At 35.4% G+C, this 144,179-nt stretch overlaps 1 protein-coding gene across 1 annotated transcript; it reads right to left on the reverse strand.

Annotated features, from left to right (window-relative positions):
* Positions 1-90,832: 90,832 nt before the first annotated feature.
* LOC149144012 (serine/threonine-protein kinase UCN-like) lies at positions 90,833-92,779 on the reverse strand. The gene is made up of 2 exons (XM_089447083.1): positions 92,278-92,779; positions 90,833-91,835 (listed from the first exon to the last, which is right to left on the reverse strand). The coding sequence occupies exons 1-2, from the start codon at positions 92,667-92,669 to the stop codon at positions 91,013-91,015; spliced, it is 1,215 nt and encodes a 404-aa protein (XP_089303209.1). The 5' UTR covers positions 92,670-92,779; the 3' UTR covers positions 90,833-91,012.
* Between the last annotated feature and the right edge of the window lie 51,400 nt (positions 92,780-144,179).

A 144,179-nucleotide genomic window follows, 5' to 3' on the forward strand; every position in this document is an offset into this window, starting at 1 on the left:
CCAAACAATGTTGAGATGATAGTCCATCTCTAGCTCATCTTCTGATACTTGCATTTTTCAAAAGAAATAAGTAAAATAAAGACCAAAACCAAACTAACTATCCTACTCTATACTACTGGAAAAGCTCTAACTACTATGTGACATGCAATTTCTAGTGTAACCATTCAAGATCTTTTATACCTACAAAAATGAATACACCCCAAAGAACCAGCATCAGTACCTGTAGAAATAGAAAGCATGGAAAATTACCATTACCTACAAGACAAATATTCATATGAAGGAAAAACTTATTTACATGAAACCTATTGTTATATGATTTATCTATCCATACATATATTCTATCACAAAAGTGAAAGTTAGAAGAAAGGCATGGAACGATAGGGTTATAAGGGTTACTGAGATCACATAAATCTAACACCTTTACCAAAGGGAACCATTCTCTTGGCAATACTTGTTAAATTTAGAAGTTTCTTTGGATTAAAAATTAGTAGTATTTACAGAAAGAATATATATATATATATATACATATATATATATATATAAAAGAAAGAGAAAAAGGCTTTAATAAAATTTGATCATGATGAATATTAAAATGAGAAACTTCAAACAATAAAAGAGGAACTTGTGGTGAAATATAGTGAACATGGGAACACAACATTGAGTCATTAGAGGGATGAATGTCATGTATAACATCATCATTATAAGTATCATAACAAAGTTTCACCCTTGCTAGTCATGAGCAGAATCATATTGTTGTGGTTCTACAAAAGGATAAGAAAGTGATTGAACAGTGGGTGGAACATATTCAACCTTAGTTTCAAAAATAGGGTAACAAAGTTGTTTGTATTCTTCTATGGGTGTTTCTACTTGCCTTAATTTTGAATTAGTACAAATACTCGTTGAAATGGGAAGATTAACTAGATCATTATCACGTGTAAAAGTTTTACAGAAGAATAAATCACGATGAAACAAATAATGAGTAACAAAGAATAAATTATTTTCATGAAGTGGCCACTCTTTCATGAAATAATTAGATACACTCAATTTTATAAATAAATCTTCTATTGAAATAAAAGAAATTGGTTCAGGATCAAATTCTAAGGGAGGCTCACAAAAAACATGAGCATTAGTTAACTCTAGATCCTTTATAAAACAATTATTTACTGCACTATCCTCTTAAAATCAAGATTAAGAAGGGTTTCGGGAATTATTTCCCCTTGAGATGTATAATATAAATTAGGTTTTAATTGTTTTGAGAATCGAATGTCAATATATATTGAAGGAAATTTTGAAGGGATATCAAATTCACCAACCGACAGTAAAGATTCAAAAATAGGATCATGACTAACCATAATATTAAAATCTTTCACATCCTGGGAACATTCTGAAATATTTTGACAATTATATTTATTTTCAGAAAGTTAAAGTTTCAAAAACCATAAGGTTAGCTCTTTCCGAGGAGAAAAATATTTTAAATGAAATCTCCAGCAAAGTACAGGAAACCTAGAAGAAAATTGTTTTAGTGATACATTTTCATATATGTACAAGTTATTAATTTCTGAACATAATGAATCATAGTCATAGTTTTAATGTAAATTAAAAAATATGTTAGTAAAATGGTTCGATGAACTAATATATTTGTGTGGAAGTTCTTTAAACCAATTAATAATTCTACCTTGAAAAGTCGTACTAAAAATCCTATATAAAATAGTGTCACTTAATTCTCCGCAAATTTTGTAATGAAATAAGAAACAACGAAAATGTGTAAGACAAATGAAATAACAATAATCATCAACAAATATAAACCTTGAGAAGTATTTAACTAAGTTGGGAGGTCAGGTGTATTAGATAATGGAAAATAAAAAATGTCCTCACATATAGAAGTTAGATCACGTGCCATGAGTCAAATAAAACAATACAATACAAACTCCCACATGTTAGCTCACCATTTGACTTTCCTTCAAGAATACGTGCGATGACACACGAAGAATTAAAGATTTGGAATTATAGAACCCTACGAGTTAAATTTTCTAACTAATTAATTCTCCATAGGCCTTCCTTGTAGTGCCTTTTTTTTATGTGACTTTCATGAACTGCAGTCAACAAGTAGGAACTAACTTGGCCCGATGCTCTTCACACATTGCAAGATATTTGGTGTAGTGAACACGAATGAGTTTACAGGATCCATTGGCCTTGGATCCTCTCCTCATACAAAGAAGTGAATCTAGGAAACACTAATACTTAAACTAAAGCAATATAAACTATGGTTAGCCTAAACTAATCATACACCTAATTATGGTTAAACAAAAATATCTATGCTCAAGTTAATTAATGTATATTTTATACTATGATTAAACATTATTATTAAACTATAAAATAACAGTAATAGAAACAAACATTCTAATTTAAATATTGCATTGAAAAAGCACAACATTGTAGGTCTCATTACTATACTATCGAAATGAAAGAATTATATCTAATTTATATATTTCATGTTACACAATCTAATTACAAAATTAGAAATAAAGTGTTGTGTTTCGATGCTTTCTTGTTAGCATCAAAATAATTTGTACACACTAGGAAATTTGTACAAGATATTTACACAAATAATCTGACCACAAAACAATAACAACGGGTGTAAAGGAATTAAAATTATATTCCTTTCGAGAAGGAACAACAAAAATAAAATTCTAATATAATTTTAATATATGAATCCTTTAATCTAAAATTAAAACATACAAAGTTTATCCTTAATGTGAAGTTTAAAAGGCAGATTCCAAGTTTATTGTGATACATCCATAGAAACTAGGATCAAAATGTATAATTAGAATTAATGTCAATCTGAGGGCACAATCCACTAGAGATTGTCCTAGTAAAAATAGAACAAGTATAAACTAAACCAGAAAATAGAGCTGCTCCGTCCAAATACGTAATCAGTCGATGTGGCGTACATATCATCATGGAAGATAATATGCAATATCAAATTTGCTGGAATGGTGGTAGGGGCTCCAATATAAAAGCAGAGGCTATGGCTCTGGCTGGCCTTCTTTCCATAAGTCATTTTCTAAATATTCAATCACTTCAGATTTATGGAGATTCCAAAGTCATTATTGACCATGTCACTGAGAAGCACCAGATCAAAAAACAACATCTTGATGGTTGGTTGAATAGAATCATGGATATGTGGAGGAAGATGGAAGACTATTCTATTCGTCATATTTACAGATCTCAAAATGTCCAGGCAGATATCCTATCTAAGAAGGGTCTTCTCACACAACCGGGCATCTGGAATATGGAGGTAATTTTTGAAGCAGAGAGATTTCCTATTCAGGAATTCTCTCTCCCTGGTACATAGCACTTTTTTCATTCAAAAGCCCAGGTATGTCTATCCTATTTTCTATACTTTTGTATTTTGTATATGCCACTATTTTGTCTTGCAGGTGGAACCGATCTATATCCTCCTGAAATTTTGAGGATGTGGCATATTCTCCTCCATCATTCTATCATCAATTTGTATCTTTATACACTGCATATATGCTGTATTCTGACTATAGGAATATTGTGGATATATTGGATCAGTCCTATCTGGAGTTTATTGTATTCAGATTAGGCGAACTTATTTTCAGATATGATGTAATTATTGGTCGTTATATATCTTATATAATAATATTGAGCTTTTTCTTCTGAAAAAACCAGAAAATAGAAAATAGAGAATAAATGATAAAGTGTTAATTTCGTGTGAATCAAATTAGAAATTAATGAACTTTAGCTACTAAGCCCCGAAAAACCAAGTCATTCAGAATAGCAGTAGTTGACTAATCGAAGTGACCATAGAAACATTTGAAACACCATCCAATATTGACTGGATCAAACCAAGTTATTACTCAAATTTCCAAAGTATCCAAAACCAAATATAATGTTTATAGTGTTTCTTCTCTCGCACTTCCTCCTTTGTTGTAGCAAACTCTCTATGCTAAGGGAGCTCCCTCGTTCTTGAGAAGGAATAGTTAAAATATACAGATATTTTTTCCAATATGAGTTATAAATTCCCTCCCTTAAAAGAAACGTTTAACTTTAATTGTTTAAATGATCAAAACGAATCACTATAAATTCTGGGAAAAAAATCATATAGAAAACCAATAATATCTTCAAAAATATTAATTTCATTGCTAAATCCTTTGATAATTTTCTAAACTGGTCCGTTTTTCAGATGGGTTTTCAACCATTTCATGAGTTCGCTCAGAAATGTAGTTTGAAATACACCTCCTATGAAGTGACGCATGTTTTAGCTCTATTTACTCCACGCTATAAATCTAATCCAAATCGGAGCCTGTAACAAAAATACCAAAATTTAATCACAAATAATCTATTCAAATCTAATTACAAGAAGGTTTAAATCTAAATTAAAACGAAAGAAACAAGTCATTTCTTTCTTGGACGTTAGCAGGTTCAATAGAAGTTTTGGGGAAACTATTGTTTGATAAAAAAATAAAGAACAATCCGAATGATTTGAGCAACGAAATTTGATTTCACAGTTAGTGAAGATATCCTATTAATCATATCTGTGATCCAAATCCTTATTATGGAAGTGAAAGACAAAATCGAATCAAATAAACAATGTTCTGGCATTTTCTGTTTATTTTTCTAAATTTTGTTTAATTTTAGCAGATAGGTAAAACCCTACATTCACTTGGTAGAGAGGCTTCATGATGTTAATCTTCTTCCGTTATGGCTAGTGCTTGATGCGTTCTGGTCTTTCGTATGATGGTTCAATGTTCTTATGGAACATATGCCTTACCTTAGGGATCATCTTGGTTTTTAAATAAAACAAATTAATTTTTTTAATATACATTTTATTTGATACAATATATAAAAACTATATATAAAAAATTAAAAGCTATCTTATATACAGACTATAAAAGCATATAAACTATGTTATGTATAAACAATTTACAAAAAGTTTTAAATTAATATAATATAATTTTTAGTTTTAGTTTTTTAATATACAATATATATAATATATATTCACTAAAATAAGTTAATATAAATGTATATACATTTACAATAAAATAAAAGTTACCAAGATAAGCTAGACGTGTGGAATAAATCGAAGTAGAAAACGTTCGGGCACTACATCCAAAAAGTGATCAAAATGTGAAAATGCGAAAGAAAATATCAAATTTCACAACAAAAGCCCATGAAACGAAAATGTGGAAAGCACTCAAGCCAAGTTTTGAAGGAGCAATGAGTAAGGATCGAAGGAATCAACATGACATCACCCGAACTCAGAAGTGGAAAACTATGATGATCAAGATGAGGGGAAAATCATCAACCATATTAGAGCTCATATAAAATTTAATCAAAACATATAAAAGATAATTTTTATAAGGACATTACGGTACGTTATAGGCATCAAAGAGGACTACTACAAAATCAAATATTTTGTAACTACCTCTTACACTTTCAAGTTCGGTCATTGTATAAAGTTGTAGGCCCTTCATAAGTCATCTTTAGTAACCCAAAGAAACATTATCTATTGGAAATAATACTGAGAGGGGGACGGGGGTGAATCAGTATTAGTCAAATCAGTAACTTTTTCTTTTCATACTCAAATTTATATATGCTACTTCAATTAAGGTAACTCACGTATACATGCAACTGACTTTAAAGCAACCAACGTATATCCATGAAACTTATGGTTCAGTTAATTAATCCTTTGTTGATCTTTAATTAGTGCATCAGTACTTCATTAACCATATAAACAGTAACCATGTGCAGTAAGAACATAATAAACCATCATACATAAGCAACACACATGAACGCCAAGATTTAAGGTTGAAACCAAATGTGGGACAAAAACCATCTGCTGGTGTCTTCTTTTAATATAAGAAAAAACTGTTTAAAATCTTGTACTGGTGCAAACTCATACCAGTGTCCATGCACCCACCTGCAGAAGACTACAACCTTCTCTCGTTCTCCAGTTTCTACTAGAAGGGAGCTATAACCCCCTAGCTCTTGTACTAGCCGATCTGTTCACTAGTATGTAGGTGCCAGCCTACAAAATGCTCCAACCTTCACTCGTTTTCCAGCTACTACTGAAAGGGAGCTCCAACCCCCTGCCTCTTGTACTAGCCAATCCATTTACTAGTACATATGTGCCAACCTAGAGAAGGCCCCAACGTTCACTTATTTTCTAGCTGCTACTAGAAGGGACCTCCAACCCCCCAGCTCTTATACTGGCTGGTATGTTTACCAGTATGTAAGCACTGACCTATAGAAGGCTACGACCTTGTCTCTTCCTCCAGGGACCACGTTTCATTAATTTTCAGATTGGATCAATCAACAACATTGAAGCTTAAAATCAATCACAATTACAATACAACCATCAAATACATCTGCATCAACCAATTGCTGAAACTCAATCATCAATCTCTGAATCAACCACAACTGAATGAATCAATCACTGAAAATCCATCATCACTGAAGCAAATCGCAATCAATCAATCTGAACATTCAGAATACTATCACATGAACACAGAGCAGAACCCAGAGCTTTGCAACAACATCCAGAACCATTTGCAACTTCAAATACCATATTTCATAATGTATACGCTACTTCAATGTGCCGATCCAGCGTGTATACACGCTTTTATCAAAGCCATCGAACGTATAGATTTGCAAATATTAACTCATATCTCCATTGCTATTCCAGACTTCAATCATACATAGATCATAGCATTTACAGAATAAAACATGCGTTAGTATTTAGATCTAGACTATCTATGATCAAACCACATAATGATAATTCATTTCAGATCCTGATCCATCATTAGATCTCATCCCTCATCAACCACTAAGGTTCATCCTTAGTTCAGATCAAGAAAAGCACCAGAAACCCATAACATGCATATTTTCTTTTTATCTCACTCTTCATAAGATATTCATTGCTTGCACACCCTTGGCCTAAGGATCTTCTCCTCCTTATATAGTTTTAGGTCTTTCTCAATACCTTGGACCAAAACCACTTAGGATCAATACCTTGGACCAAATACCTATGGTCAATAGCTCGAACCAAATACTTTGGATCAACACTTTGGACCAAAATACCTTCGACTAAATACCGCGAACCAAAACCTTGGTTTTCCAACCCATACAGACATTTCCTTATATGAATGTGCATGTATACATATACATTCCCTTTTTTCTGTTAACCCACTTGTTTACACTGCTTGGACAAAGTGAACCAACATATGCTTCTTAAACCACTACCTTTCTTCAATATTTGGTGTATGATCTGTAATCCTTTGTTATTAACTTCTTGCACTATGAATTATCATATGTCTGAGTTTCTATCAAAGACAACACTTGTATCATAATGCCAACAATCTCCCCCTTTGGACTTGATGGCAACAACAACACCAAGACACTCTCCCCCTTTGACAACAAGGGCAAAGTGTGGCCCAAGATATTCTCCCTCTTTGATATACATTATTTTGTACATGCTCCCCCTGAGTACATGATGAATACTCTTATTAAGCTCCCCCTTTGTACATGCTGAGATGCACTAAACCATCCATGCTCCCCCTAAGCACATGGAGAGTCTAAAAAAATTATTTTTCAAAAGAATAACGTGACTCTATAACATAACTATTTGAGTATGAACTTCCTATCACCAATGACTTATACATACATCAATCTACCAACCAAGTGGGGATACACCAATTTTGACTTATCCACCCAACCAAGTGGGGATATACCAAATGTTTATACATGACTGAAATAGAAATTATTATATCATGCTTCCATGCATAGTGCGGTCACAAATTAGGTCTTTTCATGACCTTTACATAAAATGATATACATGACATTTATAACAAGGACCAACAATCTAAGCAAGACCATGATAGTCATCAACAATTATCATACATCATATATGAACTACACCATCAACATCTTCCAGTAGCATCAATATCAACAACCTGTATATGTCCATCATCAAAAGAGTCACCTGAATGAAAACAACTTATGTAGATCAAGAAATATAAGCATATTCATGTACCAAGATCTTCTAACATAATGCCAACAATGCATTACTAGAAACATATGTTCCCCATGAATGTGTCCCAACTGTTTACTATCAAATTTGATCATTGTATTTGTTAGTAAGAATCATCAAACCATCTTCATCAATTAGATATACATCAAGTCATCAACAACTCAAGAGAACTTCTACATATTATAAATAGACAGTAATCATCATCAATAATAAAAGGACATATATTTGATAATTGACTGAACCATATCAGACCCGTTTTTCTGAGACTGTCCCACTGTTTTTTTCCTCAAATCAACATATACACGACTGTGCAGCTTTGAACTCACATCTATATGCAACTTGGCTTCATGATAATTGCTTATGATCTTTACAACACTTAAGTTTCATACTTTGAGCTCCCCTTGAGTCTGTTATGTCTGTACACTGTTCCATACCACATCTTTCTGACTGTACTTCCTTCTTCTTCCATATCTTCGAATGTGATGATGTTTTCTCCTTTTGGAATGGTGGCCGAAATTTCCTCCTGAATTCCTTTTCTATATGTCTAAACATGTTGCATGCATAACATCTTACATGTTTAATATTCCTTCTATAACAGTTAATGGCTTTGCATCCAAACATATTGCAAGAAAAGCAATATCCCTTAAAGTACCAAGAAGCTGGTGATCTTTCTGTGTGACGGTCTTGAACCATTCTACTTGTGCATCTCACTACAACATGTCCAAAGTTATGACATATAAAACATTAAACATTATTCATCGGAGAAAGTAACAGACTATCACTTCCACAGCTAGGAGTAAAAGATTTTCTTTGAGGAATTTCTTTCCTTGCTTGATGATGGGGTTGACCTCTCATCTCCTTATTGAGCATTTCACATTTTACATTAACATTCCTTGCCTCATCTTGTGAGCTAGACTCACCTTCAATAGATTCATGAAAACCAAGACCAGTTTTGATGGTAGGAGACCTTTCACTATTAAGAATATTATCCAAAATCTTAGTATTTCCTTGAAATCGTAACGCTTTATCCTTGTCTTTTAATTTACCTTTTAAGATCTTTACCTCAACCTGATATTGCTCTTCCTTTTCTAGATATTGCTTCTCCAAGATTTCTTTAGCCTTTCTTTCTTCTTCCACTTGATGCCTTAATTTGAGAATCTCATTTTCTTGTTCTTCATCAGTTTGAGGTAGTTCTTCATTCTACTTATTTTCACGATCTTCTTTTAGAGAGATGATCTTAGCTTCAATACTTTCATAGTAACTGGATCTATCTTTAAGTCACTTGATTTTTGTGCTCTTTTCATTTAATTCATTTCTTAATGATGTTACTTCATCTTGTAGCTTTTGACATTGATCTCCCTTTTCGTTGCACTGCTTCCTTACCTTGTTTCCTTCTTCCAATTTAGCTTTTAATCTGGTAACTTCTTCTTTGAAGGCACACTTCCTTTTGATAAATAGATCTTGTTTATCTCTGATTTTATCTGTGAGTCTTTTAACTTCTGCCTCTATGTTTCTTTCACGATCACTTCCAATATCTTCAATATTGATTGAATAGAGAAAAGTATCACTAGAAGACCAAAAATTTGTACCTGATACTTCTTTTGCTTGTTCATCTTCAATCTAAGGTGATTGAGAATCTGAATACTTGCTTCCACCTAATGACCCATTGTCTCTCCAGTTGTCACTGTTCCTTTGACATGTCTTCCTTTTCTAAGGCGCTTTCTTCTTTAGCTTCTTTCCTATAGTTTCTATGGATCTCCTTCAAGCGATCAAGCTTCTGCCAAAGGACATGCTCTGATACCAATTGTTGGAAATAAAACTGAGAGGGGAGGTGAATCAGTGTTAGTCAAATCAATAAATTTTTCTTTTCATACTCAAATTTATAAATGCTACTTCAATTAAGGTAACTCGTGCATGCACACAACTGCCTTTAATTAAACCAATGTATATCCATCGAACTTATGATTCAATTAATTCATAATATGTTGATCTTTAATTAGTGCATCAATACTTCATTAACCATATAAACAATAAAAATGTGAAGTAAGAACAGAATAAACCATCACACATAAGCAACACACATAAACACCAAGATTTGAGGTGGAAACCCAATGTGGGAATAAAACTATCTGCTCTTGTCTTCTTTTAATAAAAGAAAAACCTATTTACAATCTTGTATTAGTGCAGACTCATACAAGTACACAAGAACCGACCTGCAGAAGGCTACAACCTTCTCTCATTCTCCAGCCTCTACTAGAAGGGAGCTACAACCCCCCATCTCTTGTACTAGCCAATCTGTTTACTAGTACGTAGGTGCCGAACTAAAGAAGGCTCCAACCTTCACTCATTTTCCATTTGCTACTGGAAGGGAGCTCCAACCCCTTCGCTCTTGTACTAGCCAATCCATTTACTAGTATGTAGGTGCCAACCTATAGAAGGCTCCAACCTTCACTCATTTTCCAGCTGCTACTAGAAGGGAGCTCCAACCCCCTGGCTCTTGTACTGGCTGATTTGTACTGGCTGAAATTTATGAGCTTATCTCTTCGTCCAGGGACCACGTTTCATTAATTTTCATATTGGACCCATCAACAACATTGAAGCTCAAAATCAATCACAACTGCAATACAACCATCGAATACATCTGCATCAACCAATCACTGACAACCCATCATCACTGAAACAAATCACAATCAATCAAACTGGACATTCAAAACAGTGTCACTAGAACACAGAGCAGAACCCAGAACTCTGCAACAACAACCAGAACCAATTGCAACTTCATATATCATATTTCATAATGTATATGCTACTTCGATGTGCCGAACTAGCGTGTATACGCGCTTTTATCAAATCCAACCAGTGTATAGGTCTACAAACATTAAGTCATATATTCAGTGCTATTCCAGACTTCAGTCATACCTAGATCATAAAATTTACAGTATAAAACATGTGTCAGTATTCAGATCTAGAATATCCATGATCAAACCACATAATGATAATTCATTTCAGATCCCGATCCATCATTAGATCTCATCCCTCATCAACCGCTGAGTTTCATCCTTAGTTCATATCAAGCAAAGCACCAGAAACCCATAACGCACATATTTTCTTTTGATCTCACTCTTCATGATGTATTCATTTCTTGCACACCCTTGGCCTAATGATCTTCTCCTCCTTAAATAGTTTTAGGCCTTTCTCAATACCTTGGACCAAAAACACTTAGGACCAATACCTTAGACCAAATACCTTGGGTCAATACCTTGGAGAAAATACCTTGGATCAATACCTTCAACTAAATACCTTGGACCAAAACCTTGGTTTTCCAACCCATATGCGCTTTTCCTTTTGTGACAGTGCGTGTATACGTATACACTCCTTTTGTTCTATTAACTCGCATGTATACGCTGCTTGGACAAAGTGAACCAGTGTATGGTTCTTAAATCACTCTCTTTCTTCAATCTCTTCTGTGTGATCTATAATCCTTTGTTGTTAACCTCTTGCATTGTGAACTATCATCTGTGTGAGTTTCCATCAACAACAACACCTGTATCATAATGCCAACATTATCATGATGTTGCTATTGCATGAAAATGTGATCGATAAAATCAAGGTGCCTGTAAAATCAAATCCCTCAAGTACATTTAATTTCATAATCACACCAATAAAACCTGTCCATTAAGCTCATTCCAATCAAATCAAAACAACTATAAGGAGAAACAAAATTTTCCAGGATGAACCCTTTATTTTGATTTATTTATTTATTTATTTTTATAAGAAAGAAGGGAGTAGGTCAGCATGCCAATATTGGTGACTAACTTGGTGAACCAGTTATCTCTGTTTATCAATTTGAAACCCATAGAAATCAAGGAATTATGGTTAGATATTGTGTTATGCTATAACTCAAGTAACCTAGAAAGTTTCATCTATGACATGTATGAATAAAAAATAAAAATTTGTGACACATGAAAATCATTTCCACCATAATTCAAAAACATAATAAAATATAAACCAATAAGTAAGCTTGATTAATAATGAGTTTAGGGAAAAAAAAAATATGACCAAGTAAATCATAGTGTAAGATTAACTTTAATATCATAAGCATGGTCGTTGCTACCAAGAGGTGTGTATAGTATTGACAGGGGCTCCTTTTCACCCAATGAAATGCATGTATCCCATCCTCTAGATAAGAGTCATATTTTTATTTATCAAGTTTGATAAAAATCAAATGAAGTTCAATATTGTGGATTGGTAACCAAATAATGACAACACCAATCACAATAACTAACAAAGGACAAGCAAGTTGGTTCGTAGTGAGACCCCTTGTCTTCAAGTTTTGCAACCGAAAGTTGTTATCCTATCCTGGTGACAAGATAATGGTAATGTTTCTTTGTTAACACCCATGATAATTGTAGGTCAAAGGTTGGATCGTAATGAGACCTCCTATCCCTCAGTTAATCCTTTTACATTTTTGAATTACACATTGATCAATATTAACTTTTAGTGCATTACCTAATAGATAGTGAGGCAATTGTTCTCCTTACAAGCAATGGATGGTGTGGAAAGTTTTTAATAACTAATCTTTATTGCTTAGTCTTGCTACCCCAAAGACTCATTTTAAAGAAAATCGTCATGTCACAACATTTTAACAATGGTGGAAAGATTAAATTAAGCCTTAAGAAAGGACTAATGATAAATTTACAAAATCAGAAACCTAACTCATTAGGAGGGTCTAGTGTCAGTGTAAGGAAAACATCTTAGCAGAAAATATTTCCTTAAATATAGGAATTTTTTAATGAATAATAGAGAATCAACTTCTTGGCTAATTATCATGCCAAGGAGAACCTGTGAATGATGAAATTATACCCCCAATCACGGCAAGGATAATGAATCTAGAAAACCACCACTATCAAATCAAGAAAACAAAACAAAAGCATGAAAATAGGTCAATAAACAATAAACATCCACAATCTATTAATCAAATCACAAGCCAAGAATGGAAAAGGATCGAGGAGAAGGGTAATATGAAATTGATACATTTTACCCTTTTAAATATTTTACCCCTTTAATGTTTTAATAATATAAGTATGTACTTGGATTTTCAAAATTTTTATTAGAAATTATGTTAGGTGTTTCATGTTTTGACCATTTATTAATGGAATTATAAAATGAAATGCTAATTGCAAATGTGTAAGTATGATGTTGACCATAAAACTAAAGAGATATGTAAAACTACATTTTATGTAAAATGAAGAGAAGTTTACATGTTAGTAAATATATCCATGATTGTTATTCTTAGGATAGTAATTTCACTAAGAATATAGAAAGCGAAAGAAACAATTAAGTAAATTCCCTAAATAATTTTGAGATGATAGTTTGTCTCCAACTCATGCTTCTCAGACCTGCATTATTCAAAAGAAATAAGAAATGTAAACACCAAGACAAGCCTAACTATCCTACTCTACACTATTGGAAATAAAATAACAACTACATGAAATGAAATTTCCAATGTAACCATTCAAGCTCTTTTATACCTGCAAGAATGAATACACCCCAAAGAGCAAGGATCAATACTTGTAATAATAGAAAGCATGGAAAACTACTATTACCTACAACACACATATGTATATAAAGGAAAGTCTTATTCACATGAAACCTGTTGTTATATTATTCTTCTAATGATTCTATCATAAAACTCAAATTTAGAAGGAAGGAATGGAAGCATAGGTTTAGAAGGTTTACCAAGGTCATGAAGACCTAACATAACTACTAGGCTCAACCAAAGTGCCCCATTATCTTGACTATACTTCCTAAAGTTAGAAGTTTCTTCCTATGGAAAATTAGTAGTATTTAAAAAAAAAAACCGAAGAAAGAGAAAAAATATTTAAGAAAATTTGATCATGAGGAACGTTAAAATGAACACCTTTGAACTAACAATTAAAGGAGAAACCTATGTTGAAATACAATCAACAAGGGAATACAAGATCATATCATTAGAGTGTTGAATGTTATTAATGTCATCATCATTATAAGTGTCATAACAATATTTTTCCCCCTTTAAGTCATGCAAATAATCACATTGTTGTGGTTCTATAAAATGATAAGAAAGAGACTCAATACTGGGTCGATTATATTCAACCTTAGTTTCAAAAAATAGGATGATGGAGTTGATTTGTTCATCTATGGGTGCTTCTACTTGCCTTAAATATGAATTAGTATAAAAGCTAGCTCAAAGGGGAATATTAACTAGACCCTTCTCATGTGTAAAAATTTTAGAAAATAAATCAGGATATAGCAAATAATGAGTACAATAGAATTAATGATTTTCATGAAGTGGCCACTCTTTTGTGAAACTATTAGATACATTTTGTTTACTATGCAAATATTTTACCTGAAAAAAGGGATTGTTTTAGGATCAACTTCTAATGAAGGTGCATTAAAAACATGATCATTAGTTAAATATACACCCTTTATAAATTTCTCCTTCATTGGACTATCCTCTTTACAACGAGAATCTGGAAGGGTTTCAAGAATTGTTTCTCCTTCAGATGTATAGTTTAAATCAGGATTTCATCGTTTTGAGAATGGAAGATCAATACCAGTTGAAGGCAATTCTGAGGTGATATCGAGGTCATGGACCAACATTAAAGATTCACAAACAGGATCATGACTAACCATAGGATTAACATCTTTTGCATCCTTGGAACAATCTGGAATATTTTAATGATTATATTTATTCCTAAAAAGTGCAAGTTTTGAAAACCAGAAAATTATCTCTCGCTTAGTAGGTAAATCTTTTAAATGAAATTTCCATCAAAGTACAAGAAATCTAGCAGAAAATTATTATAGTGATTCATTTTTGTAAACGTACAAGCTATTAATTTCCAAACATAATGAATCACAGTCACAATTATGATGTGCATTAATAAATACATTCATAAATAGGTTCCATGAACTAATATATTTATGTGTAAGATATTTAAACCATTTATGAATTCTACCTTGAAAAATCATAGTAAAAGCCCTACATAATATATGGTCAACTAATTCTCCAAAAATTTTGCAATGAAATAAGAAACAACAAAGATGTGAAAGAGCAATGAAAGAATAAATCTCACCATAAAATATACAATTAGAGAAGTATTTAACAGAAAATAAAAAATTTCCTCTTATAAATAAGTTATATCAAGAGCCATGGGTCAAATAAAAATATTATGATACATACTACAACATGTTAGCTTGCCATTTAACCTTCCTTCAAGCATACGTGGGATGACACAAGAAGAATTAAACATCTTGAATTATGAAATCCTACATGTTAAATGATATAACCAATTAATTTTCCATAGGCCCTCCATTGAGTACCATCTTATAGACATGGGTTTTATGCACCCCAATGAACAAGGAGGAAGTGACCTGAACCGAGGCTCTTCATGCAACGCAAGTCATTTGGTGTAGTCATCCATAATAGGTTTACAAGTTAATTTGGCCTTGGATCCTCTCCTAATACAAAGAACTGAATTTCGGAAAGAAAAATCCTTAAAATAAACTAATATGAACTATGGTTAATCTAAACTAATCCTACGAATAGTTATGATTAAACTAATATATGTATGCTAGAGTTAGTTAATGTATATACTATAGTATGATTAATGTACTTATATAAGATCTAAATGAAACTATAGTTACATTAAAATATGATTATTAAACTATAAAATCATAGTAATAGAAATATACAGTCTAATTTAAATATTTCTTTGAAAAATCACAGGATTGTATGTCTCATTACTATACAATCTAAATGAAAAAATTATTTCTAATTTATATATGTCATGTTATAGAATATGACTATAAAGTTAGAAATAAAGTATCATGTTACATTGTTGTCATGTTAGCATCAAACTAATTTGTGTGAACTAATAAATATGTACATGTTACACAGATAATTAACCAAACAACAATCGTAGCTATTGTAAAAGAATTAAAAGCATATTCCTTTGCAAAAGGAACAATAAAAATTAAATTTTAATCTAACTTTAATATATGAAACTTATAATCTAAAATTAAAACACACGAATTTTATGTTTAATATGATGTTTAAAAGACAATGCTTTGCCCTAATGTAAACTTCCTTCCCTAAGGATAGATTAATATCAAATTAAATCTATCATAATGATCAACACCAAAGATATGCCTAATTTATTTAAACTAAATGTAAGCTATTCTATTTGTCAAGTTAAATGTAGATGATAACTGTCATAATGAATTACGAGTTGCATCCACTTTAACCACTTGTTTATGAATCCAACCAATTAAAAAAGGATTAAGATGAATTATTTAAACAAAGAACTTATCACAACATTATTAGTTCCACTCACATATGAAAAATAACAACAATACGGATACAATATTGATTGGCGGAATACAACAACAAAAACTACGATGAGATGTATTCTTAGAATTAATGTCAATATGTGAGCAGAAGCCAATAGAGACATTCCTAATCGAAATATGACGAGTATGAACTAAACTAGAAGATAGAGAAGAAATGAGAAATATTTAATTTCCTGCATAATAAAATCATACAAACAATGAAATTTAGCTATTGAACACTGAAAAACAAAGTGATTGAGGATAATTGAGGATAACAATATCAGAGCAATCGAAGTGACCATAGAAACATTTAAACCACCATCAAATATTGATTGGCTCAAACCACGTGATTAATAAAGTTAAACTTCCAAAGTATCTACAATCAAATCTAATTTTAAAGCATTTCTTCTCCTAAGTTTCCTCTTCTTCCACAACATAAACTCTCCACAAGAAAGCCCCATGATTCCAAATGAAACATCATATAAATAAAAAAGGAATATTTCCCTTATGGGTTACAGATTCCCTACTTCAAAAGAACACCTTTAAATTTTGAATCAGTTACCTGGCCAAAATGGCCCAGTACAAATTTTGATAAAAAAATCTTTTAGAAAACAATAATATCTTTAAAAAAAAATAATATTCTTCAGAAATCCTTTGAGTTTTATCTAAATAAATCCTTTTTGTAGGTGGGTTTTCAATTTTTTCGCGAATTTTCCTAGAAGTAAAGTTTAAAATTCGCGTCCTATGAAGTCACGCATTTTTGAGTTTTGTTTGTTGTGCCCTATGAATCCAATCCAAATTGGAACATGTGACAAAAATACCCTAAATTAATAAAAAAATAACCCACTGATATCTAATTAAAAAAAAAGTGTAAAGCTTAAATGAAATAGAAGAAATGCATATCATCGCTTTCTTGGATGTTAACAGGTTCAATATAAGTTCTAGGGAAACCATTGTTCGATTAACCAAAAAAAATAAAATTAGAATGTTTTGTGCATCCAAATCCAATTTCACAATTAGTGAAGATCTCTTACTCTTACAAATGACATTTATCATCTAAATCATTTATCAATGATAAGCCTTGTTTCTCTTCTGTAACCCTAATGGTCATGCGGCCATGAGCTAGGTGGCACAGAAAAAATAGCAAGAGACACAGTCGATGACAAACACTGGTACCGAGATCTAACAGCAATGATAGAGGAAGGGAGGATGGGAGAGATCCCCTCCTATCAAAATGCAACGACAGGGGAAGGATAGAACAACAGCAACCAGTCGAAAAAAACAAGAAAACCGGGACCTGTCCTCGAAGCATGATGGTAGGCTGGTAGGAGAGGAAGGTGTTTACCATGTGTTATAGAGAAACCGAGATTTATCATCCCAATGAATAAACTGGAGCGCTACAAAAGCTACATGAAAGATCGTGCATTAATATGCAAATTCATTGGAGTATGGCCGGCAGAAAAGGACCTCTCCAGATGGATCCAACAAAAGTGGAAACCCCAAGGCCACATTGAACTGAAGTTAGGAGCACGAGGATTCTTCACAGTAATTTTTTCGAACTTGCAAGATAAAGAAAAAGTGTTTGAAAATGGTCCATATTTCCATTATAATGCGGGATTGTTTATGAGATATTGCGAAGAATGCTATAACCCAGATAAGGAAAAAATTTTAGCAGCACCGGTATGGATAAGACTATTCAGACTTCCAATGGACTTCTGGGATCCAGAAATCTTAGAACGAATAGGAAACACTATAGGAAGCTTTGTTAAAATAGCAGCAACTACAAAAGAGGGGAGATACATCTCATATGCAAGAATCTGTGTCTACATGAACATCGTTGACCCGATTCCAGACACAGTTGAGTTAGAATATCATGAGGAAGTATGGCAACAAACCCTGGATTACGAGCACATTCCTTTCAGATGCAGAAGATGCCATGAGTATGGCCACCTGTTCAAGGAATGCCCGCTCAACATAGAAGAAGAGGAGAGAAGAAATAAACCACAGAGGAAAAATCAAGAAGACAACGAAGGGTTTCAGGAGGTAAAAAATAAAAGAAGACACACAATGGAAAACCCCAAAGAAACAATGAAAGAACAACAAATCAAGACAAGTTATAGAAATAGCTTTGAAATCCTTCAAGAAGAAGAGGAAGAAAATGAGACTCAAACAATGGATTACCAGGGAGAAAAGGAAAAAGAAAACAACACAAGTCAAGGTACATCACACATCAAGCGAAAAGCTCAAGGCGAACCATCAGGTAAGGAGGACAAGGAAACATGGGAGAAAATGGAAAATGCAGTAATGGAAATTGATACAAGTAAGGGAGAAGAATTAAGTTCAGAAGAAGAAGTATTAAGGAAATTCCTAGAGGAATGGAAACTCTTGGATGAAAGATTCATCCCAGGAGAGCAGAAAAAATTATATAAAGAGACCTTCCAACAATACCAAGAAAAATAGGGCAAGGGAAAGATGGGAATGGTAGAACAACTAGGCCTCCAACAGGACAATACTCAAGACCTTTAAAGCAAAAGAAAATGAGGGAAAAAAAGAGGTAGAAGGAATATACAGGAATCGATACAACTCCTGGGTGAAATGCTGGTGAATACTGGAAGAGTAGTTCCACTCTCGACAGTATTCCACCAAACCAACCCAACCACCTCATGATAGTCACATCCTGGAATATAAGGTGCCTGAAGAGTCAAGGAAAACAGAAACACTTAGCGGAAAGGCTAATAAGAGAGAAACCCCAAATAATGTTGTTACAAGAAACAAAAATCCCAGGGAGGAAAATGGAGGAGATCCTAAACAAGATCAAACCAAAATATGAATGCATGACCGTAGATGTGAATGGAAGTGCGAGAGGTATTGTGATTTTATGGAACCCAACAGAAAACACAACTAACTATTGGATAGGAATGAAAAGGATTCTCATAGGGAAGTTCTGATTAATAGGCAACAACGACTAATTTCTAGTCTTAGTAGTTTATGGACCACATATTCCAATGGAGAAAGGAAGTTTTCTCCGCCAGCTCCAATAGTTAGGCAACCTGCATAAAGAAAAATTGTGGTTAATAGCAGGGGACTTCAACATGACAACAGAAAAAGATGAAAAGAAAGGTGTATTTCAAAGAAAACAACCAGAAATGGAGAAATTTAGGGGCCTACAAGCAGAACTGAAAATGATAGATATCCCAATTATAAATGGGAAATACGCCTGGAACAATTAGCGAGGAGGGAAAAATCAAATAGCTTCTAGGTTAGACAGATTTCTTGCAACATAACACCTCGTAGAAAAGGATATTCTCTACGAAGCTACAATCCTTCCGTGTCTAGGGTCAGATCACCGGCCCATTAAACTAGAGATAGCTATGAATTAGCAGAACTAGAATAGACCCTTCAGGTTTGAGTCATTTTGGCTCAGAGATCCAAAATTTATAGAAAAATGAAGACTTGGTGGAAGGAAAATGAGAACAGGAGGGAAGGAAGAAATAAAATGCACACTCTCCAACTAAGATTAAAATATCTAAAAGGAAAGATTAAACAGTGAAATAGAGAATAATTTGGAAATATTCACAAGGATAAGGAACAATTTTAGATTTCAATGGAGAAAATACAACCGAAAATCATAGACAAAGGAAGAAGTGAAGAATTAGCTGAAGAAGAAGGACTCATGCTACATGAAATAGAAGAAATAAGAAAACAAGAGGAAATCTTATGGAAACAAAAATCCAGAATCCAATGGTTAAAATAAGGAGAGAGAAATACGAAATTCTTCCATAAGGTAATGATACAACACCGAGAACAAAATAGAATATACTCCCTAAAAGATAAGCAAGGCAACAGGTTAACCCAGAAAGCAGAATTGGAGAATCTAATAATGGAGCACTTCAAAGAAATCCTAATAGAACCCAACATCAGCAAGGAGGTTGACATTGATAAAATAAGTCAAAACATCCCAAAAATTGTAAATAGAGAACAAAATTTGGCTCTCCTAAGAGTCATAAAGGAAGCTGAGGTGGAAGAGGTAGTAAAGGGAATGGAAAAGAACAAAGCACCTGGGCCAGATGGATTTACCTCGGAATTCTTTCAAGCCACGTGGAGCTTCATGAGCCAGGACATAGTGAATGCAGTAGAAGAGTCCCGCTGCACCAAAAGAATGCACTCAGCTTTAAATGCTACTTTCCTAGCTCCAATACCAAAGACAAAAAAATCAGAAGAGCCTCAAGGTTTCTGTCCAATAGCGCTCTGCAATGTGATATATAAAATTATAGCTACAATCATTATGAACCATCTCAAATCAATACTATTAGAGCTGATATCCCTGGAACAGACGGAGTTATAAAATGCAGAAAAATAGTAGATGGTATAATATTAGCACAAAAAGCAATTCATTCATTGAAGAATTCAAAAACAAAATAAATGATAATAAAAATCAACCTCGCAAAAGCTTATGATATATTAAGCTGGAGATACCTGCAACCTATACTCAAGGCTTATGGCTTTCATGATAGATGGATTAACTGGGTAATGTCAATGATCACTACACCAGTAATGTCAATTCTATTAAATGAATTTCCAACAAAAGCCTTCAATCCATCCAGAGTACTTAGGTAGGGTGATCCGCTATCACCGTTCATGTTCATCCTCGTAGTGGATGGACTTGGAATACTTATAAAAGCAAGAGTTAACAATGAACAACTGAAGGGATTAAGACTATGGAGAAATGACCTACCTCTAACTCATCAACAATTTGTCGACGATGTTATGTTATACGAACAGGCAACTCTTAAAGAAGCAAAAAAGTTAATGGAAATTCTTAAAGAATTCACAGGGGCCTCGGGAACAGAGGTAAGCAAAGAAAAAATCATAAATTTATTTCTTCAACATGCAGAATGCCTCCCGAGTGTTCCTTGCAAGAACCATGGGATTTAGAATCGGAAAATTCCCAACTAAGTACTTAGGCATCTAGCTAAATGATAAGCAAAATAGAATTGCTAATTGGGGAATCCTGATGAAGATGTTGCAAAAAAAAATTGGAAAATTGGACTTTTAGGGCCCTCAATAGTCCGAGTCATATAATTTTGCTCAAATCGGTACATCAATCCCTACCGATATATCAACTGACTAGCCAAGCTACACCCAAAACAATATGTCAAAAAATGGTAGAAATGTTTAAAAAATTTCTATGGCAAGGGTCGAGCAAGATAAAAAAGTGGGCGCTTCTACCCTAGAAGTGGCTAAGAAAACCCTTGACAGAAGGAGGTCTAGGAATGGGAGACCCATATACCCTGAACCAAGTAATGGGAGCAAAGCTTTGGTGGCAATGGATACAAGGGGGTGAAGACGTATGGAAAAAGCTATGGGAAAGAAAATATTAGATGCCCAAGTGTCTATAAGGCAAGTTGAGAATCCAAATGGAAAGAAAAGGCTTAGAAATTTGGAATTTGGCAAGAGCCAACAGGGATTTGATGAGAGAGAAAGTTTTTGGGAAATAAGAGAGGGGGACAAAGCAAACTTCTGGGAAGAGGCTTGGCAACAGAGAGAAAAACTCAACCAACTATCTCAACCCCAAGAGATACACCAGTTCACCACACAGATTGAGAGGGGTGTAGTACGAAACTATTGGAGCCCGGAAATAGACAGTTAATGGAGAAGGTGGGAAAAAAATAAAAACTGGCTAGAAGCATGAGTAACAACTCAATGGGAAATATATGAAAAAGAAATGGAAACAAGGAAAATTATGGCCAAAGCAAGGATGGACACTATCAGATGGGGAAAGAGAATTAAAGGAATGTTCACAATAGCTGAAGGATACTATCTAAAAGAAGGATATAACAAAAACTAAGAACCAAAAAAATGGGACAACATTTGGAAAAAAATCTTGGCCGAGGGTACCGTTTTTCACCTGGATCTTGAGCCACAGGTGAGCTCTAACCTAGGACCAGCTAAGGAAAAAAGGAACACAAGGCCCTTCACATTGCACTCTCTGCCAAGTAAAAGAAGAAACCATGGAACACATAACTAACAACTACAATGTTAGCAACAATTTGTGGAGACAACACCAGGATATTTTTGAAATCAGTGGCATAGATAAAACAATATCAAAATAACAATAGAAAAATGGCGGAAGAAACCTTACCAAAATACAATCCTAAACAGAGCCTAGAAACTTTCGTTTGGATTCGTTCCGGGGAACATTTGGAAAGAGAGAAATCACCTGACCTTCAAGGAATATGGTAGAGCAAAGGACGAGATATGGAACAAAATCAGCTAGAACATAAGGGAGACCATTCTCACAGAGAAATGGTACGGGGAAGATTGGAAATTCAACCAGACAGAGGCAAGAATAATGGCTCGCCTGTAACTAAAGTCAAGCATGACGAAAGTTACAGTAGGGAAATACCATAATAATGAGGCAGAAGAGAGCAACTACTATAGTAATCCCCAACAGGGCTTCATCAAGTTGAATTTCGACGGGGCAGCGAAGGGTAACCCAGGAGAGGCATGAATAGTAGCAGTCTTTAGAGACGACAGGGGAAGGACACTCAGAATTTACGCGATGGATTACGGAAATGAAACCAACCATGAAGTTGACCTTCATGCGCCGAGAAGAGGACTAGAGATCACCATAAGAGAGAAGTACCAAAAGTTGCAGGTGGAAGGAGATGTGAAACTAGTGGTAGACATCGTGAAACAATTACATAATGGCACTTCAGTGGAAAAAATGAGTCGAAGTTGGAGAATGAATTGGTTAGTGGAGGAAATAAGAGACATACTGCGAAAGGTAGCCTACATCATTCCCACCCATGTGAGAAGGAAGGGCAATGACCTAGCAGACATCCTTGCGAATTAGGGATGTAGAAATGGAGGAAGGCCACTGGATGAAAGTGAGGCCGAGCTAAGCTAGAAGGAGGAAATGGCAGACCTAAGACAACTACTCGAAAAAGATAAGGAAGGAAATACGAACATGAGAGGAAATCTAGAGAGACTGCGGTGGAGAGATCAAGGAGAAGGAAGAGGACAACTGGAGGAAAGGATAGATGTAGGAAATGAAGTGAGAAGATAGGTGATTGGGTAGCTGACGAAGTAGGGCAAGGAAGGTACACACCCCGAGAGTATGAGGGAGAGAACGAACCAAACCGAGAGAGAGGAGGGTAGGACAGAGAACAGAGAGGCGAGCAAAGGAAGGACACCAAGTGGCAAAATGAGGTCAGAAGTGACATGACAAGAGTAGCCGAGAGAAGGTGTGAATTAATGAAGGACATCGGGAGAAAGGACAGGAGGGCAGCATCTCGAGAAAAGCTCCAAGGGATCCGTGCCAGTAACCAAGATAGCCAGATGTCGGTAAGGGTTAAGGGTCAAAGTAAGAGAGAGATTAAAAACAAAGGAAACTCACAAACATCTCTTTGCATGCAGACGAAGACAAGGAAAGGTGGCGAGAAGGGAGGTGGCAACAGAGTGAAGACGTAGGCAGCAGTAGGAAGAAGCAACCGCATGGCAAGCAGGTATGTAGCCCCTTCAGCCCCCAACTCTGAAAGCATCATGAGTCTCTGTAGCAGGAAGATTGATAATCAACTTAGCTTCCCGTTTAAGACAGGCAAAAACAAGGGAAAAGCCTCTAGAATTCCCAGAGTAGTTGACACCATTCTTGCAGACCATAGGCAATTCCTGAATAGAGAAAAATGGAGGCAAGAGCTAACACCCAGAAAGGGATAGGGCCAACCTACAAAATCAGCCAACAGTATCCCCCAAAGGCTCTCGATCAAAGCCAGGCTCGTAGGAATGGAGGGGATTGTAACAATAGCTATTAGGGAAGAAACCTAGGAAGGGAAAGCCAAAGGACTAGAGGAATGCCAGAATTCAGGCGTCCTGAGGGGGAAGAGAGGAGTTGCACCAGGAACCCTGTAGATACGTCTCAGAAACCCCGAGGAAGGTGGGAAAAGAAAATTACCTTCATCCCATCTGAGGAGGAAAACTCGAGACTGAGGAGAAAGGAATGGAAGGGCTTAGAAAGATGTAAAGTGGGGGTTAAGGGAAGAAAACCTAAGAGAAACCTGACCCTGAAAAAGAAATTAGCAATCACAAAACCCAAACCACCTGGAAATAAGGAGGTAGATGGTACACAAACCCTGGCTGGAAACCAGAAGATAGAAGGCACAAACAAAGGAAAGAAAAAGAGCAATTGAGGAATTGAATTCTGTCAAAACTATAAAGCTGATGAATGCATCAATTTTGTGATAGGTAATCCAATACACTGGAGTAAGAACTCTGACCAAGACAAAACACACCAGACGCAAGATAGCAGCACCCAAATAGGGAGAAAAATGGCCCCCATAAGAGGAAACTGAGAAACCAAGAAGGAGGAGAGAACAAGCAGAAAGCCAAAAAAAGAGGCAGGAAACCTGATGGGGAACACATGAAGAAAATCATCGACACCTACATGGAAGGAAATCTACCAGAAGTCAGAGCTCAGATTGCGAGTTGGGAGAGAGATTTAAACGCCAATATCAAATACCGAGATATTCCCATGGATGAATCGGAAAGCATGGTGCCAGACCCAGGGTCCACTCAAGGGGAGGCACTCACTGTTCAAGCAAACCATACAACAATACTGGATAATGAAGCATGTGGTGGCTCGGGCCATGACCCTACACCAAGAGCATGCAATGGGAGAAGAAACAAAGGCACAAAATCAGAACAAAGAAAAGGACCCAGTCCGTGCAGAACTATTACGGAAGATAGCGACAATCCCGATCCAGACATATAGAAACAATCTAGTACTAGGTGGAATTGAACAGACTCTGATAGACATAAAATGGAGAATTGAGCAGCGAAGCGAGATGCCAGGATCCAGCGCAAAGGCACCTGCACCAGTAACATCCTCTGATGAGCAGTGACAGTGAACTAGTTGGACTCAAAAATGGTTTTGACTATGAGCATTATAATTATGTTTATTTTGATGAGTCAGTAGAATAGACAGCCAATACAATGCTGCTAGATAGATAGCAATGAACTTATTTAAATTTTGGACAGAAGTTAAGCTGACAAGTGGATACATGGTTTCTTTCGAGTAGGAAAACCACCTGCAACAACAAATGGTTATGAAAAGTTTTTTTGAAAATAGAAATAAATAAAGATTTGCAAAGTTTACCCAAAAAAATATTTATCATCCAAATCCATATTATGGTAGTTAAAGAACAAATCAAATAAAATAACAGTGTTCTGGCATTTTCTTTTAATTTATTTTTTTATTTTTTTTCCAAGCAGATATAATTATAATTGCACATTGGTTGGGTAGAGAGGCTTCATCATGTTAATTTATGGCAGTAGTTTTAGTTTTGTACGATTTGCGGTGCATAGTTATGGCTACTATTCCCTCATGGTGGGCGTTTGATGCGTTGGGCATGGTCTTCGTGTGATTGTTTGATATGCTTGTGCAACATATGCCTTAGCGTAGGGCTTATCTTCGCTTTTAAATAAAACCAAATAATTTTTTTAATATACATTTTATTTTATATAATATATACAAATTATATTATATACGAAGTATGTTATGTAAGAATAATAAAAACAAATGTTTTTAAATTATTTTTATTCTTAATTTTCTTTTTAATATACAATAAATATAATATATATTTACTAAAGAAATTGAATATACTTGTATACATTTACAATAAAATAAAAATTACCAAGACAAACTAGACCTATTGCATAAATTGAAAAAGAAAATGATTAAGTATGGCATCCAAAAAGCCATCAAACTGTGAAAATTCCAAAGTAAATCTTGAAGTTGAGTATAAAATAAAATCAAATCAAAATGGCGGAATCGATAAAAGCCGACGGTTCAAGGAACAATGAGTAAGGATCGAAAGAATAACATGACATGACCCAAACTCGGAACTACAAATTTTGATAAAAAACCTTTTAGAAAACAAATAATATCTTTAAAAAAATAAATCCTTTAACTTTTATCTAAATCGATCCTTTTTGTAGGTGGGTTTTCAACTATTTTGCAAGTTTTCTAAGAAATGGAGTTTTAAATTAGCGTGACGCTTTTTTCAGCTTTGCTTGTTGTTCCCTATGAATCCAATCCAAATTGGAACTTGTGTCAAAAATACCCAAAATTAATAAAAAATAATCTACTGATATCTAATAAAAAGGATGTGCAAATCTTAAATGAAATAGAAGAAATGCATATCATTGCTTTCTTGGATGTTAACAGGTTCACTAGAATTTCTAGGGAAGCCATCGTTCGATCAACAAAAAAAAGAAAAATCTGAATGGTTGAGCATCCAAATCCAACTTCACAATTAGGGAATATCTCTTACGAATCATTTCTATCATCCAAATCCAGAAAATTGAATCAAATAACAGTGTTTTGGCATTTTCTGTTGATTTATTTATTTTTATTTTTTTTCCAAATCGGTAAAAACACACATTGGTTGGATAGAGAGGCTTCGTGATGTTAATTTATGCCAGTATTTTTAATTTTGTTCGATGTGTGGTGCATAGTCATGGCTATTATTCCCTCATGGTCGGTTCTTGATGCGTTGGGCATGATCTTTGGTGTGATTGTTCGATGTGCTTGTGGAACATATACGTTAGCGTAGGGCCTGTGTTGGTTTTTAAATAAAAACATATATTTTTCCTAATATACATTTTATTTTATTTGATATAATATATAAAAACTATATTATATACAAATTATAAATATATATATACTGTGTTAAGTAACAATAATTAAAAAAAAATGCTTTTAATTTTTTTTTTCATTTTTAGTTTTCTTTTTAAAATGCAACATATATAATATATATTTACTAACATAAGTTAATATACATATATACATTTAGAATAACATAAAAATTACCAAGACAAGTTAGACCTATTGAATAAATCGAAAAAGAAAATGATCAAGCATCGCATCCAAAAAGCCATCAAACTCTGAAAATGCCAAAGTAAATCTTAAAGTTCTATATAAAAAACCATCAAACCAAAATGTGGAAATCACTGAAAGCCAAATGTTCAAGGAACAATAAGTAAGGATAGAAGGACTACATGACATGACCTAAACTCGGAAGGGGCAAAGTGTGATGACTATGATTAGGGGAAAACCATTTACCACATTAAGGCTCATACAAAATTTAATCAAAACATATGAAACAAAATGTTTATAAATACCTTATGGTATGTGATAGGCATGAAAGAGAACTGCTATAGAATAAAAAAAATATGCAATGGTTGTTTTCACTTTCAATTTCAGATGTTGAATAAATTCATATCCCATTCGTATGTCATCTATAATAACCCAAAGAAACATGATCACGGTGTTTCTATTGCATGAAAGTGTGCTCAATAAAATCAAGGTTCCAATAAAAGAAAAACCCTCGAATATCATAAAGTCCATGATCCCACCAATAAAACTTGTCCATTAAGATCATTCCAATCAAATGAAAACAACTGAAAGGAGTAATAAAAATTTTGAGGAGGGGTGCCCTATTTTTATTTATTTATTTAAAAAAATGAAGGGATTTGATTGGAATACCAATAGTGGCGACTAACTAGGGAAACCAATTATCTTTGATTTATCAATTTGAAACCCATAATGATCAAGGAATTAGGAAAAGATATCGTGTTATGCTGACACTCAAATAACCCAAAAGGTTTCATCTTTGATGTGTGAACAACAATTAGAAATTTGCAACATGCCAAAATAATTCCACCATAATTCAAAAACCCGATAAAATATAAACCAATAAGTAAAACTTATGGATAATGAGTTTAGGGGAAGACAAATACAACCAAGTAAATCATACTATAAGACTAACTTTTGGACCATAAACAATGTCGTTGCATCTAGCAGGTGTGTATAGCCTTAGTAGGGATGCCTTTTAACCCAGTGAAATTCCTGTAACCCATCCATTCGATAAGATTCATAGTTTTAGTTATAAAGTTTCATAAAAAATCAATTGAAGGTCTTTCTTCTAGCTTGGTAAACAGATAATGAGAACCCCATTCTCAAGAAATAATAAAAGACAAACAAGTTGGCTCATGATGAGACCCCATTTCTTCTAGTTTTGTAATTGAAATCTATTACCCTAGCTTGGTGACTAGATAGTGGTAATGTCACTTTTGTTAACACCCATGATCATGGTAGTTTTCCATGTAATGGGGTCACCCATCCCTTAGTTAATACTTTTATATTTTTGAATTAGACTCTTATCAATATTAACTCTTAATGAATTACTTAATAGATAGGGAGGAAAATTTTTCTCCTTAAGAGAAAGGGATGGTTTGAATTTTTTTTAGTAACTAATCCTTATGGTTTAATCTCGATACCCCAAAGGCACGTTTTAAAGAAAACTTTCATGTCACTAATTTTGAGCAATGGTGCAAAGATTAAGTTAAGAATCAATAAAGGACTAACCATAAATTTACAAAATCAGAAACTTAACTCATTAGGATGGTCAACTGTTAGCGTAAGGAAAATACCTTAGGGGAAATTTTTTCCTTATAGATAGGATTTTATTTATGTATAATACAGAGTAATTTTCTTGACCAATAATTATGCCAAGGAGAACCTGGAAATGCTGAAATTTTATGTTGAGTCAAGCCAGGGATAATGACTTTGGAAAGATATCATTATCAAATCTAGAAAAGTAAATAAAATCATCAAAATAGGTTAGTAACCAATAAACATCCACAATGTACTAAGAAAATTGTGGGCCAAAAATGGTGAAAGGATCAAGGATAGGGGTAATATGAAATATACACATTTTAACCTTTTACCCCTTTAACTTTTTAATGATCTAGGTATGTACTTGGCTTTTAAAATGTTTAATTAGAAATTATGTACGATGTTTCATTTTTGACCATTTATTAAGGGAATTATTAAAGGAAATGCTAATTGAAAATGTGAAAAGTATGAGGTTCATCTGAAAACTAAAGAGAGATGTAAAACTGCATTTTATATAAAATGAAAGAAAATTTTACGTGTTATAGAATGTAATCTTTATTTCGATTCTTAGGACAAAAATTGCACTAGGAATAAAGAAAGAGAAAGAAATAGTTAGGGAAACTCCCCAAACAATGATGATATGATAGTTATTCTCCAACTCATGCTTCTCATACTTTCATTATTCAAAATAAAGAAGCTAAATAAACAACAAAACAATGCTAACTATCTTACTCTATAGTACTGTAAAAATTTTAAGAACTACATGAAATGAAATTTCTAGTGTAACCATTAAAGCTCCTTTATACATGTAAGAATGACTACACCTGAAAGAATAAGCATAAGTACTTGTAATAATATAAAGAATGGAAAATTACTATTCCCTACAACACACATGTGTATATAAAGGAGAAGCTAATTCACATGGAATATACTATTATATGATTCTTCTAACCATGCTTAAATTCTATCATAAAACTAAAAGTTAGAAGAAACGAATGGAAGATAGGTTTATAAGGCTTACCAAGATCATGAAGACTTGAAATAACTATCATCCTTGACTGAAGTGCCCCATTTTATTGACAATATTTCCTAAATTTAGAATATTCTTTGCATGCAAAATTAGTAGTATTTACAAGAAAAGAAAAACCCGAAGAAAGAGGAAAAGGTTTTATGGAAATTTGATCATGAGAAATATTAAAATGAACAACTATAGACATTAAAGAAGAAACATGTGGTGAATTGCATGTCATTTATATCATCATCATTATAAGTATCATAACAAGATTCCCCCCCTTGAAAAGCATGAGAAGATTCACATTGTTGTGGTTCTACAAAAGGATAAGCAAGAAACTCAAGAGTGGGTAGATTATATTCAAGAATAGTTTCAAAAAAAAAATCATGGAGTTGATTTTGTTCTTATGTAGGTGTTTTTACTTGCTTTAAATATGAATTAGTAGAAACACTTGTTGAAATGGGAAGACTAAGTAGGTCATTATCATGTGTAAAAGTTTTTGAAAAAAAATGAGGGTAAAACAAATAATGTGTACCAGATAATACACGATTTTCATGAAGTATCCACTCTTTCATGAAACTAGTGGATACACTCTGTTTTCTAGATAAATCTTCTATCAAAATAAAAGGGATTGACTCAGGGTCAACTTATAAGGGAGGCACACCAAAAGCATGATCATTACTTAAATCTAGATCCTTTAAAAAATTTTCCTTTGCTGGACTATCCTCTTTACAATGAACATGACAAAAGGTTTCAAGAATTGTTTCTCGTTGAGTTATATAGTCTATGCCAAGTTTTGATTCTTTTGAGAATGGGAGATCAATACTTGTTGGAGGAAATTGTTAATGGATATGAAATTCCTGTACTGCCACTAAAGATTCACACACATGATCATGAATAACCATAGGATTAAGATATTTCACATCTTGGGAACATTCTAAAATATTTTCATGATTAAATTTATTTCCAGAAAGTGCAAACTTCATAAACTACAAAGTTAGTTCTTGCATGGGAGGTAAATCTTTTAAATGTAATATCTAGAAAAGTATAAGAAATATAGAAGAAAATTGTTCTAGGGATTCATTTTCGTACATGTAAGGTGTATTTAAATAACTTGTAAGGTGTATTAGATAATGGAAAATTACGAATTTCCTCAAATATAGAAGTTAGAATAGGAGCCATGAGTCAAATAAAACAATACAATATAGCCTCCGATAGGTTAGCTCACCATTTAACCTACATTCAAGCATATGTGGGATGACATAAGAAAAATTAAAGATATGGAATTATCAAAGGCTACAGGTTAAATGATCTAACCAACTAATTTTTTGTAGGTTCTCCTTCTTGGTCCATTTCACTGACATGATATTTATACACCCTAGTCAACACAGAGGAAGTTACCATGACCGAGGCTCTTCACAGAACCCAAGTCATTTGCTGTATTCACCCCTAAAAGGTATAAAATCTCCATTGGCCTTGGATCCTCTCCTCGTACAAAGAAGTGAATCCAAGAAATACTAATCCTTAAAGTAAATTAATATAAACTATGGTTAATCTAAACTAATCATACACTTAAATATGGTGAAACTAATATATTTATGCTAAATTTAATTAACGTATATAGTATACTATGATTAATATACTAATATAAGATCTAAATCTAACTATAGTTACATATTGGATCCTCTCCTCGTACAAAGAAGTGAATCCAGGAAATACTAATCCTTAAACTAAACTAATATAAACTATGGTTAATCTAAACTAACCGTACACTTAAATATGGTTAAACTAATATATTTATGCTAAAGTTAATTAACGTATATACTATACTATGAGTAATATAGTAATCTAAGATCTAAATCAAACTACAGTTACATTAAAAGATGATAATTAAACTACAAAATCAAAGTAATAGAAAGATACAATATAATTTAAATATTGCATTGAAAAAACAAAGGAATGTGTGTCTCATTCCTATAATATTGAAATAAAAGAATTATTTCTTATTTATATATTGAATGTTACAAAATATGATGACAAAGTTAGAAATAAAGTACTATGTTATAATGTTGTCCTATTACCATCAAACTAATTTTTACAGACTAGAAAATATGTATAAGATATTGGCATGGATAATTAGACTAGAAAACAATCATAACTGGTGTAAAAGAATTAAAATTATATTCCTCTATAGAAGGAACAATAATAATAATAAAAAAAATCTAATCTAATTTTAATATATGAAACCTCTAATCTATGATTAAATCATAAGAAGTTTATCCTTAACATGAAGTCTAAAAAACAGTTTGATGTCGCAGTACAAACTTCCTTGTACCTTACGACATATGCATATGAAACTGAATCTATCCTAATGATCAACACTAAGGACATGTGTAATTTATTTAAACTAAATGCAAGTTATTCTATTTGTCACATGAGATGTAGAAGATAATTGTCATAATTACCTAGGATGTGCAACCACATTAACAAGTTGTTTATGAATGCAAGCACTTTAATGAGTTGTTTATGATTCCAACCAATAAACAAATAATTAAGATGAATTATTGAAACAAAAAAATTATTATAGAATTATTATTTCAACTCACATATTAAAAAGAACAATAATCCAAATCCAAGATTTACTAGGATACAACCACAAAAACTAGGATCATATGCATACTAAGACTTAATGTTAATCTAAAAACTTGGGGAAAAAATAAGAGCAGAATCAAAGGGGTGTTGCAACTTGAGCTAGGGTTGAATTTGGTGCTAGGGTTTCGACTTTGGGTACCATGGAGGGACGCATAAGGGGGAGTGTTGCTCCCTCCTATAGTCAAGTAGTTACAGACAGAAGTAAGGACATGGGAAAGCAACATTTCAAAAAACCTCTGGAGAAGGTATCAGAGGCAAGAGGCAAAGGAACATTGGGAAGAAACAGACTTCAGGAACATGAAGGGGATTAGCCAGAAACAAATAGGGAGAAGAAGAATGGAGGAAGAAATGGAAAAACTCATTCCATAAGGACAACTGGGGTCTGCAAACCCAAGTCAAGCATTATTCCTCGGATCATATTGAGCGATCCAACACTGCAAGCACATAGGGATCATATGATGGAACATGCGATCATATGCAAATTTATGGGATTATGGTCGACAGAGAGGGTGTTACACATATGAATAAGGAGCCATAGGAATCCAAATGGGGAATTACACCTACATCTGGGTTCTAAGGGCTTCTTCACAGTGGTGTTCACGAACCTAGAGGATAAAGATAGAGTGTTCGAGGGAGGACCTTATTTCTACGCTGCTGTAGGGCTCTATATGTGACCATGGATGATGAACTTTGTCCCGGAATGTGAAACATTCACATCGGTACCGATATGGATTAGACTATACTCCCTTCCTATATATTATTGGCTACTATAATCTCTGAAAACAATAGGCAACAAGCTTGGGCATCTTCTAAAGATCTCAGAGGCAACTTTGAAAGGAAAATGTAGCTCCTTCGCTCGAATATGTGTGGAAATGGACTTATCTGGAGCCCTTCTGGAAGTGATAATTTTAGAAGTGTATGATGAAGAATGGGTGTAGACTGTGGACTATGAGCACATCCCATTTAGGTGCCACAAATGCCATGAACATGGGCATTTATTCAGAGAATACCCAACAAATAATATGGAAGGAAATGTGAAAACTACTGAGGATAAAAATCATGAAGGTTTCACCAAGGTTGGGAGCAAAGGGAAAGGTGGTAAACATCCACAAAAGAAGAAGAATGAGGATAGACATTTAAGACACAATCATTTAAAGATCCTAGAGGAAGAAGAGGGGAACAGGGAAACAATCCAGGATATGGAGAACATAATCAATGAGAAGGAAAAGGAAGCTGCCATGGAGGATATCACAGTAAAAAACCAACAAAAGGATGATCTACCAAGCCGTATGGAGATAATTAGTGACCATGAGATGACTCCAAGTGAAGCAGGAATGGAGGACCATGAACTACAGGAGATTCTAGATAGGGAAAATCTAGATCTAGAAAAATTTCTGGAATAAGGGACGATCACAGGAGTGGACTCCTTGCTAAAAGAGGATTATGACAAGGTGCAACAACTCTTTCTATGGAGATCACAATCGAAGGGAACTGGAGTCAAAAGAAATCATGAAAGCCAAGAGCACAGTGGGGTCAAAATGATGGAGAATGTACAGGCATATTATCTAAAGAACTCAGGTAGGAAAAGAGGCAGAAAAAGACAGAATGAGCTGCTGAACAAATGTGGAAAACTACTGATTAATTTAGGTAAGATGAAAGATATTACCAGTTATTCCTTTACTAACCTTTCCTAATGAAGCTCACAACCTGAATTATTAGAGGCATAGGAAATAAAAGGAAATAGAGGAATCTCAGTAATAGAATTAAAGAAGAAAAACGAGATACGGTTTTTATTCAGGAGACAAAATGTTCAATGGATAATATTAGAGAAATTCATAATAAGTGGATAATCAAGTATGAGTATCTAAAGATTAAAGCAAGCAAATCGTCGGGGGAGGGGGGGGAAGATTCTCACTCTGTGGGATCCACTGAAATTTGGAAACTTGGATGCTGAAGCATCCATGAACTATATTTCTTTGGTATGTCAACCTGTAGGAGATAAGGAAATGTACATGATCACAAATGTTTATAGACCTCGGAAGCTAGTAGAAAAACTCAAGCTTCTCATCTCCCTTGATGATCTAAGAGCAAGACACCTCAATATTCCCTCGATCATTGCAGGAGATTTCAATATGATAAGATCTCTCTCAGAGAAAAAAGGTGGTATTAGATAACTAGGAAGAGACTGCATGGCCTTCCAAAACTTCATAATTAACATGGGGCTAATGGACACTAAAACAATAAATGGAACCTTCACCTAGAACAACAAGAGGGGAGGGGCTTCTCAAGTTTCCTCCAAACTTGATAGATTTATTATTTCATAGGATCTCCTTCTCATAGGCCCTACCATGTCAGCTTCTATTCTGCCCTTTGGAGGATCAGATCACTAATCTGTACAGTTGGAAGCTACCTTTATTGGCACACCAAGGAATAGACCTTTCAAGTTCAAAAATTCCTGGCTCTCTCACCCTAAATTCACCAGTAATGTTAACAAATGGTGGGGAGAGGATTTGAACATCCCAGGCACTAAAATGTTCATGCTCCAACAAAAACTCAAGCACATCAAATCCAAATTTAAATATTGGAACAAAAAGGAATTTGGTGATATCTTCAAAGCCAAAAGAGAAGCTGAGCAGAAGCTCCAGGAGATCAATCCGACCAGCATCACAAATGGCTTTACCTAGGAGCGACAAAAGTTAACTGACTCTTTGCAGGAAGTATGGGAAGAGCGATGTCTGCAAGAGGAAATTTTCTAGAGACAGAAATCAAGGATACAGTGGATTAGAGAGGGAGAAAGGAATATAAAATTCTTCCACAAATCCACCATGGCCCACACAGCACACAACAAAATCATAAAGCTCAAATATTCTCAAGGGATAGAGCTTGTCTCTCACAACGATATGAAATTGGTCCTTGTACAACACTTTCTCTGTATAGCAGAGGAACCTTTGGAGGATAGATCTAGGTTCATTGACCATTTCACTTAGTATATCCCTCAGCTGGTCACCAATGAAGACAACCACAATCTTAACACGCTAGTGTTGGAAGAGGAGGTCAGTGGAGTGATTAATGAAATGCAAAATGGAAAAGCCCCAGGCTCTGATGGGTTCAATGTAGACTTCTTCAAAGCCTTCTGAGAAACAGTCAAACAGGATATCCTTGACATTGTGGAAGACTCAAGAAAATCCAAAAAGTTTTTGAAGGCTCTTAATGCTTCCTTCATAGATTTGATCCCAAAAAAGGAAAATTCCATGACTTCGGTTGGCTTCAGACCCATAGCCTTATGTAATTTGGTGTACAAAATTATTTCCAAAGTGATAGCCAATAGACTCAAGCCCCTTCTACCATCTCTCATCTTGGAGGAGAAAACAGGCTATGTGGAAGGTAGACAAATCCTCAACAAAGTCATCCAAGCTCATGAGGTGGTACACTCTCTCAAAAGCAACAAACATGCTGGTATGATCATTCAGTTGGACCTAACAAAAGCCTATGACAAGCTAAGCTAGTCTTATATAAGAGCAGTTCTAAGAGCCTATGCCTTCGACCAAAATTGGATAAGATGGGTTATGGAACTTATAACCACGACCAGTTTTTCCATACTGCTTAATGGAGCTCCATCAAGAACCTTCACACCCTCTAGAGGTCTCAGATAGGGAGATCCGCTCTCACCCTTCCTCTTCATTCTCATGATGGAAGGGCTAGGTAGAGTGATCAAAATGGCAGATGTTGAAGGACGAATCTAGGGTATCAAACACACCTTGGATGGAGCGGAAGACACTCATCAACAATTTTTGGATGATACTATGCTGCAGGGCATACCCACAGTCAGGGAATCCAGGGAGATCAAACACATCTTAAATGAATTTTCTATAGTGGTAGGCACAGAGGTAAGCCTCAGCAAATCAAAAGTTTTTTTCTTTAACACTAACATTTCTCTTCAGAGAAATATTACCATAATTCTTGGGTTTCAAACGGAACAAGTACCTTCCAAGTATCTATGCATACCACTTACTGATAAACCTTTAAGCAAGAAAGTGTGGGAGCCAATAATAAACAAACTTCAGGACAAGGTGAGAAAATGGACATGCAGGTAACTAAATTTGGCAGGATGCCTTGTGCTCACACAGGCGGTCCTACAGGTAATTTCCATTTTCATGTTCTCTACTCTTCCTGCTCCTCAAGGTATTAAGTAGTAGATTAGGATCATTCAAAGGGATTTTTTTTGGGGTAGAGGAGAAGAGAAAAAAATATGGGCTTTGGTTGCCTGGGATAAGATATGCAAGCTGAAAATCCATGGTGGCTTGGGGCTGCATGACCTTGAAACCCTTAGTAGAGTTTCGGGGGCCAAACTTTGGTGGAGATGGATTAAGGAGTCGACAACTCCCTGGGCTAAGCCTTGGAAGCAAAAATATGCCAAGTATTGGCAGGAGAAGGATCACATTAGAATGTTAGAGAAAATTAGGGGCTACCATATTTGGAACCTTGCTTGGGAAAATAAAAGTATTGTTCAGAAACATAGCTTCTGGGAAATTCAAGCAGGGAACCTAGCACGATTTTGGGAGGATAACTAGAAACTTGAAGCCAACCTATATAGGAATGAATTAGTAGCTCTCAAGAGTGACATAGATAACAAAGGTTTTCTTATGGTCAAAGACTTCTGGGATAGGGAAAAGAATAATGGAAAATGGAGGAATTGGAATGATCTAGGCCACAATGATGAGAGTCCTCTGAAGGCCCAGGCGAAAGTTCTCACCCAGGAGCTAGAGCATAGAAGGATTCATGTATCCTCCTCACCTAACAAATTAAGACGGGGAAAGAACATCGAAGGTAACTTTAACCTCAAATAAGCTAAATAGGAAGTAACCGGATTTAACTATCTAAATCCCAATCAAGTCTGGAAGAAACTATGGCAGAGCCCTCACCGGATGAAAATAAAGTTATTCATTTGGCTAGTGCAACAAAGGAAAATATTAAATTCGGAGAATCTCCTAAAAAAAGGCTTTATTGGCCATTCCAAATGTTACCTCTGTGGCTCACAAGAGGAGACGATGGATCACCTTCTCAATCTCTGTCCTTTCACATCCAATGTGTGGGACTGCGTAGCCTAATCTTCAGACAATCAGATAGTGATAGTCTCAGCATATCCAATACTTTGAAGAATTGGAGGAGAAACTTCTCAGGGAATGAAATTATTAATAAAGCCTAGATTCTAGTTCTAGGCTTTGTTATCTGGAATATTTGGAAAGAGCGCAACAGTCGAATCTTCAAAAACAAAGCAAGCAAGCCACAACACATTATTGACCAAATTTTAAGGTAGCTCAAAGACACAGTAAGAAGCCTATTGAGGACACTTCCTAAGGATCCTCCTCTGCCCCAATAGGTGAGTATTATACTTCATTTGGTTTTTCAGTCCATAATAGCAGAGGGCATAATCAAGGGAGCAAGCCAAATAAATGTATATAGTGACATTCGGCAGCCTCCTCCTTATGGTTTCCTAAAGGTCAATATAGATGGAGCATCTAAGGGCAATCCAGTGTTAGCTGGCTTTGGGGGTGCTATAAGAGATGAACAGGGTCAAATAAATAAGATCTTCCATGGCCACTTGAGTAAGGCCACTAATAACATGGTGGAGCTCATGGCACTAGAGAAATGCTTGGAAATATGGTTGGATTCAAATTCGCATAATGTTATCATTGAAGCAGACTCAGAATTGATTATTAGAGCGACCAAGAAAATATGTAATGGAACTTCTACAGATAAAGTATCGAAGCATTGGAGGCTTTTGCAGGTCTTTCACTGTATCCACTCCCACCTACAAACCTTAAAAGTTGTTAGCTTTGTCCATGTGAAAAGGAAAGCTAACATGTTAGCAAACTGTTTGGCGAATGAAGGAGTCACCAATAGGGATCGGGATTCTCGGTATGCTTGGGATTTGTTACCATCAGGCAGACTATTGGAGGATTGTCTCTATCAGGCAGACAAAGATATGGAGCTATGGTTTCACAGGAAGGATCGAAGTGGTTCAGGAGACAGGTGGGAGGACAGGGAACCCTAAACTGTCTGCCCTTTTTAGGTATTGGCCGCAATCCAAAGCTCAATATTCCATCGGATGTGTGGCGAGAGGATCGACTCTGGAAGTACCACAGGTTTGGTTGTCCATTGATGAAAACTTTATGTGGAAATTTTGATGGTGTTTAGGGTTTGGCAGAGAATCTAGGAGGAAGGCACAAGAACCATCTGATCTTCTTGATTAAAGGCCATCGCTTGTTGAAAGAGCATGCAAGCTATTCCACAAGGCGTTTGATTCTAAAACCACAAGTGGTTTATCAGGTGGGGACCAAGTGGTATCTTGTTTTTCTGAGGAAGGCCCTGATTCCACTCTTCGTGTGACACATAGCAGTGAGAGGTGAGAGAATACTTCTTTCATCGCGTGGTTGTTCCTTGCGCTACTTGTCCACCTGATATTTTCATAGACCGTTGGATCCTTATCGGGTGATCAACGGTGTTAGTTTGATCATGCATGTTGGTTTGGCGTTTTGGATCCAAAAGAGTTTAGAGAGCTGGCCTAAAGATTTTGTCTGGTCTATAAGATAGGTTTATGTGTGCGTTTTTAGTGGGCCCGTTCTAAGAGCGTATATGTTGAAAAGGGTTAGATTGTTCGGTCTACGACTCTACAAGATTATTATTGTTTCTAGCTGGTCTTTCGTGGCAGTCTTGTGGACCCTCGGTGAGTCACTTATGGCATTTTTGTGGGCCACGATTCTGTGGAACCATCTTCCAAGTCGTTCAGGGCTCCTTTTAGTGCTTGACAGTATGACCAGAGGGTCTACTTCTTACTTTTGCCCAGAGTGTCTGGAGGTAACTCCCCAATTTTCTTGTTCGGGCTTCTCATGGTTTTGGGTGCATGGTTCAGAACTTTGGTTGCCCAGTTGCCTGTTGAACTGTCACCAAGTTGGTGCGGCTTCTTGTAAATTATGTATTATTGGCTAGATTAATAGAAGGTCCTACTCTTACTTGATCAAAAAAAAAGAAAGACTTAATGTTAATCTTAGGGTATAAACTACTGCAGACTATCCTAGTCAAAATAGAAGAAATATGAAATAAATATACAATACAGAGAAGAAATGAGAAAGCATCAACTTCTTGCAGAATTAAATCACACAGACAATGAACTTTAGCCACTAAACCCTAAAAACCAAGTCATTCAGAACAAAAAATTTAGCGCAATCAAAATGACAATAGAAACATTTTAAATACCATAAAATATTGACTAGATTAAACCAAGTTATTATTCAAAGTAAAATTCCAAGGTATCCATAGTAAAATCTAATGTTTAAAGTTTTTCTTCTCTTATATTTCCTCCTCTGGTGCAGTGTAGTATCTCCACCAAGAGAGGCCCCTCATTCTTGAGAATGCAACATATAAATGAGCAAAGAAATTTTGTCTTTATGATTTACAAATTCCATCCCTCAAAAGAACAAATTTCAACTTTGAATCAGTTACATGATCAAAGTAACAAAATAAAAAAAGAAAACATTTATAAGACCAGTAATATCTTCAAAATTATTAACTTTCCTGACAAATAATTTTATTTTTATATAAGTTGGTCCTTTTTGCATATGGGTTTTCAGTAGTTTTCAGAGATTCACCTCCGCTTTCTTAGAAATGGGGTTTAAAATTGCCTCCTTTGAAGTTATGTGTTTATCAACTCTCTTTGTCGTGCCCTATGAATCCATTCCAAATTGGATCCTGTAATAAAAATACCAAAAAATAATAAAAAATGATCTATTCAAATTTAACTACAAGCCCATGTAAAGCTGAATTGAAATAAAAGAAATGTAGATCATTAATTTTAGGGACGTTAGTAGGTTCAACATAAGTTTTGGGAAACCACTTTTTGATCAGAAGAAAAAAATAGAAATCAAAATGATTTGATAATCCAAACCCAATTTCGTAGTTAATGAAGATCTCATATGAATCATATCCATCATCAAAATCCAAATGATGGCAGTTAAAGAGAAAATCAAATCAAATAAATAGTGTTATGGCATTTTATGTTTATTTTTCTATTTTTTTTTCAAATTTTGCGAGTCAGGTAAGGTTCCACATTGGTTTGGTAGAGAGGCTTGGTGATGTTAATCTATGCGAATAGTTTCAATGTTGTTCTACATGTGTTGCATAGATATGTCTCCTCTTCCCTCATGGTTGGTGCTTGATACATTGGGCATGGACCTTGGTGTGATGCTTTGATATGCTTGTGGAACATATGCCTTAGCTTAGGGCTCATCTTTGTTTTTGAATAAAACAAAATACTTTTTAATATATATTATATATGATATAATATATAAAAATTGTATAAACAAAAATTAAAAACCTTCTTACATACCAACTATAAAAATATATAAACTATGTTAAGCACAAATACTAAGAAAAAAATGTTTTAAAATTATTTTTATTATATTTTCATATTTAGTTTTCTTCTTAATATTTAATAAAATAAATTAGTATACATATATATACATTTACAATAAAATTAAAACTACCAAGACAAGCCAGACTTGTCAAATAAATCAAAGAAGAAAATGATCACGCATTTTAGCTGAAAAGCAATCAAACTATTAAAATGCAAAAGTAAATCTCAAAGTTCAATACAAAAGCCATCAAAATGAAATGTGAAAAGCATTCAAAGCAATTTTTTCAGCGAACAATGAGTAAGGATTGAAGTAATCAACATGACGTAACCCAAACTCAGAAGGGGTAAAGTGTGATGACAAAGATGAGGGGAAATCCATCAACCACATTAGGGCTCATATGCAACATAATCAAATAATAGGAAATATGATGTTTATAAAGACCTTACGATATCTGAGAGTCATCAAAGAGGGCTCTACAAAATGAAAGATTTTGTAATGACCCTTTAGATTTTCAGGTTGACAAGTTGTATAGAGTTGTAGACCATTCATAAGTCATCTATAACAATGCAAAGAAACATCATAATGATGTTGTTATTGCATGAATGTGTGATTGATAAAATTGAGCTATCAATAAAATAAAATCCCTCAGATACCTTGAAATCCATGTTGATCTAAAGATGATCTATGGTTGTCATTGATGTCAACCCAAGCAGCACCAAGGATGACCATGAACTTCCATAGCACATTGGGCATCATCGTTCATGGTTTCTCGCCTCATAACCATTATAGGAGTACTCTACTCAAAAATATATTTCTATTAGTAAATATCTCTCCTCATAATTCCTCACAGTTTGTAAGTTATTCAAGATTGAAGTTAGTAACCCAAATTAGTGGGGTAAAATCCCATGGGGTCATGGCATGGAATTTATCATTGATTTTTGTCATTGAATAGTCAATAATTAATAATTTTTTAAGCTCCTAAAATCTCTCCAAAATTCTCTATAGAGGCCCCTCTCAACTCTATAGAAAGAAATCTCATATATCCTCCAAAAGTATTGATCGTGGAATTTTTTCTATAAGTTTATTTCTGAGAAGTACTAGATGCTGAAATTACAACCCGCTTGAGCTGAACATTTGATGAATGTTGTGACCAAATTTCAGATCTTGGTTCGCTATATTTTTGGATATATGATATGTGGATGTTAGGGTTTTTGCAGGCTCCCATATTTCATCTCAAAAAGGTGACCTTGGGAAAAGCATCATAACTCACCCTCTGAGAAGTGGATTGGAATTCTGTAAAAGTGATGGATAGTGCATAGACTGTACTTTTCTGTGTATCAATTTCAGAGCCAAAAGAAGGAAATAGTGACACCTGGAACATTGTACAAGTTTTCTCTACTAAACTAGTCCATAATTCGGTCATTGTGAGAGATTGGGCATAACGTTTCCTTGAAGAATCCAAATCAGGTTAGACCTGTGGAATTGGAAAGAAGACTCAAAGGGCTACTACAAGACCGAAGATCAAATATTGAAGATCTGACATCACATAGATACATCAGATTCAATATTGTGCGCCTAGAAGGCAAGTAAAAAAACTAGATCAAGTGTTGTCAAGGGATGCAAAGGAGCAGACATTCTAGGGGAGAAAAGATAAAGGTGTAGAAAAATGACGCATCAAAGGTAAGCTCCAGGTAAGTCTCTTATATATATTCATGTTCATCTCTTCATTTCATTAGCTTCTTTGTATTCTAATTTTTTGTTTTTGTTTAGCACTGACACATGCTCTTTAGGGTGAGGTAAGATTTGTTATTATTATGTCATCGATATTTCCTTGAAGAATTTTTGCAGGTATTATGTATTCATCAAGAGAAGAATAAATTCATAATCTAATGTTTTGAAGAGTCAGAAAGGGTAGCTTGACAAGAGAAACAATCAAGGTGCATAAAAACAACAAGAAGTTCACCACATGAAGTCTTCAAGTGGGCAGCACTGCATACAGTCATTGTAAAAATGTCATTGTACAGAGTCATTGTAAAAGCATCATTGTAAAAGTTGTACAAGTGTTTATATGCCAAGAGTTGAAGAGGCAGTTTCGGGAGGTCTATGATCATCATTGGGTGGTTGTATCATAGTTGGGATTACGGTCTAGTGTGCTTTCTTCTTCTAGATCATTCTATATAATTGTAAAGTGGACCATTTCCCCTGGTACGGGAGTCTACTCTAATTTTATTCTTCTATAGGGTTGTAGGGTGGTGCTAGGCTGGCGCATGAAGTCACCAATTGGTTCAAGCCTGTGAAAGCTTCAGGGCTATAGGGTGGTGCTAGGGTGAATTGTAGCTCATTTGGTGTTGGGGCATCCGTTCAGTTGACTACTAAAGAATCTTGGGTGTTGGAGCATCCATCCAGTGGGAGCTGGAGAAGAATTCTTTTCTAGATTCTAGGAAGTTGGAGCTTTCTTTTCAACTAGAGTTGAATATTAAAGAATTATCAGAGAAGCGTTTAGGTGGTTTTTGTCCCGGAGGGGTTTCCACTTTAAAAACTGTGTGCATTTGTGTTCCTTTTGCTTACTACTCTCATTGTACAAACACTGATAATAATTGAAGATTAAATAATTCTCTAAAAGATTAATAATAATACTACTTGAAATGAATACTGATTCATTCCCCCCCCCCCCCCCCCCCCCTAGTATTTCCACCAATTGGTATCAGAGCTTTGTTCCTTCAATAGCAGTTTAATGGAGCATACCAAGAATGGTGTACCTCTATTCAATGGAAATAATTAAGCACTCTGAAAAGGAAGAATGGAGGTCTATCTCTTGGCACAAGGTTATGAAGTATGGGACACTGTTCAAAATCGATTTACACCAACTGCAGATGAACAACGTAAGAAGGATTTGGTAAATGATGCAAAAGAAAAGAATATTATTATCAGTGGACTTATTGAATTTGCTTATCAAAAGGTGTTGGGTTGTAAAACTGCCAAAAGTCTATAGGACAAGCTTGAGAATATATATGCAATTGACTCAAATGTCAAAGAAGAAAAGCTTCAAATGTACAAAAAAAAATTTGAGAAACTTAGAATGAAAGAAGATGACAACATTGCTGCATACTTCCAACACATCAATGAAATAACCAATATTCTGGAAGGATTGGGAGAGCCTATTGATGAGAGGCCTATTATATGAAAGATTCTTAGAACGTTACCAGGACTATTCAAGTCAAAGGTATCGGTGTTAGAATACAGTGCAAATATGGCCAAACTCAACAAAGAGGAATTACATGGAGTTATCATAGCATATGAAATGAGACTTGGTGAAGAAGAGGGTACTTCACATCTAGAAACTGTGTTCATTGCAGCTAAGAAAACCAATAAGAACAAACAACCTTCAAAGGAAAACACCTATACCTGCAAGTGTGAAGGAAAGGAAGATAATGAAGAAGGTTTTTCAGATGGAGAATATGTTTACTTTACGAGAAAGCTAAAAATTGGTAGGGGAAAATTCAAAGGTAAACTTCCATTGGTATGTTCTGGTTGTGGTGAGTTTGGGCATTTCACAGCAAAATTTCCGAACATAAGTGATGGAAACTCAAAAGGAAAGAAAGGCTTTAAGAAATTCAACAAGCAAGGCAAGAAGAAAAGATTCAAAAGGAACTTTCTCTCTAAATAAGATAGCTTATCATCCGATGAAGATAGTGACAGTGAAGAAGAAGCCAATGAGAGAGTATTGTATATGGCCAAGCACAATAAACAATAGGTATCAAACAATGACGAAGAAGGGTTGACCATAGTAGAATTTTTTAAGGAGGCAATCATGCTTATAAAGGAGTTCAAGGTAGGGAAGATCCATTCCAATACTCTTGAAGAACAAGTTAAAAGTCTCAAAATGGAAGTTGAAGAACACAAATGTATTGAAGAGTCACTTCAAAATAAGTTGGAATAAAGAATCTAAGAAAGGGAAGGATTAGAAGCTGAAGTAGTCTCATTGTGTAAGAAAGTGAAGAAGGGAAACATTGTCCAAAACTATGCCAATAGCTCAAGGGCATTGGAAGAACTCATCAACAATAAATGATCTTACAATGACAGAACTGGCCTCAGTTACAAAGAAGAAGAAGCAGGACCTACAACAAAATACAATGAACTTATGAGATCTGACAGGGATGTAGACATCATTGGACAAGATTCACAAGAACAACCTTGGAAGACAATTCCCGGCCAAAGCTTTCTAGCGAGGTACCAACATATTTTTCATGGCTATTGTTATTCATGTGGAAAATTTGGTCATAAAGCTCTAGAATGTCACACATACCCTAGGAACAAATACAATTCCAGGAGATCTGTCAAATATGAACCTCCCAAGGCTCAGTGAAACATGAATATATTTGAACATTTAAGAAATAATATTGAATGTTACAAATGTCAAAACTTTGGGCACATAGCTAGAGACTGCAGACTTGAAAGTCCTCCAGAAGAATCTTTGAAGCCACAAAATGAACAAACATGGATGAAGAAGAAGACTGATAATTGTGCTCTTGCTCTTAGGGCTCAAAAGAACAAATATGGGTGGTATGTTGATAGCAGTTGCTCAACACATATCACTGAAGATAGAAAGGAATTTGTATCTCTGGAAGAGAAGAAGAATGGAACCATGTCCTTTGGAAATGATGGATCTTGTAATGTTATAGGATCAGGTACCATCAGTCTTAGAAGCAAAGATGCTCTAGCCAAGAATGTTCTATTGATTGAAAACATGAATCACAATCTTCTCAATGTTGGACAAATGTGTGATCAAGGACACACAATGCTATTCAACTCCCCAAAATGTGAAATCATGAAAAGCAGGTATGGTAAAATTGTCGCTACATCAATTCGAGCTCCAAACGACATATATGTTCTGGATGAAGCCACTAATGAATGTCTACTAGCTAAGGAAGATGAAAGCTTTTTATGGCACAAATGAATGGGTCACATATACTTTGAAAATCTTGTCAGGATAAGCAAAAAGGAAGCAGTACGAGAAATGTAAAAAATCTCAAAACCTTCCAACACACTATGTGAGGTCTGTCAGCACGACAAGCAAACAAAAGTCAGATTTGAAAGAAAAGAACACTTTGCATCACATCCATCAGAATTGATACATACTGATCTATGTCGTCCTATCAGAACAAAAGGCCTAGATTCAGAATTATATTTCATGTTAATGATAGATGACTATACCAGGATGATAGGCGTAAGTTCCCTAAAGAAAAAATTTGAAGCATTTGAGTGCTTTAAGATCTACAAACAATTGGTTGAACATGAAACTGATTTGAAAATAAAGTGTGTAAGTTCAGATAATGGCGGATAATTCACTTCCAAATTATTTCAGCAATACTATGATGAAAATGGAATAAAAATACAATTTTCAATAGCACGAATGCCTCAGCAAAAAGGAGTTGCTGAAATAAATAACATAACCATATAGGAAATGGGTAGAACAATGTTGAAGGACTCAAAATTGGATGAAAAATTTTGGGTTGAAGTAATTGATATGACAGTCTTCATTATTAATAGAAGTCTTCTCAGAAATAATTGCAATAAGACCCCATATGAATTATGGAAATGAAAACTGGCTAATGTAAAATATTTCAGAATCTTCAGAAGCAAATCTTATATAGAAAGAGAAGATCAAAAGTTGGGTAAATTTGAATCGTGTGTTGACGAGGTTTTCTTTATTGGTTACTCACACAAAAGAAATGCCTATAAATTCTATAAAATAAGACGAAAACAAATAGTGGAGAGAATAAATGTTACATTTGACGAAGATGCTGTTCTAATGAATAATGATGAGGATCTAGAATCTTTGAAACTTTAGACAAAGACTGAAAAAGGTACAGATAAAATTCTAGAACACGAAACAACTGTCAATCAGGAAGAAGTAAAGAATGATCAACAATATATACAGGAACAACAATAGGAAGCTTCTCCAAAGAGAACAAAAGAATGGATTCAAAAGAACCATAAATCAAATAAATCATTGGTGAAATAAATGAAGGAATTGGAAAAAGAAAAGTTGGACAACTTTGATCATCACAACAAGCTCACATTGCTTTTGTAGCAGCGTTTGAGCCTAGTAGTTTTGAGGAAGCCAATCAGAATGAACATTGGGTAGTAGCTATCAATGAAGAATTGGATCAAATTGAGAAGAATAACACTTGGGAATTAGTTCCATGACCAACATAAAAAATTTCATTGGGACTAAATGGGTGTTTAAGAACAAATTAAGATTGGTTACCAGAAACAAAGTGAGTTTGGTTTGAAAAGCTATGCACAAATGGAAGGAATTGATTTCGACGAAACATTTGCACCAGTTTCCAGAATGGAAGCCATCCGGATGTTTCCTACCTATGCATGTTTAAGAAAAATAAAAGTCTACCAAATGGATGTTAAGTCAGCAATTTTGAATGGCGAATTAGAAGAAGAAGTTTACATCGAACAACCTGAAGGTTTTCTATTATCAGAAAAAGAAGACTATGTTTGCAAGTTAAAGAAGGCTGTGTATTGTCTCAAGCAGGCTCCCAGAGCATGGTATGCTCATCTTAATGGATATCTACGTCAACAAGGGTTCAAGAAAGATAATTTTGATAGTAATCTTTATTTACAAATAGATAAAGATAATTTAACAATCGTTGAGGTATATGTGGATGATATAATCTCTGGTAGCAGTGATGATCGACTAAGTAACAACTTTGATACAATGATGGAAAGTGAGTTCAAAATGTCTATACTTGGTGAGTTAACATACTTCTTAGGGATTCAAATATCTTAGCAAGCAAAAGTAATATTTTAATGTCAAGCCAAGTACATCAAGGAAATGCTCAAGAAATTCAAAACAGAAGATTGTAAACCTGTCCTTACTCCGATGGTAACAGGTTGCAAATTGAGCATAGACAACTCATCTAAGGATGTGGTTCAGAGTTTGTACAAATATATGATTGGTAGTCTTCTATATGTAAGAGCCTCCCAACCAGATGTTGTGCAAGAAGTTGGAGAAGTAGCAAGATTCCAAGCAGCACCAAAAGAATCACATATTATTGCCATCAAAAGAATTCTTCAATATCTAAAGGGCGCAATAGAAAATGGATTGTGGTACCCGAAGTGAAATAATCTAATTATTCAAGCCTTTACAAATGTTGATTGGGCAGGAAGCGTTCATGATCATAACAGTACTAGTGGACCAACATTCTATCTAGGTGGTTGTCTCGTATCATGGTTAAGAAAAAGGAAACCTCAATCTCGTTATCTACAACAGAAGTAGACTACATTGCAATGACATCTTGTTGTACTCAAGTCCTTTTGATGAAGAAAACTTTGCAAGATCCTCAAGCACAATTCAGTGAGCCTATTCCCATCTCCTGTGATAACACCAATGCCATCAACATCTCCAAGAATCCTATCATGCATTAAAAAACAAGACACATTCCGATCAAATATCATTTTGTTAGAGAATAAGTCGCTGAAAATAATATAAAACTTGAATATGTTGGTACAAATGAAAAAATCGATGATATATTCAATAAACATTTACCTAATGAAGGATTCGAATAGCTTTGCGAGAAGCTTGGGATTCTCCCAAGTTCTCATTAGATTTTACTTATTCAAAAAATAAAGGGGGAGTGGAAGTCTGTACAGGTCCACAGGATGGTTGATTGTTAGGGGGAGTTACCCTTTTCCATTGATGTCAAAGGGGGAGAGAAGGCACTAGGAAGAGGTGCCCTGATCATAGGGGGAGTACTTGTGTTTCCATCAATGCCAAAGGGGGACATTTTTGATCTAAAGATGATCTAAGGTTGTCTTTACCTATTATGGTTATGAGATCAGACTTGTGGCATTAGAAAGAAGACTCAGAGGACTACTACAGGACCCAAGAAGCACAAAGTATGACCCTGAACTTCCATGACATGTTCGGAACTATAATTCATGATTTCTCATCTTATAACCATTATAAGAATACTCTACTCAGAAATATCTTTCTATCAGTATATAGCTCTCCTCGTAATTCCTCATGGTTTGTAACTTATTGAAGATTGAAGTTAGTAAGCCCAATTAGTGGGCTAAAACCCCATGTGTTTGTGGCATGGAATTTCTCATTGATTTTGGTGATTGAATAGTCAATAATTAATACTTTTTTTAAGATCCTAAAATCCCTCCAACATTCTCTATATAAGCCCCTCTCAACTCTATAAAATGAAATCTCATATATCCTCCAAAAGTAGTGATCATGGAATTTTCCCTATAACTTTATTTCTGCGAAGTATGAGGTGTGGAAATTAAAAACTGTTTGTGTTGAAAGATTGAGGAATGTCATGACTAAATTTCAGATCTTTGGTTTTCTATATGTTTGGATATATGATCTATGAAAGTTAGGGTTTTTGTCAGCTCCCGAATTTCATCTCAAAAAGGTTACCTTGGGAAAATAGTCATAACTCTCTCTCTTTGAGAAGAGGATCAGAATTCTGTAGAAAGTGTCGGATAGTGCATGGACTGCAGTTTTCTGTTTATCAGTTTCAGAGACAAGGGAAGAAATAGTGAAACGTGGCACGCTGACAAGTTCGCTCTATTGAACTAATAAATAATTAGGTCATTGTGAGAGATTGGGCATAACTTGGCCTTGAAGAATCCAAATCGGATCATACCTATGGCATTGGAAAGAAGACTCAGAGGGCTACTATAGTATCGAATATCACATATTGTGGGATCTGAAATTATAGAGATACATCAGATTCATTATCGTGGTCCTAGAAGGCAAGCAAAAAAACTAGATAAAGTGCTCTCAAGGGGTGCAAAGGACCATACTTTCTAGGGCAGAAAAGAGTAAGGTGCAGCCAAATGATGGAGAAGAGGTAAGATCCAGCTAAGTATATTTTTTATATGCATGTTCATCTCTTAATTTAATTAGCTTCTTTATATTCTAAGTTTTTTTTCTGTTTAGCACCGACATATGCTCTGTGGGATGATGTAAGCTTTGCTATTATCATGTCATGGGTATTTCCTTGAAGACTTTTTGCAGGTATTACATATTCATCAACAGAAGACTCAATGCATAATATAATTTTATAAAAAGTGAGAAATGGTAGCATGAAAATAGTAGAAATCAAGGTGATAAACAACAACAAGAAGTTCACCACATGAAGTCTTCAAGTGGGTAGCACTGCATATAGTCATTGTAAAAGTATGATTGTACAGAGTCATTGTAAAAGCAACATTGTAAAATTTGTACATGTGTATATCTACCAGGAGTTGAAGAGGTAGTGTCGGGAGGTCTAGGATCATCATTAGGTCGTTGTGTCATAGTTGGGGTTATGGTCTAGTGTGTTTTCTTCTTCATCATCATTCTATATCATTGTAAAGTGGACCATTTTCCCTGGTATGGGAGTCCATTCTTCTTTTATTCTTCTATAGGGTGGTAGCATGGTGGTAGACTGGTGCATGAAGTCACCAATAGGTTCAAGCCTATGAAAGCTTCAGGGTGGTAGGGTGGTGCTAGGTGAATTGTAGCTCATTGGGTGTTGGGGCATCTGTTCAGTTGACTACTAAAAAATCTCAGGCATTAGAGCATCCATCCATTGGGAGTTGGAGAAGAATTCTTTTCTAGATTCTAGGAAGCTGGAGCCTTCTTTTCAATCGGAGTTGAAGATTAAAAAATTATTAAAAAAAAATTTAGGTGATTTTTGTCCTAGAGGGGATTTCCACCTTAAAAACTGTGTGCATTTTTGTTCCTTTTGTTTACTGCTATCATTGTATAAAACACTGATAATAATTGAAGATTAACTAATTCTTTGAAAGATTAATAATAATACTAATTGAAAGGAATATTGGTTCACCCCCGCCCACCCCCCCACCCCTCCTAGTATAAATTCCAACAATCCATAATCCCATCATGTCCATTAAGCTCATTCCAATCAAACCAAAACAACTCGAAGACGTATTAAAAATTTCCAGGAGGGGCCCTTTATTTTTATTTATTTGTTTATTTTATAAAAATGAAGGGAGTAGTGAGAAAAAGTGATTTCATAGAGGTTTTTTTCTTTGAAAAAATTGTTGATGAACCTCTGATTCATTTTTTGTCCAACGTTTCAGAATTTCTAGGTGATTCCATTATCAGGGAATTGTTTTCGACAATTTGAGTTGAACGAGTGTGAATAATAGAGATTATTAATAAATGTAAATTTATTGTCGGTTCATTATTATTTTAATTTGATTTTTTTATTTTATTTTATTTTTACTTTTAAGAATAATTATAATTAATTTAAATAATATTAATAATGGTAAACTGTAATGAAAATTTCTTATTAGTTTAGTTTTAATATTTCAACTAGTTTGATAAATCTTTGAGATGTATAATATTTTTAAAGTATTAAATTAATGATATTTTAATTAATGATGAAATATCAGATTGGAGGTGTCTAGAGGAATAATTATGGTTGGCATGCCAATAGGGAGGAATATTATGTATGGAGGATTCCTTTAATCCTCTTGTGAAATCCTTTTATACTAAGGATGAGTAGGAAAATAGATTCCTTGTCTGTCCAAAATTTATGATAAAAATGGGCATCAAAAGGGTAAGAAAAGATAAGATTAGATGCGAAGGAGAAATTATATTCACACCCTTTGTCTTTTTTCCATGAACATCGCTTTTCATGGAGAAATTTGTTTGAAATTAATATGAAGGTAAAACTATTAAAGAATATTGAAGCTTGAAAAACACTAATTTTAATGTGAATGCTTTGGATTTACTCATTGGAACCCATGTGATCGATTTGACCTCAAGAATGGCCAAATTCCCATCATTGATGAATAAGGATTGGATAGTAAGGATATTTATTTAGAATAAAATCCTTATATCTAAGGAAAAGTGATGAGTATTTTTCTAATCTTTGGACAAATTCTCTATTTCCTAATAAATTACTGTTACTTGATCATACTTAGGGACTAAACACCAACTTCACATGATCAACAATTAAAATAAAGTGCCCATTTTGCTTTACTAGAACTACAATTTCATGTAGGAACCCCAATTTTTCTAGCCCTTAACTCCTAACCACTAAACTACATCAGGTCATATGATCGAGTGCTAGCCAATATCACTTATTACGATAACAATGTTTTCCTTTATAAATAAAAGTGAGCCTTATCACCAATATCAGCTAATACTGGTATATCCAATGCTTATATTGAATCACATATTCAAGGTTATAGTCGGGTATTAGGTCAGGATGTATATGAAATGATGGGAAAGGATGTATATCAAGATATTAATTTAGGATGCATAACAGTATATCAAGTGAGTATGTGTATCGGGATATCGGAAAAGGAGTGATATCAAATAATAGGATAAGTGACAAATTATCATGATATTTGTTTAATGGGTCACCAGATGAACTCTAATATGGATCACCAAATATGACATAAAGTAATTGTCAAGGATTCTTCCATCTATTGGAGCCATTAATTGATGATCATTGGGGTATCAAATAACATAGTTTATAATAAAATGTACTTAAAAGGAAACCTAATATGATATTATTGATATGAAATATGGCAAGTGTTAGCCAAAAATTTATTTGTTTCAATCGATGGAACCCACTCAACTTTTCGGATTTGGTAAGCATGTGACATTATATGTATTCCTCCAATATGTTATATTTATGATAAGGAACCCCACAATGAGCCTATACATCAAAGGGGTACATACTATTAAAAGTCAATTTGAATCTTAGTCAAATAACCATGACTCATTCTTCTTTATATTAAACATTTCCACTACAAGTAAAACAAACAGAAAACCAGTCTAATTTGGTAGTAAAGTATAACAATTGTTACATAATTAAAATTGAACATATGGGAATTAAATTTGGATAAATATAAAAATTTATGATTACAATGTATGTAGCAATGGTTCCATAGTCATCCTCTTGGTCTTCTCAGACCTCTTCACTTTGCCGTCCTCACATTCTAACACATGTCACACCTTTTCTTGAACTATCAAATTTTCACCAATTACATAACAAATACTTTCCAGTCCTAATAACTCAATCCCAAAAAATTCCTAAATTTACAAAGATGCCCCATTACATAGCAACCAATTGACATTCATCACAACCTCCTAACTACATAAATATGTTGTAGATATTACAACTTGCTATAAAAAATTAAATATTACAAATTTAAAGGAAATTGAGGAAACCAACATGCTTTAGTAAATTTTGTGGCATAAGAATTTCAATAATGTATTTGACTAGTAAATCTTTCATATTATGTGTTTTAATGATTTTGATAGCATTTTTCGTGACAAGATGATAATTTTTTGGATTATCCAATAAAATAAAATTGAAATTGAAATAATTGACTTGGAAATAATTTTGTTGCATGCATATCCTAATATTATGTATAGGATTGTTGTTTCATGGGATTTTTTTTTATACTAAATATAAGTAGGAAAAAATTTCCTTGTTTGCTAAAAATTTGGGGGGGGAGGGGGGATGAGCATCACAAAGGTAAGGAAGCACAAGAGTATATGAGAAGAAGCAATGACATTAACACACTTTTTATCTTTCCATGAACATAGCCTTTCACTCAAATATTTCTTTGAAATTAATAGGAAGGTTACATTATTAAGTGAGATGAAAGCGTGAAAAAATATTGTTTAAATGTGAAGGATTTATGTTTACTCATTGTAACTCATGTGATGAATTTCACCTCAGGGTTATCCAAGTACCCTTGTTTTATGAATATGGAATGGATAGTATGGATAATTATCTACAAACAAAGCCTTAGATCCAAAAAAAGGTATATTTAGGATGGGGACTCCTTTAATTAGGCTATTTCATGTATCTCACATGTATAAAATAGTAGTTAGTACCATTGCATGCCTTTCAAGGAATATATTGTGTTAATAACTATGTCTTAATCTAGATCTATTAGGATTAATGTGATGTCATTGACTTATATATCAACTAATAATTGATTACATTGGTCATGTTGAACTCTACAATTTGATTCTTCTAGTTAGAGTCACTTAATTGTTAGAACTAACTAAGAATGTAGTGATAAAAAATCCTTTTGATGTGTGGCATTAAGATTACATGGTGTCCCTGAATTACATCATATGTTCCTTACAAATGAACGTGGAGAGAGAAAATTCTCCAATTGTGTACACATAAATGTGTCTTTATAGGTTTCTTATAATTAATAAGTATGATGTATGTATTTTTTTCTGCTTTACCTCTAATATTTAGAGAGGAAGGATAGATTCCTTTCTCATCATCATCATTATCATACAATTTTCCTTTTACTTGTCTTCTTTGAGTGATGCACTATGGTTTGTGATGATCCATAGGAGAATTTGTCCAAGCAAAAGAGGGAATGTTTGTTGGGAGCTTCCTTACGTGGGATACTTGGATTAACTCTTCTAAAGAAAAAGTTTGAGATGATCATCATCATTCATATAACTCTTGTGCTAGATATGTGACTAAAAGGAAAAGATTATTCTTCCTCTCTCTTGTGCCACCTCTTTTGTAGGTTATCCCTCTTTGTTTGTACTTAAAATTGTTCATTCGAGCTTCTTGAATTACATTAAACACCAAGTTTAGAGAATATTACATGGAAATTAACATATTTAGTTGAAATCACGGTATTATTCTACCTTATTTGAGATTTTTCGTAAGAGCTAGGGTTTTCTTATGTAACTAGATCACAAAATAAAAAAAGAAATAGATCAGTAACTTCAAAATAAGCCTCTTTGAGGGGGAAATCTCCTTTTGCATCACATAAATGAACGATTCTTAGATGATAGAAATGACATCACCTTCTTGGTATATATTGGAGTCTAAGGGGTCACAATGTAATTAGAGGCTACATAAAATAATTTAATAACACAACAATAACAATAGTAGGATTCAGCTTAACTAGGGAGGTATTTGATGAGAGAGAGTGATGGCTATGGTTTATGAAGCTACCCTCTACAGCACCGATGCACACCAGACTAGAGGTAGGGGTAGCAAAGGGGTAACCAGGAAGGGAGTCCGAGGTCCCCACAAACCAACAGTCGTCAGTTTCCTCCACAAACTGGAATTTGATTCCCTGCGGCAGATCGACCACTGTATAGGTCATGGTTGAATGTCACCCTCTTGATTCGTTGCGATTCATCCAGAGCGGGACGAGGGATCATAGGAATGAGCAACAAGTACTTGTTCTGGTCAGATCAAATAGCCCGCAAAGATTTAAAGGATGTCGTTTGGAAGGTTTGGGCACCGTAAGATGGGTGACAGGTTATCAGCCTGGGAGAAGTTAACATAGATCTACCCCCCTGACAGATCTCGAGGTGAGCCCAACCATTTTCGTCAAGACCAAAATAGTGCATGCGTTTTTTCTGTAGGGAAGGAAAAAGGCACTAGAGCCGAGGGTAGATGTATCAGGACATCAGAACTGAAGCGTGAACACAAAATCCAAACACTGGCATTAGGGACTAATCATGGAGGCAATCGTCTGAGGAACTGTATCTATGATGATGAGAAGACAAACAAGTAGAGATCTGATTCGCTACCCTCCACCTCAACCTTGATTCGGTACAGGGTAAAAGCAGCGCACTGAACAAGGGACAAACACTCCAAAAGAAGTAGTGGCCATAACATAGGGAATGCAAATCATACTCTGTGGTGAAGAGAAGCTATAGATCCTCGGACAAAATATCCTCAGTTGGCAACAAATTTGGATCTCTAGTAATTACCCTCAGTTCCCAAGTTTTCATCAAAACCCCTGCCAGAAAAACACATTTACTTTGGGTAAATGGGACTGACTCAGTGAAGCATCTGAAGAATCTTATCTTGCAACAAGTGGGATACCCCACCAGCTCAGAAAATCTGATACATGAGGGCAGAGCATTACAGGACAGCAAGTACTTCAGGGATTACAAAATCGCATCTTTGTCAACAATTATTCTCAATCTGAGAATAAGAGGGGCTGCAACAGATAACAGCAGGAATCCTTATAGGTGTGAGGGAAGTGGGTTTGGTACAACAAAAAAAATGCAGGAATACATCAGGGGAAAAAAACATGAAACATATCCTTCAAAAAGATTCTTCAGGGGAAAAATATTGCCGAAACAATAACAAAATAAACAGGTATGGAAGCAAGGCCATACATTGTGGAAAAACTGAATCATACCCTAGAATTAAGCATAGATATATCAAAAATAGATGAGCACTGCACTATATATGAAAGACAAGCAATAATATGTAGATTCAACTATTTTTGGCCCAAACCTGTTGATCTATTTCACTGGATTTTCACAAATTGGACTACACATTGTGAAATACATCTATGTTCCAAGGGTTTTTTCATAGTGAACTTCCCTACAATAGAGGCTAGAGACTTGGTAATACCAGAAGGACCTTGGTTCTAGGGGTCCACAAGACTCTTCATCACACCATGGTTCCCCGATTTTGATGCAAATACAATTGTTGTATCTAAGATGCCAGTTTGGTCTTGCCTTCACAATCTTCCAATACACTTTTGGAGTCAACAAGTACTTGCAGGAATAAGTAATACAATTGGGCGTTACATCAAAATGGACACCCAAAGACTGGAGGAAATAATCTACACTTTTGCATGAATATGTGTGGAAGTAGAGTTAAGCAAAGGCTTGCCAGATCAAATTCGACTGAAGCATAGATAGAGGTGCTGGATACAGGTATAGATTATGAAAATACAACATTCAGATGTATAACCTACCGAGAAATAGGACACCTACCAAGCACGTGTCCAACAGTGAAAAAAGGACACTCATAGGAAGAAGAAAACAAGGAAACAGGCCAAGGGATGGCAATTTCCTCCACCTCTCTCGGAGGACGAGGAGGAAGAAGAGGTGGAACATGCCACTCCCAATGAGACCAATTAGATGAACAAAGAACTAGAAGTAGAAGACATAAATCCACAAGAACCCATAGACTTACAATTAGCAAGGATACCAGAAACAATGGATACCAGCAAATCCAAGCGACAACACATATCAGACACATCAGATTCTGATAAAGACAACACCCAACCTATGGCTGATACAATGCTAGCACTTATATATCCAATAGAGAGTCAAGGGGGGTGGAGAGAGGTTGAGAAGAAAAAAGGGTGAAAAGCTTGACTTTTCCCCCATCTATACTCTTTCCACTTGTTACTTTTCATTTTTTATATTGTTGGTTTTTGTGAAAATTGGATCAGCATCTCAGCATATGCTTTTTAGCATCTTCAAAATGAAATTTTGTCTTATGAACAAAATTACAACTTTTTCCACGAGAAAAAAAAACAATAGTGGGATTCTATGGGGCACAAAAGTAACAATATGGGGGCTACATGGGCACAACAATAAAAATAAGGGGGATGCACTAACATAATAATAAAGGGGATACTCTATTTTTTTAGGGGCCTAACATGCCCCTCTCCTTCAAAAATCATGTTTTCCTCAATGCCTGAGTACTTCTGGATGTTTCTATATATAATTCTCATCCTCCTAGGTGGAACCTTTAGTGGGTAATTGCTTCAACTTAATTAGACCCTTTGACATTGATCGATTTCATAACTATCAGGTTCTTTTTTTGATGGCGACTTCTGAATCCAATATGATTTTTCCTTCCTCTTCAAGCTCTCGAAATATTGTTTGAATTGGGAGCCTGTCATCGATAACCTTCTTTAAGAATAAAACATGGAAAAATGGATGTATTTGGGAAGATGTGGACAACTCCAATTTGTATGCCATTGTACCAATCTCTTGGAACACCTTGTAAGGACCATATTAATTGCGCGAAAATTTATCATCCTTCTTAGCTTGATTAAGGGACATTTGTTTGTATGGTTGTTTCCATAAAAATACCCAGTTTCCTACATTAAAACCTCTTTCACTACGATTTTCATCCTCCTATTTTTTCTTTCAATTATATGGTTAAGTGAGGTTATCCTTGAAGAGTTGGATAAATTGTTGTTGATGCTTGATGTGATCTTCTACTACATGAACCTTGGAATTTTCTCTTAAAGATGATGTGATGGATGGTCAATGATATCCATGAAGTGTCATAAATGGTGTCATTTTTGTTGCAGTATGGAAGGAAGTGTTATACTATCATTCATTTAGAGGGAACGACTTGATGTATTGTCTTTGTTTATCAGATACAAGAAACAAGGATATCCTTCAAAAAAATTATTCACTACTCAATTTTCGCGTCATATTAAGGATAATAAGATGATATATAAGTTAATTGAGTTCTAAGAAAAGAAAATAATTTTTTTGGAAAATTTCCAGTGAAAATATGATCTCTATCACCTACTATAATCTTTGGGTTTCCATGTAACCTTTGAATTGTTTCCATAAATGCACTTGCAACTGTACTGGATTTAAAAGGATGTGTTGAAATATGGCAACAAGAATATTCCAATTCAATTTGTCCTTGAATTAAATTGTGAATTAAAATTGAATTTAGTCTTAACAACTATTGGAAATAATTAATTAATTTATTTTAAATTAATTAGTTGGAGAAAGTCAAGTTAGAAGTCTTTCTAAAGTCATGCAAGAGTTATCCCTTAAATTAAGGAGATAAGATTGAGTTATATTTGAGTTGTAAGTAGTTAACTCATTTTATTGAGTTAAGTCCAGTTAAATTAGTTCCAAACTGTTTGATGAACTAATAGTGAGTTAACAATCAGTTGATGCATTAATGCACTCAGCTAGTGCTACTTCGGTTAACTGAAGATTCACTCATCAGAAACTCATGCATGTCTATTCTGAGAAAGACCCAGTTGAGGTAAATGTTCAAGGACAGTGTACTATCAGTTGCATGTGTTTTCTCATGGAGAAAACTTATGCATGCAGTCAAGGATAAATCCTTGAGGATTGCACAATTTTGAAGGAAGTTTTCCACTTGGTAATGTGGAGATCATCCACTTGGTAAAAGAAATCATCCACAAGGAATAGCACAAGGAAATAGGAGCTTTGAGCATAGAGAGGAAGGCTGGAGAGAAGCCAAGATTGCCTGGGAGAATCTATGAGGATTGTACTGAGAGTTGGATAGCTGTGAGAGCTAAGGCTTTGTATAATTCCTATATATTTCCACCATGTATTATAATACAATAGTGTGGGGTTTTTAGCTGTGGCTTTCCCCAAAGTATTTTCATGTGTATTGTGTGTTGATTCTTCTTCCTCTGGCTATATTATTCAGCTCGATCTTTAAGCTTCCACAAATTGATAGTAGAAGTAGGTTATAGTATTGTTCTTTGATTTATATTGCATTATCGAGTTAACCTACACAGATTTTCTACATGGTATCGGACCTAGATTTGTAGAAATCTCTACATGATATCAGAGCTGTGAATAATATACTCAGAAGAGAATTCAAATCTTGAAGTTCGGGGTTGCAGGTGCAAATCAAATTCATATCATACTTCAAGGTTGACCAATGGTGTTCTATGGCTTGAGACTCGAGTATGCCTTGGAAGGTAGCTCAAATTACATAGCATGGAAAGATAGAATGGAGGTTGTATTAGAAGACAATTGCTTGAAGGAATTCATTGATCAAGAAATCCCAAAGCCAGCTTCAACTAATGCACAAGAGTTGGTTGAGTGGAAGAAGTGTGTGGCGAAGGCGAGATGAACATCCTTAAGGGAGTTCGAGATCATATTGTCTCGAGTCTCCATGGTATGGATACTCCATTTCCAATGTGTAAGACATTGAAGGACCTCTACTAGAATAGTTGCGACCAGTGGAAAATGGTGCTTAAGGACAAGCTTCGAAGAATCAAAATGCAGAAGGGCAATACTATTTCCACATATCTGAACAAGCTCACCACTTGCAGAGATAAGCTTGATAGTTTGGTAATAACTATTGTCGATGATGATATGGTAAACCTCACTCTCCTTGGCCTTCCAAAGAGTTGGAATAGCTATCAGGACTCTGTGAATGGAAGGGAGAAACTGCCAGATTGGGAATGACTGTGGTTGGATCTTATACAGGAGGAGATCAAGAGGAGCACACGAGATGGTTCTTCATCCAAGAATGATGATGAAGAAAATCTAGCCTTAGCAATTAAGGCAAGGAAAGGGAAGGGGAAGGCTTCCTATTTCAAATCAAATTCTTCTCATGGAGGGAAGAAGGGTGACATGTTTAAAGTAATATGCTTTAATTGTCACAAGACAGGATATTATGTGACTAATTGCCCATCGAAGAAGTCCAAGAAGGGATCCTGGGAATGATCGGAAGGTGAGAAATTAGCCTCTTAGTTCCAAATGGACTTTACCCTCATCGCATGCATGGTGTTATTGATGATGGGTTGTGTCTTGTATCTTGACCATGGAGCCTCATTCCACATGACCAGTGATAAAAATTTATTCAGTGCCTTGGAGGAGAAAGGCCTCAAGATGTGCATAGAGATGGGTGACGACGGAAGGTATAGTGTTTTAGGAGTGTGCACGGTTGCTTTTCAGAGGGAGCATGAAGCTCCTCTCACCTTGACAGATGTGATGTATGTGCCTGGACTGAAGAATAAGTTGGTATCGGTCATGATGTTGGAGGACAAAGGGTACGATGTTGTCTCCAATAAAGGAAAGGCATTCCTAAGACACATAGCCACAGGTCAGACCAAGAGGATAGGGATTTGAGTGAAGAATCTCTATAAAATAGAGGTAGATGATTGTGCAACATTGAGTACGAAAGAAAAATGGGTGCAAAGCCAAGACATTGGCAAGTTATGGCATAGGAGGTTGGGCCATTTGCATCTTAGGGCTTTGAAGATAATGTAGCAAATATCTACAGGACTTCCAAAAGGTAAACTTGAGCAGGTTGACACATGCAAAAGTTGTACCTTGGGAAAGTACACCAAGTCTTCCTTTCATGATCGAGACAACCAAGCAGAGGCTATCTTAGAGTGATTTCATACTAATTTGTGTGGACAATTCTTGACGACATCAACAGTGAAGAAAAGGTATTATGTGATTTTCATTGATGACTATTCTCATAAATGTCGGATTTATTTCATGCAGAAGAAGGACCAAAATTTCACAAAGTTTTGTGAGTTCAAAGCTTTGGTCGAGAAAGAGTCAGGGAAGAAGATCAAGGCCTTGAGAAGAAACAATGGTGGAGAATATGTCTCTCAAGAGTTTAATGACTTCTGTGCAGCGGAAGGAATTAAATGAGAGTTAATAGCACCTCATAACACACAACAGAATGGGGTGGCCGAGAGGAAGAATAGAACTATTGTAGGCATAGCACGGGAAATGCTACATGACCAAGGCCTACCACTTCACTTGTGGGCTGAGTCATGCAACACAGTGGTCTATTTGCAGAATATAAGCCCGCATCACATACCTAGGATAAAGACACAAGAGGAAGCTTTCTCTACTAAGAGACCAGATGTGGGTCACTTTAGGATCTTTGGCTCATCGGTATATTGCCATGTGACAAAGGATGCACGAAAGAAGCTTGAGCTGACAGCAGAGTTGGGGATATTTGTGGGGTACATTGATACACCTCATAACTATTGGGTGTACTTGCCTACCAGTCAGAGGACAGTGGTTCGCTGAAATCTCAAGTTTGACGAGCAGAAGGCCATGCAATTTTCCTTTGAGAGGGAGCACCAACTACAGGCCATGGAGGAACTATTGGTTCCTAAGGAGGAGGAGCCTCAAACTGATGTAGAGCAGCTGCATGTAGAGGTTCCAGGAATGGATACATCCACTCAAGAAGAGTCTTCTAGAGATGGACGAAAGCACACAAGAGAAGCTTACAGATTGTTGGAGGATAGGAGAGAGAATGTGGGCGCACCATCTTCTCAGTGCAGATAGAGGAGGTCACCTAAGAGGTACATTGGATACATGGCTCTTGCTAGAAAATGTGTTGAGGCTAAGCCATCTTCCTTTGAGGAAGCAGTGTAGCAGCCGATTTGGGTTGAGGTTATGGTGGAGGAGTATGACTCTATAGTTCATAATAGTGTTTGTGATGTGGTTCCGAAACCAGAGAACAAGTTAGTTGTGAGTTCCTGTTGGCTTTACAAGGTAAAGCAAGCTGTTGATGGTAGTGTGGAGAAGCATAAGGCAATATTTGTTTCCCAAGGCATTTCACAAGTCAATAGGATCATGTTGCTACAGTATATTTCAATAGAGGAGCAAGATGGTGACATTTTGGCAAAGGCATTGTCAAACTGTAAATTCGAGTTCCATAGAGACATGATCGGGATGGCAGGTAATCCCTTTCCTGTTAAGAGAGAGTGTTGAAATATGGCAATAGGAATATTCCAATTTAATTTTTCCTTGAATTAAATTGTCAATTAAAATCAAATTTAGTCTTAACAAATACTTGGAAATAATTAATTTATTTATTTTAAATTAATGAGTTGGATAAATTCAAGTTAGAAGTCCTTCTGAGGTCATGCAAGAGTTACCCCTTAAATTAAGGAGATAATATTGAGTTATATTTGAGTTGTAATTAGTTAACTCACTTTACTGAGTTAAGTCCAGTTAAATTAGTTTCAAACTGTTTGAGGAACTAATAGTGAGTTAACAGTCAGTTCATGCATTAATGCACTCAACTATTGCTACTCCAGTTAACTGAAGATTCACTCATCAGAAACTCATACATGTCTATTATGAGAAAGACCTAGTTGGGATAAATGTTCAAGGACAATGTACTATCAGTTGCATGTGTTTTCTCATGGAGAAAACTCATGCATGCAGTCAAGGATAAATCCTTGAGGATTACGTAGTTTTGAAGGAAGTTTTCCACCTGGTAAAAGGAAATCATCCACAATGAACAACACAAGGAAATAGGAGCTTAGAGGGCAGACAAGAAGGTAGGAGAGAAGCCAGGATTTCCTATGAACATGTGTGAGGATTGTACTGAGATCTGGAGAGTTGTGAGAGATAAGGCTTTGTATAATTCCTATGTATTTCCACCATGTATGATAATAAAATAGTGTGGGGTTTTTAGTTGAGTCTTTCCCCAATGTATTTTCATGTGTATTGTGCATTGATTCTTCTTCTTCTGGTTATATTGTTCATCTCGATCCTTAAGCTTCCGCAAATTGATAGTAGAAGTAGGTTATAGTGTTCTGCTTTGATTTATATTGCATTATCGGGTTAACCTGAACAGATTTTCTACAGGGTGAGATATTGTACAAAAGTGTGCATACTTGGTAATTCTATCAACTACCATCATGATGACACTCTTTCCTTCAGACTTGGGTAAACATGTGATAAAATCCATTGATACCTCCTCCCAACGTTGACTTGGAATGGCTAAAGGTTGTAACACACATGGGGTCTTAAATGTCTCAACTTTACTTTTTTGGCAAACTAAGAATTCTGCCACAAAATTTTGAATATCATATTTAAGTCCATCCCAAAAAAATTCCCTCTTGGCCTTGTGGTATGTTTTAAAAAATCCTATGTGCCCTCCTAAAGGAGAGGTATGAAATTCTAAAAGAATCTTTTGTTTGAGTTGGGAATTTTGACATAGATATAAGCAATCATTGTAACATAATCAGTAATTTTTCCAAATAAATGTATCAGATATACTAGGATGTTGTTACAACTTTTGAATTAGTGTGCACACATGTTCGTTAGTATTCCATTCCTCCCTTGTTTTGGTTATTAAGTCAGGTTGGATAATGGAAATGACATAGAGAAATTATTCCACTTCTTCATCCCTTCTTGAGAGTGCATATGCAACAACATTTTTCTTCTCTTTTTGTAGATGATGACAAAGTCATAACCCAACATCTTAGTGAGTGATTTTTATTTCTCTTATGAAGATAATCTTTGTTACAAAAAAGTATGAAAGACTATGATGATATATTTTTATCTTGAAGTGTCTTCCAATTACGGAAGGGTGTCATTGCTTTAGGGCATGTAGTATTGCCAACATCTCCTTCTCATAAATACGTTTTTTTAAATACATTCCCTTGATTGGAAAATTTTCAAAAGTAATGGGTCTTCCTTCTTCCATTAAAATAACACGAATTCCATTTCATGAGGCATCACATTCCACCATTAAGATTTTTGTGAAGTGTGAAGTTGCTAAAGTGGAGCTTGGCACATTAACTTTTCAAGATGTTCAAAGGAATTAGTTGCTTATGAAGTCCAAAAAATGCATCATTGTTTAGTAATTCTATTATAGGTGTTGTTATTTTCCCATAATTCTTAACAAACTTGTGATAATATCTTGTCAACCTCAGAAATCCTTGAATATTCTTTAGGGTTGTGGGGATTTTCCATTCCTTAACAGATTTAATATTTTTAAGATCTACCTTAGCATCCTCATAAGATACAATATGGCCCAAATATTCCACCTCCTGTACCTAAAATAAACATTTTGAGGTTTTTGCATGCAATTGTTTCTCCTTCAATAGTTTGAGCACCCTATCAACATGTTGAAGGTGATCCTTATAAGAGTTTTTGTAGATTAGTATATCATCATAAAATACTAACACAAATTTTCTAAGGAAGGTTTTGAAAATGGAATTCATCAAACATTGAAATGTGGAAGGTGCATTAGTAAGGACAATGAGCATGATCAAAAGTTAATAATGACCTTCATGAGTTCTGAATGCTGTTTATGGAATTTCTTTTGTCATCATTTTAAATTGATAATATCATGAATGAAGATCCAGCTTGGTGAAGTAAGTTTCTGCACGCGATCCATCCAACAATTCATTAATGAAATGAATACGAATTTTTTCCTTAATAGTGAGCTTGTTGAGTTCACTATAATTCAAACATATACACCATGATCCATCCCTCTTATGTCCCAATATTATTGGTGTAGAGAATTAATTTTATCTAGAATAAATAATAACTTCTTCTACCATTTTTGTAACTATATGTCCAATTTCACGCTTTTGGCATAGGGACATTTGTAAGGTCTGATGTTTGGAGGAAGATTTCCTGGAGTCAATTCAATAGCATGATCATGATCGCAAATAGGTGGAATACCTTTGGGAGTATCAAATACCTTGTAATTATTCTCCAAGATTTTTTGGAGATTTGGAGAAACAAATGATTTTGATGTTTGAGCATCTAGTGAGCATAATTATGTAATTATTCCTAGTTTTTATTTCTTCAAAAGAATTTCCATTCCATTAGAGCTTATTATCTTCCTTGTTTTCCCTTCAATGCCTCTTTATTCAATTTCCTTTCATTCCCTAGAAAACATCAAGAAAAATTCTTGAAAATTAAAAGTTATCATCTCCAAATATTGTAACCACTGAACTCCTAATACAACATCAGCACCTCAAATCAGAATGGAAAGCACTATACTACTCAATATGTATTCCCACATGTTTAGATTGATATTATGAAACTTCACTATGTTATTTATAATTCCTCCATCTGCAACCATCACTTGACACTCTAGTGCTAAATATAGAAAGTAATTCAATTCCTTGGCTAGCTTATAATGAATACAATTATGGGTACTAACACAGTCGATCAACACTATTTCCTTATTTTTCTTGATATTTCCTTCTATATTGAGAGTTTGAAGAGTGGTAATTCATGCCAATACATTACAATATACGGTAAGATTCATTTATTCTTCTCTAGGGTTGGTTCCTGGTGTATATCATCTTATTTTGATGTTTCTTGTTCCTTTTCTTCCTCCTCTTCACAATCCATGTAAAATAATTTCTTCTCAACACACTTATGACCCTTAGTTTATTTTCTATCTCAATTGTAACAAATCCTTTTTTCTCTTCTTTGCCTCATTTGTTGTGATCTCAACCTTGTAAATGGTGGGAGCTTGGGAGAAACAACATTTCCATATCTATAGTTATGTGTGGTCAACTTCATTGATTCCATAATTTTTATTTTCACTTCTCTTTCCACATTGAATGTTGTATCCAATGAATTATTTTCCCAAAGGCAAACTTGATGTTGGATTTTATCCATTAAAGTACCTATGAAGACATCGATCCTATGCTCCTATGAATATCATTTACCTTTGATATTCAATCTTTGGACATCCTCATTATGATCCACCATTGATCCCTTTTATTTGAGATTTATTAATTCAGTAAAGAAGGAATTGTTCTTTGTATCATCATAATTTTCTACCCATTCTTCCACAAAAATTGTCCATCTGACAAATGACTCATGAGAAAAAATCCATCGATATCACAAAAAGTAATTTCATTCTAAATATAAAGATGAAATACGTACCTTTTGTGTGTGCATCACATCACGTACATAAAACTATTTCTCCATCTGTACTATCCATGTTATTGAATCCTTTCCATAAAAATTCTTCATATCTATCTTTGGAATGTGGTTGGTATTAAACCCAACACTGGAGTGTCTAAAATTATAGTTCATACTCCTTTCATCCTCATCATGTTTTTCATGGATTACATTATAACGATTGTGAAGCCTCTCTTGCAATAACTTTTTCAACCCTTCCTACTTGACATTCATCACATCAATGCCTACTTAAAAAAATCTCATTTCTTCTTTTAAGCCATCCATGTTAGTTCATTTTCAGTTACTCTTTCTGAGAGAAAATTTTGTTGCAATTGGTCTCATGAATTTGATATACCATTTTGCATTTTTTCCTATACCTCCTGCATCGTAGTAAATATTTTTGGTTGCTTACTAGATGTATCCATTTTTTGTTTCAAGGAATTTTGGAATCAAATAATGACATCTATGCTTCACTATGCTCTTTCAATCAGTTCAAGCTAATTTTCCAAACATAAGTTATGCAGAAATTTAAAAAATACACATAGTTTCCTTTCTTTTAGGAGCTCCATATTGAAACTATTATGTGTCTATAATATTTCCCTCTAGTAGCCCTTCGAGCTTTCTTTCCAATGCCATAATTCATACCAATATTGGATTCATCAAGATAAAGTTATGCCAAATCTCCCAAGATTACTTGATTATGGATTGGTTTAGTAGATCAAACTTTTACGGGATGCCATGTGTCATTGTTTCAAACATTTTCCATAAAATTAATACAAAATAAACTACATTCTGTGAAATTTCAATCACGTCTTACAAAATTCAAATCCAATGATCGGAGAGGAGGTTATGAAAAATTTCCTTAGGTCACTTGTTTGAGACTAAATTATGGATCATGTCAAAACCTTAAGTTCTTCAAACCATATCTCATAAAATATTGTGAATCAAGATCTGAATTCTTTACACAAATTTCACCACAATTTTGGCTCCAGTTAGTTGAAATTTCAGCATCTAAAGCCTTGTATAAAAAATATATATAGTGAAAATTCGAAGATGGCGTATTTGAAGCAATGAAACCCTAGAATCCAAAACTTTGATACTAAGTGTTACATAACCAAATCACAGAATAGAAGAATAAATTGATGAATCACTTCATAAGTCTCTTAAAGGGTGCAACCTCATTTTACATCACATAAATGAACAATTCATGGGTGATACAAATGACAATACCTCCTTGTTATTTATAGGAGTCTAAGGGGACACAATATAATAAGAGCCTACATAACAAAAATAATGTAAGGGAACAAAAATAACAATAGTTTTCTTCTATGGGCATAAAAATAACAATATGGGGGTTGCATGGGCACAACAATAACAACAAGAGGGACCTAAGATGTTTTCATTGTTTCTTCCTTGCTAGAGTTTTGGAGAAATAAAGGATTGTAGTATCATTTAGATAGGGGTATGACTTGTATCCATTAAAGTACCTATGAAGACATCGATCCTATGCTCCTATGAATATCATTTACCTTTGATATTCAATCTTTGGACATCCTCATTATGATCCACCATTGATCCCTTTTATTTGAGATTTATTAATTCAGTAAAGAAGGAATTGTTCTTTGTATCATCATAATTTTCTACCCATTCTTCCACAAAAATTGTCCATCTGACAAATGACTCATGAGAAAAAATCCATCGATATCACAAAAAGTAATTTCATTCTAAATATAAAGATGAAATACGTACCTTTTGTGTGTGCATCACATCACGTACATAAAATAGTTGCTCCATCTGTACTATCCATGTTACTAAATCCTTTCCATAAAACTTCCTCATATCTATCTTTGGAATGTGGTGGGTATTGAACTCAACACTTGAGTCTCTAAAATTATAGTTCATATTCCTTTTGTCCTCATCATGATTTTCATGGATTACATTATAACCATTGTGAAGCCTCTCTCACAATAACTTTTTCAACCCTTCCTACTTGACATTCATCACATCAATGCCTACTTTAAAAAATCTCATTTCTTCTTTTAAGCCATCCATGTTAGCTTCTAGTTTATTTTCAGTTACTCTTTGTGAGAGAAAATTTTGTTGTAATTGGTCTCATGAATTTGATATATCGTGTTGCATTTATTCCTATACCTCCTGCATCGTAGTAAATATTTTGGTTGCTTACTAGATGTATCCATTTTTTTGTTTCAAGGAATTTTGGAATCAAATAATGACATCTATGCTTCACTATGCTCTTTCAATCAGTTCAAGCTAATTTTCCAAACATAAGTTATGCAGAAATTTAAAAAATACACATAGTTTCCTTTCTTTTAGGAGCTCCATATTGAAACTATTATGTGTCTATAATATTTCCCTCTAGTAGCCCTTCGAGCTTTCTTTCCAATGCCATAATTCATACCAATATTGGATTCATCAAGATAAAGTTATGCCAAATCTCCCAAGATTACTTGATTATGGATTGGTTTAGTAGATCAAACTTTTATAGGATTCCATGTGTCATTGTTTCAAACATTTTCCATAAAATTAATACAAAAGAAACTATAGTTTGTGCAATTTCAATCACGTCTTACAAAATTCAAATCCAATGATCGAAGAGGAGGTTATGAAAACCTTCCTTAGGTCACTTGTTTGAGACTGAATTATGGAGCATGTCAAAACCTTAAGTTCTTTGAACCATATCTCATAAAATATTGTGAACCGAGATCTAAATTCTTTACAAAAATTTCACCACAATTTTGGCTCCAATTAGTTGAAATTTAACATCTAAAGCCTTGTATAAAAAAATATATAGTGAAAATTTGAAGATGGCCTATTTGAAGCAACGAAACCCTAGAATCCAAAACTCTGATACTAAATGTTATGTAACCAAATCAGAAAATAGAAGAAGAAATTGATGAATCACTTCATAAGTATCTTAAAGGGTGCAACCTCATTTTACATCACATAAGTGAACAATTCATGGGTGATAAAATGACAATACCTCCTTGTTATTTATAGGAGTCTAAGGGGACACAATATAATAAGAGCCTACATAACAAAAATAATGTAAGGGAACAAAAATAACAATAGTTTTCTTCTATGGGCATAAAAATAACAATATGGGGGTTGCATGGGCACAACAATAACAACAAGAGGGACCTAAGATGTTTTCATTGTTTCTTCCTTGCTAGAGTTTTGGAGAAATAAAGGATTGTAGTATCATTTAGATAGGGGTATGACTTGTATACGAAGGTAAGTTTATGAATTTTAATAAAGTTTCAAACTTTCCAATACTTTATCCCAAACATATGTTTGGAAACATTGATACTTAGTGCAAAAATGCATTTTTTCTTACTTAACAAGAATATATTTCTACGAATTCTCAAATAATGTATTTTTATGAAATGGAAACATGGGAGAGGAGTTACCGTAGTTCTAATATTATTTGATATCTATTATAATTTAACTAATGTTTCCTTTGATGTAATAACTAGTTAGTAGTTTATGGAAAATTACAACTCGCTTCTTGAAGCCATTTAGGGACACATTTAGAATTTGGTTCATTGGAAAAAAAATTAACCCATTTAGTGGAATTGAGATCCATATCCTCCTACAATATCTTTTTACAAAGGAAAGCATCAGAAATATCTATAGTCATTTGATACAATGTTTTGAAAAAATTACCCTTAGTAGAAACATTAAATTGTCTCTTACAAAGAAAAACCCCAGTGCTAAAGATCAACAAACAAGGCATTTTTAGGAAACTGAATCTTTGTATAGGGTTTTCTTAATATATAATTTTTTATTTCAAATTCAATTTAATAAATTATATGTTGATCCAAGCCCTAGTTATTCTTTTATAGCGAGCTACAACCCACTTCCTAAGACCATTTAAGGACACTAATAATTTAGTTTGACGGCATAAAAGACAAATTAAACTATAGAATTGAGTTTTATAAGATACTTAAGTGATTCTAGATAAGTCTGATATGGTCACACTATCATAGTTTTCCCTTCTCATTTTTCCAAAAATAAATCCATAGTGAAAAAATTGCATTGTCTCTTACTAAGAAAAAATCTAGTTCCATAGATCATCAAATAAAACATTTTCCTTTTTTTAAATTGAATCATGGAAGATGGGTTCCCATAGATATATTTCATTATCACAATTTCATTGTAATGTATAATTCATCAATTTATGTCTTGTATATTGTTTTATTGTTAGTCGCAACTCACTTCCTAAATCCCTTTAGGGACACATTAAGAATTTGGTATAGTGGCATAAAATCCAAACTATGTAGAAGATACGAGTCTATAATATATTATAAGTGTGTTAAATCAAGTATAAAATGAGTATAATATCCACAAAATCCCTATGGTATTTTCAAAAGCTCACCCTTATTGTAGAATTTGCATTATCTCTTATGGAGGAAAACCCTAATTCTAGATAGCATTAAATAGAACATTTTGCAGTCAATAGAATCATGAGGGACCAATAATTGTAACTATAGATTAATGGTAGGGGTATAATGAAATAGAATTTTCATCGAAGTAAGTAGTATAATAAGGTTTCTAATATGACTATCATTTTCTTAATTTGAGAGTATTTTAATTCTTAAAATTTTCCAAACAATAATAAAATTCCTAGATTTTAACAAAGAGAAAAATAATCTGTCTTTTTGCATTATATTTTTTGTACAAAATATTATTTTACAATATTGTATGATTAATAATGAACACTTAAATTATATAATCTACCTTCAACTGATTATTTACCAGTTACATATAGCTAAACATATTTCAAATTTTTGCAACATGAATTGCTTATCTATGTAGGGATGAAAGATTTGTATTCCAACACCCTTGTCCTTTGTATTGTTGATTTACAAATTTAAGATATATTATCCATTTAGTAACTTTTTCATCAATTTGTGTAGGAGTCTAAATGATCATCACTAGTTTATAGAATGTCTAGTTGTCGAACAAGAGGTTCCACAATAGGAGCTTATTCACAAAAATGTTATCTACTAGAGTCATTTGTAATTTCATCTACAGTATAATTATTTGTAGGAAACTCCATACTATATACTTATCCATGATAATTTTATTAATTAAATGGTCTTTTCAAGTTCCCTAAAACCTAAATTATGTTGACCTCTTCTGAAATACCAAGTTTTATTTGTGGTGATGAAGGAGAAACAACATTGGCCTTTGTTTTGCTAGATTTGGATTGGCCTCTACTGGAAGCCTACATTTTTCCATACCCACCATGTTCTTTTCTATCCTCTAATGAACATATTAACTGGATTCCCTTTCACCTGAATTTTTAAAGGAATGGCTAGTAGGATAAGGTGAAATATTTGTCTTGCAAATAGAAAATATGAAAAAGTTTCATTCAAGTTACAAAAAAAAATAATATCATTCCTTCTATCTACAAGACAAGATAATAATCACATTTAACTTACACAATGATATAAATTTCATTTTAATTATAGAAAAGGAAAAAAAAAAATTACCTTCCAAATAAGCAACAAGATCACAATTTACCTTCTATTTCTAATAAAACCATAAAATGTGCATGTTGTTGTTTTCTTACATAAAATATATGTTAGGTAATAAACACATATGAGAAACTTTTTTACCAGGAATGAGGGTTGGCATTATATTTTCCTTGTTTTATTATGTCACAAAAGAATTGACACACCCTATAATGTGTGCACATTATATTCCACATGTTTTCTATAGGTTGTGCATTCTCTTAATATGATGTTTCAAAAAATAACATTTCACATATCATTAATTGAATTATTTAGGCATTAGGGATAGAGGAGGGATTATGTTTGGAGAGAATTTAGGTAGCTGAAGCATGGGGAATTAGGGTAAGAAGTGGTTTAAGGAATAGGGAAATGACTAGGATACTATGATGAAGGTGTGTCCAGTGTCATTCGTAGGGGAGAAGGTATCCACATAGGGACATTAGTGCCCAAGTGTGTATGGGTTTGGTATTTAGGTAAAGATGGGGTACTACGGGGACAAGGGGTTAGGATCCATGTTGAGGTGGGGGCCTAGGAAAATAGAAGCCTAGTTTTCAACTAAATGTACATGCCTAAGGGTAAACGAGATTATGGTTGATCCATGAACTACTGTGGTTATTCGATAGGATATTTAGTCACAACATATATGATAATATTATATAAAATATTTGAAATTCTACACTACTATAGTTTTATTAAATTCCTAGATCTATAGACCTTACTATAATTAATGCATGCATGAGAATGGAAATTATGTATAAAATAGAGAGAAAAAGTATAAAATCTCTCATAGACACATAATACACAACACATGCTCTCGGAAATCCTTTTGGGAGAGAACCCAACTATAAGGTGAGGGCACTCCGCTCTCTTTCTTTGTATGGAAATGTGGTTGCAGGTACAAAGAAGTATGTCTTGTGGACCACGAGCTACTACAGTACACAAATCCTCTCTGCATGCTCTAACCCCTATCACTCTTAGATAATTTTTCTCTGTAATAGAACAAATTCACTTGAAATAACTGAATTCCTCTTCCTCCTAGTGGCCATGTTATAACACAACCTGATAACCTACTAGTGGTTAAGTTGAACTACCTTGACTCTTAGCTAGAGTTAAAGTATAGACTTTTATAGAGTCCTTTCCATCACAATCATGTTGATAGACCCTTTTCCATGAATAATGTGGGCTGACATGACATCCTCTCAAACCATGGTGGTGAAAACAAGAAGGTTAACTTCTGAGTGGCATAACTCTCACATAGAGACTTTGATTGACATGCTTATTGAACCATTGGAAATATCTTTATGTGTATAATATCATGAAAAGGTGTTTCTCTAAAGAGGAAATGCTTCACCCCCAAAAAATGTCATTTCATGCCTCAAAACACTCCTAGAAGTTTCAAGCCCCATTTTTCCAAAATGGGTCCTACTGGTAAAAGCAATCTCGTGATCTATTTCTCCAAAGTTTCCACTCCAAATACATCAATATGGATGAAAAACAATATAACTGTCCAATATATATCACACATCCCTATTTTGGGAGGCTTTTGGTCCTGAAAAGCTTCTACTAAATGAGGTGAGGAAAATTTTCCTTCACCTTCTCTCTGGTTCCAAATCCTTCAGAAAGGGTAGGACATGTTCCTCATCCTAATCTAGCATGGAATACTCATAGAGCTTCCTGTTCTCTATATTTACAACTGAGTAAATGCACATATATTGTGGAAAAATTATTCGATAGGAATTATCAACCACCTTTTACAGTATCTGAAAGGGACCATATCTCATAGTATTGATTTTCTTACTAAGCCCCTCCATCCTCTCCTTGCTCAATTATAGTCATACTTTGTCTCCCACTTTGAATTATTTTTCTGTTATGTGTTGATCATCCCTCACCTTATACTTATCCTATAAATTCTATAGTGTTTCATGTACTTGTAGATGGATCCGCCTAATCCTCTCTATATATTGTTTAGCCCTGAAAGCATCTCTAGTAAGATCTTTCGTCACTCCTTATTTCCCATATGTGATATCCAAAGGTCAAGGTGAAAAATATCCAAAAGAAGATTCAAATGGGGAATTTCTTGTAGAAGTGTGGACTGTTGTATTGTAATAATGTTGTATATATACCATATTTTCATCCCAAGTCATTTAATGCTTCCGGTTGTGTCCCCTTAGAAGTTTCACCAAAGACTTTGTGCCTATTTCTATTTGGCCATATATCTGTGGGTGGAATGTTGTATATCTCTTCAAATTTATGTCCATATTCTCCCACAATGTAGTGTATAATGCACTAATAAATCTTATATCCCTGTCAGAAATGATGCTCCTTGGCATCCCAAAGTGCAACTAGACCTGTCCAAAGAACAAGTTTTCACTTCTCCAAAGAACAAGTTTGTTTCTTCTTTCCCATTGATGGTAATTTTACAGGGAATTAGAACACACTTCTTGTTTAACCTGACAACTACAATGAATAGGAGGTCATGTCCCTTCTTGGTTGTTGGTGAACCTCCCAAAAAGTCTATGGAAATTATTTCCTAAGGATGAGTAAGTACAGGGGACGATATATACCTTGTTTGTTATTGTTATGATTACTAGTACAAAAAATAGTGCATCCTCTTATGAACCTAGCTACTTACACTTTCATCTTGGGTCAATACACATACCTATGCAAGTTAGCCACAATCTTCCCTACACCAAGGTTCCCTGCGACATTGGAGGTGTAAGCTTATTTAATCAGCTGTACTCACTCACATTTAGGAACACATAGATTACCCATCTTGTAGAGCAACCCATCCTAGAGATGGTACTCAACGGTGTTGTCACCATCGTGCACATGACTTTGACTTTGAAATTTTCAATACACCTCCTTGAATTCCTCAATCTTTGAATATGTCTCTCCATATGCATCATGGGTGAATGGTTCCAAGTACACAAGAGTCAGCAAAGTTGTGATATTTGATGTGGATGGCCGTGAAAGCATGTTGGCCAATTTGTTTATGCTTCCCTTATTATTCTTGGTCACAAAATGAAGGTTGTGAAAAACCCATCCACTTGTAATGCTTGGTTTACTGTAGCTTACTCTGTGCATGCAAGTGTTGTAATGGTTGGTGATCCGTGTGGATTAATGTCTCCTTTCACATTAGATATTTCTTCCACTTCTTCACAACTTGCACCATGGCATATAGCTCCTTGTCGTAGGTAGGGTAGTTAAGAACTTCCCCATAAAATAGTTCAAAATTGTAGCATATAGACCTTCCTCCCTGTACCAAGACGACTCCCATAGTATACCCACTCACAATTGTCTCTACTTCAAAGGGTAACTACAAGTTTGGTAATGCCAGATTTGTTGCTTAACTAATATTCTTCTTTAGTTCCGCAAAAACCCTATGCTAACCCTTTCATCATTATAAAATCTCACTACTTCTTGTTATGGCATGGAGAGATGCTACTAATGAGCCCGAGTATTGCAGCAAGAATGCTACAACTCCCAAGGCTAGCAACTTAAATTATCAACCCAGGGTTCATACACATGTAAGAGGTGTCAGCACTATATGTGCAACATACAATGTGCCATTCTTTCATTAATCTAATTTAATGGAGTGAATATCATGAAATCAAAGCCTAAGCTAATTGTAAAAATGGAAATGTTACTTTGAAAAGAAGTTAATCGTTATGAAACGAGATCACAAAAAGATAGAATTTATAGATCAAGGACTTCAAAATCAGCCTCTTCGAGGGGGCAACATCCTTTACATTACACAACTGAACAATTCTTGGATGATACACATGAAAATACCTCCTTTCAATAAATAGGAGTCTAAGGGGTCCCAATACAATCAAAGCCTACATAACAATAATATTGTAGGGGCACAACAATAACAATAGTGGGCTTCTATGGGGCACAATAATAACAACATGGGGACTATATGGGCACAATAATATGATCAAGGGGTTGCACTAATAAAAATAAGGGGTTACACTAGTAGTATAGGGACCTAGCATGCCCCTCTCCTTCCAAAATTGTTGTCCTCAACACTTGAGGATCTGTGGATGCTTCTGTATAAAATTCTAATCTTCCCATGTGGAATCCTCAGTAGGTAAGTTCTTCCAATCGACGAGATACTTTAAAATTGATCAATTCCGTAGCGGTTGATTTCTTTTTTTTGTGACTGCTTCTGGCTCCAATATGATTTTTCCTTCCTCGTCAAGTTCTGGCAATATTGTTTGAACTGGGATCTTCTCACCTATAACCTTATTTAAACATGAAACATGGAAAATTGGGTGCACTCAAGAAGATGCAGGAAGCTCCAATTTGTATGCCATAGTAACAATATTTTGTAACACCTTGTACGGACCATAATACTTTGGTGATAATTTATTATCCTTCTCAGCTTGCTTGAGGGAAATTTGTTTGTATGTTTGTAGTCATAGAAATAACCAGTCACCTACATCAAAACTTCTTTCATTGTGATTTTGATCTTCCTATTGTTTCATTCTATTCTTCACCAAAGTGGGGTTATCCATTAAAAGTTGAAGAACTTGTTATTCATGCTCGATGTGATCTTTCACAGCTTGAACCTTTTTCTTCTTGATATGTCCTTCTATCTTGAGAGTTTTAGGAGTGGTAATTCATGCCAATGCATTACAAGATATGGTCAGATTCATTTCTTGATGCTCAATGTGATCTTTCACTTCCTGAACGTTTTTCTTCTTGATATGTCCTTTTATCTTGAGAGTTTGAGGAATGGTAATTCTTGCCAATGCTTTACAAGATATAGTTAGATTCATTTCTTCTTTCTCTAGAGTTGGTTCCTGGTGTAGATCCTCTTCTTTTGATGTTTCTTGACCTTTTTCTTCTTCCTCTTCACAATCTATGTAAAATAATTTCTTCTCAGCACACTTATGACCTTTAGTGTATTTTCTATCACAAATGTAATAAAGCCCTTTTTCTCCTTTTTCTTCCAATTGTTGTGGTTTAAACCTTGTAGGTTGTGGAAGGCTAGGAGAAAAAACACTTCCATAGTTATAGTTGTGAGTAGTAGGATTCCTTGTTTCCATAATTCGGCTTTCAATTTTTCTTTCCAACTTGAATGCCTTCTCCAACGAATCAAGTTCCCAAAGACGAACCTCATGTTGAATGTTACTCTTTAAAGTCCCTATGAAGACATCAATCCTTTGCTTCTCTAGAATATAATTCACCCCCATATTCAATTTTTGGATGTCCTCAATGTGCTCTGGCATCGAACCCTTTTGTTTGAGATTGATCAATTTGCTAAAGAAGTTGTTTCTCTTTGTATCCTCATAATGTGCTACCATTTCCTCCATGAAAATTGACCAAGTGACAAGTGGTTTACAAGAACAAAGCCCTTTATAGCATAAAAATTAATTCAATTCTAAATATAAATATGCAATATGTACCTTTTGTAATAGTTTTGGATCATGTAGATCAGAATATTGCTCCATCTGTAGTATCCAATTTACTAGATACTTGCCATCAAGCTTCCTCATATCGTCTGTTCTTGATTTTAGGAGCTCAATCTTGAAACAATTGTAACTCTATAATTTTGAATCTCCAAGTTCTAAAATTATGTCCTATGGTATCTCTTTGAGTCCTCTTTCTAACCCCACCAGTCTGATCAATATTTGATTCTTCAAGAAAACGTTATGCCAAATCTCCTATGATGACCTAATTATAGACTGGTTCAATAGATCAAACTTGTAAGACCTGGAACATGTCACTCTTTCAAAATTTAGGATTGAAAACAATATACATAAAAGTACAGTCCGTCTACTTTCTATAAGTTCTGATGAAATTTCAATCTGATGCTTAGAGAGAAAGCTATGATGATTTTCCCAAGGTCACCTGTTTAGGATGTAATTCGGGCACTTGCAGAAATGTTAAATGTCTTGGACTGTATCTTTGAAAATATAGCGAAATAAGATCTGGCATTTAAGCCCAAGCTTCACCAAGATTTCAGTTCAAATGGGCTTTAATTTTTGAGTTTGAAACATCATAAAACAATAATTATAGCACAAATTCCAAGATGACCTATTTGAGATGGAATTCTGGAGTTTTCAAAAACCCTAAATTCCTCAGATCATATCTCCGAAAATATAGTGATACAAGATCTAAAATTTGGACTTGAGGTTCAAAACAATTTCAGATCAAATGGATTTTTTTTTATCTTTTGAGACTTCTTCGTGAAACATTTATAGTGAAATCCCATTATGACCTGTTTGGAGCAATGAAACCCTAGAATTCAAAGCTTTGATACAAAATGTTATGAAATGAGCTCACAAAAATATAGAAAAATAGATCAACGACTTCAAAATAAGCATCTTCAAGGGGGAAAACTCCTTTACATTACACGAATGAATATTTCTTGGATGATACAAATGAAAATACCTCCTTTCTATATACACGAGTCTAAGGGGTCCTAATACAATCAAAGCCTACATAACAATAATATTGAAGGGGCACAACGATAACAATATTGGACTTCAATGGGGAATACTAATAACAACATGGGGACTATATGGACACAATAATACAATAAGGGGGTTTCAATAATAATAATAAGGGGTTACACTAGTAATATAAGGACCCAACATTAATCCTAGGCAAGAACAACAATTTGTGATTGAAATCCTAAGAGCATGAATTCAAATAAATAAGCCTAATCTAGTTTATAAAAAGTCATGTCCTAATTGGTGTTTATTCTTCCTGACTCATTGATTTAGAGCCTAGAGGTGATTATTGAATCCTAAGAGGAAAAAAAAATCCTTTATAACAAATATGGTCAAGTTTACATGTGTTACAGGAGTGCTACAAGGGCTTGCTGCATGCGAAACAAAATTTCTACAGGAGGAGATAATTCATCGAATGTTGAAGTAAATCAAATTCAAATGGGATGGGACAAATTTTATTATTAATTAGGATTTCTTAGGACTCCATTTCAAGTGGAATAACTCCAAAATACCCATATTAACACATGCTAAAATATAGCAGAAAAATACTACTCTAAAAACAAGAAATTCAAGAATGATTGAGCTAGCCAGTCTATCAAATTCCTAAGCTAATCAAGTGAAAAAAAATTGGGTAAATTTTTTTATTAACTTGAATTTTTTTTATGACCTAATAAAAGTGGAATAAACTCAATTGAATCTCATTAACATGTTCTAAAAAATGGTGGAAAATTATTACTTTTTGCTACAAGGGACCTCCAAAAATTCTAGATATGTGACCTAGTAAACCAATCGAAGTAGCTTAATGATGAATATTACATTTAAAATCTATTCTAAGGATGCACCATGCTTCTGACTTTGTAAATAACATGCAAAAAATCTCACTTCAATAATTTAACCAAATCCTACAACAAAAGAAACATCAATACTAAATGTAGAAATAGGAGAAACAATAATAAGAGATGCACGTGAATAATAAGTGAAAAGAAGACAATAAAATTATGCAAAAGGGCTTCGAGGCTCCTAGGTATTCCAAGCCAAAGGATACTCAGCTTCCTATGAAGGATACCAACCTTTAAAAAATGGCGCCAAACATCATTATTGGACTCATTCCAATTATGTCCCTGGTAGAAATGAAAGTGGAGCTGCAAAATTACAATTTTTCTCCACAAGAAGACTAAGAAATAAATTCCTCTAGAGGAAAATTCGAATTGGTGGTTACAAAAAGTGATGAGGAAGCATTATCCTTGAAAGGAGGAACCTTTTCCCTCCAAAATCTCTCAAACAATCGATCTCATTCCCAACACTAGGAATTTGCATTAAATTACAAGACCCATCCCTGAATTTTCTCAATCAGTGGAGCTCCAAAATTTGACAATAATTTCATGATATTTTGTTCATTTATTATCTAATCTTGATTCTCCTATAGTATGGTTCAAGTCCCTAGATTATCTCCTCCTTTAGATCTTCATAATTTGCCCAATACTCTCACAATGATCTACAAAAATAAATAATATTAGTCACACATTTGCAATTATCTCTAAAACCTCCTAATGAACATATTAAAGCTAAAAAAACATTATTAAGTGTATAAGGAGATGTTTAATATATCCTTTATGTTCCTAGGATAGGTTATATGGGCCTTAGTTTGTATATAATTTGTAAACCCATTAGTTGATATTGCTGAAAGTGAGGCTATGAATTTCCTCAGGTACAGCGTTACACTAGTGAAATTCCTAACCTCAAAAGCATTAGTAGGTGTTGAACATTTCATGACGGCCTCCATCTTGGAGGGACATATTTTAAACTCTCCTCCATCAATCACATTCCCGAGATATACCAAATATTGCTGCAAAAACTCACTATTCTTGAGATTTGCTAGTAGCTAGTTCTTTTTCAATGTTTCTAACACCTATGTCAAATGTGAAATGTGCTCCTCCTAGGTAGCACTATATACCAGTATATCATCCAAATAGAAAATAGTAAATGAATCTATAAAAGGCCGCAATACATCATTCATTGTTCTCATAAACGTAGCTAGTGCATTACATAGGAAAAATGGCAACAATAACCACTTATACAAAACTTTTTTGGTTTTGAAGGTGACATTCCTAGTATTTTCTTATTTGACTCAAACATGGTGATATTCAGACTTGAAGACTAGCTTGATGAATTATTTTGGTTGTTGCAACTAATCCAACAGATCATATATCCTGGATAGGGTGTATTTGTTCTTGAGCATGATTTTGTTCAACTCCTTGTCATCTATACACATCCACCAAGTCCCATCCTTCTTTTGCACAATGATGATGGGTGACCCACATGGTGATGTACTTGGTTGAATGACACCCTATTCCAGTATATGCCACAACTGTTTCTTCACCTCACTTGCTTCTTTAAAAAAAAATTTGTACATCGCAATATTTTGCAATGGTGAGTTTAGCAATAGTTGGATCTCATGCTCCACTTCTCTCTTAGGTGGTAACCCTTTACGATCTCAGAACACATCCTTGTATATCTATGAAAAATCCTTCAATTGTTGTTTATTTTTCTTTGTAAACCCCTCGAGGGATTCCTTACCTCTTATTGACTAATCTACAAATTGACTTTCTCCTAAAAATAATAAAACATAATTCTTGCTTGGGCTAATCAATTTTTTGTCTTGGTTGGCACTTACCAGTGAAATTTTCAATTTTCCTTTGTTCACGTTGATGATGAACAATTTTTCATCCTTGAGGAGTAGATATTATTTCTCTCTCCTCATGGATATTTCATCCCACATGTACATGTATGGACTCCCAAACACATCTCCACATACATCAGGAGGAACTGCATCTAAATCTAATTCATCAATAAAATCAACATAGATAGCAAATATAATTTTTTTATTTTTTTGTTACCTTCATATTTTCATCCTTATTTGCCCATCCCAGTGGATATGGGTTTGGATGCTAATGAACTTTGAAACCCAACTTCTTAACCAACTTTGTTCCAATGATCCCGAGTCAAATAGAGAATTAATATTTCTCTCCTTGAATTATATATTTATATGGAAGAGTTTGATCATTTCTTTCTCTTCCTTTTATGAAAGGCTACTCAGATTCACCTCCCTCTACATTGACATACAAATGATCTTCTCATCTACATCCGAGTTGCTTTCAACTTGGTTTCTTGAATTAGTGGTCATGAGATTCTTCTTCTTATTATATTTCTTCTTATCCTTTAGGTTTAGCTCTAGATGCAACTTCAAGCACTTCTCCTCTGTATGGTCATGAATGTTGCAGTGGTTGCTAGGATCTTTGAATGGTGTGATGTGGTTGTACTCTTTTTACCTTTCCCCCTTTTTTCTTCTTCTTTCTATCTTTGAAAGCATTATGTCTCTCCTTTTTCTTCAATCCACTTGATTGTTCTCTCTTTTGGCCTATGTTCTCCAAGTATTGTGCCTATACACAAGTTGTGTCCAAGGATTTGTGATTGAACAACACCATTTTCTCACTCATATGGTGGTGTGTAGATCCCAAAAATACTTGAAGAGTAAATATTAGTTCTTTGGAAACATACCCAACATTATAACTATCTTTCTAAGCTTCAAAGCGTATTCTTGCACACTTTAGCCTACATTCTGCTTGAACTAGTGCCACCAAATCCACTGGTCTTCTACGTATCCAATGAGATATAATCGTGACTTAATGAGGGTTTTGAAGTCCTCCTACTTAGTCACTAGAGATTATCCCTCCAATATTAGGGTCTTTGTGTAGCTCTCCCACCAAGTTAGTGCATTTCCCTCTAATTTCAGTCGCACAAATGACATATTTTGTCCTTCCTCAATTTGATGGATACTGAAATAAAATTTTAGCTATTGCAACTAGTGATTTAGATTCAGAGCATCAATATCGCCATGGTACAACTTGATATCGATTTTTTCTTCCATTTTGAAAAAAGGACTATGATTGGTTCATGACACTCGAACTGGGTTGATCTTTTCTAGGTTCTTTATTTAGTTGGTTCTCAATTTTTTTGTGATCTCCTGATCACCCCTCTAATTTGTACCTTACATTTGAACCCCAATCTACTCCAAATATCCCGAACATATTACTTAGGGTTTCCACGAGGAGGCTTACATTACAATTTATATATATGACTTATTTTTCCATCTACGAAAACCTCACCTCTGCAGGATCATGAGGGTCATTTACAGATTCATCGATCATGATTAGGGTTTCGCTATTTTCTGCCCTATCAATCTAGAGCCCCTGCAAATATCCACAAAATACCCAAAGAAACCTGCTCTGATACTATTGTGATCCATAAACTACTGTGGATATTCCATTAGACAATTTGTCACAACAGATCTAACAGTATTATATTAAAAATATGATATTCTACACTATTACAATTTTATTAAATTTATAGATCTTTAGATTTTACTGTAATTACTGCATGCATGCAAATGAAAATTATATTGAAAATAGAGAACAAAAAAAAAAAATCTGACACACACACATAATACATAAGATATGCTCTAGGAAACACTTTCGGGAGAAAACCCAGCTCAAAATTGAGGCTTCTCCTCTCTCTTTCTTTGTTTGGAAATACGATTGTAGGTACAAATAAGTATGGCTTGTGTCCCATGGGTTGCTAGAGTGCATAAAGCCTCCCTGCGTTCTCTACTACCTATCTTTCTTGGCTATTTTTTCTTGTCTATAGAAAAAATGCACTGAAAATAATGGAATACCTCTTCCTCCTAGTGGCCAAGTTATAACAGAGTCTGATAGCCTACTAGTGGTTAAATATGACTACCTCAACTCTTAACCAAAGTTACAATATATACTCTTCTAAATTATTTTACTTCAAAATCACGTGGATAACATCTTTTCCATGAATAATGGGGGCTGAAATGGCATCCTTTCGAACCATGGTGGTGTAAATAGGAAGGTCAACTTCTGAGTAGCATAACTTTTGCATATTGATTCTCACTGATGTGCTTCTTACATTGTTGGAAAGATCTTTGTGTGTAGAATAACATCAAATGAGGTATCACTAGAGAACAAAATTTTTAACCCCCAAAACATCATTTGATGCCTCAAAACACTCTCAAAAGGATTTAGACCTCATTTTCCCAAATTGGGTCTTGTCAGTAAATGTTCTCCTGTGAGATGATTCCTCCACCTTTTCCACTCTAAATGTATTGATATGGAGGAGAAAAATATGATTATCTGATCCTAATTAATGTTTTAAGTAGAGGTGGGGAAAATAAGTGGTTGAGTATAAGGATTTGATGGGATTGAGGGGAAGGGAATATGTGGTGGACTCTAAATGTATTGATATGGATGAGAAAAATATGATTATCTGATCATAATTAATGTTTTAACTAGAGGTGGGGAGAAATAAGTGGTTGAGTATAAGGATTTGATGGGATCGAGGGGAAGGGAATATGTGGTGGGGAATGAGTGACTCGGGTGATAACGAAAAAGTGGCAAGAGGAAAGAAGAGGAAATTGGTGGATAGATAATGAAGGTAGAGTGGTAAGAGTGGATGAAAGAAGGAAGATCCTAAAATGAATGGTGAGGAAGGATGGAGGGTAGGAGGAGAGTAGGCGAGGGGGAGATAGAGAATAGTGGGGTATAGGTTATACTACAGGAGGTGAGAATCCTCAGGACGTGTGATGATATTTGAATTCTAGGAGGAACCAATAAGACAATAAGGTTGGATGGATAGGGGAGGTGGGGTGGTTTTCATACAGGAAAGGAGTAGGAGCCAAGGTGGCAGGGGTGGTAAGGTGAAGGTGTAGGAAGGTAGGAAGTGAGGAAGAAGTAGAGGGGAAGGTGGGATGTGGTGGATTCATGAGTAGAGAAGATGAAAAGTATTAATAGGTAGGTAAGGGGGAATTTTGTGTGTTAAGGAAAGGATGGAAAGTCATTTAAATGGTTAGGAAAGGAGGTGATAATAGAGAAAATGTGGATGGGGATTAGAGAAAATGGGTGAGGTGGAGAATATAAGGATATAAGTGAGAGTGAGAGAGATGGAAATTATAGGGGAGGATGATGGAGCCAAAGGGGTAGGATATGAGAAAGGAAGATATGGGTAATGGGTATTCAAGTGAGAGTCGAGGGAATGAAGGATAGGATGAAGGATCCATGGGATAGGGTGATGAAGTATGGTGGGGAGGGTGGGGAGTACGAGAGGAGGTAAGGTTATGGGAGAGGGGAAAGGTGTATGTTGTTGGCTAGGGGAGGGTGGAAATGAGTAGTATAGAGGATGGAGGGGACAAAAAGGTTGTGGGAGGAGGTGAATGGAGTAAAACGGTGGATGAGTATGAGTGGAAAAAAGGAAAGGGTGATAATATTGGTAGATATCTAAGACTAGGGTAGGTGGGCATGCTGTTGCGGAGTAGGAGAAACAAAATGGGAGGAGGTGAGAAGAGGAAAATAGGGGACAAGTAATGGTAGGAGAGAGGTGATCATGAAGGAAATGGGTAAAATACCATTGGAGCCACCATGAGAGGAGGTGAGAAAATAGGGAGGGGGAACAAGATTTGGAAATAGGGGAGATTAATAGATCTGTGAATAAGAGGTTGTGGTGGAAGGGTAAAAATGGGAGGAAGTGAAAGGAGGTGAATGGTGGATGTGCAGGGGAGGGGGAGTATGGAGATTCAAGCATATTAGGGATAAAATAATGGGGAATGTGGGGAAATATGAAGGCGGTGCAGTAGAGGGGTTAAGGGAGTGTTTGATAAAATTCTTCTTATATGTTCCTTTCATCAAGGCACTTAAAAATTGCATCTAGGGAAGGAAAATTGGTTGTGGAGTGGATTCAAGAAGGTAGTGTTTAGGTGGATAATATTGAAGTTTGTTTTAAGCCTAAGTTAATGATGAGGGAACCAAGATGAAAGTGTAGGGATTGTGGGGCCTTAAGAAAGAGGTATGGCCATATGGGGCCTAATTCCCAACTGTAGAGAGGATTACATGTTAGGTAGCGGTTGGGTCCTATGAACAGATGTGGTTGAGCTATAAGTGGAGGCATTGGAATTAGCAAAGCGGGGTCTAGTAGTTAAGGAAACATAAGATACCAAGGGTAGCTACATCTAGGTTCACTTCAAAAATGGGGATGGAGGGTTACAGCAGGATAGGGGCTTGAAGGACATGGGTCCCCTTATGAAACTGAAATGGGGATAGAGGTCGAGAGCCATTGATGGAATGGACTCATCGCAAGGGGTTTTGGGTTTTAGGATAGAAGGAAATAAGGGCATACAATTATCTCCAATAGCTAATACCATGTGGTGGTAGGGGAAATTTTTCCTAGTTATAGAGGTAGGGGTCCATATGTGGAGGAAGTCAAACTTGTAAGATGCTTTGTCGAAAGATAGAAAGTGTGGGTTGTTGGGCCTTTGGGGAATTCATTTTAAGTCTCCATAGTTTACGTGGAAAATGATGTAACAATAAATGGGTATAAGTGTTAGGTAATTGTCTACGGTGAACTATGGATAAATATGGGGTCAGATAAATGAATGGCAATGGGCTAGTGTTGGAGGAATAGTTCGGTGATAAGAACCTAAGGGAAGAGGAGGTTGAAATGATGGAGTAGTGGCTATTTGGAAGAGGCAAATTGGGTTTGGTATTTATTAGTGAAAGATTGAAGGCTAATGCGATAGGGTTTAGGGACTTGGGGAAAAAGGTTTGTGGTGGGGGATAGGGTTATGTACAAATGACTATTAGATAATGTCACAAACCAAGGAAAAGTGGAACCTAGGATGCATAGGTAACAAATAAAGGCTATATTGTGTGTAGATTCCTATGGGTAGGAATAGGGCCTAAGGGAGCAAGTGGTAGATAAGTAATAGGGCTTTAAGGAAGAAGGGATAGGGAAGGAATTGGGGTCTATGAAACATGCTTCAAGGACATAGGTGATGAGTTATTTTCTTATGGGGGGGATATGGCCCTAGTGAGAAAGTCGTTAACATAGCAAGAAGGGATCAATAAAATACAAATACAAATAATTAATATAATATGTTATTTTTGATATAATTTTTCCTTGACATGTAATGGAATCTTAAAATCCATATATCTTTTATCCTTGATATGGCTTTCTACTGTATGAGCATTTTCTAGAATAAGTTATATGATTCATTAATATATATATACTTAAAATTATAATTCTTAAAGAATTGTTTGATTATGTTAATATAATTATACTATAGACTAATATGAGACTTTGTAATTAAAATTTAAGAACATAGTAACTTTCATTTATGTTTCACTATTAGAAAAAATAGATTTCATGTTTCACTGTTAGAAAAACTAGATTTCATATAGTTATAGATGAATTTTATAAATAAAATTTATATATCCAAATTCATTACAAAAGTACATCCAATCATTCATTCTAGTTAATATATTATATTTTTATCACATTTTCATGGCCAAAAATATGTCACGAAAGAACATCACTAATTTGCTTTCGCCCCTTTAAAATATAATAAACTTTCTTCATAGAATATAATAAAAACATCATAACATAAAATCAATATATCTCTACAAGACCTTTTACATTGAGCTAAAAAAAAATGTAGAGCACAGACATTGGAATCAAAAGATCGAAATTAGCTTTTAGGTCGAAAATAATGTGCACACATTTTGGAGCATTCACTCATTATTATCACATGTGTGTTCCTAAAGTGCATGGAAATTCTTGTGCATGCCTATTTGGAAAAGACCATGTGGCGTATATTGTAGGCTGAAACAAGGAATGCATGCTCATACTTATATGAGCATGCTTTTGTGCTCTTCTTTTTTATCCTTTTTAGTATGAATTATTTTTGTCAACATTTATGGATTACCTCATCAAGATAACGTGGCTAACAATTACTCATATTTCCCTTAATTGTAGTTAGATGCATAAGGATAGGTAATAGGTTGACCTATATTTTCTTTTAGTGTTCTTTGAATTCTATTCATTTTTGTTTTAACTTCTCTTTGTCTTATTTATGTATATTATTTTTGGGAATCTATCCAATATCACATTTGTTTTTAACCAGCTTTACATTTTTACTTTATTATTTATTAATGTAAAATTAATATTCAATTAATGAATTTTTCAGATTAACTTATATATATGTTATTTTGTTTTTTTGGAAATAGAAATAGGGATGACATCTCGTGGGTTTATTAAGCCTAGTTTGTAGGAAGATAATTGACCCATGAACTCTCGTTAGAGAGATGCTTCAATTGAGATAACTCTCAGAGATCACCACCACCACCACAATCATCATCACCACCACCATCACCATCATCATTATCATCCAATGCCTTAATATTACTCAAATAAGCATTTATATTTATATTTATTTATCTTTGGTTCTAGTTAATCTACATTTATTCTTTTATGGGATGACATGTTATTTTCACGTTTTTTATTTAACAATATATTTTTAATTTTCACTTATAAAACTTATATTTAATATTTTTGTCTACATATAAAGGCACACCTATTTTTATGTTTCCTCTTTAAAAATTTATTTACAATTTCCTATTTATTTAAATATAACAAAAATTTTTCCACGAGGTTTTGGATAGAGGGTGAAGAGGTGCTCTATTATTGCACTCAATGATATGAAGTCACTAGTTTAATTTTGTGCTCGGATCGGGGTGATATATTAGACATGATGAAGATGTAATCCTACCAAACATACAAAGGAAAAATTGACAAAAATCTATTGTGAAAAAAAAAATCTTAAAATTCTTATTAATATCTTAAATTTAAAAAGTAATAAAAATGATAATTCCCAAAGGTTTTTCAATAATGGCAATTTTGCATTGTTCTAAACCTATCCAACTACTAATAATATCTTATTGTAGTGATAATGTTTTTATTGAGAGGGTTATTTAGAAGGTTTTATATTTTCGGTGTTAGTTATAGACAAATATCTTTTAAAAGATAGTTGTTTATGTCTCATACATATATAAAATATAGGTTGAATATATTCCATAAAAAAGTATAAATATTGAAAATGGAGTTGATTTATTTACTTAGTTATTTCTTGTTTGAATTGATAACTGTTTGAATTTATTTCTAATAATTCTTTATTCTTTTCTTATTGATATTAAGTAAAATTATATAATTAGGTAGGCATATTTATATTTTTTCTCTTAGTTATTAAATTGTACAAGAAAACATTAATAATGGTGGAGTGAGTTTATTTATATCTTGTTCATATTTTTTGTATGATAATACTTCCTTGAATTATGGTGGTAGTTATTGATGTTAAATGCAACATTTAAGTGAGTCTGAACTTTTGTCAAGAATTTTAATTTTTGGCAACTTATATGGAACTTAACAATGAAAAATTTAAGAGTATGTAAAAGTCATGGCATAAATATTGCAACTCCTTCCAAAAATTATGACAGAAAAATCTAAAGCCGTTATCGATATGACATTGTGTTGTGAAAAGAATGTAATAACAATCATTATAGAATAAGACTTGAAGCAATCATATTGTAGATAAATAATTTTAAATATTAATAAAAATCAATACATAACTTAAACTATTGAAAAATTGAAAAATATTTTGGTAAAAAGCAAAAGTAATACCAAATCAAAAGAAAAATGGAATAAGTAATAACGCTTAATAGACTATGGATTTTACCCTTTTCTTATATATCAAATTTGGTTAATATTCTTTTTAATTTTATAAATTTAAAAATATCACTTATACACCGTTGTTTCTTTTTCCTTTCTCTTTCCCAATTTTCTCATATATATATATATATATATATTTCCAACTCACACCAAACTATACACATAATTTCCTTTTGTGCATAGTTTTATCCCACTAAATAGGTAATTTTAAATAATATAACAATTAATTTTAGGGAAAAAATAATCATTATTATCGTAACATTAATATTTTATTAAATTTTTAAATAAATTATTTTTTATTGTATTCTTAAAATAACGTAACAAAATCAATAATTTCTTAATTGATTTTATTAATATAACTTCTTAATTGATTTTATTAATGTATATTAATTGATTTTATTAATATATTTAATTAAAAAAATGCTATAATGTAGAAAATTATATATATATTCGTGTGCACATAATATAAAATTGATTTCATTCACTGCCGTTATGACGCTACCATGCAAGCATACAAACTTAACAAAAATTAATTGCATTACAAAAAGCTAATATCACTATTGTACATTCAAATTTAACCTTTTAGGTAAGCTTGCCATTCAGTTTTCTATTTACTAATAAAGCTTCTCTATACTTATGAATATCATCATTCTCTATACTTGAGACATTAAGATGAGATGAAAACAAAACTCATTTTTGAAGTTAGATTCAGAATGAATTAACCTTCGGTCCACATCCCAAGGAATCATCTTTTATTTGCTTTAAAAAGGATTTCGTTTTAAACTACTGATATAATTATTACTGTCAATATTTATTTGTTGTCTTATAATTTTTTTTTCATTTGCTTTAAAAACGCTTTAGTTTAAACTACTGGTATAATTATTACTGTCAATATTTATTTTTTGTCTTGGGATTTAGCGGTAGTTTTGAACGGTGGTTTTGACAGTCATGTTTGGTTGGATTTGTTGGTTGGGATAAATGATTATACTGAATTGTTGATAAGTGTAATGGCGTTAACTTTAAAAAAGCTTCAAAAGGTTACCCTCTGCCATAAAAAAGCTTCAAAGATTTACCATTTGTTCCAGGCATGTTATGCACGGAGAAATCATGAATGGAGATATCATCTTTCAGCGTAATGTCTCCGTCAGTGGTGGGGTAAACCCTGATATCGTTACGAACTTAACATTCACAACGGTGGTTTATGTATCAGAGATTGTCAGAAAAGAAAACAGGGATTTTTTTTAAATTGAGAATTTGACACTTCCAAAGATGAGTCAGATATAATTATTTCGTATAAATCGGTTAGTTCTAACATGTCTTCATGATTTGAACTCATGCAAATGGAGAATGAAACAAATTGTTCCCCAAACCATACACCACTACGGCTAATCTACCATTGACCACTACGGCTAATCTACTTTGAAGAAAATTAACCATCACCGTCACAAAATCACACCAGATACCTTTAATTGACAAATTCCACAAATAAAAACAGAAATTACAAAATGTGTAAAAACAGACTTCAACCCACACAAATAAAGAAATCAACCCACACAAATAAAGAGTTGTTCTCAATACTTTTACAAAAACTAAAAGAAGGGCAAATTTGAAATTACTCAGAAGTGAACAAACCAACGGTTAGACAGCTTTTAGTAAACGGCCCCATCTATATCTAATTACTACTACAAAATCTTTGCTAAAATATGTTGTTAAATTAATTAACAGTAAAAGGAGTGGTACTCATGGCTAGTTACTCATAGCCTTCTCGAAAGCAAAAATACATGAGATATACACATTGTGTATCGAAACGTCTTCCAGTTATTTTAATAATTCGTCCCATATACTCTCAGGTAAACACAGACACCTTTTATGTTAGTAGGGCTTGGACAACAGAGTAAAAGAAACCTGAAAACTATTTGTGGGGGCCTCCTACTGACTGCAAAAAGACAAATCCGGTGGAATCAGATGGGATGGCCGCTTGTTTTTACCCTTGGATGAGTTATGCACAGTACTATTATTGATAAGAGATGAACGGAGCAACAGGTTTATCATACAGCAAGACAAGTACTTTGCATATTCACCGACAATGTACAGAGAGATCAGATCTCCCCCTCGATTGTAAACGTACAAAGATATCTACAGAAACTTCCCCGAATTTAAGGAGTTGATCAATGATTAGAACAGTGCCTCTACTTCTGAGTCACTACTCGTGTTTTCACGCTCTGGTAAGCTGCGACTAGCTAGAACAAAACTTTCCATGTCTAACGTTACAGAAGTGGTTTCAGTCGAGGTTGCCACAGGGTCGTTGTCGGGCACGAAGGGCGGTCTGCAGAGGCTTTCGAGAGAATTCCACTGGAGGCCTGCGAAGAAACCATGAGCCTTCACATCTGAGGACCCGTTGCGGGATCCCAGTCTTTTCAGAGGGTCCTTCTCCAGCAACCTCAGAATGAGATCATGGAGAGGCGAATGTCGGCCTGTCAACCGAGGCCTCATCCACAGGATCTGTCTGTAGGTCTCCTTCTTGTTGACGCCCTTGAATGGAGTTTTCCCATACAAAATCTCATACAGAAAAATCCCCAGAGCCCACCAATCCACCGCAAATTCGTGCCCACTGCCATTAATAATCTCTGGAGCTACGTACTCTTCGGTTCCAACAAAGGAGTTGGACCTTCCGGAATTTGTGCTTCTCGCGCTCATTCCATCTTGGCTTCCTTCCGAATGCTGGCGTGAGGAATAGGGTTTTTTCTTGGAGCGTACCATAGAACTTAGGGTTAACCACCCTCGCAGTGGGTGTTGAGAATTTGATTGATCCTTTTCTTGAGAGATAGATGCGCGCAATTGCTTGCAGGGAAGCGGAAGCCTTGTCGAGAGATCGAAGTCGGTGAGCATGATGTGCCCGCTGCTCTGAACAAGGACGTTCTCCGGCTTAAGGTCTCTGTAAACAATCCCCTGCCCGTGAAGGTGCTCCAAAGCTAAAACCACTTCGGCCGCATAAAACCTGAAATCATCAAACGAACCATAATTAGAAATAAGTGTAATGATATATATACTCTCTTTAGCCATGGTGAAACGATAAATCGTTCAAAATTTAACATCATAAAAGCCTAGGTAGATCATAAAAGCTATGTGAGATTTGAAATCAGATGAAAGAGATAATATTGTAAAGAAAGCAAAGAAAATTTTACGAGATAGATGTAACTTTAGCTTAACCAAATCATAAAAGCTTTGTTGGATTTGAAATCAGCTGAAAGGGATAATATCACAAAGAAAATTTTAAGAGCTAATATTGATCTGTATGCTAATTTTCAGTTTTCTGAAACCGATTGACTAAAAATGATTCACTAATTTGCATTTTTTAATGTACTAACATCAATTTCCCTTAATCAACACTCGCCATAATGGATCCAGCCATATTGCAAAATTTGGGTAAAAATACTCACCGAATGGCGGACTCGGAAAAAGTCTTCTCCGGCTGAGTTTGTCTGAGACGATGGAGATCGCCTCCGGGACAGCACTCGACGCCCCAACCAACAATCTTGTCCGTTTCAACATGGGCAATTAGAGATGGGAGGAAGGGATGTTGTAAGCAGGCGAGAATCTCCCCCTCCCTCGCTATATTTCTTGTTCGATTAAACCCTACGTCTTGGCTTGATCCATTTTCAGCTTTGGTTATAACCTTGAGAGCAAAGGGATGATCCCAACCCTCTCTTACAACCATAAACACCGTGCCAGTTGCCCCTCGGCCGAGCACCCTGAGAGCCCTTATTTCTTCTATGGGCATAATGGTCTTCTTGTTGAGCTTCATGTTCTCGTCATCAGAGGATGCAGGCATCCTTGTATTTCTCAAGTAGTACCCAAAACGCCAATCGGTCGGTTGCGTCCTACACGGAATGATAGCTGTGAAGGAAGGAGAAGATTGGGCGCACCGAACCGAGCGAATCGCGGGCTTTATAAAATACATTGCAGAATGTGAGGAGTAAAGTGGAAGGGACGTGCGTATTCACGTGCAGCGGAGACAAAGTCACATCATATTTTAATAAATATATCAAGAGACGGACGAGAACAACATTTCATTTCTCGAGAAGAATAGTTTGCTCATCGCAATGTCCACGCCTCCTCCGGGTGATTTCGAATCTCTGCCTGTCTCACCCCCTGCACGGCTACACCTACAACTTGTGTAGCTCTCTCCTATTCTACAGGATCCCTAGTAATAAGACAGCTGACACTAAGGTTCCCCATCTCTCAAAAGTTATTCTTCAGACTGACGATTCTGAAAGTTGCACTCAAATCATCTGCAATGTTGTATGTTGGATATAAACACGCATTTGTGATAACCTTAATATTATTGGGAACGTTATGCATTTTAAAGAAATCTTGCTTTAAATACTGAAGTGATGTTATCCACTTATACGAAATCTTGATTGAAAACCTGAAGTGACAAATTCATGCCTAGATCCTATCACATCAGTGTCCCTTATAAGTTTGAACAATGCCACGAATATATCAGTCAAGTGTCACTTATAAATTTGACCCATTACGTTATTATTTTGGCCATCTAAATATAGATGGTAGATTTTTGCAATCTTTTGGAATTTGATTTATATGAGCAATTAGTTTGTGGATGAACCACCTCTTGTGCGGGAATGTTTCTAAATTGGGAATTCAATTATTTTAATGGGTCTAAATTGGGGTTTCAAGTGGGAATTAAAATATTTCAAAGGAGTCTAAGCTTCTTGAGCTTTGTCTTAGGATTATTTCAAGGGAGTCTAAGCTTCATGGAGCCTTGCTTTAGGATTATTTCAAGGGATTCTAACCTTCAAGGAGCTCAGCACAATCCTAGTTACAATATCTAACCCACTAGTGGGCACATAGCTAGTCCCAATGTAGGCTCAAACTAGTTCTAAAAATAATAAAAAAATAAAAAATAAAAAAATAACTTCATTCTTATTTATCAAATACTTAAATATTTTTTAAATTTATAATTGAGTTAGGAACTTAACATGATTAACATGATCATCAACCGAAAGACAACTTTATATATTTGGTATCATCTCTTATTTTCCATTATTTACATTTGGCTAATAAGTAAAGGGAAAGAGGGGATCCATACAAATTTATAATGGGATCTTGTGATGTTCATAAAACAAAAAAAATAAACAAATGATATTACCTATAATAATCATAAAAGAAGTAACTAGTACGCAAGGTGCGCAAACAATATTTTGAGAGACTACATTAGAATTATTTAGAATATATGCCTAAAAATAAATCAAACAATTGTATTATTCAACTATGGATACCTTTAGAAACGTTAGTTATTATATTTCATAGAACGCCTTTATAATATACTATATCAATTTATTTTATTTCAACTTATCGTTATAAAGTATATATTTTTCATTCGCATGAAAAATGCAAATCATAAAATCAAACACATATCCCGAATGTAATGCACGATCAATTAGATATTTTTGTAATAAACTAAAACACAAAAGACATATCCTAAAAGTGTAGCCATCAAACTATCTATGACCTTGATTTCAGGACAGCAAATATGAATGATATGATTCCCAATATTAAACACAATATAAAATAAAATCAATAATGTGCGTTACTTGCAATTATTTTGGGGAAATAAAAATATTTAAAAAGTCAAATTATAGCATCTCGTGTCATAAACAATATAGCACTCCAAAGTTTTGGAAATGCGAAACTTATTGCTAAATTAATCATATTATACTTTAAGAGATAGGATCGAAATGGTTTGTAAGATGGACAACGAGTATTAAGGAGGGTGATCGAGTGAACAGAGAGGATTTTGAAGGTTTTATTTTTTATTTTTATTTAAAAATATATATCTATTAAATATTTATATGTTTATGGTGATTGAAATAATAGCTGGTTTTATAGAAATATGAAATGAAATATATTGGTTATAAATTTAAATAAATAAAGAGCTTTTCTAGAAGGAACTTATATAATTATTGTAATTTATTATTTTAATTATATAATTAAAAGTCAAGCAAGATATGATTGAAATAATAGCTGGTTTTATAGAAATATGAAATGAAATATATGGATTATAAATTTAAATAAATAAAGAGGTTTTGGAAGGAACGTATATAATTATTGTAATTTATTACTTTAATTATATAATTAAAAGTCAAGTAAGATATATTTTTATTATTATTTAATAGTAACATTATTAATGGGTAAGTGTACCAATTTATTTATTTATCTATTTTTCCTTTTAGTTATGCATTCTAAACTATGACCATAAAGTATTATTTTTTTCTTTGGAAATTGGCACAAGCCATTTGATAAAATTTGTATTAAGATGTTTTCAGCTGTTACAGAAATGATTAAAAGTGGTAATTATTTTTCACCTCTTGAGGAGAGGTCATCAATTTTTGAAGGTAAATTTTTTTATGGTAGGGACAATTGGGCTAGTGAGTCAAACATACATATTATATGCAATATAGTTAACAATTTTTGTGAAGATCTTGGGGAAGAAATTGTTATTTTAATGATGGTCTTAGCACAAGAATATAACTTTTGTTTTGTCATATGGCCATTTAGTAGGTCAAAGAAAATTTAGAGCCAGTACATAAGTTTGAAGTACATTTTACACTATTGTTGGTGAAGTTCTAAACCAAGTACATGAAAGAACCACCTTATGGTAATTCTTGTTGTACTTTAAAGACTGTAAAAATAATTTCATTAGCCTCTCAATTGTACTTGAAACACATAGAAATATTTTTTTGTGTAAAAATTAATATGAACTATGCATTTTACTTTGAAAATGTCATAAGAATACATTGATATGGATATGAAATGTATGTTTCTTTTTTCAAATACCATCATTGGATTCTATTTATACTTTTAATATTCAAGATTCATTTAATCTTGGATATTATTTCCATGACATGTTTTTACCATATAGTTATTGTATTCAATGGGGTACATATATATAATTGATGTGATTGGGGTAAATATTTTTTTGTGTAAAAATTAATATGAACTATGCATTTTACTTTGAAAATGTCATAAGAATACATTGATATGGATATGAAATGTATGTTTCTTTTTTCAAATACCATCATTGGATTCTATTTATATTTTTTATATTCAAGATTCATTTAATCTTGGATATTATTTCGATGGCATATTTTTACCATATACTTATTGTATTCAATGGGGTACATATAAATTGATGTGATTAGGTTAGGTATTTTGATGTCACTTATATATATTTGATCATTGTAAACATGGAAGAATTTCTCAATACTATTTTAAGGATTTAACACCATAAAATAGTTTGAAAAGAATCACTCAAATTATGTCTCTATTCAATTTTAAGCACATTCTTATCATCTAAGTGTGAAAAATACTAGAATAACTAGTTGCAATGAATGAAAGAAGAGAGATCAAAACTATTGATAATTTGACTAATGAACCAAGGAGATAATTCAAATTACTAATAAAATCTAAGGACATATTATTGTTGGTTTGAATACAATATATATACTCTAGAGTATGCCATCCAATTCGAATTACATTGGGGTTGTGTGTGTGCACTCAAAAGTATTTTCCCTAGTTGGCAAGGATTGAAAGGAAATGAAAAGGGGAGGACAAAGAAAAATGGTAGTTAACCACGAAAAAAGTAGGGAGGAAGTGTATACTCACTCAAGCAAGTCATATACATGATGAAGTATACATTATTTGAGCGGAATTATCCCTTTAGTTATCCAACTAGAGTCTTTCCAATGCGACATGTTATCCTAGGTGACACCGCCTCGTAAAAGTAGATTGGATTAAAGTAGAGAACCTTAAAAATAAAAATTAACCAAAGGATAGGAATGTCTACTAATGAATGAAAAATGTTGATGAAAATTTCTCCTAATAATATATGGAAGAGTGTCTAATGATTCCTACCATATAGATTTTAATGAAGTCGTAATTAACTACTAAATACAATTCACCCAACAATAATGAATAAAAATCCAATGCTTTTATTTACACGGTCTTAGTAAGCGCTAAATTTAGAAGGAAGTAAGATAAGCATGCTTTTAACCTAAAAAATTATTGTTAATTAACCATGTATATCAATAAAGTTATCACGTAGCATAATTTTTTTAAAATTAACTTCGCATTCTTATTGAAGATAGTGTTAAAAATGTTGTTGTGAGGTAGAAGTTCCCAATCACTATAAGCATGGGTGGTTTTATAACACACTCGACATCACATAACTAAAAGGTGGTCTAGTTCAATTTTTTTTTTTTATCATTGATATAATCCTTATACGCGTTCAATATCACATGAATTTGCTCATAAGGATGCTTCCAGCATTTTCAGTTACTGTTAGCTCACCATTTGTATCGAGGAGGGCAACATGCACCAACTTTTGTTTTGGAAGAAACAATATAGTGTAGCAACGTCCGTATAGGGCCAAGAATTTTCAATCAAATATATATATTTCCTTGCACGTGTAGAGGACGATAATGTGGTTTCTTTGAAGTTAGCTTTTCATCACCATTTTGGTAAAATACAATATGAGATTGAAGAAATCTATATGAGTTGTAGTGGAAACCCTATTGTAATGATAAGGAAGGATTTGGCGTAGTAATACTTTTTGGAATAGAAGAAAATATAAGGGTTTGAAAGAAGCCTATGAAGGTTCATAATTAGATGCACCATTTTGACACTGGCATGTCGTCCTTTGGGAAATTCATTTTAGGAATTTATGTTTGGTGCGTTGCATATATCTCTCAAATGGTAAAAGGTGAATTTTTTTTGTTTTCCAGGAAACACGATATATATGCAACATAATTTTAGCATTATTAAAAATAAATTGAAGCAAAATGAAAATGTTTTTGGCAAAGGTGTTTTAACTAAAAATGAAAAATTTTCAATCAATTAAAAACGCTTGCTACAACCATGCTATTGAAAATTATATATGGTCTTATAAGTAGTCAATATTGCTATTAGAGTTATATTTCTCTATTTTTTAAAATTTGATTTACTCTCAATGTTGTTTATAACATGTACTAAAAATATGGTGGGGAATTGTCTATTAATTTAATGGATGGAAATAAGAATATCCACTAATAGAATAACATGTATTAAAAATATGGCTGGCAATTGTCTATTAATTTAATGGATGGAATAAGAATATCCACTAAAAGAAAAACATATTGTAGTCTTTCAAGGAGTTAAATGTTCTTTGCAACAAAGGGATTGAAGAGATGTTGGTGTGTGGTGTTCTTTAATAGTTGAAACATATTTTTCATATTAATCTGTAAATAAATATAGTTTCATAAGTTGTATAAATAGAACCAAATTATGGAAACAAGAATAATAGACAATCCTTTATCGATACTTATAACTAGAAGTAATGTTCACTTTCCTCTTTGGGGGTATAATATCTAATTGAGAAAATCTTAAAAGATATATCACTAACCTAGAAATTGGTAACATAACTCCTACTATTAAATATAGCTTCCAATTGTCCAAAACGCTAACCACATAGTACACTTCCATTAATGAAGCTTCAACAACTATCTAGTGGACCTTCCTTGATGGGGTTGACTTACATTTAATGGTTTCATAATATACTACACGATTGGACTTATTTAATTGTTAAAAACATATTATATTGCATGTGAATGTATTCTCCTAGCTAGGCGAAATATTATATGACGCTAATATACCCTTCCCCTTAAAAACAAACATTTTCTTCAAGGATATAGATGATGATATTGGTGTAGAATATTTATTGGTTCATCTGTAGCATCATTGGGCTACACATCCTTTCATTCCATAGAAAATTATAATGTAGTTTATAGATGAAGATGACAAAAACTTGTCTCAAACAACCTCATTATGTACCATAAGAAAACCATCCTCATCTAGTTTATGAAGGCTAGTTTTATGTTTGTAATTTGACATAACTATATCCTCCACGTAAAACACATAGATGTCTAGGTGTAGCTTAGAATAGCTAGGAAGGGCTAGTTTTTAAACTAGGAAAGCTATAAGTTTGAGTATAGGATAGGGTAAAAATAATTCAGGGGTCTGTTATTCTTCTATACCAATAGGTGTCATATTTCATGATTGACATGATGAGCTATGAATATGTTCATACCTTTCTTTGTTGCAAAGGTTTTCCATATTTTCACAAAATCAAAAAATTTAAAAAAATGTAAAGAGGGTATACCCTAAAAGAAAAATCAAAGGGTCAAAAGAATAAGATGGTCAAAAAAGTAAAAGAAAATGAACCCCACCGAAAGAAATACCAAGGAAAGTGTGCAAGTCTAAATGCTACTACTTTTACTCTTATGCAATAAATGGTTGTGTGCAGCTTGTTAACTTATGCCACAATTGATGAACAGTCAAACCACTTAAGCTTGGCTAGTTCATATTTGAATTTTATGTTTTAGAGATAGAGAATAAAATCTGACCAAACTGTTTAATCTTGGCAAATAAGTAGATAGGTAGAGTAAATAAAAGGAGCTCAACAGTTTAATCTGGGCCCTTGGATGTAATAAGGTTAGATTCAGATATATTTCCACTTGTAAAAAAAAAGAAAGTGTGATAAGGGTTTGCCAGTTTAAGTGCACCCAAATAAAGAAGAAAAATGTTAGGTTAAAGTAGGTAGGGTAGGTAGATGCTGTTGCAGAATTACATGTGATGGATAATGACTCTAAATATGTTAATTTTCACTTTCATCACAAGCGCAAGGCAAACATCACATTGGAAGCATTTCAAGCAAGGCAAGGTCAAATAATTAACTTCCCTTCTCATCTGTCCCTAAATTTTCACTAATTCCCCCTAAGTACTAAGGCATTTTAAAATTAAAGGGACTCAGAGCATTTCTCCAACTTCTGGAGGGACCAGACCCTCAACCCAATAATTTAAAAGACCTAAGTACTTAAAACCATCATTCATTCACTCTCATAAGTCTTATCCTAAGTAAAATCCCATTTTACTTAGGAAAAATCACAATATTACATAAAAACCCTGTTTTTTCACTTAAGCCTAAGTTTAAATGCACAACCCTAATGTTTTTACTTAGTTCTTTTTCATTACATTTTTCATATTAATTTCTAACTCATATTATATAACTCCTTCACAATATTACCATTTTCCCATATTATTTAAATATAATAAAACTTCCAAAATTTTATATACCCCGCCCCTTGGGTTAAGTTATAACCATAAGTACCATATTAACTCGGATTAACTAGTTAACTTGTAACTAGTTAACAGCCCGATCCCCTACTGCATTAAACAAGATTAATTAACCCTCACGGTTAATTAAGAACCCCCCCAACCAATCATATCACCCCCAATACAATTAAACAATTCTTGATTAGGTCAGTCCCGCTCATATTAAACCCTGCCACATCACGCCTCCCATCAGTTGCCCGATCACACCTCTATCATCCAATGGCCATTAACGATATCGCGCACCATTATGTAACCGCGCGTTAGCATGCGATCACAAAGTGGTTTTCGCACAATGCCCTGCCACGTGTTGCAAATCTTGTGGAATCGCTGGCTCCTAGCCAAATACCGCCTGCTCCCAAAAGCGGTGCGATACCATACCACTTACCAGCCTCCGCATACGACAAAACATCCTTCCATTCCCTGCACACGTCATCCGCCCAATGAACCAAAAAAATCCTGCCAACCTTGATTTTGTTAATAAAACAAACAAAATGTCATTTTCATTATTTATACTACGAACCTGTGTTCCCATGCAAAGGACATCCAAGTCAATTGTCCAAGTTTCCTAACCACCACCTTACTGAGGAATTTGTAGACGACGCAGCCCAGAACCTTTTAGCCACCGTCAACACTTGTCATTGCATTGTTCATTCCCCAAATAATAGGTATTTATCCAATTTCCTCCGAAACCCTGCAAGTTCACATTTTACTCTGCAATTCTGCATAAAAGATCAAAATTCATTGCAAATTCAGTCTTTGTTTCACCATATAAGTTCCCAAACATGTTAATTTGCCCATTTTTCACCAAAAAATCCAAATTCTTTTCTAAATCCACAAAAACCAGAAATGGAAACCCCTGTGGCTCTAACTATTGCACCCATGAATGCCCCTCATAAAGATTTAAACTTTTTTCCTCTTTGCGGATAAAGACTTCCAGATAAAAGACTTGTCCACTGATAAAAATCACCTTAAGGTCTTTTGTCAAGCTAGAGACAACTACCTAAATGGCTCAGACATCTTGGGACTGTGGGAGTCCAACCTTCCCAGTTATTTTCTCCCCTTAGTCCATGTTTTAACTGATCTAATTCATCAATGCCAGGCAAACTATGACCCTAACCTCAGAGCAGTTATGTCCCCAAGCCAAATAGTCCTCTTTCCAATAACTGCTCAATACATTAACGAAATGTTGCAATTTTCCCCTGGTCAAGCTCTCACTCCCCTATCTATGGGATATTTACTTGAGAAATCTACTCAATTGTCTCAGTTATAGTTGAACTGTATCTGTCAGATTTTCATGTTGCCTAAACATCAGCCTAAAAACCCACCTCCCTCTCTGCACACTTTCTTCACAGATATGGGAGAACTTATTTTTGATATGATATCTTTAATTATGGGATTTAGCACTAGTGAGTTTGTTGATAGGTAACCCTAGTGTTATTATCAATTTTTACTCATGGACAGCCCCCTGCTGTCATGTATGATGATGCCTCCTATATTGCCAATAAGATTATGACTAATTCTTGAGACTGGACAATGAAGGAGTCTTCAAATACACCACTTTCATCTATCATCTTATGTTGTATTATCAGTCAAAGAACTTCGATTATTCTGTCAACAAACTTGACACTAAAGGCAATCGAAGGTCTGTTATCTTTTGGAGTTTTGTCTTCCATGCATCCTATGAGTCCCCTTACACATACAATGAGTTCATTGACCAATTTGTTCATCCAACAACCACCTTATTGATAGGTGTTTCCCCTCCTAGGATCGGTGGTGACATTAACAGAATCCTACAGCTCTCCAAGCAGTACAGAATAGGTAATTGATATCTATACGAGGACCACACAGAAATTAGAATATGTGGATGTGAGCTCCGCCCTTTCAAATTACCAAAATGTGTTCCAATGAGACTGTTTGCATTGGCATCTTTTAGACAAATGATACATACAAACATCATTCATTTTTTCAAAGCCAAAAAGAAAGATCAACTTAGAATCAAAAATTGGTTAGGCCCTTATGTCTGCAATGATAGGGAAGCATGGAGAGAAGTAGAGAAAATTCTAGAAGATCACCTTAAGTTTCACAAAACGTTTGGTTGGAGGCCATATGACCCTAACAACTTTATATGTGATAGAAGAATGAAGAATAGATTGTCACCCTACATTCACCATAGGATCCCAGAAATTGAACAATTTGCAAATATGGAGGAATGGAGGGAAGGGACCCTAGTAGAAAAGGATAGTGAATAGGTCAATGTTGAGAATGTTATGAGAGATCTTGAGAAAACACTTGACCTGGATTCTTTTGGGCGGGTACCATTTGAGTTATCTCAAAGATCAGGAATTGTTGAATCCATTGCTGGAACCTCTCAGCAACCTTCACGGGAAACCAGCACACCAGCCACAGGAGCATCAAAAGGCAAGGAGCCAGAGACCAGTGCTGAAAACATAGAGCAATCTACAATGTTTAAACAGCCTGGAATTTATAAGTAACAAGCCCAAATACATACTCCTCCCACTCAGGACAATGTGGGAGAACCTCCAGTTTTGCAAACTCCTCTAAATGAGGAAAGAAATAAAAAGAGAGAAAGGGAAACAATTACCCTTGCCAGTGGACCTTCAGGACAGCCTCGAACAAAAAGGCAAAGCTTAAATCCCCTTTCAGAGGAGGAATTTGCTGAAGAAACTACTGATAGTCAGAGGGAAGAAAGAGTAGATAGCCAGCAAACTTTTCCAGTAGGAGAAACACCCACTAACTCACAGAGACAGGAGTTAGAAAGACAACAAAGTGAAAAAGTATCTTCTCTCAGGCCACCAGGGAAAGATGCCTCAGACATCAAAGAAGGGAAATGATAATGAGCTATTTCAAACCAAAGGTGCCACAGCCTAAATCAGCAGCAGATTATCTCAGAACAAATTTTGAAGTTTCTTTGGGCCAACATCACTCAGTCAATAAATGATGTTTGGCCATCAATCCAAATAATTTTTGAGAAAATTGATTTAGTAAAGGCAGCTCAAGAAGAGGTTCAAAAGACAAGGATAGAGTTAGGAAATATGCTTGAGGAAGCCAGCAGGCTTATACAGTTTTTAAATACCAAGAATAAGTACTAGCTTGAAGAGCTGGGCATTCAAGATAGAAAAGGAACAATTTTCGAAGTCAAAAGGGTTTTTACTAAAAGGACTCTGATGCAAAATTTAGAAAGAAGGTGCCATGACATGCAGGAAGAAATTAATTCATTTATGAAAAGATTTGATATTTTGCAGAGTAAAGGGTTGCCTAGTCCTTTGGTTATTAATGATAAACTAATTAGGCATCTAGACTATATGGAGAAATTGGATCAATATGTGGGCAACCAAGCAGGTCCATCATCAAGTGCATCAGCATCAAAAGCATTGTCTACAGGCAGAGTTCTCTATGACAGTCTAGAGAAATTATTCTATGTCGAGCATGAGATAAAGCACTTGTTTCTGATACAGCCTACCTTCTTCAGGTACACCGAAACTGATGAGACCCTAAGAAAATTTCAAAAAACCAAAATTCCAAAAACAAAATGGTGGGAAGAAATGTTAGAAATTTTGTAAAATTATCCTTCGTAAAAAGATAAATTTTGGTTATTTACCACAGTAAGTAATTTGGTAAAGAGGATAAACAAAGGTCAAACAGGTCGAAGAGTATCACAACAGGTAAAGAGTATCAGTAAAGACAGGGCAGCCAGCACATAATTACCAAAGAAGACAACATCAAGCCAAATCATAGGGTCTGCCTCCAACACACTCACAAGAATAGGAACAACACAACATTCGTTTTCCTTTTCTCCTATCTACAAAACCATTTGTCTCTATTTCCTTGTAACTTATTCATAGTCATCCTAGAATATATCTCACTTTGTTATGAGATATTTTTTTGTAAAATTTTGTATAAATACTCCCTCAATTGGAGTATTGAGGGTGGATTCTTAGGCATTACTGTAATACTGATTATTTTGGAAGAAAGTGTTGTTAGACAAAATTTTGTATGGCTAGCTGGATGAAGAATTGATGCAAAGGAATTTTCACAGGATTCATGAGTCAGACACCGGATCAATAACTCTTCTATATCTCATGTTTTAAAGTTTTCTTGTTTATTATATCAACTGTGTTTCATATCTAAATGATAAACAAAAAATAATAATTCAGAAAGTGCTTGAGTGAAATATGTTTTCAATCGTTTTTGTTCTTAATGTTTTCCTCTAAACTAGGATAAACAGTGAATTCTTAATTGCTCTTGTTTCATAGTTTATTCACTTTGATTATTTGGTAAAGAATTATTAACTCCTCTTTATTAGTAATCATTGAAGTTCCCTCTTTCAAATATGTTGAAGGATTTTTAATTGCCCTTCACCCATTTTAGGTCCATTCTGTCTATTTTAAGTCTTTATTTGTTCCCTGTTTAACTAACTTGCCCTGTGAAACCATCCCTTGTTAAGAAACCAAATCTAGTTAAGCCATCTTCTTTGAATCCATTAACCCAATGGCCTAAACTACTCAGTTCTAGCCCTCTGCTACTGAATTTCACCACCCAAACATAATCAAATCCCTAAACTTTCATAACTAGCCTAATATCTTTCAAAACAAAGCTAAAAATTAAAGAGAGAGCCATCTCTGGGTGCAAATTGGCTAGATTCTATACCTAAAAGTTGGTTTGTGGTTACCCTCGACCCCTTTCGTCTTCCCAACAACTTCGAGGAAAATTTGAGTGATAACATAGTGGCGACTCCACTAGGGAATGAATAGTTTGTTTTTTACTATTGTTTACTATATAAACTACAGACGGAGCCTGAAGTTAGCCAGGTAGCCTTTCAAATGCTCTTGCTTTGCAATTGCATAAGTAAATGAATGCTGCTTTAGTCTAGCTCCGGTCTAGTTTATGGATTGAACATCTGGTTTCAAACACTTAATCAGTTCCTCTTGTCAAATAAGTCTTTAAGAAAGTTCAAATCCCATATCTAAAGCCTCTTAAAGAAACTGTTGAAGTTGTGTTGTTAATCCTATATAGAGAAAAAAAAAAAAACCAAAAATTCACCTAGAAACCTGGCTTCAAAAAGGACTCAATACACCAGAGCATTTTGATCCAAATCCTCCACCTGTGTTTGAAAATCCTAATCTAATTCCCAAGATTCTTAGGAGATAGGAAAGCCAAGAAAGTTCTGCTAGTTCTCGGCCGCTATACAGATCAAGATCTTGTCTTGTGAAGTGGATATACCTTGAGGACGAACCCTTTGATGAGCAATTTGAGACCTCTTTATTTGTAACCTTTTCTAAGTCTGAGTTGGTCCACTTGGTTCATGACCCAGTATTTATTGAAGATTTACAACTTGAAGTTGTCACTTCACATCTTGATAGACATTTGCATAATTCCATACAATCCGATCTTACCTTTGAAGGAGCACCCAACCTTTCTGTGATCACTACTGCCTCTCCAAGTCCATCACCATTTCCTCAGACATCTCAACCTCAAATCACCCCTTCTATCCCTCCATCCACCACTCCAACACCCATTGTTATCCCAACCCTAGCTATTGTTTGATCACTACCTGCTACAATGACAAACAAATATACTCCCTTAGTATTACCAGCCAATCCAGGGGCTATGCCCCAAGACTATCAAAGTAAAATCACTCCATTTGATGGTTATGGTACTTACAATGCACAACAACATACCAAAAAAATGAGTGATTACTTTGAAATATATGAAATAGATGCAGATGATGTAAGAATGAGAATTTTTGTTCAAAGTCTGACTAGAGAAGTTAGGACCTAGTTTAGAGCCCTTCCTGCAAACAGTAACAAAGACCTAGAAGCTCTTTATAGAACATTCTTGAATAGATGGGAAAAGAAGAAATATCCTCTCCAAATCTTATTAGAATACGAAAACATAAAGAAAGGAACACAAGAAACTATGCAAGACTACTGCACTATGTTCAATAATGTTTACAACGCTATCCTTCAAAAAATCAGACCTCCCCCAGATTTAGCTTGAATCAAATTCCCTGATGGATTTCATTCTGACATGGCTTACCAGCTTAGGGAAAGAGCTCCTCGAACTTTAGAAGATATGCAAAGTATAGTTGTCAGTGTTGAAGCCAACCTGATATCTAAACGAGCCAAGGCAATAAGTGAAAGGAGGATACCATTGAAAGAAGAACCCTGAGACTTTGAACAGAAACTGGATGCTATTATTAAAGGGATGGATAGGCTAGGAGATAGAGTAGAAACAATTGAAATAAAATCCCCTTGGGATATTCAGTCGAAAAATACTGGAAGAAATCCAAATTTTAGAAAAAACCAAAACTAGAACACTGGAAAGACTGGTCCTGATCAAAACATTAGGCCCCAATTCCAGGAAAATTATGGTGACGCCTTAACTTTTGATGAACCAATAGAAGATACTCAAATAAACTTGATGTGATTCAATAATGAACAACAAGTTTTCTTGACCCAAGAGGATCAAGAAGCTCATATTATTAAACAATTCCAAACTCAGTTAGGTGAATCATTTGACTTCAGGGAGGGATATGATACAGCCATTTGTGAAGTCCTCAAGAAATATAATCTAAGGAGCAGAAGAATTGATGTCCCTGAAACCAACAAACAGAAAGCTACAAAACAACCGAACAAAGGTAAGACCAATACCACCCCTGTACATATTCCTTTTAGATCAGATCCTAATCCCATTAATCCAATTATTGAAGATGTATCTGATAATCAACCTAATAACAGACAACTCTCCACTTCTATTCCTCCCAAAGGAAATGTGGAAGAACCTCCAGAAGATGATTTGTAAACAACTTCAACTCATAACCCCACTCCTGAGAAGGAGAGAAACACAAAAAAGAAAGAAGATAAAGAGAATCCAACTGCATGAAATACTAGAACTCAGACTGAAAAAACCCTTGGAGACTGAAGTAGGCAAATTAAAAATAGTTGTCCCATTGTCTGAATTAGCTAGACATGATGTCTACCGAAGCCAAATCAATAGATCACTCAAAATCACTAGAAATGAAGACTCAGTAAATGTTTTTGATTACCAACCTGAATTGATATTTGGCCCTGAAGTAAATGGAAAAACCTTAGATGGAGGAATTCCTCCTTTCTATGTAAGTTTAAACATACATGACAAGATACTTCATAATGCCATGTTTGATTCTGGGGAATCTCACAACCTAATGCCCAAGTCTGTAATGGAAAAATTAAACTTAGATATCACTAGGCCATACAAAGACCTCTTTTCTTTCAATTCGAGTCGGGTCAGATGTTTAGGATTAATAAAAGACTTGTGTGTGTCACTGGTTCAATACTCTGCAAAGACAACCTTAATGGACATAGTAGTAGCAGATATTCCACCAAAGTATGGCATGCTCTTGTCCAAATCTTGGGGTGCAAAGCTTCAAGGATCTCTTCAATTGGACATGTCAAATGCTACTATTTCAGTGTTCGGCCAACCCAAGAAACTATACAGAGAAACTTTAATGAAATATGTAGTAAGTAGTCAGGAGAAACCCCAAAATTTCCCCATCTACTCAGTACACTCTGATATGGATTCTTTCATTCTTTACAATGCTTAAAGTGATCCCTACAATGAATTAAAAGTTTTAGCAGCAGAACCAAAAGAAATTACAAAAGAAAAGTCTAGTGCTCAAATCCAAGAAATCTCCGAGAACAATGAAACATTAGATACCCAAGAGAAACCAGAAGAAATAAAAAACCAGATCTCAATGTTAAATAGATTCATGATACTCCTGATACCAATTACGAACATGAAATTCTTTGGCACTTAGAATTTGATGGTTCAGTCAAAAAGCAGGAGCAGGAATTTGGGTGTACAATCTTGAAAATTACCATGCTGAAGGCCATGCCTACAGGTTAGACTTTAAGTGCACCAATAATATGACAGAGTATGAAGCTCTTTTGCTAGGTATTAAACTGGTCAAAATATTAGGGGCAATTAGAGTATCTGTCATAGGAGATTCTGATTTAATAATTCAACAGATCAAAGGGAAATATCTAACAAATGAACCCAGATTAAGATAATACAGAGGAATAGTTATTGAGATTCTCAATACTTTTCTGGAAACTCAGCTTTCTAAAATCCCAAGAAAACATAACTTGCAAGTCCATAGTCTGGAAATGTTTTCCAGCACCTACAAATTACCATTCGAACCTAATCATCAGTTCACAGCTAAGATTAGACACAGACCAGCCATACCTGACAATTTAAAGAACTGAAAGTGTTTGATAGTGATGAGTAGATTAATAATTTCTTCACTTTAGATGATGAATTTTCTAACAACCACATAGATGTAGATACAGTTATTGAATTTGGTCAAACAAATGAGGTAGAAGCAGACATTTCACGAGAAAGTACAATTCAAATGCTTCATCCAACAAATTTCACCAATAAAGAAATGCAGGACCTCAAACAAATGGATATTGATGAGATTATTGAAGGAGAATCTGAAATCATTCATTTAAAAGACAATCATTTTCCCAAAGGATTAACTCCTCTGGAAGATCTTTCTGATTCTAATGATATTCCAAAGGAACCTAAGATGGAACCACTAAAAGTAGATATTGAAGAATACAACTTAGGGACTGAAGAAAATCTAAAAATGATAAATTTATCTAAATCTTTTCCCCTTGACCAAAAACTGAAATATGTTGAACTAATGAGAGAATTCCATGATGTCTTTGCCTGGAGCTATGAGGACTTGAAATCATATGACACCTCTATAATTCAACATACAATTCCTTTGAAAGAAAATCAGAAACCATTCAAACAAAAACTCAGAAGAATTAACCCTGTATTGTTGCCCTTAATTGAAAAAGAAATCAAACGAATGTATGAATCAGGAATAATTGCTCCTATTAAATTTTCAGAGTGGGAGTCTAATCTAGTACCTACTAGGAAGAAAACTGGGGAGATTAGATTATGTGTTGATTTAAGAAATGTAAATAACGTTTCTTTGAAGAATAACTACCCTTTACCAAATATGGATCATATATTACAAAGGGTAGTAGGTGCTTCTAGGATTTCACTTTTAGATGGGTTCTCAGGGTATAACCAGGTTTTGGTTCATCCTGATGACCAAGAAAAAACTGCTTTTACAACACCATGGGGCACATTCATGTACATCAAAATTCCATTTGATCTTAAAAATGCAGGAGAAACCTTCCAAAGAGCAATGGACATAGCATTTGCAAAATAAATTCATGATTTTCTGGTAATATATCTGGATGACTTGACTTTTTTTTCTAAATCAGATCAAGAGCATTTGGATTATCTCAGACAAGTATTCTTAAAATGCAGAAAATATGGTATTTCTTTGAATCCAAATAAGTCCTTGTTTGGTCTAGAGGAAGGTAAACTCTTGGGCCATATCATTTCCAAAGATGGCATTAGAATTGATCTTGCTAGAATAGAAGCTATTCTGCAGATACCTCACCCAAGGAATATCAAAGAACTTCAAGCTTTCTTGGGGAAGATAAATTTTTTGAGAAGATTCATATCCAACTTAGCTAAACTAATTAGATTGCTTAATGATATGTTAAAAAAGGATTCAAGCATCAAATGGAAAATAGAAGCCAAACAAGAATTTGAAGAAATTAAAATGGCTTTAACTAGAACACAGGTCCTTACTAGTCCACAATTTGATAGAGATATCATAATATTTTCATTTGCATCAGAACACACTATAGCAGCTATTTTATTACAAAAGGATGATCAAGGATGTGAGAAACCCATAGCCTATTTTAGTAAAGAACTTAGGGATGCATCGTTAAAATACAAAATTATGGAAAAACAAGAATTTGCACTTGTAAAAGCCATTAAAGACTTTAGAGTCTATATATTGTACTCCCATGTGATAGCTTATGTACCAAATGTTGTTGTCAAAGACATCTTAACCTAGGATGGAATTGAGGGAAAAAGAGGTAAATGGATTGCTACAATATTAGAGTATGATATTGAAATAAAACCTACAAAGCTACTAAAAGGACAGGGGTTGGCCAAGCTCATGACTGAAACAAATTTTCAAGCCCTGGACATTAATCAACTGGATAATGAATAGGAGATGGCGACTCCACAAATCAGCCAGGCTTTCTTAGATTCACCCTAGTATGCTGATGTAATTTATATACTATTAAACCTGCAAGCTCCTCCAGGGTTATCCGGAACAAAGAAAAGGTTTTTAAAGATGAAAGCTTCAAAGTTTTGTATTTTAGATAATGCACTATTTTGGAAAAATCATGAAGGAATTCTATTAAATTGTTTATTAAAAGAAGAAGCTGACAAGGCTCTCCAAAAATTTCATGCAGGAGACTATGGTGGACACCTTTATTGGAAATCAACTACAGAAAAGATCCTAAGGGTTAGATTTTATTGGCCAACCTTGTTCACTGAAGTAAAGAAATTTGTCACTACTTGCCATAAATGTCAAATTTTTGAAGGAAAGAGAAAATTGTTACCTTTACCCCTTAGACCAATTTCCATTGAAAAACCCTTCCAACAATGGGGCCTCGATTTCATTGGAGAAATCCATCCTCCCTCTTCTGGCCAACACAAATGGATTCTCACTACCACAAACTATTTCACCAAATGGATAGAAGCCATTCCTTCTAGACAAGCCAATGACACAGTGATCATAGGATTCTTAGAAACCAACATATTATCCAGATTTGGCTGTCCTGATAAAATCATAACTGATAATGTTGCTTCCTTCAAATCCAAGAAGATGATAAATTTCTGTAACAAGTACCATATCACCTTAGGCCATTCCACAGCCTATTACCCTCAAGGTAATGGTCTGGCTGAGTCATCCAATAAGAGCCTCATTAATATTATTAAAAAATTATTGGAGGAGAACAAGAAAAATTGGCACAAGAAACTGACAAATGCACTATGGGCAGATAGACTCACCACCAAAAAATCTATTGGAACTAGTCCTTATGAGTTAGTCTATGGCATGGAGGCTATATTTCCTACATCTTTAGGAGTTCTTGTAATGAAATTACTTCAAGAAGCTCAAGTGGAACCTAATGATATTCAAAGTAGGATAAACCAAACCATCAATCTACATTAGACCAAAGAGGAAGTGTATCAAAGATCCCAAGTGTTGCAGGAGAAGCTTAAGAAGATATTTAACAAAAGAACCAAGGCAGATGATTTCTACCTTGGAGACAAAGTGTTAAGATGGGATTCCATGAGAGAGGATAAGGGAAAGCATGGGAAGTTTGACTTCCTATGGAAAGGACCTTATATTATCTATGCCTTACAAGGAAACAATACATATTATCTAAAAAACTTGGATGGCACAGAAACAGAAGAAGGGCCAGTTAATGGTCAGATGTTGAAACATTACTGTGATCCTACCTATTCATGTATCCTGATTTTTTAACATGTACATACTATATCCTTGATAATGTCACAATTTTGGATTGGATGGTAACTTGTTGGAGTTGAAGCCTGAAGAGAAGGCCCTAAGCTTCAGAAGTATCATTGTCATACATACAATAAAGCAACAAGCAGAAGAAGATTTCAAAGTCAAAATCATTCAGAGGCCATCTGACCTACTGTTCTTGACTTTCCACCAGGAAAAGCCATCCCCAAGTGGAGCCAGTGTTATGCTCCTATACCAATAGGTGTCATATTTCATGATTGACTTGATAAGCTATGAATATGTTCATACCTTTCCTTGTTGCAAAGGTTTTCCATATTTTTACAAAATCAAAAAATTTAAAAAAATGTAAATAGGGTATACCCTAAAAGAAAAATCAAAGGGTGAAAAGAATAAGATGGTCAAAAAAGTGAAAGAAAATGAACCCCACCAAAAGAAAGACCAAGGAATGTGTGCAAGTTTAAATGCCACTACTTTTACTCTTATGCAATAAACAATTGTGTGCAGCTTGTTAACTTATTCCACAATTGATGAACAATCAAATAGCTTAAGCTTGGCTAGTTCATATTGGAATTTTATGTTTTAGAGATAGAGAATAAAATCTGACCAAACTATTTAATCTTGGCAGATAAGTAAATAGGTAGAGTAAATAAAAGGAGCTCAACAGTTTAATCTGGGCCCTTAGATGTAATAAGGTTAGATTCAAATAGATTTCCACATGTAAAAGAAAAGAAAGTGTGATAAGGGTTTGCCAGTTTAAGTGCACCCAAATAAAGAAGAAAAAATGTTAGGTTAAAGTAGGTAGGGTAGGTAGATGGTGTTGCGGAATTACATGTGATGGATAATGACTCTAAATATGTTAATTTTCACTTTCATCACAATTGCAAGGCAAACATCACATTGGCAGCATTTCAAGCAAGGCAAGGTCAAATAATTAACTCCCCTTCTCATCTTTCCCTAAATTTTCACTAATTCCACCTAAGTACTAAGGAATTTTAAAATTAAGGGGGCTCAGATAATTTCTATGACTTCTGGAGGGACCGGACCCTCGGCCCAATAATTTAAAAGACCTAAGTACTTAAAACCATCATTCATTCACTCTCATAAGTCTTTTACTAAGTAAAATCCCATTTTACTTAGGAAAAATTCACAATATTACATAAAAACCCCGTTTTTCCACTTAAGCCTAACTTTAAATGCACAACCCTAATGTTTTTACTTAATGCTTTTTCATTACATTTTTCATATTAATTTCTAACTCATATTATATAACTCGCTCACAATATTACCCTTTTCTTGTATTATTTCAATATAATAAAACTCCCAAAATTTTATATACCCTGCCCCTTGGGTTAAGTTATAACCATAAGTACCATATTAATTAGGATTAACTAGTTAACCCATAACTAGTTAATAGCCCGATCCCCTGCTACATTAAATGGGATTAATTAACCCTCACGGTTAATTAAGAACCCCCCCAACCAACCATATCACCCCCGATACAATTAAACAATTCTTAACTGGGTCAGGCCTGCTCATATTAAACCCCACCGCATCACACCTCCTGTCAGCCGTCTGATCGCACCTCTATCATCCAACGGCCATTAATGATATCGGGCAACACTATGTGACTATGCGTTGGAACGTGATCACAAAGTGGTTTTCGCACAGTGCCCCGCCACGCGTCGCAAATCATGTAGAATTGCTGGTTCTCGACCAAATACCGCCCGCTCCCAAAAGTGGTACAATACCATACCGCTTACCACCCTCCGCATACGACAAAACATCCTTTCATTCCCCGCTCACGTCATCTACCCTATGAACCAAAAAATTCCCGCCAACGTTGATTTTGTTATTAAAACAAACAAAATGTTGTTTTCATTATTTATACTGTGAACCTGTGTTCCCATGCAAAGGATGTCCAAGTCAACTGTGCAAGTTTCCTAACCACCACCTTGGTGAGGAATTCGTGGACGACGCAACCTGGAACATGTTAGCCACCATCAACACCTATCATTGCATTGCTCATTCCCCAAATAACAGTATTTATCCAATTTCCGCCGAAACCCTGCAAGTTCACATTTTCCTCTCCAATTCCTCATAAAAGACCAAAATTCATTGCAAATTCAGTCTTTGTTTCACCATATAAGTTCCCAGACTTGTTAATTTGCACATTTTCCACCAAAAAAGCCAAATTCTTTTCTGAATCCACAAGAACCAGAAATGGAAACCCCTGTGGTTCTGACTGTTGCATCCATGAATGTTGATCAAAAAGATTTAGACTATCTGCCTCTTGTGGATAAATAATTCCAGATAAAAGGCTTGTCCACTGATAAAAATCACCTTAAGGTCTTTTTCCATGCTAGAGACAACTATCTAAATGGCTCAAACATCCTGGGAGTGTGGGAGTCCAACCTTCCCAAGTATTTTCTCCCCTCAGTCCATGTTTTCCCTGAGCTAATTCATCAATGCCAGGAAAACTATGACCCTAACCTCAGAGTAGTTATGTCCCCAAGCCAAACAGTCCTATTTCCAATAACTGCTCAATCCATTAAAGAAATGTTGCAATTTTCCCCTGGTCAAGCTCTCACTCCCCTTTCTATGCAATATTTACTTGAGAAATCTACTCAATTGTCTTAGTCAGAGTTGAACCGTATCTGTTAGATTCTCATGTTGCCTAAACATCAGCCTAAAGACCCACCTCTTTATATGCACACTTTTTTCACAGATATGGGAGAAATTATTGTTGATATGATATCTTCAATTATGGGATTTAACACTAGTAAGTTTGTTGATGAGGTAACCCTAGTGTTATTATCAATTTTTACTCTTGGACAGCCCCCTGTTGTCAAGTATGAGTATGCCTCCTATATAGCCAATAAGATTCATGACCAATTCCTGAGACTGGACAATGAAGGAGTCTTCAAATACACCACTTTCATCTATCATTTTATGTTGTATTATCAGTCAGAGAACTTTCCTTTCCCTATCAAGAAACTTGACACTAAAGGCAATCCAAGGTCTGTTATCTTTTGGAGTTCCGTATTCCATGCATACTATGAGTCCCCTTACACATATAATGAGTTCATTGACCAATTTGTTCATCTAGAAACCACCTTATTGACAATGGTTTCCCCTCCTAGGATCAATGGTGACATTAAGAGAATCATATAGCTCTCCAAGCAGTACATAATAGGTGATTGGTATCTATACAAGGACCGCACAGAAATCAGAATATATGGATGTGAGTTTTGCCCTTTCAAATTACCAAAATATTTCGAATGATATTGTTTGCATTGGAATATTTCAGACAAATGATACATACATACATGGTTCAATTTTGCAAAGCCAAAAAGAAAGCTCAACTTAGAATCAAAAATCAGTTAGGCCCTTATGTCTGCAACAATAGGGAAGCATGGAGAGAAGCAGAGAAAATTCTAGAAGATCATATTTAGTTGCACAAAACTTTTGGTTGGAGGCCATATGACCCTAATAGATTTATATGTGATAGAATAATGAAGAACAAATTGTCACCCTACATTCACCATAGGATCCCAGAAATTGAACAATTTGCAAATATGGATGAATGGAGGGAAGGGACCCTAGTAGAAAAGGATAGTGAACAAGTCAATATTGAGAATGTTATGAGAGATCTTGAGAAAATGATTGACCTGGATTCTTTTGTGCAGGTACCATTTGAGTTATCTCAAAGATCAGGAATTGTTGCATCCATTGCTGGAACCTCTCAGCAACCTTCACAGGAAACCAGCACACCAGCCATAGGAGCATCAAAAGCCAAGGAGCCAGAGACTAGTGCCCAAAACACAGAGCAGTCTACAATGTCTAAATAGCCTAGAACTTCTAAGGAATAGGCCCAAATACATACTCCTCCCACTTAGGACAATGTGGGAGAACCTCCAGTTTTGCAAACTCCTCTAAATGAGGAAAGAAATAAAAAGAGAGAAAGGGAAACAACTACCCCTGCCAATTGACCTTCAGGACAGCCTGGAACAAAAAGGCAAAGACCAAATCCCCTTTCAGAGGGAGAATTTTCTTAAGAAACTATAGATACTTGGAGGGAAGAAAGAGTAGATAGCCAGCAAAATTTTCCAGTAGGAGAAACACCCACTAACTCACAGAGACAGGAGTTAGAGAGACAGCAAAATGCAGAAGTATCTTCTTTCAGGCCACCAAGGAAGGATGCCTTGAATATTAATAAAAAATTTATAGAAATAAAGGCCAGGAATGATCCATTGAGGCTTCAAGTTTATAATCAATATTTGAAAATGGCCCCGAAAAATCAACATATATTGATGTCAGCCTATGACATCAAAGAAGGAAAAATGATAATGAGCTATTTCAAACCAAAGGTGCCACAGCCTAAATCAGTAGCAGATTATCTCAGAACAAATTTTGAAGTCATGGCAAAGGATATTCATCCTTTGGATCAGATTGAACTGCATAAACAAACTGGAGAAATGATTTATTCAACCTTGACTGGTAAGGCAATGATGGCCCAAATGTTGCGAAATTCCTTAGATAACACAATTGCCCAACTACACATGGAGAAAGCCTCCCCTGAGGCCAAAGATAACAGAACAAAGTATTTAGAAGAAATAATTATTGGATTGGGTCAAGACCCAAAAGATGTAAAGGCTACAGAAGCCTTAATCAAAAAGAAAGATGAAGATATTGCTACTTTAAGGAAGTAGCTAAAGCTGCCTCCTTCAAGGCATCCACAGACTGCTGAGATCATAAAGCAAAAATCTAAAGAAGAGCTGATGGATTTGCTCTTAAAACTTAGTGAACGTATGAATGAGACTGAGCAAGAACTTGAAAAAGCATTAAAGGACAAGCAGGGAGAGTCGACCTCTCAGCCTGCCAATGTGATGCCAGTCGTCTCAACAGCAGACCCTTCAACCCATGGAGTAGCTCCGGCACCAAACATTCCAGCAGCCACAGCAGAGATGGTCATAGGTACAACAACAACAGGAACACCACAAGATAGTACTGCCAATTTAAGCACAGAGGAACTAATAAAATCAATGGAGAACATGAAACTACAAGTTTCAGAGCTAAATAAGGTAAAAGAGCAGTATCCCAACTTAGAGCAAAGGTATGATCTCTCAAAAATAAGTGTTGCAGAAAAGACAAGAGAGATTAAAGGGTTAGAAAACAAAGTGAGATCATTAGAAAAGGATCTTACTTTTGACAAGACTTTGGCAGAAATTAAGAAAATTCTTTGGGCGAACATCACTTAGTCAATAAATGATGTTTGGCCATCAATCCAAATAATTTTTAAGCAAATTGATTTAGTAAAGGCAGCTCGAGAAGAGGTTCAAAAGACAAGGACCGAGTTAGGAAATATACCTGATAAAGCCAACATGCTTATACAGTTTTTGAATAGCAGGAATAAGTACTAGCTTGAAGAGCTGGGCATTCAAGATAGAACAAGAACAATTTTGGAAGTCAAAAGGGTTTTTACTAAAAGGACTCTGATGCAAAATTTAGAAAGAAGGTGCCATGACATGCAGGAAAAAATTAATGCCTTCATGAAAAGATTTGATATTTTACAGAGTAAAGGGTTGCCTAGTCCTTTAGTTATTAATGATAAACTAATGAGGCATTTAGACTATATCGAGAAATTGGATCAATATGTGGGAAACCAAGCAGGTCAATCAACAAGTGCATCCGCATCAAAAGCATTGTTTACCAGCAAATTTCTCTATGACAGTTTAGAGAACTTATTCTATGTCGAGCATGAGATAAAGCACATGTTTCCAATTCAGCCTACCTTTTTTAGGTACACCTAAACTGATGAGACCCTAACAAAACTTCAAAAAAACAGAATGCCAGAAACACAATGGTGGGAAGAAATGTTAGAATTTTTGTAAAATTATCCTTGGTAGAAGATAAATTTTGGTTATTTACCACAGTAAGTAATGGTAAAAAGGATAAACAAAGGTTAAACAAGTCGAAGATTATCAGAGCAAGTAAAGAGTATCAGTAAAAATAGGGCAACCAGCACAAAATTATCAAAGAAGATAGTAGCAAGACAAATCATAGGGCCTGCCTCCAGTACACTCACAAGAATAGGAATAGCACAACATCAATTTTCCTTTTCTCCTATCTACAAAACCATTTGTCTCTATTTCCTTGTAACTTATTCATAGTCATCCTAGAATATATCTCACTTTGTTATGAGATATTTTTTGTAAAATTTTGTATAAATACTCCCTCAATTGGAGTATTGAGGGTGGATTCTTAGACATTACTGTAATATTGATTATTTTGGAATAAAGTGTTGTTGGACAAAATTTTGTATGGCTAGCTGGATGAAGTATTGATGCAAAGTACTTTTCACAGGATTCATGAGTCAGACACTGGATCAATAAGTCTTTTATATCTCATGTTTTAAATTTTTCTTGTTTATTATATCAACTGTGTTTCATATCTGAATGATAAATGAAAAATAATAATTCAGAAAGTGCTTGAGGACAATCTATTTTCAATCGTTTTTGTTCTTAATGTTTTCCTCTAAACTGGTGTAGAGCTATAAAAAGGGTCTCTTTCACCTCTAATTACCTCACATTAATATGTCAATCTGGGAGAGTTTTGTTATTTCAAAGAGTGTCTCAGTCTGAGGCTATCATTTTCCAGAGTAATGCTAGTAGTACAGTGTTCAAAAATACAAGAGTAAACGGATGCTTGCCTACAACTAAGCTACTCCAAAAGAGCAAATCACACACTCATAAGACTAGGCAACTTCTCAGTCAAGGGTTCGGTAGCGATAACCCATCCCTTTGGAAAGTGATGGAAAGGAAATTAGAGAATAGACTGTGTATCTAGGAGCCAGACAGTAAATGCCAAAGCCCACTACAGCCTTAGATTGTCTCCCACACCAAAATAACAAACACTAGCAATTGGAACGACAGATAATAAAATGGAATGACAAATAAGAAATCGAACAGCAAACCTGTAATGGAACAACAATTCTTAAATGGAACAACAGCTATGAAATAGAATCAACAACTAAGTCTTGCGAGCAGTAACAAAATTAATCTACCAAATCAAAGGCATTAATCATAATCAAACAACAATCTTTCACTCTTAAGGCAAATCGAACAGCACACACTAATGGAACAGCACTGAGTATTGATAAGTTATGCTTAAGAACCATATATGCACATAGCACGCTTAAAGAGTAATCTGATCCAAATATCAATCATAGTTAGAGGGAATACGATTGCATTTCAAAATAGAACAGCATCATTCATCAACTCAACAATCGTAAAGAACATAACTCTCAGGATAAATTATGTAATCGTGAATCAACAGATGCACAGCACAAAATCTCTGTAATGGAATCGTAACAGTATTCTGTTAAGACTAATAATATTAAATCAACTCTGAAAGGAATAGTAATATGATGCAGAGTCAATACAATAGTTCTGTCTATAGAAATCTTAATGAATTAAACTTAACAGAGCATGTGATGTAAACTTATAAAGCATATCAGATTACCAAATAACGACGAAAAGCAAACCATGCAGAAATTAAATCGTAATAATATAGGAGCAAGTGTCCTCCAGGACTGGGCCCTTAGCCTCCAGGGTTACACTGCTGAGGTTAATCCAGACTCATAGATGAAGTAATCACCAAGTTTGTATTAATGCATGAAGAAAAATTACAATAAACCAGTTCTTATTGAGATTCTATGATCAAAGTTTTGATATTAACAGAAATTACATAAAAGCATAATCATCCCCCCCCGAGCTAACAATGCTATCCCTTTTATAAGGGTGACGGTGGAGATGTCTAAGTATAAAAATAGATAAAGCAGTGATCCCTCAGGATCAAGGATCCTGAGGGATTCGCCGAACCGTTAATCCTTAATCATCTCTTTTCCCTCCTGTGCCAAGCTGGTGTCTTCACCTCCCTTTCAGGGCCGATTTGCTCTGATCTGCTTAGCCTTGTTTGCATTTGGTCTCCTGTCAAAGGGACAACGGTTACCTCATCCTTGTCCTTTCCTTTGGAACAACAACTCCTCGTTTTCACCCCTTCCTGCATGAGGAAATGACAATTGTCAGCGTTTTAGTCTTGCGTATTAATCTCACATGTTTTGTTATAATTCTTTATCATTTTCCAAGTTCATGATGCAAAAAGGTTTACAAGTTCTACTGAAAAGCCACTGAAATGATCATAAAAAACATACCTTTTTAGTACTCCACACACCCCCCTGCTTACCCTATTTCATGCCCTCATGAAAACGTTGTAGTTGACATGCAAGGCAGTGAGAGAATAGGCTGGAGATGGAATCTCATGCGGAGGCCTACAGCCATGATGAGTAACTAGGTAGTCAAAGAAATGGCCTGTTTGACCCTCAGGCATCTCATACAGGGCTTGGTATTCGGGTGCAAGGTGCCAAATAATTGGACTCTGGAACCTATATCCTAACCAGGATGGCCCTGCTCTCAAAATGCTTTCGCCATAAAGGTGCAAGCGATTGGCAGCTAATTTAAAATTTTCATACTTAAACGGTTCCCTAAGCTGGATATTCGGATTAGAGATTTGATACCAAAATTTAGCTGCATCGATGGCAAGGTCTTTAATAGAAAGAAAATATTCTAATCCCTGCTGAATGAGTGCCTCATGCATGGGTCCTAATGTTTCAATGACACCCGGAGTCTTCATGAGGTTTCTATGTGCTTTCCACAACTGTACTGGGTTCCTAGGCTCAGCCCTTACCCACAAATCTAAGCCGTTTTCTTGCCTCTAGAAAGTGTTATAGGCTTTGAGCCATTTAATCTGATTAACCCCGAATGAGATGAATGCCTGCAATTGGATGTCTCCAACAAAGGGGCCAGGGTTCAGCTCAGTCTCCTGGTCTAGTACAAGGTTATGCAAATAGAACTCACACAGCAGTCTCTGGACTTTTACCCCGTAGTGTTTACAGCAGTCTATAAAATCATTGACAGTGTTAATTTGTATGGGAGCACCTGCTTTAACAGCTTTTATTTTTAATTGCAAATACCGTTCCAGTAAAAACAGGGCATAATTTTTGGCAGGGGCCCTACATGCTAAGACGTCATTGTATAAAGAACACAAGGTATCCATCTGCTTGATAACAATATCTAGTCTACAAGTTACCTTTGCAACTTTCTCTTGTTCCTTCCGCCAACCTTCAAAAGCTTGGCTTTCGGATTGATTGACGTTCCTAAGTTGTAGCTATAGCTCTTCATACTTTTCGCGAGGGATCGTTTGCTCTCTAAGCTTTTCTGCTTCTTGCTGAGCTTGCTTCAACCCCTTGCACAAGGTTACTGTTTTTGGATCTCTTCTCCATGCAGTAGTGGAGGCCGGGAGTTTTACCTGAACTTTCTTATTGCGTTGCTTTGAGTTCAGAACCCTTATCACTCCTGAAAGTGGTGCCTCCATCTGAATTTCCTTATCACAGGTCATCATATCATCCATTTCTATTTTAACGTGGATATCAGTCTGTTACTGTTCCTTTTCAAATGGAACAGCAGTCTATTCCTTAGCATCATTTGGAACAACAGCTAGATTTTCGACAGGGTTTTGAACAGCAAGACGAATTCTGATTCTTCGCCTTTTTGCCTTGCGGGGTTTTGCTGGAGTGGTCACCTTTTTCTTTCCTGAAGTCCTTTTTACTCTCTGCCTTGCTTTCAAGATCCTAATCTGCTGGTGGAGCTGGGCTATTATGCTCAATAATCTTTGTTGTTCCTTTCGCAATTCTTTAATTTCCAAAATTTCGTTAGAAGGAACAGCAGGCCGTTCACTGCGGCCTGGATCGTGACTAGTCCCTGGATCTTCCTTCTGGGGTGTTTCTTCATTGTTCTGCTCTGACTGTTCTGGGGTAGGAACCGTAACTGGTTCTGTCAATTCTTGGGCAACTTCTTTTTCTGCCCCTGCTTCCTCCAGAATTTCTTCTGGTGTCTTTAGGTTAGGAATGGATTGTTCCTGTTCAGTATCTCCTATTATTTCTTTATCATGAATAGGCAGATTTTCTTCTTCTGCCTCTTTTGCATGTGGTTTTTCAGGTGCATTTTCCTCCTGGGGTTTGTCATGGAGGTCTGATGGACTGGAAGGTTGGCCATATTCACCCATATTGGCCAGGACTTCGCCCAATTCATGTTCTCCCACTGGGTCCTGTGATGGGCTACCTTCCTGCTGTTCCATTTCCTCCTCCTACTTGGATTGTTCGGCTTCTGTTTCAGAATGCTCAGCTTCTGTTTCAGACTACTCGGATCCTTCCTCATTTTCTTCTTCGAATTGCTCGGCCTCCTCTTTAGATTGCTTGGCCTCTTCTTTCTCTTCTCCTTCAGATTGCTCGACCTCATCTTCTGGCCATGAGGGTTGCTCATCTTCAATTTCTACTGGCTGGCTGGCATTTTCCTGTAGTTCCTCCCTCGTATTCGTGCTAACCGGACCGATTTCCTACGTTTTTCTAGCTATTCAGGTGTACCGGTTGCATGCTTACGCTTTGCCGATTCCTTGCGTTTTTTTGGATGCTCAGATGTACTAGTGACATGTTTTTGTTTTGCCAATTCTCTGCGTTTTTCTGGACGTTCCGGTGTGCCGGTGGTATGCTTACATTTTGGGGATGGTGCTGTCAACCCCCCCAATCATTGCATTTAGCTCTTCCTAGCTGCTCTACTGCTGGGTGAGGCTATGACTGACAATTAATCGAATTAACCCATGATGACTAACAACTGACTCTACATGATGTGCCTTTTTTAAGCTCCGCGCAACGTCATGAAGTAGCGAATTCAAAAGTGCAGGTAAATTTACAAAGCATTTTTGTTTTATAACAGCTAAGAGTTTAAGATGTCGTGGTCTTACCACGTCCTTTCTACCCTCACAGGTGATGTAGCTTTGCACGGTCCTTGCCAATTCCGCCCAGGGCTCTCCTAGCATTGCTGGCATAACTCCCTTCCCTTTAATTGCCAAGCTCTGGCCTTCGTCCTGGAAGATTTCTATAATCTTCAGTAATCTCTCCTTTTTTAACGTCCATACAGGTCCGGTGGCTAGTAGTCCCGAGACTTCTGCGATTATGTCATCGATGACTGTTATCTGTCTCCCCCTCACTGTGGAGTAATCCTCCTGCAAATTCTGCAGGAATTCAATTGCCACTGTCTCGTTAGACTCCTACAAGCAGTTGAGATAAGTTAGCCACCCTGCTCTTGCCAGGATTTCCCAGGCAGCAGCAGAGACTGTCAACACCTGCGGTTCCCTCCGGATCACTCTTACTCCCATGGTTTCACTGTGAATTCTCAATGGAACAATAGTTGTTCATGCTGTTTTAAACATAGAGAGGGTAATAGATGCAAGACTTGTTTGAAAAAAACAGAGTATACAACAGAAATGGCTTATGAACAGCAATTCATGTAACAAAAATAAAAATAGCATGCCGTTAAGCCATGCCATACCCTAGTACACAACTTTCCCGAATGGTGAGCTGACACGTAATCCAGGGAATAATGAGGTTAACCTCCCCCCCTGCAATGTGATAGGCTGTCCCAGCCATCAAATAAAGGAGCAACGCCCGTTCTGAAACAGAGTCATAAAGGAACATCTTATAAAAATATGCCATGTTTAGAAAAACAAAAAATTACTGAAATCGAGGCGTAGAGTTGGATCGCGTATTACGTAAGAGGCTGCTGTGATATGATGCGAGGCTGAGAGGAGAGGTCATCTGTCGTACTTTCTAAATCTCCTGCAGTCATTGTCAATTACTTTGCCATGATTGGTGATAATAGATTTGCATGTGCTATATAATTCGGGAAATGATATATGATTAATTACCAAGGTGTAAGAAACAAAGGGGTATTAATAACTCACCTGTTGGTGTAAATAATGTGACTTCGATACCATTAATAGTGCTCTGCTGCCGACAGGTGTCCGTAACCTTGGTAGAGTTCTTTATTTCACCCATGGAACCATGATCCTTTGTGTATACTTTAGGGAGTGTAATGTCAAAATGTAGGCCATTATGCTGGCTCGGTAACCAGTTAACCATAATTCCATTCACGAGGAAGGAGCGAAAAGTGGGCAGGCCGGCTCGTGATGAGTCCTCCTGTTCCAAAGTTTGTTTATTTGATATACCTTTTGGACCATATCCCTGGTGTGGTGGCCACAGTGGGAATGCCACTTCACTTTCATCCTCATGATCATGGTAGGCTGGCTCTTGATGAGACCCCCTATCTTGCATTTGACAACTTATAAGTCATGTTTACTTTTTTCTTTCTTTTTCACCAAGTACCTTCCCTTTTTTATGCACAAGGGGTGGTTCGAAACTCCTTAAGAGTAGGAACGATGGAATAAGTTTTAACATCTCAATAGGAAGATAAAAACCCTTTGTTCTTATTCCTAAATAATAATCAAAGAGGATGAAAAAAAGGGTCGTCATGATGAAGATGAACAATCATAGCAGAATTAGTAGAACAATGATAGCAAAAGATGATAAATAAGTGTGTCCTTCCTTTTGTCCTCTTACGAATGCAGAGCCTTATAAAGATAGCAATTTATGATTAGCTGATTTCAGTACGTTGAGGTTTTGTATCCATCGCATAAATGCATAGTTTTATTCTAAAAGACTTGAAAGAATAGGAGCAATAAGCATCCTTAATTTAGATCAGCAAAAGGGACAAGCTGCTTCATAAGGAGAGCAAAAGTATGCAAGTGATGTTCTTTTTGGAGAAGGGGCCAACAAGAGACCTCAAATAGAAGAAAATGCAAATGTCGTTTCTTTAAAAAAAAAGGAACAACAGAACATTCCAATGTTGTTCCTTTGAAAAAGGAACAACGAACATGCAAAAATGCCGTTCCTATTGAAAAAGGAACAGAAAAATAAAAAATATGTTGTTCCTTTGGAAAAGGAATAGCAAACACACGGAAATGTCGTTCCTTTTGAAAAAGGAACAGCAAAATCAAAAATATGTTGTTCCTTTGGAAAAGGAATAGAAAACACACGGAAATGCTGTTCCTTTTGAAAAAGGAATAGCAAAAATCGAAAATATGTTGTTCCTTTGGAAATTGAATAGAAAACACACGGAAATGTTATTCCTTTTGAAAAAGGAACAGCAAAAATCGAAATGCTGTTCCTTTAGAAAAGGAACAGCAGAACAGGCAAAATGTCGTTCCTTTGGAAAAGGAACAGCAGAAAATCAAGAATGTTGTTCCTTTTGAAAAGGAACAGTAGAAACACACAAATTCCATTCCTTTGGAAAAGGAACGGAAAAAAAAAATCGAAAATGCTATTCCTTTGAAAAAGGAACAGCAAAACACACAAAAATAAAGAAAAAGATCCTAATTACAACAAGATGATGGTTGATCCAACGGAATTTGCTCTTTTTGAAAAAGGAACAGCCGGAAGAAAATGTTGTTCTTTTGAAAAAAAGGGAACAACAAACATGACAACAAGACGTTACTTCAAAAATATGTACAAAAAAATGATTCAAAGAAAAAGAACTTATGTACAAACTGTAAAAAGAAATGAATTCCTTAATGAATTACAGGTGAGGAAGACTTCTCTTCCTCTCCCAAAATCTCCATATCAGTGTCTCTGTTACTGTTCCTTTTCAAATGGAACAGTAGTCTATTCCTTAGCATCATTTGGAACAACAGCTGGATTTTCGACAGGGTTTTGAACAGCAAGACGAATTCTGATTCTTCGCCTTTTTGCCTTGCGGGGTTTTGCTGGAGTGGTCACCTTTTTCTTTCCTGAAGTCCTTTTTACTCTCTGCCTTGCTTTCAAGATCCTAATCTGCTGGTGGAGCTGGGCTATTATGCTCAATAATCTTTGTTGTTCCTTTCGCAATTCTTTAATTTCCAAAATTTCGTTAGAAGGAACAGCAGGCCGTTCACTGCGGCCTGGACCGTGACTAGTCCCTGGATCTTCCTTCTGGGGTGTTTCTTCATTGTTTTGCTCTGGCTGTTCTGGGGTAGGAACCCTAACTGGTTCTGTCAATTCTTGGGCAACTTCTTTTTCTGCCCCTGCTTCCTCCAGAATTTCTTCCGGTGTCTTCAGGTTAGGAATGGATTGTTCCTGTTCAGTATCTCCTATTATTTCTTTATCATGAATAGGCAGATTTTCTTCTTCTGCCTCTTTTGCATGTGGTTTTTCAGGTGCATTTTCCTCCTGGGGTTTGTCATGGAGGTCTGATGGACTGGAAGGTTGGCCATATTCACCCATATTGGCCGGGACTTCGCCCAATTCATGTTCTCCCACTGGGTCCTGTGATGGGCTACCTTCCTGCTGTTCCATTTCCTCCTCCTGCTTGAATTGTTCGGCCTCTGTTTCAGAATGCTTAGCTTCTGTTTCAGACTGCTCGGATCCTTCCTGGCATTTTCCTGTAGTTTTTCCAGCCTCCCTCGTATTCGTGCTAACCGGACCGATTTCCTACGTTTTTCTAGCTATTCAGGTGTACCGGTGGCATGCTTACGCTTTGCCGATTCCTTGCGTTTTTCTGGATGCTCGGATGTACTAGTGACATGTTTTTGTTTTTCCAATTCTCTGCGTTTTTCTGGACGTTCCGGTGTGCCGGTGGCATGCTTAAATTTTGGGGATGGTGCTGTCAACCCCCCCCAATCATTGCAATTAGCTCTTCCTAGCTGCTCTACTGCTGGGTGAGGCTATGACTGACAATTAATCGAATTAATCCATGATGACTAACAACTGACTCTACATGATGTGCCTTTTTTAAGCTCCGCACAACATCATGAAGTAGCGAATTCAAAAGTGCAGGTAAATTTACAGAGCATTTTTGTTTCATAACAGCTAAGAGTTTAAGATGTCGTGGTCTTACCACGTCCCTTCTACCCTCACAGGTGATGTAGCTTTGCACGGTCCTTGCCAATTCTGCCTAGGGCTCTCCTAACATTGCTGGCATAACTCCCTTCCCTTTAATTGCCAAGCTCTGGCCTTCATCCTGAAAGATTTCTATAATCTTCAGTATCTCTCCTTTTTTAACGTCCATACAGGTTCGGTGGCTAGTAGTCCCGAGACTTCTGCGATTATGTCATCGATGACTGTTATCTGTCTCCCCCTCACTGTGGAGTAATCCTCCTGCAAATTCTACAGGAATTCAATTGCCACTATCTCGTTAGACTCCTACAAGTGGTTGAGATAAGTCAGCCACCCTGCTCTTGCCAGGATTTCCCGGGTAGCAGCAGAGACTGTCAACACCTGTGGTTCCCTTCGGATCACTCTTACTCCCATGGTTTCACTGTGAATTCTCAATGGAACAACAGTTGTTCATGCTGTTTTAAACATAGAGAGGGTAATAGATGCAAGACTTGTTTGAAAAAAACAGAGTATACAACAGAAATGGCTTATGAACAGCAATTCGTGTAACAAAAATAAAAATAGCATTCCATTAAGCCATGCCATACCCTAGTACACAACTTTCCCGAATGGTGAGCTAACACGTAATCCAGGGAATAATGAGGTTAACCTCCCCCCCTGCAATGTGATAGGCTGTCCCAGCCGTCAAATAAAGGAGCAACGCCCGTTCTGAAACAGAGTCATAAAGGAACATCGTATAAAAATATGCCATGTTTAGAAAAACAACAAATTACTGAAATCGAGGTGTAGAGTTAGATCGCGTATTACGTAAGAGGCTGCTGTGATATGATGCGAGGCTGAGAGGAGAGGACATCTGTCGTACTTTCTAAATCTCCTACAGTCATTGTCAATTACTTTGCCATGATTGGTGATAATAGATTTGCATGTGCTATATAATTCGGGAAATGATATATGATTAATTACCAAGGTGTAAGAAACAAAGGGTTATTAATAACTCACGTGTTGGCGTAAATAATGTGACTTCGATACCATTAACAGTGCTCTACTTCCGACAGGTGTCCGTAACCTTGGTAGAGTTGTTTATTTCACCCATGGAACCATGATCCTTTGTGTATACTTTAGGGAGTGTAATGTCAAAATGTAGGCCATTATGCTGGCTCGGTAACCAGTTAACCATAATGCCATTCACGAGGAATGAGCGAAAAGTGGGCAGGCCGGCTCGTGATGAGACCTCCTGTTCCAAAGTTTGTTTATTTGATATACGTTTTGGACCATATCCCTGGTGTGGTGGCCACAGTGGGAATGCCACTTCACTTTCATCCTCATGATCATGGTAGGCTGGCTCTTGATGAGACCCCCTATCTTGCATTTGACAACTTATAAGTCATGTTTACTTTTTTCTTTCTTTTTCACCAAGTACCTTCCCTTTTCTATACACAAGGGGTGGTTCGACACTCCTTAAGAGTAGGAACGATGGAATAAGTCTTAACATCTCAATAGGAAGATAAAAACCCTTTGCTCTTATTCCTAAATAATAATCAAAGAGGATGAAAAAAATGGTCGTCATGATGAAGATGAACAATCATAGTAGAATTAGTAGAACAATGATAGCAAAAGATGATAAATAAGTGTGTCCTTCCTTTTGTCCTCTTACGAATGCAGAGCCTTATAAAGATAGCGATTTATGATTAGCTGATTTCAGTACGTTGAGGTTTTGTATCCATTGCATAAATGCATAGTTTTATTCTAAAAGACTTGAAAGAATAGGAGCAATAAGCATCCTTAATTTAGATCAGCAAAACGGACAAGCTGCTTCATAAGGAGAGCAAAAGTATGCAAGTGATGTTCTTTTTGGAGAAGGGGCCAACAAGAGACCTCAAATAGCAGAAAATGCAAATGTCGTTTCTTTGAAAAAAAAGGAACAACAGAACATTCCAATGTTGTTCCTTTGAAAAAGGAACAACGAACATGCAAAAATGCCGTTCCTATTGAAAAAGGAACAGAAAAATAAAAAATAGGTTGTTCCTTTGGAAAAGGAATAGCAAACACACGGAAATGCCGTTGCTTTTGAAAAAGGAACAGCAAAATAAAAAATATGTTGTTCCTTTGGAAAAGGAATAGCAAACACACGGAAATGCTGTTCCTTTTGAAAAAGGAATAGCAAAAATCGAAAATATCTTGTTCCTTTGGAAAATGAATAGCAAACACACGGAAATGTTGTTCCTTTTGAAAAAGGAACAGCAAAAATCGAAATGCTGTTCCTTTAGAAAAGGAACAGCAGAACAGGCAAAATGTCGTTCCTTTGGAAAAGGAACAGCAGAAAATCAAGAATGTTGTTCCTTTGGAAAAGGAATAGCAGAAACACACAAATTCCATTCCTTTGGAAAAGGAACGGAAAAAAAAATTCGAAAATGCTATTCCTTTGAGAAAGGAACAGCAAAACACACAAAAATAAAGAAAAAGATCCTAATTACAACAAGATGATGGCTGATCCAACGGAATTTGCTCTTTTTGAAAAAGGAACAGCCAGAAGAAAATATTGTTCTTTTGAAAAAAAGGGAACAGCAAACATGACAGCAAGACGTTAATTCAAAAATATGTACAAAAAAATGATTCAAAGAAAAAGAACTTATGTACAAACTGTAAAAAGAAATGAATTCCTTAATGAATTACAGGTGAGGAAGACTTCTCTTCCTCTCCCAAAATCTCCATATCAGTGTCTCGGTGTAGCTACTGGCAGAAGGACTCCTAAGTGAGTGGTTTGCGATAGAGACAAACTCGGTGGCCATTTACCTTGAAGGCATATCCAGAACCGTCAATAGTGATTAGAGTAAGGGTCCCATTGTCATGTGCCTTTTGGATTTCGTATGGTCCCAACCAACGAGTCTGGAGTTTCCCAGGGAAGTCCTGAAACCTGGAGTCGTACAACAGAGCCCAGTCTCCCTCGTGGAAGACTTTGTTTTTAATGAGAGTATCATGTCATTTAGCCCGCTGTTGTTGGATCAGGGCAGTATTTTGAAGTGCAGAGAGCCTAATTTCATCCAATTCATTGATATGTTGCAATTGATTAATCTATGCCTCGCTTAAATCTAAGCCAACTTCCTGTGTTGTCCGTAATGTTTGGATTTCAAATTCTATAGGGAAAATGGGTTGTTTTCCAAACACTAATTGATAAGGTGAGTAACCAGTGGTGCTTCTCCATGTTGTTCTGTAAGCCTAGAGTGGTTCAGGAAGTCTGGCAGCCCAATCACGTCTATGGGATGCAATGGTTTTTGCTAAAATTGCTTCTATTATTTTATTGCTGCTTTCTACCTGTCCATTCGCCTGTGGGTGGTATGGAGTAGTGATTCTATGCTGGATGTGATAATTGTTGAGTGTTGCAACTAATCTGTTCCCAGCAAATTGTGGTCCAACGTCTGTAATTATTTCTCTTGGAAGGCCATAACGTACAAATAAATGGAACATGAACTGTATGACAGAGTCCTCTGTAGCTCTAGGCAATGCTTCTGCTTCAACCCACTTGGTGACATATTCTGTTGCCACCAAAATATATGTTTTCTGATTTGATGATGGGTTGATAGGTCCAACGAAATCAAGAGCCCATCGCTCGAATGGTTCAATGACTAACTGTGGTTTCAGAGGCATCTCATCAGATTGACCAAGACGTCTTGATCGCCGGCAACTGTCACAGGCTTGGACAAATTTCTTTGCATCTTTGAAAATCGTGGGCCAGTAATACCCTGTCTGCAGCACCTTATGTCCAGTTATGCGCTCCGCGAAATGTCCACCACATGGTCCATCATGACAGGCTTTTAAAATGTCAAAGATTTCATCTTCTCGAACGCATCTCCTGATATGCATGTCTGCCCCTGTGTGAAACAAATAGCCCCCGATCCACGAGAATCAAGCGCTCTTCTGAACAATCTTCTTCCGCTCATTAGGGGTTAGGGGTTTTGGTAATTTACCTACTGCGAGGTAATTGGCAACATCAGCATACCAGGGTGTTTGAACAGCAACAGCAAACAAATGCTCGTCCGGAAATTGATCTTCAACTGCTGCTGCATCAATTCGCTTTGGCATTCTTGAGAGAAAATCGGCTACAAGGTTTTCTTTGCTAGGTCAATCCTTGATTGTGATATCAAATTCCTGCAATAGAATTAGCCATCTAGTTATTCTGCCATTTGTGACAGGATTATTTGCTAAATATTTTATGGCAGAATGATCTGTATACAAGATAACAGGATATCCAGTAATGTAATGTCTAAACTTATTGACAGCATGTATTACAGCTAGGAATTCTTTTTCAGTAACAGTGCAATTTAATTCAACAGGGGATAAATTTTTGCTGATGTAATAAATAGCATATGGTTTTTTATCCTCTTCCTTCCCGAGGACTGCTCCAATGGCTGTGTCCGAGGCATCAGATGATATCTGGAATGGAAAATCCCAATTTGGTCCTCGAAGGACTGGGGCTGTGGATACGAGCTTCTTCAGATCCTTGAAAGCACATTCACATTTTTCTATCCAAAGAAAATCAACGTTACTAGTTAGTGCATATAGAGGTGCAGAAATGTGCGAATAATGTTCTATAAATCGCCTATAATAACCAGAAAATCCAAGAAAACTACGTACCTCTGTTTGAGTAGTAGGAGTGTGAATAAGCAAAAGTATTTGGATTTTGGCCGGGTCTACCTAAATGCCAGCTGCTGAAACATAGTGTCCTAGGATAAGTCCTTCAGTCATCATCATATAACATTTTTCGTGGCTTAATCAAAGCCTGGTAGCAATGCAACGTTGTAGGACTTTTTCTAGGGTGTCTAATGCTAGATCAAAATCATTTCCATATTGTGTAAAGTCATCCATGTATACTTCAAGTCCATCATTTATTAAATCTGCAAAAATACTAAGGATTGCCCTTTGGAATGTGGCAGGAGCATTACATAAACCAAAAGGTGGAACTCGATAGGCAAAGGTTCCCCAAGGACAAGTAAAAGTAGTTTTGTCTTGGTCTTCTGGGGCAATCTGAATCTGATTGTATCCACTGAAGCCATCCAGGAAGGAAAAGAATTTCCTTCCTGCTAAAGTATTTAATACTTGGTCTATGAATGGGAGAGGGAAGTGGTCTTTTTGTGTTGCTTTACTTAGCTCCCTGCAATCCACATAGATTCTCCATTTCCCATTCTTTTTTGGTACCACCACAAGCGGAGAGACCCATTTACTATCAAAGATAGGATAAATAAAATTAACATCTAAAAGTTTTTGAAGTTCAGCTTTTACCACATCTTTTAGATGAGGATTAAGTCTCCTTTGAGGTTGACGAATAGGTCTGGCATTCTTTTCTATATAAATGTGGTGCGTACATAATTGGGGGTCAATTCCTTTCATATCAGGGTAATCCCATGCAAACGCTTCTTTATATTTTGTTAGCAACTAGATGAGCTTCATTTCTTGTTCAGGTGTGAGGTTGGCATTAATATTTAAGGTTTTTCCCGGTTCAATTTCCACAATTTTACTATTTGCAACAGAAGTAACAGGTATTGTTTGATCATGTGTATCTTTCAGAGGATCTTCTTCTAATTCATTATCAAATTCTACTTCTATCATGTGACACTGTGTGCAGGATCTGGTTTGACTAATAAAATTATTAATGGCATCATCTTCTGTTTGGTCTTTAAAATCAGGTGCCTCTTGTATAGTTAATGGAGATCTAATGTTATCAGTAAGGTATGATACAGGGTGCTTATTAGTTTTGATTATTGAGACACTTGGCTACGCTGGAGGATATAGAACTAAATTCTTGATATTTGGTCCTTTGGTTATGGTCATATTTCCTTGCCGGTAGCCAATGTAAGCATCGGCAGTAGCAAGCCAAGGTCTTCCTAAAATCAGCGGGTGTCCATCAAGTCGGGTTTTGGGATTTATTATTAGGAAATCGGTTGGATATTCTCGGGAAGCAACAGAGACCATGACATCATGTAGAGTACCCTCCGGCCTAACCACAGATCGGTCAGCCAATTCTAGCAAAGTAGAGGTGGGTTCTACCGATGTAATGCCCAGCTTCTGGCAGGTAGTGGTTGTTAAGATATTAATTGCAGCCCCTAGATCAACTAAGGCATTAGATAGGGTCTGACCATAAATTTGAACGGTTACAATTGGATTTCCTGGGTCTTCATATTTAATGGGTGTTTCTTTCCCTGATAATAAGTCACATAAAGTGCCGACTACTTGGACTCTTGGATTATTTGTTATATTCCTCCTTGGTTTCTTTATACACAATTCTTTGATAGTTTTTGTGTATATGGGGATGTCTTGAATAGCTTGGAGGAATGGAATTTTTATGTACAGGTTTTGTAATTCTCCCAGAATGTCAAAGTCAGGATATTGTATAGGTCGAGGTATGACTAATCATTCTGGGAACGGAGGAGAGGATATGGTTGCTTGAGTTTGTTGTTTATTCACATCCTCTTGTGGTGACAGATGTTCTCTAGGTAACTGATCTTCAATCTGAATTGTCTTATCTCCCTCGGTTTCAATAATATGCCCAGATCTTAACTGAAGATCATTGCACTCCCTTAAATTAGCTCCTATTTCTGGTGTTTCTATAATTTGGAGAGATTGGACCAGTCTGTTATTTGGATTGGGGTTGGGTTGGGCTGGGAGTTGCGGTCTCAGATTAGACTGGGGATTCTGTTGTAAGGCTGGCAGTGTAGGTTGAGGGAGTGGAATAGTTCCTATTGGCTGATGCATCGGTTTCTGCCAGTTTGTCTGCCAAGCTGAACTTTGTGAAGTAGGGGGAGTCCATTGTGGAGAATATGGGTTACTTTGCCAATATGGTGGAGTATAAGGTAAATTCGGCCAACCAGATTGACTTGCCTGATTCAGCCATGGGTTTGAAGAAGGAAACGACTGCGGTGACCAGTTTGGAAACGAAGGTTGGGATTGACTTTGCCACATATTATATCATTGAGCATTATATTGTGGAGGCTGAAAAGAAGAAGTTGGGTCTGAAACCTACCAGATTGTCTCGGCTGCCACTGACGGTGCTGGTTGATCAAATACACTGATTCTGGTTCTTCTTCTGCTTCTTTATATACCGCCTTCAATCAGGAAGTGAGGGGCAGCTCTCCGTAAGGTGATCCTTTGTACAGATGGCGCATGTTTGGACCGTATCTAGTGGACACTCTTTATGACTATGCTTTTTCTTGCATCGGGGGCAGAAGATTGCCAAATTTTGTTCTACCTCCATTTCCTTCTGTTTAGCCTGCATAATATCAAGTTGTGTAGTTAGTGTCCCCAGAATATCAGTTTTAAAATTTTCCAATAAATTTTCAATTTCTACCCATGTTACTCCTTCTGTTGAAATTTTATTATCTCTTACAAACCAATCATGTTCTGCCGGTTTTACTCTTGTGCTACCTCTCAAGCTCCTGATACATAAATCAATAATGTCAACAAAATTCTCTTGATAAATATCCCCTTTTCCCATGATGTTTAATGTTTCGATCCATTGTTCCTTCATGCCCCTTATCAATGCAGTTTTTAACAAATTATCAGTTAAAGGTAGTGATGCATAGGGAGATCTTTGTAGATTGTACTGGAAACGTTCCACATACTCCTCTAATGTTTCATTTGGTCTGGCTGTCATCTGGAATATTTCATCCTTTAGTTCTCTAGACCTGCAATAATCCTGATATTTTTTTAGAAAAGATTCTTTCATTTGATCCTAGTTATTAATAACCCCACCACCTAATCCCATAAACCATCTTAAAGCAGCCCTTTTTAATGTAGAGGGAAATAGTTTCAATTTTCGGGGGTCGGTGGTGTAATCATATCCCCTGCACAACACATCAAATTCAAATAAAAATGCATCCGGGTCTTCCGATGTGAGACCATGAAATGTAGGGATATGTTGAAGAGGAATTACTTTCATAGGCGCATTTGCTGCAGAATCCACTATAGGGTATTGTAATGTAGAGGTTTGAGTGTTTGGTTGATTTTGAGCCATAGGGTCGAATATATGCCAATAACCTTCTAGGATATCTAGGAGGGTATTCATAGGTTGAGAGGGAATGGCTTTGACAGGAATAGTTTTAATAACACTTCCTCTATCTGGGATAATGAGAATGCCTGATGTCTAAGGAGATTGGGTTCCTTGAACAATGATTTTTGCAGCACTCCCCTTGTCTCGGTTGTTTAATGGTTGATTTGTTCCAATAGGAGATCTTGGTTCCTCGGTCTCACCTGTTTCTCCTTCTCCTTCACAAAGACTGCTAAAATTCCCTTCCTGCAATAGTTCTAGAGTAGAATTTTCAATCTCTTGAAAGTCCTACTCTTTAGTTTGACTATGCACCTCAGCAAAGGCTATAGATGGTGATCCTGTGGCCTGAAGGGAACTAGTAGGCTATTTGGAAATAATTCTCCTGGGTCCTACTGATGGCTGAGATTCTGTTTTCTTGTAGATTTCGTCTATGAAGGTCATTCAACCAAGGGTCACCGACCCCTTAGCTTTGTCTAGCTTGGGTGGAGGTTTGGTATTTTTTTCTAGTCTTTTCTGCTTAGTCATGCACTTAAATGAACTACTAAATTCTAAACAAAGCAACAACAAATATGTTAGGAAAGCGGACAGAGGAGCAGGGCTTTTACATGCTCCGTAAGTAGGTCCTTACCTTCCATTTTTAAGATCCAACTCTTCCCTAGCATGTTTGTACACTACTTTGAAAAAAAAACGAAGGACAAATGGCTACACTCTTTCCCTGGCAACAACGCCAAAATGTAGAGCTATAAAAAGGGTCTCTTTCACCTCTAATTACCTCACATTAATATGTCAATCCGGGAGCATTTTGTTATTTCAAAGAGTGTCTCAGTCTGAGGCTATCATTTGCCAGAGTAATGCTAGTAGTACAGTGTTCAAAAATACAAGAGTAAACGGATGCTTGTCTACAACTAAGCTACTCCAAAAGAGCAAATCACACACTCAGAAGACTAGGCAACTTATCAGTCAAGGGTTCGGTAGCGATAACCCATCCCTTTGGAAACTGATGGAAAGGAAATTAGAGAACAGACCATGGATCTGGGAGCCAGACAGTAAATGCCAAAGCCCACTACAGCCTTAGATCGTCTCCCACACCAAAATAACAAACACTAGCAATTGGAACGGCAGATAAGAAAATGGAACGGCAAATAAGAAATCGAACAGCAAACTTGTAATGGAGCAGCAATTCTTAAATGGAACAGCAGCTATGAAATAGAATCGACAACTAAGTCTTGCGAGCAGTAACAAACTTAATCTACCAAATCAAAGGCATTAATCATAATCAAACAACAATCTTTCACTCTTAAGGCAAATCGAACAGCACACACTAATGGAACAACACTGAGTATTGATAAGTTATGCTTAAGAACCATATACGCACACAGCACGCTTAAAGAGTAATCTGATCCAAATATCAATCATAGTTAGAGGGAATACGACTGCATTTCAAAATAGAACAACATCGTTCATCAACTCAACAATCGTAAAGAACATAACTCTCAGGATAAATTCTGTAATCGTGAATGAACAGATGCACAGCACAAAAGCTCTGTAATGGAATAGTAACAGTATTCTGTTAAGACTAATAATATTAAATCAACTCTGAAAGGAATAGTAATATGATGCAGAGTCAATACAATAGTTCTGTCTGTAGAAATCTTAATGAATTAAGCTTAACAGAGCATGTGATGTAAACTTATAAAGCATATCAGATTACCAAATAACGACGATAAGCAAACCACGCAGAAATCAAATCGTAATAATACAGGAGCAAGTGTCCTCCAGGGCCGGGCCCTTAGCCTCCAGGGGTACACCGCTGAGGTTAATCCAGACTCAGAGATGAAGTAATCACCAAGTTTGTATTAATGCATGAAGCAAAATTACAATAAACCAGTTCTTATCGAGATTCGATGATCAAAGTTTTGATCTTAATAGAAATTACATAAAAGCATAATCATCCGCCCCCCTCCCCCGAGCTAACAATGCTGTCCCTTTTATAAGGGTGATGGCAGAGATGTCTAAGTATAAAAATAGATAAAGCAGTGATCCCTCAGGATCAAGGATCCTGAGGGATTTGTCGAACCGTTAATCCTTAATCATCTCTTTTCCCTTCTGCGCCGAGGTGGTGTCTTCACCTCCTTTTCAGGGCCGATTTTCTTTGATCTGCTTAGCCTTGTTTGCATTCGGTCTCCTGTCAAAGGGACAGTGGTTACCTCGTCCTTGTCCTTTCCTTTGGAACAACAACTCCTCGTTTTCACCCCTTCCTGCATGAGGAAATGACAATTGTCAGCGTTTTAGTCTTGCGTATTAATCTCGCATGTTTTGTTATAATTATTTATTGTTTTCCAAGTTCATGATGCAAAAAGGTTTACAAGTTCTACTGAAAAGCCACTGAAATGATCATCAAAAACATACCTTTTTAGTACTCCACAACTGTTATAAACAGTGAATTCTTAATTGCTCCTATTTCCTAATTTATTCACTTTGATTATTTGGTAAAGAATTCTTAACTAATCTTTATTAGTAATCATTCAAGTTCCCTATTTCGAATATGTTGAAGGATTCTTAATTTCCCTTCACCCATTTTGGGTCCATTCCATCTATTTTAAGTCTTTATTTGTTCCCTGTTTAACTACCTTGCCCTATGAAACCATCCCTTGTTAAGAAACCAAATCTAGTTAAGCCATCTTCTTTGACTGCGTTAGCCCAATGGCCTAAACTACTTAGTTCTACCCCTCTGCTACTGAGTCTCACCACCCAAACACAATCAAACCCATAAACTTTGATAACTAGCCTAATATCTTTCAAAACAAAGCTAAAACTTAAAGAGAGAGCCCTCTTTGGGTATAGATTGGCTAGATTCTGTACCTAAAAGTTGGTTTGTGGTTACCTCGGACCCCTTTCCTCTTCCCAACAACTTCAAGGAAAATCTGAGTGATAACATAGTGGCGACTTCACTGGGGAACGAATAGTTTATTGGTTACTATTGTTTACTTTATAAACTACAGACGGGACCTAAAGTTAGCCAGGTAGCCTTTGAACTGCTCTTTCTTTGAAATTGCATAGGTAAATCAATGCTGCTTCAGTCTATCTCAGGTCTAGTTTATGGACTGAACATCTGGTTTCAAACACTTGATCAGTTCTTCTTGTCAAATAAGTCTTTAAGAAAGTTCAATTCCCATATCTAAAGCCTCTTAAAGAAACTGTTGAAATTTTGTTGTTAATCCTATTTAGAGAAAAAAAAAAACCAAAAATTCACCTAGAAACCCAGCTTCAGAAAGGACACATTACACCAGAGCTAATCCTGATCCATGTCCTCCACTTGTGTTTGAAAATCCTAATCTGATTCCTAGAATTCTTAGGAGACAGGAAAGCCAAGATAGTTCTACTAGTTCTCGTCCCCTATATAGATCAAGATCCTGTCATGTGAAGTGGATCTACCTTGAGGACAAACCCTTTGATGAGCAATTTGAGACCTCTTTATTTGTCACCTTTTCTAAGTCTGAGTTGGTTCGCATGCTTCATGACCCAATATTTATTGAAGATTTACAACTTGAAGTTGTCACTTCACATCTTGATTGACATTTGCCAAATTCCATATAATCTGATCTTACCTCTGAAGGAACACCCAACCTTTTTGTGATCACTACTGCCTCTCCATGTCCATCACCATTTCCTCAGACATCTCAACCTCAAATCACCCCTCCTATCCCTCCATCTATGACTCCAACACCCATTGTTATCCCAACCCCAGCTATTGTTTCATCACTACCTGCTGCAATGGCAAACATATATACTCCCTTGGTATTACCAGCCAATCCAGGGGCTATGCCCCAAGACTATCAAAGCAAAATCACTCCATTCAATGGTTCTGGTATTTACACTACACAACAACATACCAAAAAAATGACTGATTACTTTGAAATATATGAAATAGATGCAGATGATGTAAGAATGAGAATTTTTGTTCAAAGTCTGACTAGAGAAGTTAGGACCTAGTTTAGAGCCCTTCCTGCAAACAGTATCAATGACCTAGAAGCTCTTTATAGAACATTCTTGAACAAATGGAAAAAGAAGAAAGATACTCTCCAAATCTTATCAGAATATGAAAACCTGAAGAGAGGAACACAAGAAACTATGCAAGACTACTGCACTAGGTTCAATAATGTTTACAACGCTATCCCTCAAGACCTCAGACCTCCACCAGATTTAGCTTTAATAAAATTCCTTGATGGATTTGATTCTGACATGGCTTACCATCTTAGGGAAAGAGCTCCTTGAACTTTAGAAGATATGAAAAGTATAGCTGTCAGTGTTGAAGCTAACCTGATATCTAAACGAGCCAAGGCCATAAGTTAAAGGAGGATACCATTGAAAGAAGAACCCTTAGCCTTTGAACCGAAACTGGATGCTATTATTAAAGGGATGGATGGGCTAGGAGATAGAGTAGAAACAATTGAAAGAAAATCCCCTTGCGATGGTCAGCTGACCAATATTGGAAGAAATCTAAATTTCAGAAAAAAACCAAAACCAGAACACTGGAAAGACTGGTCCTGATCAAAACATTAGGCCCCCATTTTAGGAAAATTATGCTGAAGCCTCAACTTCTGATGAACCAATAGAAGATACTCAAATAAACTTGATGGGACTCAATGATGAACAACAAGTTTTCTTGACCCAAGAGGATCAAGAAGCACATATTCTTAAACAATTCCAGACTTACCTAGGTGAATCATTTGACTTCAGGGAGGGATATGATACAACCATTTATGAAGTCCACAAGAAATATAATCTAAGGAGCAGAAGAATTGATGTCCCTGAAACCAACAAACAAAAAGCTACAAAATATCCAAACAAAGGTAAGACCAATACCACCCCTGTACATATTATTTCTAGATCAGATCCTAATCCTGCTAATCCAACTATTGAAGATATATCCGATAATCAACCTAATAACAGACAACTCTCCACTTCTCTTCCTCGCAAAGGAAATGTGGAAGAACCTCCAAAAGATGATTTGGAAACAACTTCAGCTCATAACCCCACTCCTGAGAAGGAGAAAAACACATAAAATAAAGAAGATAAAGATAATCCAACTGCCTAAAATACTAGAACTCAGACTGAAAAGCCTTTTAATCTGGAGACTGAAATAGGCAAATTAAAAATAGTTTTCCCATTGTCTGAATTAGCTAGACATGATGTCTACCGAAGCCAAATCAATAGATCACTCAAAATCACTGGAAATGAAGACTCAGTAAATGTTTTTGATCATGAACCTGAATTGATATTTGGCCTTGAAGTAAATGGAAAACCCTTAGATGGAGGAAATCCTCCTTTCTATGTAAGTTTAAACATACATGACAAGATACTTCATAATGCCATGCTTGATTCTGGGGCATCTCACAACCTAATGCCCAAGTCTATAATGGAAAAATTAAACATAGATATCACGAGTGCATACAAAGACATCTTTTCTTTCGATTCGAGTTAGGTCAGATGTTTAGGATTAATAAAACACTTGTGTTTGTCGCTGGTTCAATACCCTACAAAGACAATCTTAATGGACATAGTAGTAGAAGATATTTCACCAAAGTATGGCATGTTATTGTCAAGATCTTCAGGTGTAAAGCTTTAAGGATCTCTTTAATTGGACATGTCATATGCTACTATTTTAGTGTTCGGACAACCCAAGAAACTATACAAAGAAACTTTAATGAAACATGTAGTAAGTAGTTAGGAGATACCCCAAAATTTCCCCATCTACTTAGTACACATTGATATGGATTCTTTCATTCTTTACAATGTTGAAAGTTATCCCTGCAATGAATTAAAAGTTTTAGCAGTAGAACCACAAGATATTACAAAAGAAAAGTCTAGTGTTCAAATCCAAGAAATCTCTGAGAACAATGAAACATCAGATACCCAAGAGAAACCAGAAGAAAATAAAAAACCAGATCTCACTGTTAAATAGATTCCTGATACTCCTGATACCAATTATGAACATGAAATTATTTGGGACTTAAAATTTGATGGCTCAATAAAAAAATTGGGAGCAGGAGCAGGAATTTGGGTGTACAATCTTGAAAATGACCATGCTGAAGGCCATGCCTACAGGTTAGACTTTAAGTGCACCAATAACATGGCAGAGTATGAAGCTCTTTTGCTAGGTCTTAAACTGGTCAAAAGATTAGGGGCAATTATAGTATCTATCATAGGAGATTCCGATTTAATCATTCAATAGATCGAAGGGAAATATCTAACAAATGACCCCATATTAAGATACTATAGAGAAACAATTATTGAGATTCTCAATACTTTTCTCGAAACTCAGCTTGCTAAAATCCCAAGAAAACATAACTTGCAAGCCCATAGTCTGGCAATGTTTGCCAGGACCTGCAAATTACCATTCGAACCTAATCATCAGTTCACAGCTAAGATTAGACACGGACCAGCCATACCTAACAATTTAAAGAACTGGCAAGTGTTTGATAGTGATCAGCAAATTAATAATTTCTTGACTTTAGATGATGAATTTTCTAAGAGCCACATAGATGTAGATAAAGTTATTGAATTTGATCAAACAAATGAGGTAGAAGAAGACATTTCAAAAGAAAGTATAATTCAAATGCTTTGGCCAACAAAGTTCACCAACAAAGAAATGCATGACCTCAAACAAATGGATATTGATGAGATTATTGAAGGAGAATCTGAAATCATTAATTAAAATACAATCATTTTCCCAAAGGATTAACTCCTCTAGAAGATCTCTTCGATTCTAATGATATTCCAAATAAACCTAAGATTGAACCACTAAAAGTAGATATTGAAGAATACAACTTAGGGACTGAAGAAAATCCGAAAATGATAAAGTTATCTAAATCTTTACCCCCTGACCAAAAACTAAAATATGTTGAACTAATGAGAGAATTCCGGGATGTCTTTGCCTGGAGCTATGAGGACTTGAAATCATATGACACCTCTATAATTCAACATACAATTTCTTTGAAAGAAAATCAGAAACCATTCAAACAAAAACTCAAAAGAATTAACTATGTATTATTGCCCTTAATTGAAAAAGAAATCAAACGAATGTATGAAGCAGGGATAATTGCTCCTATTAGATTTTCAGAGTGGGTGTCTAATCTAGTACCTACTAGGAAGAAAACTAGGTAGATTAGATTATATGTTGATTTAATAAATGTAAATAAGGTTTCTTTGAAGGATAACTACCCTTTACCCAAGATGGATCATATATTACAAAGGGTAGTAGGTGCTTCTAGGATTTCACTTTTAGATGGGTTCTCAAGGTATAACCAGGTTTTGGTTCATCTTGATGACCAAGAAAAAATTGCTTTTACAAAACCATGGGGCACATTCATGTAAATCAAAATGCCATTCGGACTTGAAAATGCAAGAGAAACCTTCCAAAGAGCAATGGAAATAGCATTTGCAAAAGAAATTCATGATTTTCTAGTAATATATCTGGATGACTTGACTGTTTTTTCTAAATCAGATCACCAGCATTTGGATCATCTAAGACAAGTATTCTTAAAATGCAGAAAATATGATATTTCTTTGAATCCAAAGAAGTCCTTGTTTGCTCTAGAGGAAGGTAAACTCTTGGGCCATATCATTTCCAAAGATGTCATTAGAATTGATCCTGCTAGAATAGAAGCTATTCTGCAGATACTTCACATAAGAAATATCAAAGAACTTCAAGCTTTCCTGGGAAAGATAAATTTTTTGTGAAGATTCATATCTAACTTAGCTGAACTAATTAGATTTCTTAATGATATGTTAAAAAATGATTCAAGCATCAAATGGACAGTAGAAGCCAAACAAGCATTTAAATAAATTAAAATGTCTTTAACTAGAACATTGGTCCTTACTAGTCCACAATTTGATAGAGACTTCATAATATTTTCATTTGCATCAGAGCACACTATAGTAGCTATTTTATTACAAAAGGATGATCAAGGATGTGAGAAAGCCATAGCCTTTTTTAGCAAAGCACTTAGGGATGCATCGTTAAAATACAAAATCATGGAAAAACAAGCTTTTGCACTTGTAAGAGCCATTAAAGACTTTAGAGTCTATATATTGTACTCCCATGTGATAGCTTATGTACCAAATGCTATTGTCAAAGACATCTTAAACCAGGATGGAATTGAGGGCAAAAGAGGTAAATGGATTGCTACCATATTAGAGTATGATATTGAAATAAAACCTACAAAGATAATAAAAGGACAGTGGTTGGCCAAGCTCATGATTGAAACAAATTCTCAAGTCCTGGACATTAATGAACTTGATAACGAACAAGATATGGCAACTCCACAAATCAGCCAAGATTTCTTAGATTCACCTTGGTATGCTGATGTAATTTATATACTATTAAACCTGCAAGCTCCTCCAAGGTTATCCAGAATAAATAAAAGGTTTTTAAAGATGAAAGCTTCAAAGTTTTGTATTTTAGATAATGCTCTCTTTTGGAAAAATCATTAAGGAATTCTATTAAATTGTTTATTAAAAGAAGAAGCTGACAAGGCTCTCCAAGAATTTCATGCAGGAGACTGTGGTGGACACCTTTACTGGAAATCAACTACAGACAAGATCCTAAGGGCTGGATTTTATTGGCCAACCTTGTTCACTGATGTAAAGAAATTTGTCACTACTTGCCATAAATGTCAAATTTTTGAAGGCAAGAGACAATTGTTACCTTTACCCCTGAGAACAATTTCCACTGAAAAACCCTTCCAACAATGGGGCCTCAATTTCATTGGAGAAATCCATCCTCCCTCTTCTGGCCAACATAAATGGATTGTAACTGCCACAGACTATTTCACCAAATGGATAGAAGCCATTCCTTCCAGATAAGCCAATGACATAGTGATCACAGGATTCTTAGAGACCATCATATTGTCCAGATTTGGTTGTCATGATAAAATAATAATTGATAATGATGTTGCCTTCAAATCCAAGAAGATGATAAATTTCTGTAACAAGTACCATATCACCTTAGTCAATTCCACAACCTATTACCCTCAAGGTACTGGTCTAGCTGAGTCTTCCAATAAGAGCCTCATTAATATTATTAAAAAATTATTAGAGGAGAACAAGAAAAATTGGCACAAGAAATTGACAAATGCACTATGGGCAGATAGACTCACCACCAAAAAATCTATTGGAACTAGTCCTTATGAGTTAGTCTATGTCATCGAGGCTGTATTTCCTTCATCTTTAGGAGTTCCTATAATGAAATTACTTCAAGAAGCTCAAGTGGAGCCTAATGATACTCAAAGGAGGATAAACTAGACCATTAATCTGCAGTAGACCAGAGAGGAAGTGTATCAAAGATCCCAAGTGTTGCAAGAGAAGCTTAAGAAGATATTTGACAAAAGAACCAAGGCAGATGATTTCTAGCTTGGAGACAAAGTGCTAAGGTGGGATTCCAGGAGAGAGGATAAGGGAAAACGTGGGAAGTTTGACTTCCTATGGAAAGGACCTTATATTATCTATGCCTTACAAGGAAACAATACATATTATGTAAAAAACGTTGATGGCACAGAAACAGAAGAAGGGCCATTTAATGCTCGGATGTTGAAACATTACTTTGATCCTACCTATTAATGTATCCTGATTTTTTAACATGTACATACTATATCTTTTGTAGTGTCATAGTTTTGGATTGGATGGTAACTTGTTGGAGTTGAAGCTCGAAGAGAAGGCCCTAAGCTTCAGAAGGATCACTGTCATGCATACAATAAAGCAACAAGCAAAAGAAGATTTCAGAGTTTAGTCAAAATCATTCAGAGGCCATCTGATCTAT

The sequence above is a fragment of the Pinus tabuliformis genome, chromosome X, assembly GCF_031772625.1.
Source record: "Pinus tabuliformis cultivar Carrire ecotype Pingquan chromosome X, CPIR1, whole genome shotgun sequence".
Taxonomy (NCBI): Eukaryota; Viridiplantae; Streptophyta; class Pinopsida; order Pinales; family Pinaceae; genus Pinus; species Pinus tabuliformis.

What these genes read in the sequence shown, in the direction of transcription:
- LOC149144012 (XM_089447083.1), bottom strand. Translation starts at nt 92,669, where the DNA reads ATGCCTGCATCCTCTGATGACGAGAACATGAAGCTCAACAAGAAGACC. An exon ending in TTTTCCGAGTCCGCCATTCG is followed by an intron (nt 91,836 to 92,277) that starts GTGAGTATTTTT and finishes TGATGATTTCAG; the next exon opens with GTTTTATGCGGCCGAAGTGG.